Genomic DNA, 144,179 nt, shown 5'->3' with positions numbered 1-144,179 from the left:
ATGGAGCCATGCTTCATCCATATATCGAAGCAAAAACTTGGGTTTATTACACTTGAACATCTTCAAACGCTGCTCCGAATCTTTTGGGCATCCACTGCTTTCACGGTACTTTTTGCTCATTTCACTAAGTCTAAACTTAGCATGCCAATTGATTTTCCTGTGGCAGTGTTCGGAAACTCGTCATCAAGTCAAGTTTTTGCTTAATCTCTGTTTTTCCCCTTCAAAAAGTAATATTTTGTAAAGACACGAAATTCCCTTTTCTCCACTTTTTTCTCAAAACAAAAGTTTCTTCACTCAAAATGGTCTCACAAACGAATGATCCGACGTCAAATTTATTTTGTCTGTGTTACCAAATGCATGCCAAATTTAATATACCCTGTTCAGGGTAAAAATAACGTGGAACAGGAAAGTTGATCCAGAATATCCGGAGGAACCTAAATAATTTAAATTTCCTTACGTAAGGTTACTGGTATTGTGCTTCAGAAAATATGCCATCTTGAAGGTATTTGTCAGTAGGCTGAATGAATTAAAAATTATTCTAAAAAAGTTCTTATTGAATTTGGAGATATACTATACTTGTATAAATAAAGGCGTTTAGTAATTTATAAGGCCAATAACTTCATATATTATTTATTATTTTACTTAAGTTTATTATAAACACCCATATTTAGAATTTAATTAAAATTACTCATGAAATGGTTTTCGAATAGGTAAAATATCAGAAATTTCAGAGTTCTTTGGATCTCATCGAAAATTGAGAAAATTGCTGGTGACTCATATATGGTGAGCAAACACACGAACCTTGATCTTGTATAACAGATTCTGACTAGATTTTTCCAAACGAAATAACTGCACGAATTACTAATGAAAATATTTGTAGAATACTAAAGTTTTCAGGGCTTATATTTTATTAAAAGAGCTTTCACCATTTTATGGTAGTCACCCCTTAAGTTAAATATCTCACTGGGCTTATAATTTTGCACCACAATGTATGTAATGATGCTGCTACATTGTAACTACGTACGGTGAAGTCAAACAAATTACGGTAAATAATGCAATAATTCCAAGCATTCTATTGCACAGTTTTCCTTCGAACTTTAAAGCGCTTTAAGCTCTTCGCAGTTTCATACGAAATAGTTTACCAAATATGCGTAACAGTAAAAAACGATGTAACTTTTTTTTTTACTGCCAACCAAAGAGTGGCACAAAAAATCGCCGCACATTAGCACCGACAATATAATCATAAACTCTTTTATGCAGCGCAAGGCACAAGGTCGGGCAGGTGGCAGCGCAACGCAACTTTCAACTCAACAAACACGCTCAAAGTGCACACACACCTTCAACGCACACACCCACATGCGCATATGTGAAAATTGTGGAAACGGTATACAGTTACGATTTGGTGCAGCTCTTTGTGCTTTATTTTGCATTTTTATTCTAGTAGTTTGCTGGAAAGTGCTCGAGGTAACACGAAATAGTACCGTTAGCGCGCTACGAGCATCACTTGCGCTGCTGTTTATCAGCTCGGTCGGTGGACGCCGCAAAATGTCACATATGTGTGATTGTGTGAGCGCAAATAGAGTATGTAATTAAAGGGTGTGCCAATTTGTAGTTATGGAGCTTTTTTATAATTTTGTTTGTGGCATGCGTTGGAACTTTCTTATTTGGAAAAAGGTAAAAAGTTGGGTAGTCGAAAAAGTCTTTTCGTATTTTTTTTGTATTTATAATGAACTTTAATAAGCCAAATACTTGTATTTGCCATTTTTGTCAACCACTTGTTGCCATTTTTCCGAGACATAATTCCATCAGTGTAAAACTTTTCTTGTTTCTCGGCGAAAAGCAGCGATAAGTAAAATTTTACAGGCTTCTTTTGAAGCCAACTTTACTCCATTAAGGGAATCCTGCAATGACCGAAACAATTGGTAGTCCGATGCTGCAAGTTCAGTACTAGATGGTAGATGCATCAAAATTTCCCAGCGAAGCTCTCCCAGTTTTTGCCAAGTCAACAAGGATGTATGTGGTCTAGCATTGTTCTGATGGAAGACGAAGCCCTTTCTGTTGATCAGTTCTGGTCGTTTTTTTCGATTGCTTGTTTCAGGCTGGAGCTGCTTATAGTGGATGATTGCTTTCCAATCCTACCAAACAGTCAGCATAACCTTTCGAGGCTTTGCGACCATTGGTTGAGCTTCACCACACTTGGAACACGATCTTTTTCGCACACTAATGTCGTATTTGATCCACTTTTCGTCTTCTCTTGCCATTCTCTTCAGAAATGGTTCGATTTCATTTCGCAGATGTTAATTCAATCGATTAAATTTTTCACAGACAATTCATGTGGTACCCAAACATCGAGCTTATTTTTGAAGCCAGCCTTTTTGAAGTGGTTCAAAACCGTCTGGTGATGAATGTTAAGTTCCTTGGCGATGTCATGGCTGCTTATGTGACGGTCCTGGTTAATCTTTTCCATAATTTCATCGACTTATTCAAAGATAGGTCGACCAGCGAGCGAAGTGCATCTTTCACATCGAAACTTCTAGAACGGAAGGGCGGGATCTATTGTTGTGCTACACGAACAGATGGAGCATCGTCTCCGAAAGTTCAAGAAGATTTAGTTTTGAAAAGAGTTGATTACAAAAGGTCAATTACTGAAATATTACAAATTAATTTAATTGATTTACCCTTATCATAAGGGTTGCCACTTGTTCGGTTGATAGTACCTCCCTATATGGGAAGCTTAGAGACAAAATTAAATATAGAAAACATTGTAGATATTTCAAGTGGGAATTTTCGTTGAGGAATGGGCCTCTCATAAGGGCATTTTTGAAAGCTTTATATTACCGATGACTCAGAAAAAGTAGTGCTCTTGATTTTCTATGTGCTCAGTTTTAAAAATAATGATTCCCAATTTCATAAAATTGAAATTCCGAAAGATATTATGAAATTTGAATACTAATGATCTAAATTCACTAGCACATATAGAAAAGTTCAACCCAACTGACACACCCTGTTTTGCACAATGGCCTTTAAATTCGCTTAATAGGTGCGCATAGTCGACGCAACGCTTTTTATGCCACTTTACTGGAAGCTTTATCACTAGCCGAGACTGCAAGTGTGCCGGTGTGCGGCTGCGCTTGTAAATGTGTGGCTTACTTTGAATTTGAATACCGCACAAAGGGATGTGTGCAGCGCTATGCAAAGCAGGTTGACACATAAGTGAGCACATAGACACTTTTACCGTTATAGCTGCATACAGGAGAGCAAGAGCAAGATTAAATTTCGCAAATTGAGTAAATACATATTAAAATAATGGCCGGCAACCAGTTCGCACAAGCTTTCTAACAACAATTAGCTAAGCTGGCTATTGAAAAAATAACCGAAAATAACCGAAACTTTGTTTTGCATAACTAAAACTCGCAGATTTGCGTTTTTGCAATGATAATTGAATTTGCAAGTGCAATTGCGTGGCAAATTTGTCAAAGTGACCTCGAAATATGCAAATAGCAAAATACCGTTATTAAATAGCGGCAACTTTATCAAGCCGAAATTGCAGCGAAAAGCAATTACTCGCCGCATGCCGCTACATTGCGGCAGCGCACCGTCTGCGTGGCATTCGGCATGCGGCACGCGGCGTGGCTAATTGCTGCATTACTTAAGATCTGGCACTTTGTAACAAATTTCATTGTGCCTCATTTTTCGCTTTTTTCACTTGCCGCACAACTTTTACTCGTCATTATTTGTATGTAGTGAAATTAGTTAGCTGCCGTGCAGTTATGGCTTGCATACTTTCTGGCGCTTTTGCCACCGGCAAATACGATTAAGTTGACTGCTGTTGGCTGCCGCTGCCGCTGTTGCGCAGTTCATAAAGGAAGTCATTAAACGAAAGTTTTCATTAACTACGAAAGTGCTCATAATACGCGAATTCCGGCGCAGAAGGGTCGCCAGCTGAGCAGGTTCCCGGATGAAGCAATCTTGTTGCGAGTGAAAAAAGTGAAATTAATTAGTAAAAATGTAATCATTCTGAACGACATTGCGACATTGCTGACTTGCGCTTCACGTGACATAAGCACTGATGTTGCAGTTGCAGTGAGTTCGTGCGCTCTTTCCAGGAGGCCACTCACTTTTGATGAGGCAATGCTTCTTAATAAAATAAAAGTAATGGTATTTATTTATGAAATTCAATGGAATTTTTAATTTCGGGTAATTAATTATTCACTGGTATTAGAATGCATAGCTTTATATCATCACAGCAAATGTTTAAAGTATTTAGACTGAAGGCAATGCCAAGAAGCCATTGGAGAGGCAACAGAACACCTCCTCTGATAAACTATGTCCGTGTCGTATCACCAACTCGCCTTAAAGCTTCAAAAGACTTTTAAAGGTATCAGAATTAGATATCTAGTCGCTACTAAGCTTCGCAAAGGGCGTTGACAACCTTCACGACGTAAACTTCAGCTCATATTAATACCTCCATCTGACATCACAAAGATAGTTGGTCTATGGATGGCATGACAGCTAGTCTGCGTAACTTAACCCAAAAGTCTTCTAATGAACCAATTAACTTGAAAATGTTGTGGACCTTCTCTATATATCTCTCTATGGTTGGAACTAGGATTATTAAAAAATTTTGATTTTTACTATTTTTAAAAAATTTTGATCTTTACCAAAAAAAAAACGGACAAAAAATTCAAATAGTCGCCATTTACTGAAAAAATGTTTTTTTTTTATTTATCCTAGTTCAGACGATAGCGGCATTTGTACTGATTAAAAATTTAATTTTTTTTTTCTGATCACCCAAAGTGTTGGAATCGTGTCAGGAAGGGCGCACCCTTATTTTCAACCCCCGCCACGCCACCACGCCGCAATTAATCAAATTATCGCAAAAATTTTTTTTTTATTTTGTTTTGTATTCTTAAAATATCAATAAATCTTCTACTTATATATATATATATAAATCAATGCCACTTTCTTTGTAATTTCATCACTCATAAACGGCTGAACCGATTTGGCTGATTTTTTTTTGTTGTATTTGTTATTATTAGGAGAAGGTTCTTATGTAAGAAAAAATTACGAAAGTTACCGGAAAACCCCTAAAAACAGCCCTTTTCTTTTTCCCATACAAACGTTTTATTTTGTATGTATATACATAGTATGTCATGAAATCAGAAGTTGTTCGCTGTGGATCTGGAAAGGGTGAGACATAAAAAAAACCATATACTTTTCATAAGGAAAAGTCGAAAAATTGGAAATTTCCAAAAAGTGACTTTTCATACAATTCTTTATTGTTTTGTTTTTCAATATTTTGATTTGTAAATTATTTTAATCGTTCAATTTCGGTCGCTTGCTTTTTTATTCCGGCTATTTAAAAGAATAATTATTGAAAATTATTCAGTGAAAACTTTATGTGTGTTTCAAACGAAGTGATCATATAAGAAATTATTTTAAAGAAAATGCCGGCACGTCCAAAATCAAACACAGGTCGACGTACTCGAAATGCTCGGGGCGTGTTGTCACAAAGAGTATCACAAAGTGCAGTGCGACGTCCACGAAATAGATTTGAAGAAGCTCATCATGCAAGAAATCCAGCAAGACCTACGCGAATACGACGTCGTGTTTTGGAAGATATGTTCCTTACTGCATTTGATTACAACCCTTTAATTGACTATAATGTACATGGATATACTGGAATGATGGATGTTATATGCCCACATTGTGAAGCGGCTAAATTCTCGGGTGAAACGGCTGGAATGTGTTGCGCTAACGGGAAAGTAAAATTGCCGGAATTTGAACCGCCTCCTGAACCATTACCATTATTACAACTCATAAATACAAAAATTATATTTATATATACATATATATCAAATAATACGCATTTTTTAAAAATTTGAATATTTCATTTCTTCAAAAAAAAAAAAAAAAAAACAATAAAAAAACCTCACTTCTATATATCTATATATGTATGTATATAAAAGAAAGTTGTTGTTAGTTACACCATTTATAACTGAAGAAGAGCTAAACCGATTTGGCTGAAAATTGGTGGGGGGTAGCTTAGAACCAGGGTAATGACGTAGGATACCTTTTATCTCTTTATGTCAACATTTAATACAACTCATATATACTAAAATTATATTTCAAATCATAAGCATTTGTTCAAAACTCATATTTGCAGGAATCATTTGAATATATGCCTACAATTTTATACAGATTCTTCTTCAAAAATAATACAATTTCTAAGTATGTATTTGTAATAGTAGAAAGGAACTGGAACTAAATACGCAGTTCAATGGATTATAACTGGCTCAGTAATCAGTCCTTGAGTATGTATTATAAAACATGCATTCGAAAAGACTGATGTCATAACCTTTCCATCCGACTTTTTCGTCTTTCCACGCCTAAGAACCGGTTCATCATATGCAGTTCACTAGAATGACAGTCGACACACACCGACGCAAAAATTCGGTTTTATTACGATTAAAGAGCGCTCAAATACTTCTCAGAATCAGTTATTCGTTGTTTTCATTGGATTATGAACTTGTGCGGCACCCACTTTGTACATTGCTTTCGAATCTTTAGAGCATCTTTGTCCTCGGTGCTCAATTCGCCTGTTTCCAGCTTAGAAAATATCTTTTCAACGGTGGATCTCCCTGAGCCCAAATTCAACAGTATTTTCCATCCAAAAGCAATGCTTTATTAACAACCGAAATGCTTTACTAACACAAATTTCTTCACAAAAATGCTATATCGCATTAACAAATAGTTATTATCCAACTAATAGAAATCATATAGATGGTAATAGTAGTATTATCTATGTATCAGCCACAGTGAAGCGTGGACGGGTCCTCTAGTATCTGATAAAAAATTGGATAATAAAAATGTTCTTAGTTTTTTTTTTTATTGGACTTTAAAAAAATGCCGTTAAATAGCATTTCTAGACTAGAATATCCCCTTAAGCTTTCCTTTACTTTATACTTCTATTGTACTCGTACTATACATATATTGGTTTTGTTGGTGTTGATGCTGAAGCAATTATCTATGTAGATCAGGCCCGTCCAACATAATTTTGTGAAGGGCCAGGTTTAGCATTTTCATAACCGTAGCGGGCCAAAAAAAAGAAATAAAATGACCTTCAGTTTTGGTATATTTATTTATTTATAATAAGCAACATCACATAAATCTTAATATATTATTATTAATGTAATTATGGCCTTAGCATATAAAGATATTCTTATTCTTAAAATCTAATTAATGAGATGTCTGAAATTTTTTCTGTTTGCACAGCGCATCTATGTGAGCTGGAGTTTTAGAAGTGGCTATGCGCAAAATGCCTTTAAGATAACTATCTAATAAAGATGATCTGGTTTTTGATTTGTTAAATTTCATGCGAGAAAACAGCTGCTCGCAAACATATGTACAACCAAATAAAGAAATATGTTGAATAGTTAGCTTAGTAAGGTTTGTGTATTGACTGGGTGTAATATACTTTTTGTAAAATTCAATTAAGTTTGGAAGACAATTATTATATGCTGTTTTTAGATGAGAGCTGCTTTGCAATTCTATTAACTCCAGCTGTAAACTCTGCGCAGCGCCTTCAATTTCAACATCAAAAGGATTTTGAAATATGTACTTTCATGCAGGGAGTTTGTGATTTGAAGTCTGCGAATCTGTCGTCAAACACGTTCCTTAATCTTTGTAACATCAACACGTACTTGTCAAAATCCAGGGTATCTTGCTTTTTTGTAGATAAGGTCTCCCAATGAATCAACTGCTTTTGTTTAGTTATATCAACCAGGAAAGCCAGATCAGCCAACCACTCCTCATCAGTAAGGAAAGTAATTTCTTGGTCTTTGTTGCCAAGAAAAATCTTTAAGTCGTCCAGCAGGGAATAGAATCGTTTTAGTGTGGCTGCTCTGCTGAGCCAGCGAACGCGACTGAAATATACAATGTCTTCGTGATCTGAACCGACATCAGCCAGAAAAGCCTGGAACTGTCTGTGGTTAAGCCCTCTTGCGCGTATAAAATTAACTGTCTGCACTACTTTATCCATCACGTGTTTCAGGCCTATACAACTGGGATGCCCAAAGGCTATAAGAGATGGCGGGCCGGATGAAGGGCCTATGCGGGCCGGATGGTGGCCCGGGGGCCGTATGTTGGACAGGCCTGATGTAGATCCTCTTTGGCTAATAAGTCGTAAGTTAGTTTTCACCGAAAACATCTAACCGGAGACCTTGGAAACGTGTTGTTTTGACGGGGTCGGACCATACAGAGAGACTCTTCCACGGAACCACCTGATTAAGTGTAACTTCGTGGGAGTGATAAGACATTTAAGTCTCCTATATGGCACGGACTGACGGACGCCTACTCTGCTCTATATGTCTTACTTTTGTCATGATTGAGGCTGCCGTTTGGCTGACAGCTTTCCAGTTCTCAGTGAACTGACACATAAGTGTTGTCAAATTTTCCACAAACTACCACCGAGTGTAGCTTTAAGATTTTCCCTTATACTTAAGAAGCGAGGGAAATAAAAGAATACATGCTCAGAGTCTTCAAAGACCTTTGAACACGTTAGAAAATTTGGAGGGTTAGGAGGAAATCTAGGTCCCCATGTCGTCAGTCGATCTTGGAATGGATGGCCGGTATCAGTCTTTAGCACCTTCGTCCTTTGAGTGAGGTTTGCCACCGCTGCTGCCATATTGTTTTGACTCTCTCTTCTCTTTTGGCTCCTATAGATGGCTCTCATAACTTTTATACTCGTTCGCATTCGTCACCCTGGATGTCAATGGACATCATACTGGCTATTACTTTAGCAGCATTCAGCAGGTTGTTAGATTCTTGTGGGTACTCATTGCACTTAGGGCATATATTTGGTATATCTTGAGCGATTCTAAGTGGTATTCAGTGTATGTCTGAAGTTAGTTGAGTTGTAGTCTGGTTGGTAGATTGTTATATGCGACGTAACCAAGGAATTATCACTTGATGTCCATAAAAGGCTGCTAAGAGTTGCCCTCCAAGCAGATGACTGCAGCGTTAGTTTCTGCGAAAGCATTCTAGCAGAAATCATCTTTGATTTTTTTTATTACTGTAAACCTATTTTTAACGGGTGATCCATGAAGAGGTAATTTTATCAATATTCAAGCTGTTAAGTTATTTCTGTTATGTATTGTTTGCTATTTCCTCATGGAAAGCCTTACGCATGAGCAACGTTTACAAATCGTTCAACTTTATTACGAAAATTGACGCTCTGTAAAGAATACATATATTTCGCGCACTTTACTTAACTTATGGTCAAGACAATCGGCCTACTGAGCGTACCATTCGCAACACCATCATGTACATGAAGACCGTGGAGAGTTGATTCGGCGCCGTTCTCAGGAACTCGGACTGATGTCCTCAAATTTTCTCTATGGGCTCTTAAAAGGTTCCAAGAAGATCCGACGTTTTCGAGCCAAATTTTGTTCAGCGATGAGGCCCATTTCTGGTTTAATGGGTATGTAAACAGGCAAAATTGCCGCATTTGGGTCAAAGAGCACCCTGAAAATATTTAAGAGCTGCCATTTTATCTCGAAAAAACAACGGTTTGGTATGGTTTGTGGGCTGGTGTAATCATCTGTTGATATTTCTTCAAAAAATGCTATCGGTGAGATACGTTACTGGCAATGGCAACCGTTATCGCGCCATGATAAACGACTATTTAATAACTGAAATTGAAACTCGTGATCTCGGCGACATTTGGTTTCAACAAGACTGCGCCACTTCACACATATCGCATCAATCAACGGATTTATTGAGAGAACTCTTTGGTGAGAAGATAATTTCACATTTAGGGTCGGTCGATTGGTCACCAAGACCGTGTGATATCACACCGTTAAATTTTTTCCTGTTGGGATATGTAAGGTCTAAAGCCTGTGCAGACAATCCCGTTTCGATTCAGACCTTGGAGCACAACATCACATGTGTCATTCGCCAGTTACCAGTCGAAAATTAGATTCAACGGATGGACCATCTGAGATCACCCTTTATATATAACTGACTGCTAATTTTTTATTAAAAAATTTAACTTTTGTACAAGTTTGCCATTTTTCGAGCAGTTGATGCCTTCTTGCCAAGCAAATCTTATGTATCTTAAGTTTGCTTTTCTAATTTTGTTTCAGATAGCATGTATTCTAAGAACCATTGTCGCCTGCCGCGATTTTCTCGAAAAGAGAAATTTTGAGATTGACCCAGTAACCACCTCTTCATGCGGAAGAGGAATTATAAATTTGTTTAACAGTTTTAAATAGATTTGGAATTAAACCTGGAAGAAAACTCAAATAAATTTTAAAAGTTACGCTTATCTTTCAGGACTCTAGATTGGTCTAGATCTTTAAGAAAGAACAACAAGTAAAGTTACTCAACATGCTTCGTTACTCTTATTCCTTATTTCTGCCCAACTTTACAGCTACTATTAGCTTTCGTTACACTTACTTACACTCAACGTCTTCTGGTGGTACCACATTGAAGTACAGGCATTAAAAAGAACATATTCAATAAAAAAGACAATAAAATGAGAACTTAAAATCATGGCTTCAACTCGCATTGTGTTCAACAATTGCCAACAATTTAATTCACACACAATTGAGCTTTAATTTGTTGCAACTTCAATGACCCTTGAATCAACACTCCATTACAGGTTTATCGCTCACTCAAACGCGCTCCACGCCTCCCAAGCAGATATGAATCGCGATAAATAAATAGCAGATAGCGGACAAAGGAGGCAAGGCGGCAACGGCTTGTGGCGGCGAGTGCCCACAGCAATTTGGCATTTCACTTGACGTGCCGCTTGCCGCTTCCGTTTCCAGAATAAAACGCAAACATTAGTATATAAATGCAACAAAGCACAGCCACTACCCACTACCGGCATTGTTGATGCTGTTGTTGTGCTAGCTGGTCGCTTTATTGTTATGACGAGCGAAGTGTTTGTTTGCGCCAAGCGGTTATTGTTGTTGACTGCAATTGTATTTGTAAACAGAAACCGGCACACATCCGCAACTCTCCTATTGCACAGACACACCTACACACTTCTGTGCAGTGAAGTCCAGTTGCATGTGGCATTTATGCTGGCTTTCAAGCGGCTGCGAAGGCGTCAAACGCCACAGTGGCAAGAGTTTCGCCATCACAGACCATTGCACACAATTGCACGCACACTAACACACAAACAAATGCGCGCGAAAATATAAACACTCATCGCTGTTGACCTTTGTGGGCAATCAGTGGCACGCAACCAATACATGGGCATTCATGTACGTGAGGCAATAAGTGTGTGCATTCATAAACGAAAATCTTGCTTTTATTTCATCACTGTGCCGTTATTATTGCGTGCATTGCCGCTGCTACAGCGTTTGTTTGGGCGCACACGCGTACAATTGTTGCATTAGGCTTAGTTGCATCACTCTAATTGGACGCGGCTTTTAGCAATGAAAGTGAAGAGTGAAGTGATCACGTAAATACCATTCTGTTCTTTGCCGTACAAAACTATTGACCATCTTTTCTTCCAAATTCTCTCTCTATTTATTTATTTATACCACCTGCTAAGTAAATAAATGCTTTCCAAGAATCAGAACTTCTTATGTCAGCACCAAACCATTTCCCTTCGATGTATTTCACAAACGTCTCAGTTAAATCTCCATCTGATTTCATTTTCGGTGTTTACTAACTGATTTAGAGTCCGATGAAGGAAAAAAGATCTATATATATTTTTTCAAAAGAGCTCCAATGTGACTTTGTAGTCTGAGTCAGTATTGACACTTAAAATTTTTTGACATTTCGTCATCATAGCGGACAATGTCGAACTATTTGGGTATAAGTCGGCTGATTAGTGTCTTTAGAACAGCCTAGCTCACACTGCAGGCGCCAGTGCTGTTGCCTCTTAACCTGTTTCTAACTCGATGACTTTGACAAGCGGTATCGGTTCTCTGCTTGCGTTTTAGCGTTGGATCTTTCGACCTTCAGTGAGCTCAGCAAGCGCTGGTCAACAACTAGAATTTGTGTCACTGCGAGATCCCTCTAGCCTTGAGGGAATTGTAAGAAGTAATGCGAACAGCAGGTTCTTAGCAAGGTCGACCTCTCCACAATTACAGATGCTCTGATTGGACTCCAGTAGATTTACACGCAGTATGGCTAAATATTCTGTGGGACGCTCGTTACCTAAGCTGCATGGAGGAAGCGAGGTCGACTCATCTTGTCACTTCCTTCTCTAATGCTCAGCATTTGCCAGACTGAGATTGAAATATCTCCGTAGACGCAGCTTTGGCGAATCCTGCGAAGTTGCAGGGATTGATATAACCGCCTCAGTAAATTTGTGGTATTGACAAAACAATTCGTCAATCGATTAAGCTGTCGGGCTAACCTAAACTAACCCAACCAAACTTTGATAATTTACCTTATATTAAAAAATTTATCGAAATAACTTTACAAAAAGAAAAAATAATCTCTGCAGCTGTTCTGGAGAATTAAATTTTCTTCCGCGGAAGGACGAGTTAGGTTAGGTTAGATGGCTGATCGAAGATCGCACGTGGATAGTCCTTTGTGAGGCCATAGAAAAGACTAACTCCTGTGTTCGAGCTTATAAATTAGAAAAACGCAAAGTCGAAAATATAAATTTACACAGAAGAAGATATACGCTTCCACGTATTTAAGTCTTGACCTTCCAATAGCGGGACTGTCAAGAAGGAAGTGTTGAGTTGTTTCCACCTCGTCTTCTTCCATACAGCTTCTGCAAATGGCGTCTGGTAGAAATCCTAACCTTACTGTGTGGATGCCAATAGAACTATGTCTTGTTTAAAGCACCAAAACTAGGGAGAGGCTAGCCTTACTGAGGACAGAGATAACACTAGATCTCTTGCGATCGAGTTTGAGGATCTTTGCTACAGCGCTTGTGCCGATGGTAATCCAACGACGGCCAAGCTTCCGCAAAGCCCAGCTATCCAGTATTAGAACACAAGAGGATACCGGAGCACGTGCTCATTTTACTGATAGCGGTTCTTGGGTGCCTTTTCTTGCTAGCTCCTCAGCTTTACAGTCTTTTGCGATTCCGCTGAGGCCTAGCACCCATACTAATCTTATCATAAAGACAATCGATGCTAATGAGAGCGAGGTTAAGCACACTTTGACCAGCCCTAAACGCACTGTTGATGAGTTCAAGGCTAGTATCGCTGCTCTGTTATCTAAGTGGATGATCTTTTCTCTGAAGGATGCTGTATTCCGGAGTAGTAAATCTACTACTACCTTAATGACTACAACCTCGGCCTGGAAGGCACTGCAATAGTCCGTAAGTCTGAAGCTTCTGACAGTAAACCCCTCCACCTACCTTACCTCCAAGCTTTGACACTTCCGTAAAGGACAACGCCTTATATTATTATATAAAGTTGAAGAAGAAACATAACTTCTTTTGTATTTCATATTTTGGAATTTATTAAAGTCCAGAAAATTAATATGTTGATCTAGATCCCAAAAGAGATGGGAACAACAATGATAGAAAGAGTTTAATTTAAGTTCTATGAATATTTCGAGCTAGAATTTAAATTTGCCGCAGCCTTGTTGTAGCTATGTGGCAATCCATATAAATAAAGAGTAAAATAAAATTTCCTTCGAGCCGGATTTGAACCAGCGACCTATGGATATCTACTCTTGATTTACACTACAGTCCACCGCTCTACCAACTGAGCTATCGAAGGTGATAATTAAATGAAATACTTAGTCTATGATATATGAGAGAGAGAGAAAGAAGGAGGAAGAGAGAGAGATAGAGCATGACAGCATCACAGCAAAATAAATGCAATTTCATTTAAATTTAAGTCAATATATTTCCATGACATTGCAGTGATAAGAATTTTGCTAAAAGCAACAAAAATTGTCAAAATCTAAAAACAAAAAATTCTAGAATCTTAAAAACCGTTATCACAAAAACTTTTCTTCGCCGCAGCAGAGCATATTTTGAACACAAAAAACTCGGCATTGTCAATTTCGCGATTAGATTAGAAGCCAACAACAACAGATGACTTTCGGCTGCTTAATGCTTAAATGTGCGCTTAAAGTGAGAAAATGTGAAAGTGCAACAAATAAGGTGAGACGTTTGGCAGAAGGGACGCGGCTAAGCATGAAAAGATTTAAGAGCTATCTGGTGTGCTCTTAGGAAAAATTGGGTTATGTGTGCGCCGCTGCTGCCGCTGTTTGATGGCGCTATGAATGAGTAAAATTCCTCAAAAACTTTTGCCAAACTATGAACGTAAAGAAGTCGGTCGTGTGTGTGTGTGTATGTGCGTGCGTACTTGGGTGTTAAGGCTGTGAGGCTGTGAGCCGAGTTAGAATTACATGTAAGGCATGATATTACGTTTTTTACAGTTAGGCAGCCAAAGTTGAACTGCGCTAATGTAAAATTACAAGCATATGCATGTATGTGTGCCAGTGTGTATTTTATAGATTACGGCATTTTTGTTGAAGAATCTTTGCAAACTCTGGCTGACTTTACAGCACGTCGGAGATATATGCCTTGTAAGGGATATAAGGCAGGCATATTAGACTGTAAGTAATGCTTGAAGTGGGTTGTGTGAAAGGAAAAATTCAAATTAAAATAATATGGTATACACTAGTAATATTTAGATATATAATTTGGTGCTACGTGTTTGGATATTCATACTTTATTAAACAGGGTTGCCATCTGTTAAACAAATTGTATCTGTTTGCTGTATAATTTTACGTTCAAATGATTTACAAAACAAATAAAAATATTATATTTCTCTAAAATGCACACAATAGGGTTGCCATCATGGTTTGGAATTTTTTGTTTGCGAATTTTGTATAAAAAATATAAAAAAAATTTTTTCTAAATTATTCCTACCTTTTTTTTTTGGTTTTTTGACCTGATGGCAACCCTATTTTGTGAACTTATATTATATATAGCTGGATTAGAGACTAATTTTGAGTTTGATTTGAAGAAGCATTTAGGTAAGTTATATTTGGCGTAGAAATTAAATTAATAGTTTCCTAAACTATTTTGGAGAGGGTTGCCAACTGCCAATACAGAAAAAGAACACAATTAATTTTTGTCCTTAAAACTGAGTGATGACTTTCCACGTGTGTCAAACGAGCATTATCATCTAAAATTCCCTGAAAAAAAATTCTGAAATACAAATTGAAGCAAAAATTATTTGTCTGTACTGCGCTTCTCATTACCCCCACTCCAGCTTTATCCGTATATTTTTTTGTGCAACTTTTCTCGCGCACCTTCACTTGCTGATATTTACGCTTTATTTTTGTTTGTAGAAAACTTGCGAGCGTTAGCTAATTTGTAGCATGCACTTCAATTACCGTTACAGAATTGCAACATTTTTCGTAGCACTTTAAACTTTGGCTGTTGCGCAGACAGCGCCAGACACGCGTTAAGTAAATAGCTACTAAGTAGAATTTGCTTGTGGGATGGTCGGCATCAAGTGCAAAATATGTTAGATATATGTAAGTATGTCTGTGTACACACTCCAAGCCGAAAGTTTAAACTTTTTAAGTTTAGTAAATACAATGCATATATTCCGTTTAAGGAGAGAAAACTTCTGTCGGGAAAGGGTTAAGGCAGGACATTAACGGCAATATAGAGGTAGTAATCAAGACATGGGTTCGACCCTAATTTCCGGCAAATACTAAAAGGCTTAATTATCTTATAGACATCGCTCAGGCAGTGGCGATGGCAAAGCTTCAAGCGATATCTGCTATGAAAAGCTTCTCATTAAAATATATTACCTGTGCGGGGACTGGTAAGTACACCAATTTAACGAATAATAACAGAACACACACCACAAAAATGTGTGAAATCCTAACGTGGAACACCAAAAACGTCTTAACCCTCAGTTATATTTAATATAAATCTTCTTCTTCTTTATTGGCGTATTGGAGGATGGAGGCACGTGTCTCTCTCGCAATTTAGGAAAGTTCTCTGCGCGCCATTCACCTGGGAGTAGCAATAAACCATGCTTTTACATATGGCTCAAGCAGCCAACGACTTTCGGTCTTAAACCACGTATCTTCTGGGTAGCCAACAACATCCGCTTGATGGCGAGTTATAGCGAGATGGCGAATTATTCCTCCGCAGGGTGCGCTGGATTGGTCACCCACCTCCAAAACACAAAAATACCCGCAATGACAGGGACATAGCAGTCTTATTTGATAACGACCGTTGCCAACGTATTTAATATAAATATAATAATATATGATAAAAACCTTCCAAATTATGTTGTTGCGGAATGTGCAATGTAATGCGCGTTCGGGGTTCAACTTGTAATCACCAGTCCAGCACAGTGTAGAAATAGCGAAACTAGCCGGAGACTTAATTCAGGTACCAAAGTGAGCAGGATTCTTAGCAGTTCGATTGAACCTGCTCATGTGGCACGGTCCTTCGGGGAGTATCGCCGTGGTTGTGGTTTAATACCAGAATGCCGAAAGAACTGATGTACCCAAAGTACGGAGGAAATGTTTTAGATAAGAAATTTCAAGTGAAGCCAATTCCTTTTTCATCTGGTCTTTCTAACGGATTGGAAGTCTTCCTCTTCCTCTGCATCCCCGGCGTGTATAGGGTCGAATACTTTCAGAGCTGGAGTGTTTTCGTCTGTTCAGCTCATCGTGCCTTGGAATGCGATATTCATCGTGGCAACGTGCAAAGGACCATAAGTCTACCGCAGAACCTTTCTCTCGAAAACTCGTAACGTCGACTCATTAGATGCTGTCACTGTCCATGCCTCTGCACCATATAGCAGGACGAGAATGATGAGTGACTTATAGAGTTTGGACTTTTGTTGTTCTTGGTGTTAATACTGATTCGAAGTTGGTAGAAAATATATACCCGAACTAGTTCCTTTAAAGAGTTTAGAACTGAAATTTTACCCCCGCCCTCTTTTTGCCAAGAATCTGTCGGAGCACTACATTTTCAACTGACAAGATATTTACATGACATTTGGCAGAGAGTATTGTACAAGTGACGACACGACAGCTGCCTAAATTGTTCAGATCGCACCACTATAGCATATAACTTTCTTATTAAGTAAAATTAATTCGAATTGATGGTTGTTGATATCAAATATCGAGGTCGTGCCGTTGGATGCAGTTGTTGGATTTAGTTATGTATATATTTGCTTTAGGAAATGCGCCTGTGCGGGGTATTGTTGCTTCGCTGCAGTTGTAGTTAACGTTTTTTCTTGTTCGGTATCAAAAATTATTAAAAGAAGTTCAATAATACGAATTTTCTTTGAATTCAGCAAGATACTTGGTAGTCGGCTTCCTTTATGTTAGTTTTTCTTATAGAAATTATCAGCCTTAATATAGCATAAGGGTTAAGCTAAATGCTTTTCATTTCAAAAATTGAAATTTCAACAAAATAAACTTAAATGTTAGTGTGTAATTAAGAGCCTGCTAGCCAACAGCTAATTATATGCTCTACTCCTTTTCCGTGTTTTTATTTCGCTTTCGCTCCAATACGAGCACTTTTCAAACTCTCATTTAACTTTCACGCCATTCTAATGTCTACACCAACATTTGTTTTGCTTCTCGCAAAAGGCTTGCCTACTAAAACCCACACACGTACACACAGGGGCTAAAGCACATATATGTGGCAGGTGTGTATAATTAGCACACCAATTCAGTTGCCTTTGAGATAAAATTAGGTGAGCCTGAATTCATAGAACGGCTAAAATAGAACTCATTACCTTTATACACGAGGGCTCTCACATATCTACTCACACACACACACACGCCCAAACACACACGTGCGCTTACATGTTTGTCATGCGCCGCTTGCATCCTTTTTGCATTGCATGCGTGTGCGTGTGTGTGTGAGACGGCTTGTATATTTAGCTGTGAAAATTGCAGCGTTGCACAGCATACGCGCCACAATCCCGTTAATCGCCTAACAAACTCAAATATTCGAAAGTAGGTTGGACCGCAGCCGAGTGCTCTCCGCCGTTGAATACAAATACAAATTAGCGCAATAATTCCACCAACTACTTGTGAAAACAAGCAATTGATTGTTGCCAATTTTTGCTGTGTTCTTCCGCTCTGCGGCCGAGCCCATTGCTTTGACTGACACACTGTGCGCAGCCATATTCCGCCTCGGTGGCTGCGAAGGACATTGCTGCACTCATTTCTCCCAGCGCTCAACGCAGCTTATCGTTATTTGATTTTGTTGCCGCAGGCAGCTCAGGTACAAATGTGTGTGTGTGTGGGCTGTTCATGTTGCGGACACTTTTCAGAAGCAATATAGCTTCAACGCAAGAGAATCACTGACATGAGGCTATTCAGAGGAATACAAAGGCAACTTAACTCAATGTGAATAGTTTGCTCTGCAGAAGTTTCTTTTCTACGAAAAGCTTAAGTTAAAGCCAAGACTGAGCGCACTTTCATTTACAGTTACAACAACCACATGTCTCTCGCATGCATTGCAAATACGTGGGCTGGGAATACTTATACATATATGTGTATTAGGGTGGATAAAAATTATTTTTTCTGTTGTTCAGAGTAACACGTCAATCCCGGTCATAGACATCTTTACGAAAATCTCTCCAAACGCTTAATTATAAAGGGAACGTTCTCCGCCTTACTGTTCTTTATTTGTTTCTTATCGGTTAGAAAAATTCATATCTCGCTTTCAACCACTTGAAAAAATCTCTACAAAATGCGATTTGAGATTTTCTTAGAGCTGTTGAAGAACCCAATTTTCAGAGTAATAAGCAAAAAGCATTTTTTTTTACCCACCCTAGTGTACATATATAACTATATAAATATATATACTGTATATCAATACAGTTATATGTAACTAGATATGGATAAAAAGTTTAAGTAGCAAAGAACAACAACACACCAGCTTATGCGCATTGCCTGTAAGATTTCGCAAAGTGCGCGCCGAAGAATCACAAGTGAAAGTTCCGATGTGCAGCAGAAGACAAATCTTTGCAAAGTGCAGAAGTTTAGATAAAATTCACTTTCATGGCTGCACTGTGTGTCACTAGCATATTTTCAGTTCCTTCCACAAAATTTATAGCTGCCATTGTGCCCGAGTCACTCGTTGACGCTCTGCGCAGTTGTAACACAAATACACGCACACATATACACACACAAATGCTGGCAACTGAAATATTTACTCGCAGGAGCCTCACAATGTCTATGAAATATTTAAAATGATAAATTGTTGCATTTGGAAATTTAATTATGCAGCAAGTTTGCTTCCTAGGTGGGGGGCGTGTGTTCAAAATTTATATACAAATACTTACAGCTAAATAATTTTAAGTGTTTGAAGAAGAAGAATTTCAACTGAAAGCAGTAAAAATAAATAAAATGTTTTTCGATGCGTAAGAAGGAAAGAAAATGGCTTAAGGAATATAAAAGTATATAAAAATATTTTGTTTTTAAATATAAAATAATATTATATAACACATTAATATAAAAATTAATTAGATTCCGATTGTTAGTAAATAATTATGTAATCAAGCTTCTCAGCTTTTGTTTGTTTATAACAGTTTTTCACCAAAAGTTCAAGCACAAAATTTCTTCCCGCCAAAATCGCTTGCTTTCAATTTATTCACGTAAACACTTTTGTCGTGAACACTGAAATCTGTACACTTAGCACTCTTATACCCACACAACACATAAAAGTAAAGTACCGTCACGTGGCAATGATGCCGGCAAACTGTTTACGAAATGGCGATACATTTCGGTTGGCTCCTTCAGGGAGTTGCATGCAGTTCTCTTGCAACATGTTCGAGGAGGCAAGAAAATACACGTTGTACGAAGCAGTTGTTGTTGTAAGACATGTTCTTATACGAAAGAGTAAGGATTTTCGAAGCTAGCAAAGGCCTCAACGGCCCAAATCGCTTTTCAGTTAGGATATTCAGAGTATATTTCGGTTATAAATGAGTGAAAGGATTCTAGTTGGAGACATTCGATGATATTCTTGTTTGCGCTCTCGACCAACTGAAAAAGAATTTCGAGAAATAAGGATTTTGGTAGTAAAAATAGAAAAAAGTTCACTGTGAAAACAAAGTAAAGAGAGTCTCAATTACAGCATATATTCTCGGAAGAACAAGATTGGATTCTTCTCATAACTGAATCTTTACAGGTTCCCGTTGCAATGGTCAATGAGAAGAACGTCTGCACTATAGACCTTACTCAACAACAAATCGACATTATAGTGGAAAACTCTGCAACAAAAATCAGCTGAAATGTGGTAAGTGGTAAAATAGATTACAAACCTTCACGTTTTATTTGGTAGAGAATGTTTAAAGTCACACTAAGCGAGGATGGATCGCGCAGGAGCATGCGACACGCCAGCGGAACCTATAACATTTATACAGACGGATCAAATATGGTCTCGAATTGACTACTGGACAGTTGTTGGTCTAATGACAGGACAAAACCTTAAGGCATAATAAGTGAACCGATGCAAAAAGTGCACAGAAGTAGGCATGAGAGAGACGCTTGAGCACCTCCTAGACCTCAATCCCCATTAACTAGAACTCGTCTTAAAGTGGATGAAGTATCAAAATGAAATAACATGTGGCGTTTAAGGTTCGCAAAAAGTGTGGACGTCTTTCATGACGAATATTCCAGCTCAAGTTAAACTGTACCTCCATCTGGCAATAGTAAAGATCAGTGAATCTATGTATGGCGTGCCAACCGGCCAGTATAACCTGATCTAATCTAAAAGTATGTAACAAAATTTTAAATCTTCGCTTTTGTAATATTTGAAGTAACGTTTTTGTTTAATCAAAACCAAATTTTTTTCAGGATCCTTCGGAAAGTAGTTTCTCCATCAATGAATAATACACTCAAGATCAAATTTTACCCAAACTTATATATTTAAACTATTCCTTGCTTGGGTAATCCTTTTTACGTTGGTGTAAAGTTTGATCTCGATATGTCAAAGCTATTTGTTCAGGACGCGTCTGGCAAGTTTTTCTATAGAAAAAACTAACAACGACCTTGAGATTTGTGTTCAAACCATTCAAGTCCCCGGGACCAGACGGCATCATACAAGCGCAGCTGTAACAGGCTGTTAAGGTGTCATGCATCTTCTATGGATCCTAGTCGTTGACGAATTGCTCAAAAAACTAGAGGATCGCGGCTGTCGGGTGATTGCCTACGCAGACGATGTAGCACTTATGGTCAAAGGAAAGTTCCTTAGCACCATGTACGAGTTGACGCAGGGAACTCGCCATTAATCCTAACAAAACAGAAATGGTTTTATTCAGCCGAAAATATAAAATCCTGGCGGCACCGTTGCCGCAGATGGGTGGTATTCGCCTGCAACCGGCGGATACAGTGAAATATTTAGGGCTCATCCTGAATAAGAAGCTTTCATGCGAGCCGAATATCGAGAAGAGAGCAAAAAAGGCATCTATCGCCTTATACTGCTGCAGAGGAGCTATTGGCAAAAGATGGTGGTCCTCAGGCTCTATGACACCATAGTAAAGCCCATCTTGTTCTATGGTGTCTTCATGTGGTGGCGGGCTTTAGGGAAGACCACACTGGCCAAGAGACTCGAAAACGTTCAACGGTCTGCGCTAATTAGCATATGTGGTGCATTAAGATCTACCCCAACCATGGCACTTAATGCAATTTGAATATAACGCCGGTGGACATTGCCGGTAGGTGCATAGCCGCGAAGGTGGCTATCAGACTCAGAGAATCTGGTTTCTTAAAGGAACGTGCATCTGGTCCTTCGGATATCCTTACAAACTTTGACTGCATACCGGATCATCTGGATCATGGAGTCGCCATACCGAACTCTGGCGGCTCCTTCTCTGCCCATATACCGACGAGGGAGATGTGGGTGGGAAGAAGCCGTAGGAGGAGGGGGGCAGCAAGCTTCTTCACGGATGGGTCAAAGCTTGGGGAGAAGGTTGGTGGAGGGGTCTACTGTCGAGAACTCTCCATCAACTCCTGTTTCAGACCTCCCGACTACTGTAGTGTATTCCAGGCTGAGGTCGCAGCCATCAAGGTAGCTGCTGATTTGTTGCTACGGAGTGCATCCACCTTCAGAGAAGTGACTATTCACTTAGATAGTAGAGCGGCTATAATAGCCTTGAACTCATTCGCAGTGCGTTCAGGGTTGGTCGAAGAATGTCTAACGTCGCTGTCTCTAGCAGCTAGAGTTTTTGTGATTAGACTGGTGTGGGTGCCGGGCCATAGCGGAATTGCAGGCAATTGCAAAGCTAATGAGTTAGCAAGGAAAGGTACCCTAGAATCATTATCGGTAGAAGGGGAACGGATCGGTGCTCCTGTTTCTTCTTGTGGTCTACTACTAGATAGCTGGGCCACGCGGATGCTCGTCCAACGCTGGGCCAGCACCGGCACTTGTGCGGTTGCGAAAGCCTTCTGGCCCAGGATAGATCGCAGGAGATCTAATGATCTCTTAGCCCTCAGCAAGGCTAACCTCTCATTGTTAGTGGGTCTTTTAACAGGCCACTGTCCTATTGGCTTACATGGGTATCTTACCGGATGCCGATTGCAGAAGCTGTTTGGAAGAAGATGCGGTAGAAACAAGCTAGCACTTCCTGCTTGACTGTCCCGCTTTTGGGAGGTCAAGACTCAGACACTTGGGGGCGCATACCTTTGGACACCCCACCGAACTGGCGGGTGTTGAAGTTAAGTGTCTGTGTAAGTATGTATTGGCTACAAAGCGCTTCGCCAATCTGTAAGTCCGAACATGGGAGTTCCTTTTCAATGGCATCACAAAGGACTAATTTGTTAGTCTACGTGGGATCTTTGATCAGCCATCTTACCTAACCTAACCTAACCTTGGGATTTGTGTTCCCATTGAACACAACTGAGACGGTAATATAAAATTGAAAGCTCTACAAATATTTAAAAATAAACAAAAATTAAGATAAAAACCCATCAAAGGTCTAATTGTACATAAACATTAGGGTGGGTCGAAAAAAAACAAATCGCTTGTTAATCTGAAAAATATGTCTTTAGACGCTTCTGAGAAAGTCTCTCAAAGTAGAAGCCTTAAGGTTAATGAGAAAGTCCGCCTATATGAAAATTCCGTTTCCAAAAATATGAAAATATATCTCATTGCATATATTTGCTAGGAAATTGAATGCCCAACAAAATAATCTGTCGCGAGTTTTTTGGAAATCTAACCATTTAAAAGCTATCAACGGTATCTAAGAACCTATTTTTCAGAGTACCAAGCGAAAAAGTAAATATTATTTTTTGACTCACCCTAATAAACATATTGTATCTCTACGCCGTGATACTTTTTCTACATTAAAATCCAGAGCGTGAGAACTCCAGGTCAAATCTCACATTTATTATGAATCATACAGCTTTCAATTTGATAAGAGTTGTACACAATTCTATGAAAGTGTGAGTAAGTAACTTTGTCTTCAGATCCAAGTATCAACGAAAATAAACGAAAAATAGAAAAGTGGGCAAAATGTTATAATTGCCAACGCATTAATTAATTAGTTTTTGCTTATTACCCAATTTGATTAAAAATTCTTAGCAGAGCAACAACAACTAAAATAGCGGGATTGTAATTTAAGTAGCAAACAATAAATCAATGCCTCGATGCGCTTATGCGAGTAACAAACAGCTCCTTACCGGCTAACAAGCATTTAATGAAGAAACTCACAGCAAGACAGAATAGTTACAGTCAACACAAACACACAGACACACATTGGTGCAATCATGGATACCAGCAGACAGAAGTTGAAGCTGCGAAGATGGAAAATGCACTTGACCGTGACTCTGGGCGTTTGCACAAATGCAAAGCTAATGCAGACAAGCTGGAAGATGAAAGCGCCATAAATTATTCACAAGTGAAACGATATTGCTGATCAGCAGGGAGACGCCAAACAACTAAGTGGACGGACATGCTACACATAACTGGCTGAAGTTGAAGCGGGAGCGAGTGAGCGTGTGTAGAGGGCTGTGTATAGCAATGGAACAAAGCCACGTTGATGCCCATTTATATACAAATATTCATGCATTTGTTGCTGTGAGTGTGATTGTGTATGTGTGTTGCATAAATGCAGCTAAACGCATTGCATACACTAGCTCAGTGGTATTAGGGGGAAAGGTGTGGCTGATGGACGCAATATTAATACGATTTGCTTGTATAAAATTTTCGTTGAAATGGCTACATTTGACTCCGATTATTGTTCTACTGCTGCCTCGTGTATAACTGCTCCTTAGATGGGGTGTAAACTGATTAAAATTAACTTTATATAAATAGCTTTGCGTAATCTGATATAGGGTTAATTGCAAATGAATGCTTTGAAAATACATCATATCCTTACACAATTACATGGATATCCGTTCCAGTTCCAACGCTTATGAATCAAAATAGATGAAAGGCGGATTTCGATTATAATATTCCCATATAGAGTTTTGCACATTGATCATACTTCAATTCGATGAATCATATCATATCATGCGAAGGTATTTAGTTTCTGATCTCTAATGTCAAAATTTTTCGTTATTCATACATGTTAGGGTGAGTTAGAAATTAAATTTCATTTACCATATTAATGAGTTAAAATATACTGAGAAAAACTATAACTCTTTCAGAGTTTTTAGCTCATTTGAGCATTCCAGAAGGACTAGGAACTTCAGAAGAAGCAAGCAAAGACCCCTGGGGAAGGGAATACAAAATTTATAAGTCGAAGTTCAAAAATAATTCGCAGCAACCTAATAACGCATCATTTATGAGAAATGAATCATTACCCATTTCCTTTGTTAGGCGAAACGAAGCTATAGAGACAGTCTTATTAGTCACAGAAGAAGAATTATTGGATATTGCGAAAAAAATCAAAAATTCCAAAGGGCTTGGAATAGATGGTATACCAAATAGAGCCCTAAAAGGATACATGACTGTAAAACCCAGTATGTTTGTTGCCATTTACAATGCGGGTATATTAGAAGAGGTGTTCCCCGATCCGTAGAGGGTAGAACGTCTGGTTCTACAACCAAAACCAAAAATGCCATCAGAAGGACCTTCATCATATCAACTTCCTATATTGCTATAGTTGAAACACCTTGGTTAGTGGACTCAAGACTTAAATTCAAGGAGCACATGGAAAATGCGCCATGTAAAGGAAATAAAATCTTTAATGCTTTATCTAGAAGGATGGAAAACAAGCTGTGTGCGTTCCAGCCGACGATTTTTAATAACATAGCAATAAGGTATTGAGTTCAATTATACTGTATACGGTAATGTGGATACCGGCGCTGGACATAAAATTATATGCTAGACCAATCAACGCAGTGCATAGGCTTTCTGCAATATGCGTGATAAGTGCTTTCTAAACCATATCAAACGACGCTGCGGAGGCATTAGCCAGTATGGCACCGATTGATATTCAGGGAGACGAATTCGCGCGAATATATATCAGAGACGTCTACCACATCAAAAGGAGAGGAGAGAATCGAAAGCATCACAATGTGGACATGCATTCGTGGATAAATGGACATCATGAGAACCTGAATTTCCAGCTGACCCAAATACTTAGTGGCCATTTTCTATACAAATATCGTCATGACTTCAGTCCATATTGTCCGACGTGTACAGAGTGTATAGACGACTCTGAACACGTACTCTTGCCCTTGGTTTTCAAGTATAAGGAAAAAACTGAAAACCACACTTGAATGTAGTCTCACGGTAGCAAATTTGATTACACTTAAGTGCGAGATTGACATATTTACCTACAGAAAATTAGGCGTCAGTCACTCCGTACAATAGTGGAGACTTACTGTCTTCTTCTCTCCCATGAAGTAATACTTCGTCCAGTTGTCCCGTAGGATAGACAAGGTTTAGAGAATTAAAGTCACGAACTCCGGCTTTCGATGCTTCCTGCTACATCCTATCTCCCCAAGAAGTGACTCATTTATCCGACCACAATAGCATATAGCTGCCATACAAACTGAAAGATTGGAATTAAGTTCTTGTAAGAAATCTTTTATATTTATGAAGGGTATTATAGTTAACGTATTTTCTTGTTTTATTCAAAAATTCTGCTTTCTCTTCGGGTTTATAAAGCTGAAAAGATCAATTGCGTTAATTAAGTATAAATTTAATTTCAATAAAAAAAATAAATAATTTTTTAATAAAATGAGATAATTAAACGAAATAAATATCCCTTAAAGTTGATCAAGTGTACATCAAATAGTAGCATTTGAGCGGGTAAAACATGAAACAACCATTTTCTTGATCCACCCTAATGTACCTATAATCAAATGATATATATCCTCATCAAAGCATTCTTATTGAAAGATACGAATATATGCAAAATAAATACGACGAATGTGCACTTGCAGAAACAAAGAAAATACTTAGAATAAAGTCGTGGCTGAGTGCATTTGAGAGACTTGCTTTAGTTGAGAACATGACTCATGGCTGTATACATGTACATGTGTGTATGTGTGTGAGATGAAGTGATGAATAAATCATCGATACTTTTATTGAAGAGTTCGACGAAAGTTTCAGTTATGCGCAGCAGAAGTTACAACAAACTACAGAAAGAGAAATCAAAATGGATTAACGGTAGTTACGCATATTTATAAGAAAATTCCGTAGTACTTATTGGAAATATGTATGTATATACTCTATGCGTATGTTTGTATTTGCTTAGTGCGTATTGAATAAGAAATCTACTTCAATTTGTGTATTATATACCATATACATATATATGTATATATACATGTATGTATGAATGTGTGCTATGAGTTGTAGAAATATGCAGCATCCCGTTGCATTCAATAAGCGTCAAAAACACATGTTAATTCGAAGTTTTGTTGCACCACATCCGTTGAGTGTTTTGCGTGGCCAACGCAGAGGTCAATCGAACGAGTGCTTCCGTTTCCGGTACGAGCATGTTGAAAGCGTTGTTAACAATAAAATAAAAACTAAGAAATCCAACAACAACAACATAACAATGCAAAACAATTGTGGAAATCCCTCTTCTTCCAAGGCTCGCCCGTTGTGCTCGTGTCCGCTTTTGCTGCCAGCGCTTTATTTGTTCAATGCAAATATTTGACTGCAAATGCAACTCTGCTCTTTTGTTTTTGTGATTTCGCCTTTTTCATCTTATTGCTTGTTTAGTTGCAGACGATTGCACACAAGTGCCGCTGCCACTCAGCTGTCACCGCACGCCAGCCATGCACTCATAAACAATGGGGAAGACACAGCCAGTAGCTAGCAGCCAGCAGACGGCCAATCTCTCTTGGTTATTTCTAATTGTGGGTCATTTTATGGCGTATAAAATGGGGCTCTGCTGTCACTTGTGGCCATCGTTGTATTGTTTCAATTGTGTGCACGTTGAGTTGCTTCAGTGATTTACCGCTCCTTCGTGCCTCACGCTGGGCAAATTAAAAGACAGTACCGTTATCAACCTCTAATGTACCACTTAATGACAGCAGATCAACCGACAACAATGAAAGAAATTTGTAAAGCTCTTAGTAGTTGCTTTTAGTTTTTATTGTGGAAGCAGTGTTATAGACGAACTTCTTTTATAGCAGATTGTACCCTCTCTATTCAGCTCTGCAGTTCGAATTATTTCCTTCAGGAGTAGATTGATGAAGTCGCATAAAAGGGAGTCGTTTTGTCTGAAACCTCGTTTGGTATCGAACCGGTCGGACGGGTCCGTCCTGATCCTGACGGAGCTTTTGGTGTTGCTCAACGTCAGTTTTTCACTGCCGTATTAGTTTTGCGTGGATACCAAGTTCAGAAATCGACGAAGAGGAGGAAGAGATGTCGATCCTTTTTTCACCGGTCGTTTCCAAGAATTGGCGCATGGTGAATTTCTGGACAATTGTTGATTTAACAAGCCTAAAGCTACACTGATAAGGTTAAATCTGTTTGTTGACGATGGTCTTTAAGCTTTCACATAGTACGCCCTATAGAATCTTATATGCGATGTTGAGGAGGCAGTAGTTGGTGCACATTTCAATTCCAACTATGTTCCATGTTCCTTATCAGTTCGTCGCCGCCATATCTAATTAACTCGGTCGGCAATCCTTCGGCCCCCGCCGCTTTGTTGTCCATTAGACGGGTTATTGCTGTTCGAACTTTTTCATGGTAGGGGATTGAAACGTTTGCTCCATCATCCACCTTTTTACCACTTTCTTTTTTTGTTCGGTGACTGTTAGTGTGGTCTGCTGATGCAACTTCTCGGATGTGAGCGATTTTTCGACATAAACATAAAAAAAACAAAAATAAACAATAACATACGTCAACTTCGGTCGCATGGAAGCTATAATACCCCTCATAAATAAAATTTGTTCCTTCAAAGAGCTTAATAGTGTTCCGTTATCGGCGGTTCCGAAAAATTAGCAGCTTCGTTGAGAGTAAAATACGTGTACAAAGTTTCAGGACGATTTGAAGAAAAAAATATTGTAAGATAAGATAACCCATTCTGCGCTCTACTCTGTTATACGTCAAAATTGGTAGCTGAAGGGAACGCAAGGAGATCATGTCGCTTAAAGTGCACGGACTTTGGCTTTACCAATCTATGGTCGATTTTAGCCAATGGCTGAAACTATTCAAGTTCGAGAAGCGCCTCAAAATCACGAGCATGATTATTAGTGGTAAATGATCTATCCTTTTCACTTCCAATAGCGTTGTATATTCGTATTACATATCCAACGGTTTGCGGTTGTTTTAGCATACTGGAAGGGAATTCGTACCAGTTTGGTATTCAATTGCGTTTCCTCAGAATGAAGGCACTAAAGTAGCCGAAACTACAGTCCCCACAGAAATTCATCTGAAATAACGATCCAAATAGTCGCTCGGAAATTCCTGTGAAACTGCGAAATACTATATGTGTACCATTTGTGGGAATCCCCGAATTTCTTTTACAAAAATGTGTAATATCCAAAATAAGGCAACCAAAAAGCCCCTGGCCCCCCATTCTGCTAACTTAATACTTGAACAATCGCATTTTGAACATTTTTATGTTGAACGGAACGCGTTTTGAGCACATTAGTGTATACATATGTATAAATACATTCTTTTTGATATTGCGCAATTTAAAATTATGCTTCTATGCTTTTTTTTTTTAAATAGACTTACATCCGTGTTGAAAATTTCTAACGGAATTATTTTATTTCAAAGCTTTTGGTTGCATGATTTCTTAGGCTTACACAGCTTTAAGTTTAACGATTTTTCAATTTTCGAAAGCTTAAAGCTCTTTTTTGGAACTTCCGGTAAAGCTTTCTTGTAATAAATGCCAACATTTCCTGCAGATGTCGCTTCACATCATACTCCAAAGCATTTTTGTCAACCATTCCCTGAGCTTTGCTTCCAACTCCAATAGGAGAAAGACATGACTTATATTCTCGTAAGCCTTTGCAGCTTTAGTTGCCACATTTTGTCGCATAATCAAAGCAAACGAAGAGACAAAAAGGCAGCACGTGCCAAGCAAATTTGGAGGAAAACAATGCCGAAAACATACGAAAACAAAAAAGAAAAGCTTTATTCGTGCACGTTGCCGTTAGCCACAGCTGCGCTGGACGCGGCATGCAACTGAATTACGTGTATCCGCAGCCTGACGCGTTGCACGCACGTGCGCTAAGACACTACATCCTCATTTATAAATATTCAACGCGTTTGTTAATTTTTAAATTTTATTTATTCTATTTCCTCACACTCTTACTTCCTCTTCATTGCTCTTCGTTTCTGCTTCTGCTTCATTTGCCTTTGCGCTCGTACCGGCGCTGCCGTCGGTTTCTTTTGCCGGCATTGTGCTTTCGGCGCGTAATTAGTTCACTGGGGCATGCAGCAAGCACGCACGCTCACAAACAGACACACACACACACACATTCACACAGCGGTATGACGTCGTGCGAGCATAACGATATGAATATTGCACATTCCTCCATTCCTTCATTCCGCCATTTGGCAATTCCACATTCCTCCGTCGCACTGGAAGGCGCGCAGGAAGCCAATGCGGATTTCCATGCCGCTGCACGTGCCACACCAGCGCCGCGCTGGTCGCTGTTGTTGTTGCAGCTGCGCATTGCTGCCACACACATGCCACATGGCTACGCGTGTTGTTGGCGCGCTTTTTGTCACAGCGCGATTTCCTATGCTAACAATTTAAATGAAGCTAAGTGATTTACGACTTGGAGTCATTTCGCTACTTTCCTTCGGCGCTTTGCGCCCCTTCTTCTTTGCCACAGTTTTGCGTACTTATGCCCCATATTTCAGCGTTTTTTCCTTCGGTTTCATCAAATCGCAATTTTCCCACTGCATTCACTTGCAGCTGCGGTCTCTGCGGTGCTGCGGCTCAGTCGCTCCCGTTACTCCAGCTGCGCTTTGGGGAATCGTATTTGCCCCATTTTTGCAACAAAGTCGAGCTACACTGCAGCTGCTGTGTGCCTGTGTGTGTTTGCAACTTCGTTTTTTCCCACTTTCGCAATTCTTTTGGTGCGCTCGGCTCCCGCGCTGCGGTTTTGCTGCCGTGCCTTGCTGCTGCGGTTATTAGTTAGCCGGCAATTGTTACGCCTCCACTGCGAGTTCTTAACCTGCGACCTACTAACCCGCTGTTTGCTGCAATTTCACTTTCACTTTTGCAGCTGTGGCTGTTGCTGTTGTTGCTGGAGCAACTCTGGAAGAACTCCTCGTTGACTTCGTCGTTTGTTGACTTGTGCGGTTTTTTCAAGCCCTGCCTTTTTAATTTCGGTTTGTGAAAGTCATGCCGCGACGGCAGTCACCCACTCTGCGGCATGCAAAGCAATCATCATTTGTTGCACATAAGTACACAGACCGCCATGGCGTATACGCAACCCGCATGGAGCAGAGCAATTAATTGGCTGGCAGTCATTTGGCTCGCAGTGCGGTTATCTGACCCGCTTGCAAATAAAATTAGTTAAACAAAAAGTCAGAATTTAATTGCGACAATCCTTTGCTATCACACACACACACATACACATGCACACAGTGCAATGCTTTGCCGTTTATATGCCGGTTACTTATCTCCGAAATGTATTCGCTTTCCGCTAAGCTTTTTATTCCTTTGCTGACGTATAATTTTAATCGAACTGCATTGCCATAATAAATTGGCGGCGGCTACCTCCCCCGCCGATTGCCTGCGCTGCTGCAATTTGCCAACAGCACTGATAAGCGTTGAATGGCTTCATTTGCGGCCTTTGTTTGTTGAATGAATCAATTATTTGCATGCGCACAAAATAATATATGACACAAACACACATTAACACATACAAAAATACTAACACACACACAAACCCACAAAGTGTTGTGATATTTGCACATTGCGTCGCATTTGAATTCGCTTTTGCCTCAATATTTGCATGGCCAAAGTGCAAACATAACTGTGGTCACTGTAATATATTTCAGAGTTCTCTGTAAAGCTCATTTCGGTAGCAGTTATCAATTTATTGTGCCACACATTGCCATAATTTCAATCATAATTTTCAATAATTATGCTCTGCTGGGAATAACGGCATAAATTGTTGTGCTCCTTGTTTGCTGTTGTAAGTTTGTTTTTGCGCTTGTTGGCAATATTGTCCACTGTGGTTGATATATTTTGAGCTTAACGTTTATATCACGCTCGCAATGCTTTCATACACTCACACGTGCAAGCGTTCTTGCCACTTATGTAACTTTAGTTCAATATATACCTCAATGCATTAACCATTTCATTTCCGTTTTTGTGTTTGATTTCTCCAATCACAATTTTGTTCATCATTAAAAAAAATTAAAGCACGTTCATATAGTGCTGTGGTTAGGAGTAGTTTCGATATTATAGGTTTCAAGTTTTTGCATTTAAGTTACTTAATGTGCTTAAAAACAGGGTTTTCTGTCACTGTTGCCGATCTTAATTAATGGAAATTTCGATTAAATTGAACAGAAGTATATTTGTGTAAGAAGTCGCTTGTTTTGTAAATTTTTCGTTTTTCTATTATAATACATTGCAACTAGTTCGATAATACGATGTGACAAAAAAACTCCCGGAAATTGTAAATAGAAAGCAAACTTTTAATTATTCATCAATATTTATTTTGTCGCCTTTAGAGTAGTCCCCACCAGATGTAAGTAATACACTTTTCATAAGAACTTTTTGGGTTGACCTTCAGCTCTTTTTCAGCAAATTTTGTTTCATCTTTTCGGTGGACTGAAAGCGGATTTCACGGAACGGCGATTTCACTTCAGGGGACAAGAAAATATCACATGCAGCGAAATCGTTTTCGACAGACGGCCAAATAAAACTTCTTATTGACCGTCTGTCTCTCCGGAAAAAATTCGTGATGCACCAAACCACGAATATCGCAAAAAATAATGAGCATTAGCTTGATTTTATGGCTTCTTCGTGGTTTTTTTTAGATTTTGCTTTCCATAAACGTGGGAACGAAATTCGCACAATCAAACATGTCCAAAGATATCTTTTTACGGTACTCTTCTTGAAAAAAATTAAGCTTTATTTTGACGAGGTGAGCAAGAATGCGTTTTATACCCAAAAAATTGGAACGGACTCGCGAGCAATGTCAAGCTCTCTTGCCATCTCTCTAAAACTTGCCGGACGATTTTCAAACACCACATCCTTTTTAAATATTTTCATCAGTTGAAGAGGTCGAAGGTCCAAGAGGGTCCAACACTCCATCTTCTGAAACTCCTGCTTTTTTTTCCTTAAAATATGATTTAATTGATATCATAATGAGTTATACGAGATATACGACTACATTGACATAATCGAATTAAAAGACAGAGGCTACGCTGGTTAGGTCATGTCGTCTAAATGGATGAAAACACTCCAGTTCAGTACCCACCGGGGGAAGCGAAGGAAGGCTCCACTCTGTTGGAAAGACCAGATGGTGAAAATCCTGTCTACATTTAGAATCTTCAATTGGTGCCGAACAGCGAAAAGAAAGAAAGACTGTCGGTGTCCCCCTCCCCCAATGAATTCTGTGGATTTGAACAATCGTAAAATAATTAGTTAGAAACCCAAACTGAATTATGGCTTCCATTCTATGAGTTTATTGAGACGTTTTATGACAATTTTCTCGAAAAGTTGAGACATTACCCGCAGAAGCGATATGGACCTGTAAGAGGTTACAACATATTCTGGTTTTCCTGGCTTTTGAATTGTGTTAACTTCAATTTTCCAAGAAGTTGGTACGTGTTTATATTAAAAAAAAAACGCGTAAATTATATAAGCGGGCGATTTTTGTTTTTTTTTTTTATGTTTTTTATTCCCTTACTCAGTTCGCTTTTTTGACTAGAAACAGTAGGGTAATCCACATGTGTTTTACATGGGGAGAATATGTTGGCTTAATAATCCGATAATACTTCCGTTTTTTGAATTTTCTTTGATCCAAGTGGTTATTTATAGTTTTTTAAAGATTTTCCAAAGAGGGCATTTCTTCTACTGGTTCAGACCCGTATATTCTTCGCAAAATACTTTCATTTTAAAACCTCTTATTTTCCGATTAACATTTTACGAAATTTGTTAAAAGTAGATTTCTCATCAGGGCAAAGAGTTTGATGGCGCTTTCGTAGTTGCTTTCAATTTAATTTAATTATTTCCTTATATCATTGAGATATTGAAAGTTCATAGAATTTTGCCACTTTTTTGGTATACATACTTTTCCAAGCTACAGGTTGGATACTTGTTGTAAAATGTAAAATTTCCAGATTCCACTTAGATCGTATATAGAGTCATATCTACTTTCATAAACTCGCATGATAGAAGTCGGGTTTCATTATAGCCAGGCATAATAACGAGGTTCCCTAATTTTTCAAAGAAAAAACCATAAACATAAATAATATAATGGGAAATTTTTATTATCAATCGAAAGAACATTCATTGGCGTTCTTTATATGAAGATTATCTTTTTCAAAGGTTGGTCGCGGCTCCGTCTCAGATGGTCCTTCCGTTGAGTCCAATTTTCGAGCATTTCGACTAGTAACTGGCGAATAACACGTGTGATGTTATGGTCCATGGCCTGACTGGAAGCGGGATTGTCCGCATAGCTTTTAGAATTTACATATCCCTACAGGAAAAACCCTAATACCATGTTCAGACCGACACTTAATCACATGATTTCGGTGAAATTGTTTGTTCACCGAAGTGTTCTCTCAATGAATCCATTGATTGATGCGATGTGTGGGAAGTTTCGCCGTCTTGTTGAAATCAAATGTCGCTGAGATCACGAGCTTCAATTTCAGGTAACAAATAGTCGGTTATCGTGGCGTGATAAGGCTCGCCATTAAGGATTACGTTCTTACCGGCATTATTTTTGATGAAATATCAACAGATGATTCCACCAGCACACAAATCACATTAAACCGTTATTTTTTTTGGATGAAATCTCTTGAATCTCTTCAAGTTGTGATAGCTTGTTTACATACCCATTGAGCGAGAAATGGGTCTCATCGCTGAAGAAAATTTAGCTAGAGAACGTCGGTTCTTCTGGGAACTTTTCAAGAACTGGCATTTAAATATTTATTTCAATTAAAAAATTTTTTTTGCCATTAATGGTTAAAATTATATCACAAAAGCAACAGTTACTCACCTCCCTTCTTTCATCATACAAAACACAACAACTTTTCTTTAAATACATATGTTTTATATAATTTCGTTTATTTATTTGATTTCAGCTTTATATTTACAATTCAGAATTCCTTCGGTATTCAACCAGTTATCTTATTTATGCTCGAAGTTATGAAAATTAAAATTTATTGCATTGAAGTGAACGTTTCTATAAAGACATTTTGGTTTTGTTTTTGTTTGTATATATGTTTCTTCTATATGTACAAGTTATATACTAATTGATTGGTAAAATTATTGTTAGCAATCTTTGCCAAGCGGCTTGCGAGTGATTGCAGCGGTTCTCAAATAATATAGCTTTACAGTTAAAAAATCGTTTTCTCTCTAAGAACTATGAGTACATTTTCCTTTCGTCTTTACTTATTAGTTTCTTCTACGCATAAAAACTGCTTTATTAACTACGCGAGTATATATACACGACTCTTCGCCGCAGCTTTTCTCATTTCTGTGCGCCACAAGCCACAGTTTTCTCAATTGCGAATGGCTGCAAGTGTCTTGCCCTTTGATTATCGTTAGGTTTATGCTTTTCTCTAGTAAAATTATTATCTTTTGCCTACGTTAGTTAGAGTATGTATGTATATATTATTTGGTGTAAGTTGAAATAGATCTTAGCTGCCCTGTTAGTAAAATAAAAATATCATTTGATTTTAAGACAAAACGAGTATAAATGAAAAGGGGCTCGTCTCTTTTTCTTTACATTAACCGTAGTAGTTCATTGGCGGTTGAGTGGGGTAACTTTTGGGGCCTTGAGAGCTCGAGGAGTACCCGGATGACCCGGAGGATCCGGAGGAGCTGGAAGATGGATTCTCACTGAAGAGACCGCCAAAGTTGCGTGAGCCCAAGATTTCGCTAATCGGATTGCTGCCGCCGGCACGGTTAGCGCTGCTGCTGCCGCCACCGCCGCCACTAAGCAAGCTGCCCAAGAAATTGCTGGCACTGCTACCGCCACTGCTACCACCACTGCTGCTGCCGCCACCGCTCAGAAGACTACCCAAGAAATTACTGGCGCTGCCGCTACTTCCAGCGCTGGTACCGCCTCCACCACCACCCAACACACCTAGTAGACCCCCAAGAATGTTGCTGCCAGATGAACCACTGCCTGAGCTGGTGCCACCACCGCCATAACCACCGCTCGGTTGATAGCCACCACTTGGTTGGTAACCGCCATTGGCTCCACCATTAGCACCACCACCGCCGCCGCCGCCTCCTTGCAAGCTCTTCGTAATTTGGCCCGCAATAATACCAGATACAGCCTGACTCACCGCCGGATTGGAGAAGAAGCTGGAGAAGAAGCCGCCGCCTTCCTTGTCTTTCGGTTTCTGCGGCTCGTTGCCGCCGCCATAACCCGGTGCATTTGGCACGTAGCCACCGCTGCCGCCAGTATTGGGATTGTAGCCGCCGGGTTGGTAGCCGCCGGGTTGATAGCCACCGGGTTGATAACCACCCGGCTGATAAGCTCCTGGCTGGTAACCGCCTGCTGGTGGCTGATATCCGCCCGGCTGTGGCTGGTAGCCGCCGTAAGGGTTCGATGCGCCTGCTGGCGGGCTGTTGGGTAAAGTAGGATAGAGGCTGTGTCCACCTGAACCGCCGCCGCCGAAACCACCGCCGGCGTTGCCGCTGCTGCCGCCACTGAAACTGTTGCCATCACCAAGATCGGGCACCGGAGCGCTCGGATTGTACGAGTTGTGCGTGGTGCCGGTGCTCACTGTGCGCAGACGCATTTGCATTGACCAGACGCATGTATGACACGTATTTGCGGGTGTGTGTGCGTGGGTGAGTTGAAAGTGTGGTAATTACATTGGCGAGGTTTGCAAAACAAACGGCGGTTTTTTGTAAGTTTTTAGTCGTTTTAGCCACAAATAAGCAGAGCGGAAGAGCGTAGCGTGTTGGAGTAGAGATTTAGCCACAAAAGCGTTAAAACAGAAAAACAAAGAATAAAATGTAAAAATGAGTCACTAATACACAACAACAAAGCAAAAAGCAAATTAAATAAACTAAATAAATTGGAATAACAAAAGATCTACTAAAATTGTATGAAGATGAACTAAGCTACTGAAGAACTAGTCTAAAATGTGATGGCTTTTGGTATAAAGTATGACCATAATTCTTCTTAATATGGTGTATTCATAAAAATTTGGATTTAATGGAAGTTTTTATATAGTTCAAGGACAGTTGACTGCTTCCCGTCTGAATAATAACTGAAATTGAGCCTTCAGAGTATTTTCAATGATGAGAAAGCAATCCATTGCATTGAATTCATTAATTTATGAGAAAAATTATCGAAAAAATTCATTTTCAAAAGAAGTGAAGTTATATTTTATTATTTTATCTTGATAGTTTTGAGTATTTATTTAGAACAGTGACAAGCTTGGTGCCAAAGGCTATATTTTTCCACATACTTTTTCTTGTGAAGGAAAAGTGTAAAGAGACAACCTTGATCTTTAGTAGCGCTTTTTCTAAAGCAAAAAATACTGTCACAGGCTAGCCACTGTACACCGAGGAGTGACGGCTACTAAAAGAAATACGAGGCAAGAGCTTGCATTAATGAACTGCGCACCTTAACTACCTTGCTATGGCGTGTCCCGTACTATGGAACCAATATACATATATCATCTGAAGTTTGTTGATATATCAAAGGACCTGAATCTTTTGAAAGAACGAAGCTTGATCACGGCCACAGAGAGAGAGAAAGGCATCATGACTGGTGATGAGCCGTGAAATTATGAGTATGAACACAAAATTGTTCAATAAATTAGCGAATGACACTCTAAAAATTGGTCGAAAACGAAAACAGACAAAGGCCTTAAGGCCTTCTCAGTCGATGCCCATTACGGGTGTACAGAAAATTTATGTAAACGCTGACTTATCTTTTGTTGCTATTGACTCATTTAAGGGCGATGTTAAGGATTTGAAATTTAAAAAAAAATGTTACTAAAATGCGTAGAAATGTAGTCCTATTCTTTGTCGGGTCAAATTTGATCCGATAATAATATTCTATTAAAAAACAATAAAAATATGATCATGTATTGTTAACCTTTTCATTTTTAATCAGACTACTTATGTTAATTTTCCATATCGAATGGGAAATTAAATCGAAATCGAGACGGTGATTAGGCCTTTGAAAAGGGTTTTTCAATAAGAGTGGTATAATTTTTTTTCATTGTTAAGGAAATTTTCTATGTTTTTTATTTAATGTGAAGTACAATCGATACAATTAAGTTCTGTATGTAATATCATTCAAATAATGGCTTATTCACTTCTTTTGAAAGAACAAATTCTATGAAACCAATTTTCAAGTAATTGACTTCTAAAGCTTGAAGAGAGTCTGGTTTATTGCTAAGGACCAATAACTTCAAATCACCACACAAAAAGTAGTCTAATGCTAAATCACAATTTTTTGAGGTCATTCAATGTCACATTATCTTGAAATAATCGTATCTCAAAACTTTTCTCGCAATAATTCGGTTGTAGCACGTGCTGTGTGACACGTGGCCCCGTCTTGTTGGAACGAGATATTGTCACAAAATATGGCATCCAATTGCGGCCATAAAAGTTTGGTTATCATCGATCTATACCGCTCTCCAAGATCATTCATTTCGAAAGTACGAACCGATGATTCCACCAGATCGAAAACCACACCAAATTGTCAATTTCGGTGAATGTAATGGTTGTTCATGAATAATTTGCGGATTTTCTTAGCACCAGAATCGACAGTTCTGTATATTTACCACACCACTGAGATGAAAGCGAACCTCATTGAAGAAGATGATTTTCTTAAAAAAGTCGTTATCCTTTTCAAGTTGTTCCAAGGCACAATCAGCAAATTCATGACGTTTACGGTGGTCTAATGGCTTCAGTTCTTGAGTGAGAACAATTTTATATGGATGCAAGCCCAATTTTTCTTTCAAAATCCGCAGGGTTGTAGCTTGAGACAGTCTCCATTCTTGGGAACGTCTTGGAATCGACAAATTGCGGTCTTCAGCAAAACTTGCCTGAAAGTCAGCAATATTTTCATTACTTCGAACAATTCTTTGCTTTATTGGAACTTGAATGTTATGTAAAGAAAAATTTCGCTGTTCAACAATTCGACGAATAGCGAGCACAGGCGTTCGTTTATTACGACAATGAAATGGCAAAAGCCCAGGAGAAGTTGCAATTGGACGATGAAGAACGATTATTTTGATAATAAAATTGAATAATTTGTAAATTTTGTGCATGTATGTATCTTTCCATGATGAAATTATAAACATTACTGTGCGCAATAAAAAAATCAGATCGTAACATATTAAAAATGGCCGAAACGACACTGAGAAATGACATCATCCCTATAGGAAAACCTGGTATAAGGATTTTACTAGTGTGAAAAAGTACTAAAGTAATTTTTTTATTTTCCATAATTATTTAAATGTCTGATTCACTAAAAGTTCCTAGAAATAACTATTTAACAGAGGTCCGACAGGTTCTCTGAAGTCATACATTACCAAAACCCACCACATTTTAGCTATGATCTTTATTATGCCTCAAAAAGCGTCAAGAGTTTTTGTCTTTATTAATTTCTATAATTATTAAAATGCTAAACTACTTGTATGAATATGCTTACACTTAGTAACAAGTAATTGTAGTGCTAAAACGCCGCTTTTGGTTAGGCCTAACGCATTTAACCCTCGCTTGTTTGTATTTACTAATTAAAGCCATTACGCTAATAACACACTCGCTCGCAAAGTTACGTTGCCACTTAATTTTATTTCGTTGAATTTTGTTTTCCTAAACTTTTAGTTGCAATCTTTTTTATTTTTATTTTTTTTTTATTTTTTAATTAAATGCTAAACAACTTTTCAAGTTCACTAAATATTATAAGTCTTCGGTTGTGTTTTGTTAATTGTTAATTGTTAATTAATTAATTAATTATATAGCTAAACGTTTTCGTATTTTCAGCATGTTACATATGTACAAATTGAGTTAAGTTTCTATAGTTTTTTGTTAAATATTTTCATAATTTCGTTAGTAATAATTGCCATTGACATTATGCGTTTTTGTTATTGTTGTTAGTTATGTTGGTTATGCTTAAAATGAACACAATTATATGAGAGGCATAAAATGCTAAATTCAATACTAAATGCCCTTTACTTTGCCATTAAATAAAATATTTATATGTACATACATACACACACCCAACTGTACATAAATATTTCGGTTCGTATTTTGGTTAGAGATTAGTACTTTCCTATTGTTTATAATGTAGCATGTACTTGCGTTAGTTGTGAGTTTTTAATGCCGTTATGCGTAAAAAAATGTTAGTAGCTTTAACGGTAATTATTTATATAATTAATAAATTAATTTGATTGCATTTGTTGAGTTCAGTTGGCAGCTTTAGCTTTAGTTTTTGATTTTGCCATTTTTCTTAAATTTTTTTATTTTTATTTTTATATGTATGTGTGAGTGCAAATGAGTAACAACGGACGGAAATATAAAAATAAATTTACATTTGTCGTTAATTTTTCTTATGAAGATTAAAGAAAACTATTTTTATTAAAAAAAAACTATTTTAATACATTTTTTTATGAAAATTACAAAAAAAAAAATATTTTTATTTGCTTTGAATAACGGTAAAATAAGGTTTTATTTATGATTTGCATACAAAAATATTTGAGATAAACAGAGTATCTAGTACAATAGATGCTTTAACATTTCTTACATAAAATAAAAAAAAGTTCAAGAACTCGTTTAAATGCCAACACCTTGCAACAACATTGCTAGTTTTCACATATCTATATGTATATATATATATATATATACCTTTGATATTGATTTTATATTTATTTACAATATTTATTTATATACGCTTTTTTAATTTTTTTTGTTTTGATTTGATTTTGATTCATTGGTTGCCATATGTTTCGCAGAATTTTAAGTTTTTTTTTTTTAATTTTTTATTGTTGCGTAAACATTATTTTTTTTTGTTTGCTTTTTATAAGTTTCTCTAAACATTTCAAAAAAGCTAAGCTTTCAAGAATATGCCTGAAAATTTAATAGAAAGTTTGTTCTCCAAAAGCAACGAAAATATTCAATTTTGAACGCCAACTTCTTCCAAAAATATACGGTCCAAAATTTCTAAAAATTTTCCGTTAACAATTGAACAACCCTAATGTGGGTTAGATTTATAAATTTAGTTATAAAAGCAAATAGCTTTTTTAGCTTTTTTTAATTTTTGAGAAACAAAAGCACTTTAGCAATCTTGAAGTATTAAGAAATTATATTGCATACTTTTCGGCATATATTGAATTGAGATTTTTATTTTATATTTTTCATTTTGTGGCAACTCTGTTTAGAGTTTTTTTATTTTATTTAGTATCTTACATTGGTTCAACGTTTCTAGTGGGTCAATTCAGTTGTAAATTTTCCTTCCCAAATTGTGGAATTTGTTAAAATAATATTTTTTGTATGGAGATTTTGTATTTCTTGCTGAAAAATAAAAGAGTTTTTCGTTTAAGACATTTGGCATTACTTTTCTAAATACAAATTCTTGTATATAATTATTATTATTTGCCTAAATTAACTATACAAAGTTGAATTCTATTATTATTACTTATTTATTCAACTACCTTTTTGCTTTTTATTTGAAAATTTTTCTTTTTCACTTAAAATAAGACTTTTTTGCTTTTGATTTTCGCTGAAAAATTCGTTGTGTTCAAAATATATTCGAAAATTTTCTGGAAATCGCGTGCAAAAACTTCCGTTGTGAAAGCTTTTTTCAGTAAAAAAATTGGTAATAATTTAAACACGGTTACCGTATTTCCAGTATGTACGCTTATTTATTCAGCTGTTGAAAACATTTTTGAAATACTTTGAAAATCTGCGAAAAAGAGCAGCGCACAAAGGTATGCTAGCAGTTTAATATTTCACCAAAAGAATAGTCCAAAATTTGCAGTTGATTTACAAGAGTGAAACCATATTGAGAGTTTCAGACTAGCGCAACCAAAACGCTTACCTAATACCTTGAAATGCTTATAAGATCATACGTTTCATAAAGCACGTTTCCTATAGTAAGTATACCTCTAGGAGCCCCCTGAAATTTTTCAAAAATAACACTCGTTCGCAGTCATTTTGCGACTGTGATGTTAAGGACTATAAGCGCGTAAGCGTTGTCTACACCACTAAAGATGAAGAAGACTATGTTAGAGGCTGTTCTGACTAATTTTGAGAAATTATGATAGTAAACACTTCCTAACACGAAGGAGTTTTTTGTTGTAGGCAAGAGGTGGAGGAGTCAAACCAGTACTACTTACAAAATTCACAAAAATAGCTGCACGTAATGGAAAATTTTTGGACTCAAATCCGTAATAAGGGCAACTCAAAGACCCCACAGACGCCAAAGCAATTTTCTGCAGAATTTTGAGTACTGTAAATATTACGATGCTTACGAATTTCATATTTTCGGCAACTGCAGTTTTGATTTCATACAAATATACCCTAATTTGCATTTTCTAGGTGAAAACAAAGCAGTGCAATCCTAACGGTATGCAAAAGGAATCTGCTGCGCTAGAATTAAATATCTCTCCAAGCAAGTGGAAGAAATTCTCGAAAATCGATTACGAATGTGTGCACAATTTAATTGCGTTTCCTTTGTGAGTTGAACAAATAGAGAAATGCAAATACTTCTAAGACCACACGCCCACACAACAGTAAACGAGAGTTCAAGCAACAACAAAATGTAGAAAGTTGCAAATCTGAATAACAGTACCATCAAATACATTTGAGAAATTCAATTAGCAGTGGAAGAAATGCATGAGCTACAACAAATTTCCGAATTCCGAAATCAAAAGATTTGAATTTCTCGCAAAATTAATTTTCCAAGCAAAAGATAAAAGAGCTGAGAGCAGTGCAACATTTTCAATATTTATTCAAGTATGTTCGTGCAAATTCAGACATATCTATATGCAGTTGTTGTTCAGCTAACTATTCAGTTTTAGAACCAACTGGATTGCGTGGTGGTGGAGACGTTGTAAAAGCCGAAATTTTGTTGACCCATCGCATTAGAGTTCTGCCAAACTGAGGGGGGGCCACCAAACTGCTGCCTATTGGGAAAATTGCCATTGGGACCGCTGCCGAAACCGTTTCCACCACCAGCCCCGTTCCATTGGTTCATTGGTCCATTGGGGTTGTTATTGCTGCCGCCATATCCATACCAGGGAGCATAACCATTGGTGCCGTTCATTCCCCTGCCGAAATTTCCATTCCCACCTTGCATACTCATACCGGGACCTCGAGGTGCTCCATTCATCCCCATACCGCCCGGTCCTCCCATGGGACCGCGGGACCATTCGGCATGCCCATCCCACCTTGTCCGTTCGGCATGCCCATTCCACCTTGTCTGTTTGGCATGCCCATCCCACCTTGTCCATTCGGCATTCCCATTCTTCCTTGTCCGTTTGGCATGCCCATTCCTCCTTGTCCGCCCATCGGTCCGCGTCCATTCATTCCCACACCCATACCCATCCCCATTCCGCCTTGACCACCCATTTGTCCAGGTCCGTTCATGCCGTTTTGTTGTCTAGGTCCGTTCCCCTGAGCTCCCATCCCGGGTGCACCACCCATTCCGAGACCTCGACCACCTGACCCAATCTGTCGCCTTTGCCGGCGATTCATCGTCTCGTTTACTGAGTGCGTTGAACGACGTTGTAGATAATGCAGGATCGCATCTTCTGCAAGGTTTAGGAGAATAAAGTAGTGTTAAAACAGCGAGACAGGAGAATGGCAAAAGGAGTGCAGTGTTCAGTGCGTATTTTTCCACGAAAAGTAACCCCTTTTAACATCAATAATGTACAACTTCCTTGGAAGCTTTTAGCAGTGTTGCATTCATACAGTTTATTTGACATTTGGCCTACTTAAGTCTGGTGCACAAAGTGTGTATTTATGTGCCGTTATCCGTAATTATTGTTACTATAATTATTGTTGTTATAATAATCGTAATTGCCGCCGTAGTTATTGTTGTTGTAAGCGTAGTTCCCATAGTCATTATAGGCGTTATTATTATTATTATTGTAATTGTTGTTGTAATTATAGTAAGCAGGCCGCCTTGTCGGGTAGACTTGTGGCGTGTATGGATAGAGACCCGATGGTCCGTAGAAAGAAGGTTTGTACCCAGAAGGCAGGTAACCGCTACCGATGGGTAAGATGACCACTGGTTCTACAATAATCGTCTGACCGCCACTATTTAAAGGAGGAAAACGAGGTGGTGGTAATCTAGCTGCTGGCAATTGCTGCATTGGAGGTACCACCATAGGTGGTGGCAAGGGATTAACTGGCATTAGAGGTCTCACAGGTATCATTGGAGGAGCTGCTGGAATCAGTGGAACCGGCCTAACGATGGGTGGGCCAGCTAGCGGCGGTATCAAAACTTGTGGTGATCGTACTGAACGGTGCTTTGAGATAGATATAGGGAGAGAGCTCGCGCTTTCGAACTCACTATCTTCACAGAGCATTAAAGTATCCTTGGAAGCATTCTTATCAACTGCAATGGAGAGAGGAGTAGAAGGACAACAGAAAGTGTCGAATGAAAATTGATTATTTGAGAATATTGAAAGAGAGCGAAGCAAAAGGAACGCGTGTACTTATTTATATATCAGGTGCTTTATTTTAAAGTGTTCAGTGCGGAGGTAACGGCAGAAAGGAAGGTAAAGGACTCGCTGTTGCAGTAGATTTTGATGCGTTTTTGAGAACTTAATCAGTGAGTTATTGATTTTAGAAGGAATTTTTTATTAATTTCAAGCGATTTCAGTCAGTTGGTGAGGAATCTAGAAAGGTTTTGTAACATAATTTTTGAGCAAAGAATCTTAAGATATTAGAGTTAGAATTTGTCTATTTGTTGAGCAAATTAATGAGTTATTTTACCCAAAAGTGGTAAGGAAATAAGATAGAAATTCAGTGAGAAAATTGGTTTGAAAACAAGATAACCTAAAACATGAAAGGCACTAAGAGAAAAGCTTTCTACAATTAGTCGAATTCTACAAATGAAAAATCTCAATTATCGTTTAACAAATTTTGAATTGGATGTGATCTCTGCTATTCCAGCGCAGACTTCCAAAGTATTTCAGTATTCCCATTAGAATTTGTTCAAACACTTTATATACAATAAAAAAATATCGTTGATTACTTATGGTATTATTATAGTCCGCACCGTTATGTTTCCATTTCATGATTTCGAATTGATATTTTAAAACTACAGCAACGAAAGAGCAAAACAACAAAAAGGTAACCGAATCGAACTGAAAACTAAAATGTAATATCGTTTAACCCATTAAGCACTTAATAAACGTTGACCGTCGATAACAAGACTATAACAGCGCTGCCACAACGACGTCGCATGCAACATTACGTGCTGCGACCGCAGGCCAAACGCTGCGACACCAGTGCCGTCAATAGAGCGTAACCGCATGCAACAATGGTCAGCGTCTGCCAACTAGTCGCACCACCTCGGTGCGCTGCGCCCGATGGATGTCCCTGCGTCTGGCGATTGTACGGGTTCTGATTCTGATATTGCGGCGGTGGTTTGTTGTACATATTCGGATTTTGATAGCCGACATTGCTGTTGCCGTAATAGCCGCTGGGCGGGGCCAAGCCGCCTCCGCTGCCGCCGAGTATGCCGTTGCTGCCGCCGGGTGGGCCTCCAGTGCCGCCTGGCATGGAGTAGTAGGGCTGTTGGCCGAACACGAACGACGGACTGTAGGGGTTGACGGGCTGCAGTCCGACCGGGTAGCCGGGATTCAGTACGCTACCTGGATGATTAGGTTGGGGAAATTGTTGAAAAGATGGTGCTTGTGTGGGTGAATTATAGGGAAAAATTGGCAGATTGGGTAAGATCGGCACCGACTGTGGTGCGCCGAACACATAGTGCGGGTCAATGCCACCGGTACCGCCATTTGGGCGTAACTTTTGGCTATTGCCCGGCGCGCCGTTGCCATTGCCGCTGCCATCGTGACCGTTGCCATAATTCGAGTTAACATTATTACTACTCTTGCCGGCATAACCGTTATTTATGTTATTAAGGCTGCCACCGGGCGATGAATTGCTGCCACCGTTGGCCGCTGACGAGCCACCATTGCCGGTGTAGTATGTGTGCGTGTTAAGCGTGGGGTTGGATGAGGCGGATGAGAAGATGGCGTGCTCGGGACCAGGCTTGAAGCTTGATCCTGGGCACGTTAGCAACATTTAACACGTGTTACAATAGAGAGTGCGGGCAATGAGATGGTTTATTTACGTTTTTTTTGTTTTAATTTCGATTTTGTTATGCAGCAACCAGAGAGCCGGTGAGAGAGAAAGAAAGAGTACAAATTGCGTTTGGTTAGTTGAGAGCACTTAGAGAGATGAAGTTTTTAAAAATATGTATGTATGATTACGTTAGTTGTTATATGTGCTACGCTTCATGCAGGCGACAAGTAGCTTAGAGTAGTAAAGACATGCGTGGAAGAAATTAAAATGTAGAAAATCTCAAAAGAAATGTTTTTTAAAAGTGATTTTGTAAGAGCAATCAACAACAAATATTACAATGCATGCTTTGAGGCGTGCGAGCATCTTTTAATTTTCGGTTGCAACAACAAACACCAGTATATACTTAATGTTAATGATTATGATTTCAATGCTTGGGTAGTGACTGCAGCAAATAAAAATTCATAAAACCAAATAGTCGAACCCAAAAAGTAATTTCTTGAAGAAAGCAACAACTTTTTGAATTATAATGAAATAAACGTGTGTATGTTATTTGCTTTTGACGTTGCCAGAGTGAATAAATTAGCATTATTTCCGTGATTTTGATGAGTTTTTGTGTTGTTATGTGTCCATTTTTGCGGTGAAATTTATAAGCGTTCTCAGGCCAATTCTTAAATGAAGGCCACATTCATTTCAAGCGTTTTTAGCCTTTTCGATTTGAGCTTTTTGTGAAAGCTTTCGTGAGTGTCCTATGATGCTTTAATTAAGCTCCTAAAGCTCTTAAAAAGTAAAAGTTCTCTAACTTGTTAACTGGATTTTTGGGAATTAAAAGAAGTAACTTTTCCTGATTTGATAACTGTTGGTAATATTTGAGATCAAAATGGTATGCAGAACTCAAAAATATGTAGTGGGTGCTATCATAAGAATTTGTCAAATGTAAAAATATGTTGGCTTATAACGGGTTTTCAATAGGAACGCTACAAAAATAGATCGATAGGGACAGCAAACAACGCCATATTGTTCCCGCTCTTTTGACATTTCTCTTCGGTAGCGTTTGCCATTTCATCATGGAAAGGTAAACGATCCAACAACGAGTCGAAATTATTAAAATTTTTTTTTACTACCGAAATTCGGAGTCAGTAGCCTCAACTTTAAGAGCGCTTCTCCAATTTATGTTCGTCATAATCGTCCTGTCAGATCAACAATTGAGCGTCTAGTGGAAAAGTTTGAATCCAGAGGCAAATTACCAAATTCTCCTCTGCCGGTGAGACAAAGAAGCACCCCTAGTGTCGAGAATATTGCTGCCGCTGGCACATCAATTGAGGAAAACCCAAATCAGTCTCCCACACGTCGTCCTCAAGCGTTGGATATCTCTGCGACGTCATTGTGGCGAATTTTGCAAATTAACACAAGAACTGAAGTCTCCTGATCACCAGAATTGTCGTATGTTCATGAATTGGACTGAGCAACTATTTGAAAATGGTCCGGATTTTCTTCGAAAAATCATCCTCACCCATGAGGCTCTTTCCTGGCTGAATGGCCTCGTCAATAAGCAAAATATGCGTTATTGGTCAGGCAACAATCCACACCTACTCCGAAAAAATTACGGTTTGGGACGGTTTATGGGCTGTCCGCGTCATTGTGCCGTACTTCTTCCGTGATGATCAAGACTGGCACATTACTATGATTGGGAAAGCTACCTCTCAAAGATAACCGAATAGTTTTGGTCCGAATCGGATGTTATGAACTAGGACAATATGTGGTTACAACAGGATCACGCCAGAAGCCACACAGCGAATGTCATAATCGATTTATTGAAAACCAAGTTTGGTGGACGTTTTATCTCAGGAAATGGCCCAAAATTGGTCGCTTCGGTCGTGCGATTTGTCGCCGTAAGACTATTCCCTGTATGGTTATGTCAAGTCGATGGTCTATGCCAACAAGCCAGCGACAACTGATGAACTTCGTACGAATATCGAACGTGAAATTGCAGCAATATCGGCCGAATTCTTTTTTAATGACGGCGAAAATTGGGTTCAGCGTCAAGTCTTCTGCAAGCATTCCCGTGGTTTCCATGCAACAGAAATCGAGTTCCATACATAATGGCATCCAATGTACTTTCATAAAAATAAAAAAAAATCATTGATATCGTTTTATTTAAAAAAAAAACTTTTATAGCGCTCTTATTGAAAGACCCGTTAGTTCGAGAAAACGTAAAGAGAGCATTGATATGTTTTTGGTTTTTTTTTTTTTTGAAGCTGTAAGTCAATATTTGACACTTTAGATACCCAAATATTGTTGCGTGTCCGTCTTAAGTATTCGAAATTTTTATTTCAACCAACTGATACTAATTTAGTAAGAGGAATTCATCGCAAGACCAAAATAATTGAAGTGGTTCTTTAAAATATATATTTTTGAATTATTTAAGCCAAAACTAGGGCCTACAAGCGATATGTTAAGCAAGTATGTAGGTCTTCTAGGAGAATGAAAGAGAATACTAATTTTAATTATCTCTAAATTGATCTTAAATATTTCTGTACTCTTTTTTTGAGACTTTTATGAAACAGATAAAACTTTCATTAATTCCCAAAAATCAAAAATAAAATAAAGTAGCCAAAATTATGCCTTGCGGTTGACCTACAGGTACTAAGATTGAGCATCACTTCTGCACCAAAATAAAACTAAAAGAAAAGTGAAAATAAAATAAAACCAAATGATAATCACCTGACGGATTAACTGGCGCCGACGACGAAGAGCTGGAGCCGGACTTCCTCTGACATTTCGGGTAGCTGCCGCAGTCCTTGCCCTCGCGCTGCGTGTAGCTGCACGAGTCGCTGGTGATGACGCACTCCTCACTGGGCAGACAGCCAATGTCGTTGCAGCCGCGTCCGTACTCTACAGTGGCGCGACAAAGCCGACGCCGACGAAGTCAGTGTGGGTAGGCGAGTGTTTTTTATTATAACGAGACAGTCATTGTTGTTGTTGTTGTGATTGTTGATTTGATAACATTTGCAGGACAAAAATAAAATTGATACAATAAAAAGTGAAGTAGAGAAAAATATAAAAGGACAAAATTAAATACACAATAGTAAAAGAGGAACTCAAGAATGGGAGTAGACAGTAAAAGACGAAAAAAATGTGATTGTGTATGTCGGCGAAGAGGAGAATGAGTGGAGAGGGAAGGCAGTTTGTTTTGTGTGTGTGTGGGATGTGTACTCGTGTTTGGGGCCGAGTGTGCTGAGCATTGCGAATGGGCTGATAATAAATAATATTATGACATGTTGACAACACTGACGCGGGTGAAAATTACTCAAATATTTACAAAATGTTGCGGAAATTGATGAAAATGTGTAAATGCGTGAAATATGCTTTTCTGTGAGTGTGTGTGCGTAGGGGTGTATATGTGTGCTTATTTGTGCTAAAATGTTGGTTGGTAATGTGTGTGTGTGTTAAAGTGTTTGCGTGTTTGTGTGCACGTGACCGGAAGTCTGTTGAAGGGTTCTTTGTTTGTTCTACACGCTCGAGTTGTTGTAGTGGGTAGGATTTTCAGGATTTCAGGCAAAAGTGAAAAGTGGTTGTTGGTGATTTGAACATTTAAATGATGATGAGACATGAGAAATGGTAAACTCCTTGAACGCGTATGAGAAATACATACTTATGAAAGTTTTAAAGACTTAAACATTCCGGAGAGTTGGTATGCAGCAAGAGTAAGGAAGTAAGAAGCGATTTAAACGGCGAAAGAGTTGTTTTAATTAACTCGGACTATTTTAGTTATAAAAAATTATAAAGACAATTTTTTCTTTTCTGAAAATATATTGAAATAATTTTTTTTTTTAATTTTCAAAATTTTTTCGAAATTATTTGAATTTTGAAAAACAATTTTTTTTTTTTATTTTCAGTAGTAATTAATAAAAATAACATTTTCCCGATATTTAAAAATTTTTTTAAAATAATTTTTAACAACAAACAACTTCGAAATGCGCTTCTCTTCCTCACGTTGCATACCACATTGATAATTGATTGAAAATTTTCTACTGAAACTCATGAAATTTTGTTAGTTTCAGGAGATCTCAAATAACTGTAATGTAATGAAATACTCAGTGGTGCTGAGATGAACACTTAACGACTTATAAAACTGTTTATGTGCTTCACTCGCATTTAGTTCGTAATTTCGTACATACTTGAGAAGGAGTTGACGCTGTTAACGACGCACAGCAGCAATAAGACGCCGGCAGCAAGACCAGCGGTGCCCATTCTCGGCCACATCTTCGCCTATCAATGCTCCAAGTCGTTGTCTTTTGCCTGCTAGTCTTTCTATTTTTCCTTACTCCGTTCGGTTTCCTCTCGATTGGTCGACCACTTTATGCTCTGCTGCTTCTGCGGTCGCTTTGACTTATTACTGCAGCTTCAATATATCTTCTGTCAAATATAGCGACTCGCTGTCCCACACTCTTGAAAGCCAGCAAGTAATATAGCCTGATTCTATGCGTTCTGCAATGAAGAGAGAGCAAATATATTTCTGTTAAATTAGATGCAATGAAATATGAACATCAAACAAATAAGGAGAGATGGAAAAATATTCAGAATGTAAACACAAATCTCCAGCAGAATGAAAAATGCGAAAGAATACTGGAAATGGCCAAATAATATGAAGCTCTGTTCGGTTGTGCTTCGCTTTATACTTTTTGGCAGCGCTGTTATTTGCTTTTGTTGTTGTTATTGGAGTTCGGTTTGTTAAATATTTGCGCTGTCGCATGCGGATGGCTTTCTCTGTTTGCATTTCTATTTGCACATATTGGTATGACACTTTGACACGCTGCCTTATTTACGATTGCGGCACTGCGACAAAGCAAATTAATGAAAAAATTTGATTTCTCTGGAATACAAAGAGACTCTCATCACTGCGACAACTGTCAATTCGAGTTTTTCGAATATCTCCGCAATAAAGCCACAGTTCAAAGATAACAGGATCTTGTTTTTTTTTTAGTTTTCATTTTCGTAAATATTACAAATATATAAAAATCGTATTTGGCGTTAATTTTGCGTGAAGCACTGAATTAATATTTCATTTAAATGCTGCATTCGAGAACAATTTTTTTGAATGGTATAAACATTTTGCTGGAATATACTGGAATATATATATATTACATATATATATATGTTTTTTTATTAAGGAGTTACATTGGTTTACAGTTTACCAAAACGCTACTCTTTATATTATCTTATTAAATTCTACAACACTTCTAGAATATTGTCATACATTTTGAAATTGAACCGAGTAACAGTTTCGAAGATACAGCCTTGAGAAATAGTCCGCTCGAGACTAGGAAGACTAAATGCGACGTCTTTAAATCCGTTTTTGTTGAAACTGTGTTTTTGAAGTCGGTTGGAAAGATTTCTCGAGTCAGTTTTTTCCTTCGTCCATGTTCTAAGTTTAGGGTTCAACTAAAACACGTATTTCTTTTAACTTAGATGATCCTGTGAGGAGATATCCTGCCAACAAATGGAATAGCCAAGTTTAAAATATTTTATTCCAAAAATTTCAGAATTTCTTTTTAACAGTTTATGTTCGAACAATTAAAAAATTCTAATAAAATATATTATTTTTTATATGAAAAAAAAAAAGTTGAAAAAAGGCTGTTTTTTACCCGAGGAAACCCATGTAACTCCTTAAGATAGTATTCCAGTTTGGAAATTTGACTTTTTTTAAATATATACCCCTAAAAGGGTTTTTCAAAACTCAAATTATTTCCGAAAATATAGTGGGTTTAGTCGCGTGGTAACTCTATGAAACTTAACGCAAAGCTTTAGAGGCGTTTTTATTGAAGCTACATTTTTCGATCCAGTTGCCACAATATGTCAAGTTCTAATTAAAGGACTCACTTGAAATATGGCAGAAATATTCTTTAAATATACCACTATCTCATTAAGCAACAAAAAAAGAGAAAAAGTGTGAATTTAAAAAAAAATCGGCACATACTTAAAAACTAAGTAAAACTAATAAAAATGATCTTTAATTTTTGACTGGCCGCCATTTTATTAAAAAAAAATAGTTTTCAGTTCTACAGCTTCCTGAACGATATTCATGCTAACCAAGAATTAATTATTCTTTTATTTTTCAGATGACCTCAAGGATAGAAGTCTTGGCGATGAGAACGCGGCATTTTTCCCCTCTTCTTCAAGGATTCAAATTCAAATTAATTTTGTATTTTCTTCAAATATAAATAAACAAGGAATAAAAAATGGATTGTAAAAATATTAAATGCATTTAATATCAATTGCCCAAAAGTGCCTCTAACGACGGTACCCCTCAATGAATTTTTAATTTTGCGCTGCAAAAATTTTTGGTTTTTTTTACAATTTTTTAGAAGATATTAGCTGCTAGGACACTACTGGTGCCCTCAAACATCATTTCATATAATGGAATGGAGAGTTTAAGGTATTTAATTTAAAAGCTTTGAGGATATTATCATTTGTGAATAATATTACTGTTTTCTGCAGTAAGCTGGACACAATTTGGCCCAAAAGCCATTATTTCAGAAAATGTTATGATTTTTTCAAATATACTATATATTGAACCGCCACACGTTATAATAGAATAATAATTCATAATTATTTTGAATCCCATCTAATTTGAAATAGATCGGAGATAAGTCAGGACCGATTTCATGGGAGAAAATATTCAAAGCCGGAAAAACATGATAACTTCGGTTGCGCCGAAGCTTTCACGCAAAAACTTGATTTTGATGCCAAACGTTCAGTCTGTATGGCAGCTATATGCTATAATGGTACGGTATCGGCGGTTTTGATAAATGTGTAGCTTCTTGGGAAGAACATAAAATGGGAAAATTTTTCTGATTGTTATCTCAAGAACTGACAGACAGTCGTGGATGTATCGACCCAGCTCGTAATGCTGATATTCGTATCATACACATTATCCATGTCCTTAAAACTCCTGAAATGAAAGCAAGTGATAGAAGTTTGTTTTCTTGTATTCAAAGCAAACGACATGTAATGTTCAAACTATTAATTTTACTACTAGAAAACTAGAATACCCCAAAAATACAAAAAACTCACCCAAATATTTTAAATAAATTTTTTTTAAAAAATATGTCATTAAAATTCCTTACTCGCGACTATTTTTTCTGTTGTCTAACTTCGAGGAGGTTTAAAAAATATCTGTACAATTTTTAAAAGCGGTTTTGAGTGTATAAAACCAGTGTATAAAAGCAGCAGTGGTCTATACAAATCATAGAACAAAAAATATTGATTTAATCTATTTAAGAATTGAATGTCTCTATAAAGGTATCAGATCTCCTATCACAAAAAAAAAATAATAACTATAAAAACGAATTAAAATTATCAAATAAAGCAACAGGAAGCTAATTGTTTTCACTTCGCATTAAGCATCCGGCTTATTCATATACATACATACACATACAAACACACAGAAAATTACCACAAAGTCGAAATTGCGAATATTAAGAGCAATAACTATTTAATTTTATCAAAAAATATAAACATTTAATGTGCACGATTATTAGCGTATAACCAAAAATACAAAAACACAACGCACGTGGCAATTAAACCACACGACTACAAAGAAAAACCCACAATTAAGCGTTCACCTGTGTGTGTGGGTGGCAAAAATAACGCTGATAAATGACTTTGAGCGTCAATGGCCACCGAATATTCGGCAGAACGCTCACAAAAAACCGGGCTTAATGTTGCCTAATGCCGGATGAAGGTATAAGCTGCTTGTTGTTGTTATTGATTAAGCGTGAAAATGCCAACGAAAAAACAATATTTTAGCACGTTAATTGAATCTGTCGAAATGCCAATGCATTTGGCCATGTGTATTAGACCTAATTAGATTTGACAAATGATTGCAGATAACGTTTTTTTCTTTCTTGTGGCTTTCGATTGAGGCGATCGAATGTTTGTTGTAATATTTATGGAACAAAAGTAAGGATAAACAATTGTGGTAAGAAGCTTTGCTGAAAACATCTAAAAATGTTTGGAAGCTTACTCAGCTGAGTTTTAAATGCCGAGACTTCATTCAGTCGCTTAATTTTTATTAAAGAAATTTTACAGAAGAAATTCTCAAAAGAAAAAACTATTCACTATGTAACTTTTCAAGCTTTTGGGTTCACTTAGGACTTAGAATTTTTTGTGAAGCAATTTCTTTTAGACAGTGGTGTGAAAAATCCTTCAAAAGTTAAAAAAATGCTTTCAAAAATAAGTTCGCTTCGGCATTCTTCTTTGTGGAATATCGGTTATTAGTGTGTTAGCGATTACTCCATTCAGAAGACATTCAGTGTGTTTCTACCAAACATCATCTAAATTACTCCAATTACTTCACCACAACTGTACAAGTATTATATGTATAAGCTAGCACATGTCGTTGTTTTCTATTTGCACTTCGAAGTATTCTTCGCCACAAGTGAGTATGTGACCAGAAATTGTTGCTTTGTTGCGGCAGCAGAGCGCATTCGCCCGGCCGCAGCTGTTGTTCAACTAAAAATGCCCGGAAGATATGCACAAGTAGGCTATAAGCAATTTTCTTGGCTTATTTGCATCCACATCCGCTGCCACGGTTGCCTTGCCACTTAGCTGCTGCTGACAGGAAACGGATGCAAACTCTTCTACAAATTCACTTAAATGTCATTTCGGCTCGAAGCATCTCCCGTTACGGCGAATGTGTTGCACAAATTTGTTTTGTTTCGCATCTGCTGGTGTCTGCTGCCACATGGTTGGGCCTTCGCAAAAGTTGGCAGCGCATAGCTTACGTGCCGCAGGCAATAACATACGAATTTCGGAGTTGCCAAAAATGCAAGGCATTGCTCTGGGGAAAGGAAATAGTTTTGGGAAAAATAGGCTTTCTAACTCGGCAATTTCTTTTTTAATACGCCGAACGTCACATATACAATTTTTGCAGGATTGTTTAGAAGTTTCTTTACATATAAACTAGTGAGTGTTGGCAAATTTTTTTTTTAATTATATACACATATATCTTTTCTAAATATATACTAAAATAAATTTTTTTGTTAAATTTTCGAAAATTGTAATATGCTATACTTCTAATTGCTTTCAATTAACTTCTCAACCCAAACTAACTCGAATTGTTGTTCAATATCTTCAACAAAAGCAGCTAAGCGGCAAGTTGAAGACAGAAAGAATTTGTCAGCTCTGAAAGAAAAGCTCAATTGAGCTGTTGGAAACTCTCGAAGATAATTAAAAGCGTTGCGACAATTTCCTGCTTTGCTCTTCGTGCCAATTTAGTGCGCTCTTTTGTGAAACTTTTCATCCGCAACGAAATGAAAAACGGACAAGGTGTAAAGCGGACAGTGTGATGGACAGAAACCGCTCAGTTTAATGCCAGCTTTAACGAGTAGCTGAAAAAAAAGTTTACTTATTTCACTTTGACTCTGCACTCTTTTCTGTTTTAGCAGCGTGTTATTGATTAGAGAGAAGAACTTCAGTGTAGCCCTCCTTTGAGGCCTACAAGAAGTTGCCAAAATTTTTATAAAAAAAAAAAATTATTAATAAATTCGTGTAAAGAAAAAGAATATTTTTCTGAAGAGGTCTTCAGTTTTGTTTCGAAGAGTAGTAGATATTAGCGTGCGACACGTGGTATGAGTAATTTAAAAACAAATTAAATGGAGGAATATCACTATAATAAAAAGAAAGATAATTATTAGAAACATGAACCCCTTCAAAACAATGTGGCGACCGGAACATACTCTTGTAGGTGATCTAGTGACCAGAGCGTACTAAAATTATGAAGGGAACAATTCTCCAGGGGGCTGAATGGCAGTAGAAGCATAACGCCAGGATAAGGCGAACCCGATTCCCCAAACAATGATGATGGAGCAGACGTTCCATTGCCCGACCATGAAGAAGTTCGCAACATAGCAATTACCCGTCGAAAGAACAACAAAGCGGCGGGACCGATGTATTGTCGGCCGAGCTATTCAAATATGACGACGAAGAACTGATAAGGAACATGCCTCAGCTTCTTTTTAAAATATGGTCGGACGAAAGCATGCGCAACGATTGGGATTTAAGTGCACTCTGCCCAATCCACAAAAAGGGAGATCCCACAATCTGCGCCAACAACTATGGGATAAGCCTCCTCAACATCGCGTATAAGGTTCTATCGAGCGTATTGTGTGAAAGATTAAAGCCCACCGTCAACAAACTGATTGGACCTTATCAGTGTGACTTTAGACCTGGCAAATCAACAACCGACCAGATATTCACCATGCGCCAAATCTTGGAAAAAGACTCGTGAAAGGAGAAGCGAAAACATCTCTTCGTCGATTTCAATGCCTTTATGCCGCGATGTCTGACTTTGGTATCCCCGCAAAACTAATACGGCTGTATAAATTGACGTTGAACAACACCAAAAGCTCTGTCAGGATCGGCAAGGACCTCTCCGAGCCGTTCGATAGCAAACAAGGAGAAACATGCAGAACTTAATCGAGTAGACACAATCTTTTATAAGCCCTAACATTCAAAAGAAGAGTGTATGAATTGTAGCATTTTGAGTGAAGCAACTTTTGTTATTGTGAAAAAAATGGTTAACATTGTGGTTCCCATGTTGGAAAAATATTACCGCTTTTTGGATAACAAAGACTACGTACAGTGAAATTGTTCGAGTTAGCAGGCGCTCTAAAGATATCAACTGACTATGTTTAACATATAATTCAAGAAAATTTGGGTATGAGAAAGCTCAGTGCAAAGTGGGTGCCGCGCGAGCTCACTTTTGTCCAAACGCAATCACGAGTTGACGATTCGGAACAGTGTTTGAAGATGTTCAAGCGTAATAAACCCGACTTTTGGCATCGATATGTGACTAAGGATGAAAAATGACTCCAACAGTTCACTCTGAAGTCAAATCTGCAGTCGTCCGGTCATCCGAGTGGACTGCACACGATGAACCCGCTCCAAAGCGTGGAAAATACAACAGTCAGCTGGCAAGCGTATGGCGTCCCTATTTCAGATTGCGCATGGAATAATTGACAACTTTAGACCAGGAAAAACGATCAACAGGGATTATTATTAAGCTTTCTGGGATCATTTAAGCATTGGTTTAACTTTAATTGCTTCCGCGTTCCGCCCCCAGCGGTAGAAAAGAGCTGGTCGCCGAAAATGAGGCCTATTTTGAAGCAAAAGATAAATCGCACTACAAAAGTGGTATCGAAAAGTTAGAGTGTTGCTATAATGAGTTTTTCAACCTTGAAAGGAAATATGTTGAAAAGAAAAAAATGAAAATGTGTTTTACTGTACACTCTATTTAAAATAAAGTATCTTCCATGTACTAGAAGACCCGAAACTCTTCACAATTTCAATCAGTTGTTGAAAAACAGCTTTTAAATTAAAAAATTAAATATATATCTAACGTATATTATATTACATTAATATAAAAATATATTGTAATTTAAACTATTACCTAATTAGCATAACAACTTTTCCATTTTTATACAAATTTCCCAAAATTTCTTCATCAAGCTGCGCAGCTAATTTGCGAAAATTATCCAAATCAACCAAAAATCATTGAAGAATTTCACCAGTGCCACCACTGAAGTTTTGACAACAACTATTTCAACAAGCCCACAGCAATCCAGGAGAGTTTTGCTTAAATGCACAAATGATTTCATTCGCACTTGGAAAAGTTTGCCTTGGCATGGCAGTTGCACGGAAATAATTGCCAGTTTCAGTTGCAGTTGCATTGCCATAAAGTTTTGGGCACGCGCAATTTCTTCCTTCCTGCCGGCATAAAAGCTTGAAAGCAGCCGAAAATGAATAAAGTTTGGATTTCCATTTCGGCTCGATGTCCTTACGGCCATGGCCGACCGGTGTTAATGTGCAGCGGGGATGGCGCTAGCGATTTCTTTCGATTTCAATGGTAATTTTGGCAGCGAACTTTGGCTTGACTTGCAAGCAAAATTGTAGGTTCAAGAAAACAGGCCGAGAAGTAAAATTGCGCCGAACTCAAATTACTTAGTGGGTTATTGGAAAGTTTGGCGAATTAAAACAGAATAAAAGGATTAAAACATAATATATACCAGCTAATTTGCTCGGAAAAATAAAGAAAATAACAGTAAATTTATTTATTTCTATTTGCCAGCAAAGTTGACACACCAGAGTTAATTAAGTTTTCAGGAGCAGCGCCGAAAAGTAGGCTACCATTTGATTTCTACGCTCACATAAGCAGCTAAGCTCAAACTCCCACATGATTATCTTTGTCTGCTCCAGTCTCAGCCGTGTTACTTGTCCTGCTCTTTTGCATGCTTTCCCCGTTATTGCCATTTTCGTTTATTGATACTTGTTTCCTGCATCCTTGCGCAACAACAATGAAACTTCGTTCCTTTATTGCCATTCGCTCTCAATCTTCATTTGATATATGTGGAAAATATTTTAATTACTTTGGATATTGGCAGACGGCAGCCAGCTGCAGCACACAGCAAGCGCACTTGACCGACCAATCTGCCGGAGATGCACACACGTGCAGGATATATATGTGTGGATGTGGCACGATTGCCATCATAAACACTTTAGCATGAACACCTTCAGGAAATGTGACAAATTTTCTTCATCCACTCGCACGTTGCTTCCACCTGCACTTCTCCCAATACTTGGAGTCCTTTTCGATTTCGCTTTGTGCTCATGTGCACAAATGGGTCTGTGTATGTGTGTGTGTGTGTGAAAGTCTAAGAATGTGTGTCAATTATGCAAGCAGAGCATTCTTTCGTGTTTAATTGCTTTCGATATATTCACCTGCGCCGACACACCCGCTCTTACTCAGGCAAACTCCTTGCTTGGAGCATTTCGTATGGGAAATAGCCGGCTGAAATATGTCTTACTCACACATGCACAATAATGGCTGCAGCTTAGGTATGTACAGGGAGGCATGTAAACATTATTTCGTGTTACATAACTCGTAAATTCGAATGAAATGTCAAATAAAATGCTTGCGTACTAAATTCTAAGCCGAATTCTTTGAGAAGGACGCTGCAGGTGGTAAGCAAATTTCAAATAAATGTATTATATAAATATATTATACATATATTGGGTGTATTTAGCTTGTCTTAAATTTCTTACATAGATGATTCTGAGGACATGAAATGCCACAAATTAGGGTCTTCGCCTTACTTAGTGATTTTTGTGGTTGTTTGGCCAAGTTTTCAATCCATTTTTGGTTCAAGTCCTTAAGGGGTTATATGACCAGTCAGAAGGCCGAAGAAAGCGAATTTTCTAAAAAAAATTTGCGAGAAAACTTTAAAATTTATTGATCCGAAAATTATAACCCATATTGTGGTATCTAGCAACTAATCGGAGGAATAAGCAAAATAAAATTATTTGACTGAATGACGGTTTTTTTAAACCGATTTTTGACCAAAATTTCGGAATTAAATTGTTTATAAAATCGAAAAATATTTATAAACTAAAAAAAAAATTTTTATTACTAAAAATTATATTTATGAAGCTCGTGTTAAAATTTGAGACAAATCGGCTTAGCCGTTTTCGAATAAGGTTGTTCACTGACTTTGAAACAAAACTTTCCAATTAAATTGCGGGAATTTGTTGAGTTGTTATTGATAGCGTTCCTATTAATCGTCTCACACGGGCTTAGAAGCTCATAACATAGCACACCCTGCAATCCTGGGCGTCATGGATATTCGGCTTTGTCGTCGATTTCGCTGGTTTTTCAGGTTTCACAAATGATTTTTTCATTTAAGATTTGTCGTAATGAATTAATTTTTTACCTCTAGTCAAAATACCGGCTGTTTTGAAATCTTATGACATTCCTGCTTGCGAGCTCTTCTTGTGTTTGATTACAATCTTCATCGAGTAATGCTTCCAGCTCCTCACTTTCAAGCTCATAACGTTACTTGTCTTCCACAAAAAATCACCAAATCTTAAATTATGTTGAAGGAAACTGAATAACAAAAGCTTTAATTTTTAACACAAACACACATACACGCAGGCAAGTTCAAAGCTGGCATCAAAAGTGTGGGTGACATCATTACAAAATCATCAAATTTTAATTTGTTTCGCCCCAAAAGCTCCACAAAGCAAATTGTTTTTCGGTCATGAGCCTCCAAGTAGACTTTAAAGCACCCCAGCAATGCTCTTTGCACGCACACTGACACTCCGCTTGTTTCCCTGTTTTAATATATTTGCGCTTCAAGTATTTTCAGAGCAAACAGCATAGATTCGTGCATGAGCAGCTCACACACACACACACACAACACATACCTACAAACTCCATATTAAATATATATGTGAAATTAAATGCAAGTATATGTGCACTTCCAGCTCTTGCAAATGCCATATTTGAGAGTGTATGTGTGTATGTGTGTGTATTGTTGGCTGCGACTGTCTGGGCATTGTTCAGCGTTGCTGTCATTTGTTTGATGTATGTCAGTGCACTTACTGTCCGTCGCCGTTGAAGCCGATGTCGTTGACATTGTTCTCCATGTCCGCCTTTTGCTTTGCTTTGCTTTGTGGCACAACATTTCCAGTGTTTTATGAGATTTTTCGTCATATTTGGCTTTGCCCGTTTGTTTTCGCTAAACTCACACACATATACACACACTCTCACAGCAGCGCCAAATTGCTTTTGTTAACGCTTGTTTTGCTTTCATTCTCTTATTTCTGCCATTTTCCTTTCGTTTACTCCATGCAAGTGCTTCGTCTTCGATACGCAAATGCGCTGCCGCGAAGTTCACTACACGCCAGAGGGAGGGGGGGAGAAGTGCATAAAAGTTTGCCATAAGAAAAAATCGTATGTCACTCTCCTGTTGTGTACATGTATGTGTATGTGTGATTGTTTGAGGCTTCTCATATCTTGTATTTAGTTTGTGCTCATGTCTGTAGCATGCTTTCAGGCGTGGCTTTGCTGCAACTGCGACGACATTGACTCGCGCCGCTGCTGCTGCCATCCATTTAGGCTGTCATTTTGTGATTCTCGCTTCTGTCAGCTGCACTGAATACACACGCATACAAACACATGTGGCGAGGCAAAGTATAAATGCGGAAAAATTACAGTTTTCAGCAACCAACCATATTTATTTATTTTTTCTTTTTTAATTTAAAATAGTGTTCAATTCGCTTCCTGTACGCTCAGCCTATCCACAATTGGCAGCCTTTGCGGCCGCTCTCCAAATCATTGCAGTTCTTTCATTACCAGCGTTTGACAAATTCTTTTTTCTGTTTAATTTTTTTGTTGTTGTCATTTAGTCACTCTTTTATCATCGTCTGTCAATGGCAATAGCTGTCAATTTAGCGCGTTTAATAAGCATTCTCGCATAGATTGGCAGCGCTCCGTTCGCCATCCAAAATCCAAATTGCTATTAGGGCCTATTTGCGCTGGTCCATTCTTCGCCGAATGATTGGCAATTTCAATGCGTTGTAACGGCTGCCAAAATTGCCGAAAACAGGCAGCAATCAGCGTGATTCGGACATATTGCCATGTCACAGTGGAGCAATCAAGTTTTATAATAATGAAATGTATTTAGGAATGCCGGCGTATTTTAAATGAAAATATAATTTTCGTCAGAAATCAAAATCGACAAGATAATGATGTGATTTGACTACTAATATTATGAGCAATAAGTTAGCTATTTTGAGTTATTTTGAGTTCTGTAGCATGTTCTTGGAGAAATCCGGTGCAAAGATTCTGTAGAACTTTATTAATCGGAAGGATATGCAGAAAAATGCGATAATGTGATGGAAAGTGTCTTAAAAGTAAGAGAGTACATTTATTATAAAGCCAGTTGCTAAGTATAAGAAAGCTTAGCCATCTTATAGAAACGTTACTAATTTGGAGCCATATAGTATGTGTTTTAAAAAAATCTCGCTCACACGTATCCCTCAACAGACACAAGTTATGTAGGTTAAGATAACTAAAAATACTTAAACAATATTAATAAGAACACTCTACCTTATGGCGAAATTTTTTCTTACAATTACCTTTTATGCAGGTGAAATTAATTTAAGCACGCTAGTGTTTGGAACGTAACGATAGATATAATAATATCTTTAATTCTGGGGAACGTCGCTCAGAGGAGAAAAAAGTCCCACCTGTTTAAAGAATCATCGTGACTGAGTCGATTTAGCCATGTTGGCCTGCCCGTCTGTCTGCATATTCGTGAAGTAGTTTCTCAGATTTTGAGCTATCGATTTGAAATTTAGTACACACGTCCATTTCTCCCCAAAAAATTGTTATCTGTCGTTACCGCTGTTATCGGTCTGCAATAACATATGTATATTATAGCTGGCATACAAACTGGCCCATCCAAATAAAGTTCTTGAATGAAAAGTTTGTTTTCAAAATATCCTGAAGAAATTTGGCATAGAATAATGTTCCAGCAATTCTCAGCTTATTCTAATATAGCTGCCATTCAAACTAAATCCTCTAGTAAATAATTAGCTCTTGTTTTCCTAAGAGACGCTGCACAGTATACATTCGAAACTTTCCGAAAGTCATTCGATATACACACATGCGTCGAAAAGATCTTAAGTCATTGTATAGTAAATATATTCAACAATACTCAGTTTTAATTTGAAGTCGATCCGTCATTTTCTCGATGAAAAATGTCGTTTCGAGAAAAACGAGTTTAAAGTTTTACTTATATACTTATGTTTATACCTGTGAGCGGTCGGTCCTCAGAACGATGCCATTCAAAAACTATTCACTATAGGACCTTGCCGATTTCACAGGTTAGTTTTGAAAATATAAGCTGTCGAAAACGCAAAAAAAAAATTTTGAAGGTGGTAAAGCACTGGAATAGCACCTTAAAAAGACCGACTTGATGTTTTTATTAAATAAGCAAAACTTATTTAAAGTCCGAAAATTAACGCCTATAATCTGTTTTATATAATTAAATTATTCCAATTTCCCTCTACATTGGTCAACGTCTAAATTTTTACTCGTGGGTTTTAACTCCGATTATTATCGCAAACTTCATTTTAGAACTCCTCTGCCATAGTCAAATGCCACCAATGCGTTATGTGTTTCGTCCTCCGGCCACAGTATTGTTTAAAAGTAGTAAAGCTCTCTACGACTCGAATTGAAAAATATTTCATTCAATAAATTTAGAAAGGTTCTTACGATTTACGATAGAAAAAAAACTAAACGTCGTATGGAATTGTGGCAAAGTTTATTATCTTTCGCAAGTTTGAAAAGTCAAGTTTAAACATATTTTTAAACAACAAAGTAAAATTTTTTTGGTCAAAAACCACTTTTTATCAATAAAAAAAAATCAGAATTTTATACTTTTTTTGGAATTTTCTTAGTTTAACTAGAAGATAAGTTATTAACTAATATGCATCTCTTTGAATTTTTTGTTTCAGATAGAAATTGCGACCTGCATTCTGTGCCGTCGTACGGCAAATGCACATGCACCGGGTAACTGCTTTTCAAAGGCGGAATATAAAAGATTACGTATCCAAAAAAAAAATCGGATGATGTTTATATATATAACTATGAACCTTAAAAATTTCGCTTTAATAAATTATTTCTTTCCTTCCCGAAGAAATCCTCAAAAAATCGATTTGTTGAAGCCTCTTAAGTAGGCTCCCCCCTAAGGGATCATCTCAGTGTGAAATTTTTGTAAAAATCCAGTTGTTTTGTTGCATTATCCAATAGTATACACTGAAATAAACATTCTCTGAAATTTACAAATCGAAATTCAAATCATTATGGTCGCTACAGTGTTTCTTGAAAAAAAGGGAATAGAATGGGGAACATAGCGACTACAATCTTTAAAAGCGTTTTTCGCAGAAACTGTTTTCACCCTCAAGGGAAGAGTTTTGAAGATATCTAGTTTTAATTTGAAGAGAACATTTCTAACGTCCTTCTCTTTTTTTATGAAATCTTCCTATTTTTGAAATTTTTTTTACGAGAAACTGTCTTAAAAAAGGGCCAAATTCGATAATTTTATTTCAATCCGCCGCCATTTTTCAAATTAGAAGAAAACAAAAAAAAAAAAAAATCCATAGCGCGATAGCGACTTTCCCACAGATTAATAAACTTTTCAAATTTTTGTTTTAGATCGAAATTGCGGTCGCAATCGTGGACATCGTTCAGGATCTATTTTACGTGTTATTTCAATAATTTATTTAACTATTATACACCCAATAAATAAATTAAAAAAAAAACTCATTTTGTATTCGTCATGAATGTATTTATTTATGAAAAATCGGACTGATTGGTTAATTTCAACATGAAAAAAAATCGCGAATTATTTTTCAGAGCGTCACACTGCGACGATACCTTAAACTTGACCGTTTCAAAAATATTAAAGTTGAAATTTGATTATTTAAGGTTAGAAATTTTATAATTTAATGCAAAAAATTGTTTAAATTGAAAAAATCAAGAATCCAATCGCTTTGTTAGAAGTTTGGAAATTTACTACTCTACAAAAAGGGTTTCCAGTAATCTTCTGATTAAGTTAAGTGTTTATGAGATAATCATCGCCAAAAATGAATGCATATCATATGCGTATTTATATATCAGAATTTAAATCATTTTCTACGCCCACTGTCTTCATTTCTAAATTATTATCATTCATCACTTTAAAAAAAAAAATTATGAAATATTTTTGGCTATAATCCTATATATTTAGTAAGTTTTTATTCAATTATTCACAAGAATAACATTTAAAGCTTAAGAACATTGAACAAATGTGCTGTGAGCAAAGAACAAATGTAGAATGCTAATAGTCTGGCATCCGCTTGTCAGACATTTCAAAGTTTTCCGAGGCTTTTGTTTTTCTTTTCCAACAAATATGCAGTTTTTTAAATCTCCGACTGCCCACACATCTAACAAACCCTTGCCAACAACGAGATGTCACTGGCCTCTGCTGCAATACCACATACACTCACACACACATACACACTCGGTTAGTCATAAATTCAAATAATCAACAAATGTTTAGTGAAAAGCAGACGAAATGTGCACGAACTCGCCGAAGCAGCGTGGTAGCGTGGCAGGGGCAGCGCTTCTTTTTTGTGACGTATTATTAAGCTCATTGAAGTGGCATAAATTTGTAGCACCCGAAGCTCAACAATGCGGCTTTCACCATACTTCCAATGTACTTGCTCATTACATGTACACATGTGCATATAAGAATACTACGATGTCTGACAAGTGACTGCTACATGCCGCTTGCCGCCTGCCGCATGCCACATGCTATGTGGAACCGCACAACAAGAAGCCGAACTAACAATAAGTACAATACCCACACGCTCGGAGTGCATAGAGCGAAGTGAAATTGAAAAATATGTGGTGGCCACTCGAAGCGCAGAGTCTGAAGTGCGGCGTTGGCGCCTAAAAGCATGCTTCGTAGCATTGCAGCTTTTCGGGTGCGAGTGCGTGTGTGTGTGTGTGTCGGAGTGAAGTGCTCTTGCAGGTACTTGGAAGTAGGTGCGCGCAAATAAACATGTGGCACAACAAAAGAATAGCGCATGGAGTGGCAAACGTATAGGAAACAACAAAATACTTGCTGTGCTCTTAGAAATACAAAACACAAACAACAAAAACATGTGTGTGTAAGACGTATGGGAAGGCTTAACCGGAAGCTGTTGAATTTACGAGGAGGTGCACAGCAATGACATCTAATTTTTCACTCTACTAAATCCTAAATACACAGAGGACCGCGGCAGATTTGCAGAAGTGAAAAACAAATGGGCGAGCTCAAAGGTGAGAATGCTTGTAGATGGCAGCGCGGTAAATATTATCGCAAATACATACATGTATACTTAAAACACCTTCACATTTTACTCAAAACAAAAAAAAAATACAGAAATCGCTAGGAAGAAGTGGCAGACATATTTTTGGATCTGGATCTGGGGTTTCAGCCCAAAATTTAGTTTATATATAGTTAAAAGAAATGTTCAAAATTCAAACTTCGCGTCATCATACAATTTTTCTTTAATTTCTGTCACATTAAAAGCTTAAAGAAAACCGTTAATGCTTGCACGGGCTTCCAGCAATTTGTCGTCAACTTAAAGAAGTTGCAAAAGTTCACTATTTACAGCTTGTTCTTCCACCACTCTTTAGCGCTAACAAGCAGCTACAACAAAAACGGCGAAAAGTATTGTTCACATCGGCAGCGGCGAATGTTGTACGAACAAGTGTAAGTCGAGTGGCACAACGGCAAGACAACATGCAACTTAACAGGCCGCTGGAAGTGACAACGCGCCGCGGAAGAAGAAGCTGAAAATTACAAAGAAAGAGAAACTCCAATAGACACAATCCAACTTTCGACGGTTGCTGGTACGTTATGTAACGGGCATATTACGCGACGTATGACTATTCGGCATTAAAAAGAAGAGGAAGTGGCAGTTTTTTAACGGTACTACCAGCGAAGCAATTGTAAAACGTGATGTGGCAAGGGTTTTAAGTTCTCAATACATACAAGATTTAGAAGAACGGGAATATATTTTTTAATGAGTTGGCAAAGTTGAATTTAAATAACCATGGGTTTAAAGAAAAAACACTTTAATTTTTGTAGAATTTAACTGAGATTTTTTAAAATAATTTGACTTAATTGCAGTAGCCCATGTCCAGCATATATGTATGCATGAGTTTAAAGTATACCATACATTCAAGTTTATTGGTTATTTTGGTGTTGAGCATTAAACTCTGCCAACAAACTCAGTGTTTGTGCTTACAAAAATATCTATAACTTGCTGCAAAATCTAGCTCCGCTGAAAACTGTTTTGTTTTTTAGGGTTTCAAACAGTCCAATAAGATCACTTGACAGTTTTTTAAACGCACGAAACCCAATTTGATGTTTTTTTACTGTGGAGAAAGCTTTAAAACTAACTAAGCCTAACCTACTCTCAACTCATATCTCTTCCACGACAGTGCTGGTTTTGGTATTACTTCATGGGAGAAAAAAAAAATAAATAAATAATAAAAAAATATGTTCGTATTTTGTCAATAGACGTCGTTGCAGCCCTATATCACCAGTGCTACCAATCACATTCTGTCATACCATATGGTGCTGGAAAGGAGAGATTTTAGGCTTAACTAAACAAAAAAAAATAAATTTGGAGAAGTTGAAAAAAAGTTACAGCTGTTAAAAAATGAGGGAAAATAATGAAGAAATTCGCTCGCTTCCTTTCTGGAAATTTCGATGTGAAAGATGCACCGGTAATAGGAGACGAAAAGTGTATCAAACACGACAAAGCATGGTGAGCTTGGCTGGGAAGTTTTGATGCGTCCACCACATAGCCTTGACCTTGCACCATCGGACTACCATTTGTTTCGGTCAATGCAGAACTCCCTTAATGGAGCAAAGTTGAACGCGTTCTTCACATCCAGTGTATTCAGCGTATAATATGTTTTTGTACTATCTTACCATTTTTCACCACGACAACGACGACTTCTATTAAAGCGTCAATAGTGGACCTTTTTTTATAAACCGAATTGCCTCTCTTATAATCCGCCGGCTTTTTGGATTGCTAACTCCAAGGGGTTTCTAAGTATGCTTCTTAAACTTTTCCAATCGTGTCGAGCATACACAAAGCTCGATAAAATGAAGACTCTTCAGGTGCTCCAGGCACCTCATCTTCAGTGACCAACAAAAGGAAACACTTTCGTTTCGTGGTGCATTGGGTTATAACTGTTTTGTGAAGAATGCAGGTAATATTTCCAATCGCTGCAAGGCTTTTGAAGCAAGTTTGATAGAAAACATTTATAAATATACTTGTATGCACACATTAGGGTGGGTAAGAATAAGGATTATTTTTTCGCTTATTAATCTGAAAAATAAGTGCTTAGACACCTCTAAGAAAGTTTCTCCAAGTATGAGCTCTTAATTGTAACGACAAAGTCCTCCGCCTTCCAGTTTTTATTCTTTTCTTATTATGAGAAAAATCCAACTACTTGAAAAAATACCTCGTATTTTATAGGATATTTAATGCTCCAAAAAATGTTCTCTCACGATTTTTTCGTAAACTTAATCGTTCAAAAGCTATTATCGGTTAAAATTTAATTATTTTATGCTAAGTTTTTTCTTATGAATTTTATAAACTATTTAAAAAAAACATTATAAATCGAAAAACTCTTAGTTTTGTACGAAATTTATGCCTTACAAAATATTTATTAAATAAGATAACTAAACTTTAAGTCTAAACTCATTGATGATACACCGAAACCTACAAAAAATATCAACGTCGATGAATTTGTGTCCAAATATGAAGATATGAATCCGGTTCTACGTCAAAGGAATTGATCCGGTTTTGTCCGGCCACTTGCTGCACTTTCGAAGATCAATCTATGCTCAAAAAAACACAAATATGAATCCATCACGTCGGAACGTCGCTTTATAAAATTAGAACATCAAAATAGTAGCGCTTTGCAAGCGGAGTGGGAGTTACACATTTTTCACAGGTTATTCAATATTTTTTAAAATGAAAACAAAGGAGCTCAAACCAAATTCCTCACATAATTTTCAAATTCTCTGAAAAATCAGTTCAAGGCAAAAGTGTGCTTATGCCAAAGTGGCAATGAAAATTCGAAAACTCTACATTTGAGCCAAGTTTTATAAAGCGATAAATTTACGCATACATATGTGCACACAAATACAAACACACTAGTTAACTGCTGTTCGAAAATTTTGCTGCGCCCATTCGGTTTTATTGCGCTAACTGTACCGGTAATGTCACCGCGGAGTAACGGTGCATGGCAAAGTTTGAGGGTGTCACCCCTCTTAAGTTTGAAAGTTTAATGAAACAAAATTAAAACGCTGCCACAACAGTAACCCATGGCGACAGTAAAATTTGCAATGTAACCAAACATTGTAACATAAGTGGCATACATTGTTGCAGCAAGGCACAGCAACAAGGTAACGTTTGAATATGCATCGGTGGTAGGTTTTATGCTTTAGGAGCATTATGGTTCCGATGTATGTAAGTTTTTCTGCATTTTCTGCATTTTCTCCTATAATTTTATGCAGCTAAGACTCAGCGAAATGGTGGATTGCTTTCAAATTCTATTCTATTCAAACTGGAAACTCACAGTTTTATCGTGAAATTTGTGTTGTTTACAGTAACTGAAAATATTCATCTCGGCAAAAAATTGGAAATAAATAGCGTACGTTACCGTTCGGTTACTTTTTATAACTTTCGACGTGGATTAACTCAGCAATAGTGAAATAATGAACATAATTTAATTTTTGGTGTTGAAGCTCCACAAAGACCAAGAGGAATTACGTGAAGGCCGTTCAAAATCAATTTGTCAATCGTCGACTTACGCATATAAGCCTGAAAGTAAAGTGCCCTCAGGATGAGCCGAGTCCCAGAAAAGTTGTTTGCGCACGAAGCACTTTCAAGCAAATGGTTGCCTATTTTTTGGGAAAACTGAACATGTCGCAACCATACCACTAGAACAATGCCAAACAGAAAATTCTTTCAATTACACTGGTAGTCGTTTGCCAGTTGTTTCAAGAAATCAGGAAAACCATCCACCAAAAACGGATCTCTCTTCACCACCGCAATGCTAGCTCTCACACATCGACTGAAACAACTTATATTTGAGCAATCAAAACATCGTTTTGTTGAGTCATCCTCCATATAGTCCTGCTTTAGAAGGATAGATAGAAAATAATTGAGGTTTTGCACTGCGACCTATGGTCTATTGTGAACTCTCTTATATTACATATGGTCCCAAAGGGCCAGCACTCTGAGTAATTTCATGAGTTTGCTGAGGTGCTGTGATCTCTGTCCGCGTTGGTAGATTCTAGGAACTTGACCCTGCTTCTACAAATTGCTGGGCAATCAAGAATCAGGGATTCAAGAGCTTCCTTTTCTATGTCGCAAAACCGGCAGTTTGCACAAGAGACTATGCTCATATTGGACAAGTGTTTCCTGGGTCTGCAGTGCCCTATAAAGAGCGCGACAAGCAGAATGAATTCCCGAAAGTCGAAAATCCTGCCTTTGCGCTGAAAGACTTTTTTTGTGCCCGTACGTAAAAGATTATCTAATAGGTCAACGTCTTCCGATACCTGAAAAGGCGGTTGATGTGTTCAAAAGGCATGTTTTGGCGACATCTCAATCAGAGTGGCAAAAGTGTTTTGCCATGCGACTCGAAGGAATGCAAGATTGTGCAGATATTAATGAAGAATATTTTGAAAAACATTAAAGCGATTTTCGAAAACTAATATTTGTTGTTGTTCTTTTATATCAAAATATAAAAAGCAACCATCGTACCATCGTGTATTTTAAACTAGGAAATGAAGAAGACCATTCGACCCTGGGTAAAAAATTTAAATATTTGAGTTTCAAAGTTAATTTCTCCTAATCTATCCAATATCTCTACAATCTTATTGCACTTAAAGTATACATTTCTTTTTAATTATATTACTCTCAATTTTAATTTCTATCCCCTGTGCTGTTTTCCAATTTTGTCTCATTTACCTCTGAAAAGTGATAAGCGACCTAATTGCATTCTCATTAAAATTATTTCGGATTTTTCATTTTTGGAAACGTGTTTTCTTTTAAACGACGTAGCCGTGCGGGCATAAATGCTTTTAAAAAGCATGGCAACATTGGCTTTTGAAGTGGCAATAATGCCAGCGACAACGGCACCGCTTTCGACGATGAAATGGAGCAAGAACACCCGCAAAACAAGCGAAATAAAGTAGCTTTGTGAGCGATGAAAAGAAATATGTAAGAGCCAAAGTGCTTGCTGAATAGGGCGAAAAGTGGGATAAAAATGGGGCTGAAGTGCGGTAAGTAAGTGCTGTTGATAATAAGTGAGAGCCTGTTACGTTTTCTCGGACGGATGGGATCAGAGCCTTAAATTGATATGGGGGGGTATGAGGAATTTTTGCTTAGTATTAAGCAGTGGTAAATTTAAAAGTACTTATTTTATAGAACTTTTGTATAGCTAATATTGTGGTCCTATATATTTATATTTAGACTTTCATATTTATTGAATTCGCTTTAAGTAGAAATTTCAATATTTAATAGAGCATGTTCCTACTGTTCTCCAACAAAATACAATAACAACTTAAACAATAAAAAATATTTTTATTGCCTTTTCTTCGCGAGTTACGCCTCATTACAGATTCCTGCCTTCTGCCGCTCAATCTTTGTGCTCCGCTCCTATCACAAAACATTCCAATTTCGTATTCTTCGCTTCGCATTTTGTGTTGCAGCAATAAATATTTTTAATATTGCGTACAAATACAACAACAACAAGCTGGGACACAGCCGTATCAGCTTCGAAAAGCGAAATTTGTGCGCATAGAAACGTCGCGTCCTCCCATAGAAGCGGGCAAGACGCCAGCAACATTACGAGCTTTTATGATATTAAAATTTGTTTTTGTTTAAGGATGTGGAGGACATTATGCTTGCTGCGATTATGAGTGGTGCTGCCGAAAAAATTAAAAAAAAAAAAACATTGAAATCCGTCGCACAGTTAATGCAATTTTAATCCGAAAAAGCAGGAAGCAATGCGGACCGCTATAAGTAAAAATTTGTTGTAAAGTTTATGCGGCGCAATTTGCACGTAACCCAATTACTGGGCTTAAATTAATTTTTTTTGTTGATGTTAGTGTTGTTGTTGTAACAAGTAGCATTAAGTGGAGGTGATTGAGGCGTTTTTCTTTTATTTATGGTTTGCCTCCGCTCGAGTGCGTGTTTTACTTTTGATAGCTTAATTTCGTTTATTGTAAAATGTTGTGTGTGTGTGTGTGCGGTTTGTGGCATAATTAACAGCGTTTGGTGGTAAAACAAGTACTTTCGTGTAGAAATTATAGCTTTGAAGTGGATCATTAGGAAGAAGGAATGTGACAGATGAAAATCGGGATTATACAAGTATAATAATATTTTTGTTTGTTTGAATTAAGGTATTTAGTTATAAGAATTGTGTTAACAGTTTAGCATATTTCTAGATTCGTCCCAAAATTTACACATATTTTCGATATTACCTTTGTACCAGGTTATTAGGTTATTCAATAAGTTGTGTCGTTCGATAATAGGGGGCGTTGCTTGCCCATTTTTTTTTCTGGTACACTCTTCATATGAACGTATGTCAAGTTTCATTTCAATCTGTCAATTCATTCTTTGTTTACAAGCCACTCGTCCTGTCACAGTATTTTTTTACAATGGAAAAATTTAATACCGTGCAGTGATAAAATTCTTATTTTTGGAAGGTGTAGCATCAAAAGAAATACACGAACGAATGTTAAAATTGTATAAAGATTATTCACCTACAATTAGAACGTAGAAAGATGGGTTGCTGAATTTAAACGTGGTCGTAGAAGCTTTGAAGACGATCCACGTGAAGGACGTCCAAAAAGCGCATCAACACCAGAAATCTTAGCCAAAATACAGGATATGGTTTTGGAAGATCGTCGATTGACTGAGAGAGATTTAGAAGAGGCTCTACATATCTCATTAGGCAGTGTGAGCCATATTTTAAGTGAAATTTTGGGTTTTAGCAAGCTGTGTGCACAATGGGTGCCGCATTCGCTAACAATGGAACAAATACACATTCGAATGCGACTTTCTCAGCAACATTTGGAGCGTTTTAAAAAGGATAAAGTGGATTTCGTGCGTCTATTCATCACTATGGATGAAACTTGTGTCTATCACCATGATTCTGAATCAAAACAAGAGACTAAAGAGTGGTGTGAACTTGGTTGTTCGGCTTCGAAACGAGTTCGTGTTCGGAAATCGGCCAATAAGAGTATGGCATCAGTTTTTTGGGATGCAGGACGATCTTGTTTGTGGACTACTTGGAAACTGGTAAAATTCTGAATATTATTGCAATCTATTGGACCAGTTGAAGGAAAAAGTTGGTGAAAAAAGACCCGGTTTGCAGAAGAAAAAAATCTTTTTCATCAGGACAATGCACCGTGTCACAAAAGCATTTTAATAATGGCTAAAATCTATGAGTTAAAGTTCGAATTGTTGGAGCGTCTACTGTATTCACCAGATTTGGCCTCCAGCGATTTCCATTTGTTTCCAGAACTCAAAAAATTTACGCGTGGCAAGCGTTTTTCATCAAATGAAGAGGTCATAACGGCTGTTGAAACGTATTTTGCAGATCTTTCGGATTCTCACTTCAGGGATGACATCCATAGATTAGAAAATTAAAGTGCATTTAGAATCATAAATTTGTGTTTTTCCTAAAAAACGACAAAACTTATTGAACAACCTGGTATTGCTGGTTTACATACAAGGTGCATTCCAAAGTAAACAGGACTTTTGCAATCTAGCGTCCCCTGGCGGCGCCATCTGTATGTCGACTGGAATCGTTAGAATCTGCTATCTTTATCGATTGTCCAGTGAGAATTTCACGACATTTCATTGATTGGAAGTGAAGTTATTGCGTTTTAAGTGTCAGTATGTTTGTGTTATCGCTGCGAAAATGAGCTTCGAACAAAGAGCCATGAAAGGAAAGCGTTATGCAGACGTAGAGGCCACTCGAAAGGCTTGCAACGTTCGACATGCTTTTGGACCATGCAAAAAGCTGTATTGAAACAAAAGGAGAATATTTTGAATAAAATAAATTTATTTTGCCGAAAAAACCATTTGTTCTGTTTTTTTTTAAGTCATGTTAACTTTAGAATGCATCTTATATATAGGGTTAAGTTACGTCGTGGGATTAATGAAACCCACTTAAACAAATATTTGCCCATAGCGTTACCCAAAAACTCCTTATCATCACCTAATAGATCGAATAAGCGTTTGAGCGTGCCATAAATTTATTAAGGCGGGTAATATGAATCCCAACCACTTCGCTGGGATCTAAAAAAGTGAAAAGATGTGGAGCAGTCTTGGCAAAAAACATTCTACATAATATTTAGTCGTACCGCGTGTGTGCCTATTGGACAGTGTTCAGCCGGAATACTTACAATTGCTGCAAGATTGACTTTTCTAAGTGAAAATAGTTCGGAGGACCGCTTATGGTTAACTTCGGGCCAGAAGAATTTCGCAGTTTCACACGTTCTGGTTGTTGAGCAGTGTCTGCCAAGTTAGAGGGCAAGGGAACATTAAACAATCGACTCGCTTCTAATCAAATGAAATTTGGATAAAGGTGCTCTCCCTAGCTTGGCCTTTCAGTTTCCGGCGATTCCGCTGTGAGCGGGCACCTAATATGAAACAAGTATGGAAAAAAAACTTAAATATGTTGCTAATGAGGCCATGTACTTCTAAAACTTAAACAGTTACATATTCAGCGTGCTCAAATCCAGTATAAGTGCTCAGCTATCAGAATGAAAGTACATTTCTTTAAAAGAGACTGCACTTCAAAGCAGTATATGTCACCTAAAATGCAAAACAACGTATCATCAATTTTTTGTTGCCTTTGATTCACCACATCATATTACATACATATATACGTATAGCATTAAATTTTCAGTTTCCGCTTTCAAATACAACCAGTATGTAACCATTTTGTAACCAAAAATCAAATTTTGTTTCCTTCGCTTGTGAACTTTTGAAAAGTGATGTTACGATATCTACCGCTACCTTGATGGCAGACACCTAACTTTAAAAGATGCTACAATGTAAAGTATTACTAGTCTGAAACTAGAGATGATGGCGAACACCGACTCAAGACTTCAGCTCCTATTCTCCTTTTTAAGTTCGTTCCCTTCCGGAAAAAGTTTATATGCTGAGCGAAAATTTACGAGTCGCAGTAAATAATCGAACATCATTTAAACACATTATCTCACACAAATCTTATATTTTAAATTTTCTACAAGCACACTTTTTTTCGCAATTATTTACCGCAAATGAAAACCCATTTACTCGACGCGCGTTTTAAAGCGATTTCCTGAAATAATAAACATTTTTGCACATTCACTACAGTTTGCTGTTGTAAATGAAACTCTCAGATTAAAAGCTATTTTTTACAGTTACATTTCTTTTGTGCTAAAGCCACTTTCGGCATTATTTTCAATTCCACAATCCACTTTTACCCACAAGTAGCGCGCTGCGGAGTATATATTCCACTTACACAAACACTACACAGCAACAATTAATGTACATATGTGTATGTGTGTGTGTGTGGTTTATTTATTTTACACGCCAAAAATGTGCGTTGGACTCATTTTGTTTGCGTTCGTTGGTTTTCATTTCGCTGCTGAAGTGCTTGCGCCCGCGCGCCAATTGTTATTCTTCAGCTCACTGCTGAGCACCAGCGCTCGCTGTATGTAAACGTATGTGTGTGTTTGTGTGAGTTTCGGCGGGTAATTTAATGAATTTTAAATAAGTTTCAAACAGCCGTTTGGCAGCACAGCGGCTGGCAAGCCACTCGGCGCATGTCCATGCTGGCGGGGGAGCATTGAGCCAATTGCTTTCCGCAATTTGAGGATTAGGTGCGCCAATTTACGGTACCGTTATTATGTGGGCGCCGCAAGAGCTTGCGAGATTTATTGCGACATGAATTTTTTTCGAATTAATTTTTTCAAAACTGTGCGGAGGAAATTGCTGTACGGAATTTTTTCCTCCACGTTACTCATACGCCGTGGCACGTGGTGATGTGGGTCAGCATTCATAGCTTAGTGGCAGTTTAGCACTCAATTTTTTTGTTGTATGCTGTCAAAATATGGATACATATATTACGAAGGGTGGGCATGGCTGTGTATAATTGTAGTGCTGTGAAGGATTTTGTTCTAGCGCGGGTTGGGTAATTTAATATTAGTAAACCTTATGATGTAAATATATTAAAAAATTAGCAAAAGTGTCCAACTGATTCGGATATTTTTATCATCAAAATTCAACAAAACACTTAAACCACCGTCTAGAAGTTCTCCTTCCCGCAATGACTTTGTATTTCTGTAGTAATTGTGCAAATCTCAGACTTTTATGCCCAAAGAGCCGAAGGAGCTTCAGAAAAAACGTTCTCGCCTTGCAGTAACTCAATTTATTACTTATAACGTGCCTTACTAAATAGCGTGTTTTGCCATTTCTAAATTGATTGCGCCGTTACAAAGTGGTCAAATAAATTATGTTGCTGCGGCGCGAGGGCAGCGGCGATAAAGAAAAAGGGAGACAACTTTCTATGAACAGAAATTTCCAAAGTCATTGCCTCGCCAAGTAACGGTGCTCTATGCCGTTACTTATTAATTGTAAATATGTTAGTGGGCCCAGCTCTTGCTCAGTAGCGAAATGTCCAGTGTCTAAAGGAGTCTTCAAATTATTTGTTGTTCTTGCAGCACCGTGCTCTTCGTGCGCTTGCTGTCAGCTCGTCATTGCCTTTGTTGTTAAATTTTTGTGTTGCTTTTATTGTCATCGTCTGTCTGGTCTGCGCCTGATCCGCTCCCTGCGCTTGGCCCATATCCTTGTGCTTTGGCCGTCTCTTGCTTGTTTCTGTGTGTGTGTGTGTTTTGTTGGGCTCGCTCTTCTTTAAGCTGGTTAAAGAGGCGCAATTACTTGATTTCGTTGGGCATGTCTCGTGTTGCTATTGTTGTTGTAGTTTGTTGGCGCTACAGGAAATGATGTTATTGACCTTACGGGCCTTCATTTTGTAGCACACTCAAGTGAAGTGGCGTTCTTTGGTGAGGAGGAAGCACCGTTTACGAGCCGACTTGCAGCAGTGTGGCTACTTGAGGCTTTAGGCGTTTGTTGTCGCCGCCTCTTGTCAATGTGATGGAAGGCAATAAATTCACGATGAAGTTAAAATTATATTTCCAGCGGTAAGTGTGAATTCCGAAATTTTATAATAGACGAATATTTGAAATACTAATTATATTGTTGAAAAAGGTTCAATTATGCAATTTCCGTTATGGAGTAATGGAAAAAATAAATATTGAAAAATTTTATTTCTTATTTTGTTTCAATATTTCAGGTGATAAAATTTGGAGAACGTGGGTACCAAACTACATGAATTTGACACACTTTAAAATTTACGTTGGGTTGCCACCTAATTAAAAATTTTAACTTGAAAAAAAAAATCGGAAAACGTGGTTGCCACGAATGCATGTATTTAACAAAGTTTAAATTTAAAACACTTTTGCGTTGGGTTGCCACCTAATTAAAAATTTAAATTCAATAAATATTAAGAGGTAAACGTAAATTGCTTTAATGCATCCAAATATAATACTTAATTGGTTTGGTAAAAGCTTACCGTTGGCATTTTTTAAGAGAGTTGCCACCATTCTGAAATTTTACATTACAAAATGGCTAATTATTGATTTACAGCTCAAATTATAAGAGTGAATAGTTAAATATGTGCATCAAACTATGCATGCTTTGGAAGAGAGTTGCCACCTGTTTGAAATTTCTAATTTATATAGTTAAATAAATCGAATAAATTCAATTTTAAAATAAATATAGCAAACTGCATATATTTGTAACAGTTTAAAATTTAAAACATATTTGCGTTGGGTTGCCACCTAATTAAAAATTTTAATTCAGTAAATGTTTTAAGGTAAAGATAAATTGCTTTAAAATATCCAAAAATAATACTAAATTGGTTTGGAAAAAGCTTACAGTTGAAAGCATTTTTAAGAAAGTTGCCACTTGTTTGAAATTTTACATTACAAAATGTGTAATTATTGATTTACAGTGCAAATTATAAGAGTAACTAGTTAAATATATGCATACTTTGGAAGAGAGTTGCCACCTGTTTGAAATTTCTAATTTATATAATTAAATAAATCGAATAAATTCAATTTTAAAATATTGAAAATGTGTTTTGAGCAGGGTTTTGAAAAATACAATTCAACCAAGCTGATGAAATAATTCCTATATAAGTACGTACATATGTAGGTATTTGGGCATAAATTGCATAAGAACATCCATTTTTTATGTCTTTTACAGAGTTATTTAAATGTAATCAACAGCCATGTTATATTCCTGTTAACAGTTTCCTCAATCAAATTTTGTCATGCTATAATTTAATGACATTTTGGTCTTCAGCATTTAAGCGCTTCTCTGCGGCTTTTGTGCCCGTGTCTTCTTTCAATTTCCTATTTTCTTTGTTGAAAGGTACACATACATATGTGCATGAGTGTGTGTGTTTAAAATTAAATTTCCGTGGAGTATTTCGTACGCATCCTGCTCGCTCGCTTAACGCATTACCAACGCTTGTTTACAAAGGCAACAACACAATAGCCTGTGCCGCACAAGGCACACTCGTGTGTGTAGGACATGTTCTCCGACAAACAAGCATGTTTCCTTTAACGCTTCAACTCATTGCCACAATGGCCGTTTTGTTTATTGTGTGTGCGTTGCAGATTAAAGAGCTGGTCCGGATTGTCATTGGTTGGAGGCTCCCCTATGCAGTGTTGTTTACATATTTACATAGGAGCGCCTTGTGGGAAAATCTTTCATTAAGCTTGAGCAGATACTCGTGTCTCACAGTACGGTCTGCGATATTCTTAGAACTTTAAGGCAATTTTAAAACATACTTGGACTATCTGTTATTTAATATTTTAAATTTATTTTCTAAAAAATATTTTGTATGACTCATACATATACAGCGTCTACAGCATAACCAGGGTGTAATGAACAAAAGTCGCCTCATAGAGGAATTTAAGAGCCACAAGAAGCTTCTGAATTAGCCAATTACTCAAAAAAATCATGTTTCGAGAAACTCTTTGAAGAAGCAAACATTGACCCTTGGGGAACTGCTTACAAAACCTGTATGTCGAGATTTAAAAACAAGCAGCAGCAACCTAAAACTGCATCTTTTACGAGAAAAGTCGTCGAAACATTATTCTCGAAACACGACCGGATTTCATATGCCAAGCGACGAAACGAAATTGGAGAGTCACCACCGTTAGTTACGGAAGAAGAGAATCAAAAACACTAAAGCGCCTGGATTGGATGGTATATCCAACAGAGCCTTGAAGGAAGCTGTAAGCTCAAAACCTCAACTGTTCACTAAAATGTACTTGTATAAATGAAGAGGTGTTCCCCGATTCGTAGAAAGTACAGCGTTTGGTTTTGCTCCGTAAACCAAGGAAACCAACTGAAGGAGCTTCATCGTACCGACCTCTGTGTGTGCTCCACACAATGGGTAAAGTTAAAATATAATAAGAAACCACTTGGAGTTAGCAACCAACAAAGCTGGCGGATTATCAGAGAGACAATAAGGCTTTATAAAAAAGAGATCCACTATTGACGCTCTACGAGAAGTCGTCGATACTGCGAAATGTGCTGTAAGTAGCAAAATGCATTTAACACGGCAAAATGGACACACATAATCAAAGCCCAGGATGAAATACGTGCTCTTGAATACCTCATAAACATTATAACGAGTTATTTTAAAAACAGATGGCTCATTTTTGACAGGACGAAGACACTTAAATCTACTCTATTTCGAGTGGAGTACCCCAAGGCTCAGTATTAGTTCCACTACTGTGGAACCTCATGTATGACGGGGGCTAAACAGTTAGTCGACTTAAGAACTAAATGCAATGAATGTTTAAAGGGTCTACGCCATTGGTTCTCTTCTGTTAGTCTGGAACTGGCGGAGCTGAAAACAGAAGGCGCCATGAAGGTGGAAGAACGAATAGAGCTCACCATAGGAGAGTGCGAGATTACTTCTCTGCTGAAGAATTAGACAGTATGACACCCATTAACATCCAAAGAGATGAGCTCGAGCGATCATATCAGCTATCAGCGCCTAAAACAATATAGGAAAAGACAGAGGAGAGGAACAAGAGCACCAACTTGTGGCAGAAGCGGTGGAGTTCCTCATTCAAAGCGCGCTGGACCCATCGACTTATACCGGACATCCAGGAAGGTTGTGCTAATCCGGCATTGAATTACTGAATTGTGTGACTCAGTTCGATTTCCTACAGGGTACCTTGCGGATACACGTCCCATTGTGCAGTTGTGTAAATAAACGCATGCATCAACGTCCCGGAAAACGTGCATAAGTATGTGCGGGTATAGAAGGGACGTTACAAGCCGTATTTACACACTTCAAAATAACATATTATATGCACACACACCGCTTACATAATGCTTGTGGAGCGTAAAGCGCATACGTGCAACACACGCATTGCTGAACTTATTTAAAGTTGAAAAATTTTTGATTTTTTTGACGGCGCGTTGTGATCACTCGCTGACTGTGCTGCTTGTTGCACCGCTGTTTCTGGTTTGTGTACGGTAATGCAGTCGCAAGTGTTGTTGTCAGATGCCACATGCTGATGCCGCACACTGTGCGCGCTTCACGGATCAATGCGCGAAAGCAAATTACTTTTTTGCATGTCCGTGAAAATTAATTTGTCGCCGATTATTTATTGCTTTTCGATATTGTCCTTCACACGCCATTGTCCGTGCAGCGCACGTGTGTGGGTGCTTGTGTGCTAGTGAGTGTGCATGGAATTTGAATGCCGCTTGTTTGTATGAGACAGTGTGTGTGTCTTTATTTCACGCTTTTACAATACGCTTTCATTAATTACAAGAGCTGGCATGCAGAATACTACGCAGCGTTATTTAATATTATTTTATATTTATATATGTACATATATATAAGTATATAAATATATATTCTGTTAAACTCGTATGTACAAAATTAAATATTTAAAATAAAACCGAAAAAATTGAAAATTAATTGTGGCATGTTTAATTCGAATTTCTGTATTCACAAAAGCAAACTTAAATAAAAAAAAACTGCCTCGTTTCCATTTTATATTCCTTACCATGCCCAGCTTAGTATATTACACAAACCGTCTTCACACACGCTGCACAAACACAATGCTGTCGCTTCTGCTCTCTTTGCTGTGCCTCTTCCATGTACCGTTTGCTGTGTTGTGCCGCCTAAAATTATACCACATAAAATTTAATCATATTTTGTTTACTCGGCCCTTTCGCTGTTTGTGCTCGGCTGCCATTTTACCAGTTTCATTGCTACAGCCACTGTGCATTTCGGTTCGCCGCAGTCATGTTTACAGTGCCACATTCCTTTTCATCAGCTTCTGTTTTCATGAAAACCGTTTTACTAGCTTTATATTTCTCTATTTACTTTGTGGCTGTTGAAATGTTTTGCCGCATGCCGCGCGTGCACGTGTATGAGGTCATACACGAGCAGAACTATTCATGTGTCTCCTAAAAAATGGCTTTTTATCTGTCTTTAATGAAGCGATTTATTATATCTGATTTACCCTTGTATCCTTTTAAACAGAATTTTATTTTATTATTTTTCATATGTTTTTATTATGTGCTTGCTGTTGGCCTGTACTTTTATAACTGTTTAGCTTATGTATATGTGTTTTTTGGTGACCAGTTCCAATGGACACAAAAGTGTCCATTTAATATTTTCATGCTAGTTTGAAGGCAAAGGGGACTGCTCGCTCCACACAAATAGCTGCAAAGTGGTGTGAGTTGCATGTTCTTTTCTGATTCATTCCCGACATATTTCGGATTCTTCTTATATGTCGTTGCTTTATGTAGAATGCGTTAAAACAGTTATAACGGGTTGTCAAAAAAGTCTTGCGGTATTTTTATTGAATTTTTTTTTATTGAAATGAATTTTTGATGACTCATGCCCAGCTCTTGACCGATGCTACGGCTGCTACTATGCCGGTCTCTATCGACCAATTCAGCGATTTTATCGACGACAGGCCTGCCGGAGCGTGGCGCATCTTCGACCACCTCTACACCAGAACGAAAACGTTGAAACCATCGTTGTGCGGTGGAAATGGAAATTGTATCGGGTCCATAAACTGCACAAATTTTATTGGCGGCTTGAGATGCATTTTTGCCTCTACCGTAGTAGTACTGTAAAGTATGCCGTATTTTCTCTTTATTTTGCTCCATGTTTGCGACGCTATAACTCAGGAACGACTTAAAAGAAACGACAATCAATCAAACACGTGTTAGCGCGTGAAATGAGCTTTCCAAAAAGGTATAGCATGACCCGATGCGACGAATAAAACTAGAACTACGCGCTTTCAGCGCCAACTAGCGAAAATACCGCAAGACTTTTTTGACAACCTATTATTTAAAAGTTGAAGTACTCAAAAAAGTCTCAGACAGTTTTTTTGTCTTGGCGCTGGAATTTGTATAGAAAGATCCTATACTTAGGAGCACCCAGCTACCTGCTTATGTAAAAATCAGCATTGAGAGATCATCTCACCAAAGAATATTCTGGGACTTTTCAGATGCAAGGAAAAATTCTTAACACGAAAAAGGCATCTATTACACGGAATCAAAAATCCCATTGCCGAAGAATTTTATTGCGATGTTTAAAACCCTTAATACAAAAGTAAAAAACACAAGTATTTATAAAATCCCAATTCTATTCCATTAAATATATAAGAATATCTGCAAATTAAACATCTAACATTTCCATTACTTATTTAATGTCCTTGCCTTTCAACGATCTGGCTACATCGGAGCACGTCGATACGATCAGCAAGCCAATCTTCGTTTCCGTACAACCAAATCTTTTTTGAACACAATAAATGATATCGGAGACCTTCGCAAAATCCAATGACGGCTTCGACAGACGATCCGGGCAAGAGAATGCGTTCGATAGTCTGCTGAGCGTGTGGGTGGCCAAAGTCTGCTGGTCGAATATCAAAGTCAAGAGCATACGTGTGGCAACTGCAGCGTTTAACCATTGTATCCCCTCAAACTCCTTCTTTGCCACAATTGTGCCGTTTGGTCCAATCATGACTATGTTTTCAGTGGAGACTGTTGCTTTGAGCACTCGATATTTTTCCACCATGCTGCTTCGTTCATAATTTATTGCTACTGTGCCTTTGGAACCATTCATACGGGCTTCGTATTCGCGGCGACATAACAACTCGTTTTTAGTTATGAAGCGGCTATCAAATGACCTGTCATACAATTCACATGGTTGGATTTGGACATTTGCTGACATGATAATGTTTTCAGCACTCAAACGGGCTTCGTATTTGATCAAGCGTACAGCATCCAAAAGGACTTCGTATTCACGGCGACTTATCGATTGAGTTCTAGTTCGTGAGATTTGCACTTTTCCTAACATGATGATATTTTCAGTGTGTGAATTCGTGAGATGTTGACACGTTAGAAGATTTTGCGAGTATGTAAGGGAAATGCAAAGGACGTCATGTTTTATGCTATAAATACAGGTCGAACGTACGCACAGCTGGTATTGTTTTGAGTTCTTTGTAATTGTTTTGCCCTTCGAAATAAGGTCTCTTCATCAGCAGTCGTTCAGGTAGCTTAGAGCAATAATTGTTTTTCTTTTCAATTATCTGACCTTGGAGTAAAAAAAGGCTTTAGGAACAGCTTTTTTAACTTCGTGTCTTGTCTCATGATCAAAGGCGTTAAATGTATATTTTGACCTCTTTTGTTTTAAAGAAAGTTGGGCCAATATTTACAAAGTATTTTCCAATGAAAAAGCTTTCAGCCTTAAATTTCCACAAAAATAAGACAAAAAATATTATCAGCAAAAAATATATCGAGTTAATGAAAATGTAGTTACTTTTGTGTTTTGTCTAAAGTCGGGTTACTCTAAAATGAGATAAGTTTTTAGTAAAATTTATATTAAGAAGGATTTCAAATTTATAACAATATGAGTTTCTAAGCACGACTATCAACAAATATATTGGGTAGTCGAAAAATTATTTTCATATTTTGTCAATAGATGTCGTTGCAGTCGTATATCTCCAGTGCTACTAATCACATTGTGACATACGATGTAGTGTTGGAAAGGTGAAACCTTAGGCTTCATTTAACCAAAAAAAAAATGAAATTCAGGAAAGTTGAAAAAAGTTACAGCTGTTCAGAAATGAGTGAAAATAATGAAGAAATTCGATATTTTTAAATTTTTTTATTAACTGAAGAATGCCACGCAAGCCATCAATGGAATTTGTGAAGTTTACGGAGACGATGCTATATCAGTTCGTGTAGCACAACAATAGTTCGCTCGTTTCCGTTCTGAAAATTTCGAAATGAAAGATGAACCTCGCTCTAGTCGACCTATCGTTGAAAAAGTCGATGAAGTTATGGAAAAGATTGACCAAGACCGTCACATAAGTAGCCACGACATCGGTAAAGAGCTTAACATTCATCATCAAACCGGGTTTGAATCATTTAAAAAATGCAGGCTATAAAAAGAAGCTCGATTTTTGGGTATCACATGAATTGTCTGTGAAAAATTTAATGGAACATCTGCGATTCCTTCCTGAAACGAAATGAAATCGAACCATTTCGGAAGCGAATGGTGACAGGAGACGAAAAGTGAATCAAATAAAGTGTGAAAAAGATCATGGTCCAAACGTGCTGAAGCTCAACAAATGTTCGCAAAACCAGGATTGACGCCTCGAAAGGTTATGCTGAGTGTTTGGTGGGATTGGAAAGGAGTCATCCACTATGAGCTGCTCCAGCCTGATCAAACGATTGATTCAACATTTCGCTGTCAAAAACTGATGACAGAACGGACAGAACTGATCAACAGAAAGGGCTTCGTCTTCCATCAGAACTCCCTTAAATATATATTTTTTAGAGCTACAGGTAGACGTTGGATAAAATACTCTCTGAAAATATTTCTGAAATATTTTGCTAAACTCAATTGTCACCCTTTATTCTTGGTAGGAGCTAAGAATTAAAGAAATCGGTCCATACGTTCCGAGAATGTAATTAGTTCGCAATATATGAATAAGTTTTTTAGATCGGACCACTGTAGTAGTAGCTGCCACACAAACCGACCTAACACAATCAAGTTTATTTTTATGGAAACTTTTTTATTTGTAAATGATATTTAGCTTCAGAGCAATCAAAGTTGCCGTATGTTTTTTTTTTTTTGTAATTTTTTTTGTTGTTTGTTTACAAAACAAAAATACACGAATTTAGTCCTCACAAGGACGCCATATGAAACCCCGCCCATTCAGCAACGCCGCTCAAGCAGCTACAAATAATTTTCCGAGTGACTTTTACTTTTTTGACTATTTCATACGTTTTTCCAGTCTTCTAAGTACTCACATAATTATCACTAACTACACATACATTTCGCATATGCGGCTTTTCATGCGAAGAATCACAAGAATCACAGTAAAAAACATACAAAAGCGCCATGTAACTACTCTCTTGAGTGTAATTAACATTAAGAGCTTTAGATAAGATTAGTTGAGGTAGTTGAGTCTTCTCCAGAATATAAATGCGCATTCATACTAATGCGCCGCGCACACAGTCAACGACACACATTCACACATACACATAAATAAATAAACATTGCGCATGCAGGTTGTTGGCTGAAGAATCCATCTCGGCATCTAGTGCCTAAAAGTATGCAATCGTCGTGGCTGCCTGCGAGCGCAGCTTATTAAATGCTGACGAGTTTTCGTCGAGCGCTTTCTGCCGTTTCGGCTACGCGGTCTAAGCGGTTTCACTGCTCACACATGCACGTATCTACTTATGTGTGTGTGGGTATGTGAGTATGTGCATGCAAGTGTGTTGGTGTGTGCGGAGGCTCTTTATGCAGCCCACCTATTCAAATGAATGCTTTCACCGCATTCTCTAACAGCCTTAAAAGCTGCATTTATGCCTGTGAATATGCATACATACATGTGTGTGTGTGTGGTGCACTTGTATAAAGCGTGCAACGAGCTAAACGCTGTTGATTCTATGGCATTCATTGCTTGCTCTAACCGGCACAAATGCGGAAACGTTTGTTTGCTCTTCTTCTGTAGTGAAAACATGCCTGCTTGTGTGTGTGTGGGTGTGTTTGTGTGGCGCGCCTATGCATATGCAATAAATTGTTGTAAATTAATTTATTCAACTTCTAAATGAATTGCTTTTTTGCAGCGTCTCTTGGTGTTGTTGCAGCTGCAAGTTGTTCATGTGTGCCCACTTGCTCACACACACACACACACATGCATATGAGTAAATTTGCACTTGTATAGACATGCTCGCCTAAAAGCGCAATATGTTGATGTAATAAATATGCAAATTGACACAAGTCGGTGTCGTTCGGCTCGGCTCGGCTGGCGGCCAAGGAGCGCGGCGTGCTGCTACGAGTGTTTGCATGTTGCGGCAGCTGTTGCCTTAAAGCCGTCGGGCGAGTGATACTTTAATTGCCAGTGTGATTTTCTCGTGCAATTCTCAGTTATTTAGTGCAACAAATGCAAAATAAAGCTTATTTAGTCCGCATACGCACGTCACGTCTCCAAATAGTCACTTCATTGTTGCAATATTTAGTGCTGTTATCAATTATCAGCTCTTCACAGCTTGTGCAGTGAGCATTTTAAATTGAGTTGTCTGAAATTTAATTAAACTTTACAAAAGCCGATTGCCTGTCAAAAGTGAAATGTTGACTTATCCTGGCTCGACTGCAGCATAAATGGATTTGACAAGCTCTTGCCATTAATATGTCACTTAAAGTTGTTAGTATTTATACTATATTTTATAAAAGCTTTTAGTAAATTTCATATAACACTTCAAAATCTGTTTTTAACAAAGTCAAATTGCTTATCATTTTGTTTGAATAGATTTTTTAATAATCACTTACCTCAACTTAGAACTCGCTTGTCAATATTTTTTAGTAAATCGGCTAATGGTTTAAGCTGCAAGGAAAGAATTGGTATTGTTAGAAATTAAATAATTATTTTGTTACAATATTAGTCTAAGAGACCAATGAAGAGCTTTTTTTAAGATTTGTGAATTTTTTATTGAAAATTAGAGCTTTTTCCGATATTAGGTCAATATTAGGGTTAAAACTAAAAATTTATATTAGCAAAAATACTAAGTTTTTGTGACATAACCAAATTTAGTGCAAAAAATCTTGGTTAACATAAAAATAAAAAACCCAAAATGGCTTATGTGAATTTTTAACAAAAATTTCGAGGTTATGTGAAGAAATCCTCTATACAAAAGTTATAGATCATTTCAATACCTACAACGTTACCACATAACTTTTTTCTGTAGCACTGGTAGTTTTGGCGGAAATCGAGAAAACCCGTTTTTATACCTAAAAAATTTAGCTACACCTCTCTCCTGCCTTTTCGATATCTAAGATTGCTACTGAGTTATTTTCCTTTCATGTTTGTTGTTTTTCCTTTAGTTTCCGATGGGTTTTAACTTACTATGAACCTATTTTTTTTAATTACTTTCGAAGGTTTTTGAACAAGGCTGAAGCTTTTAGAATATTAGATTTGGAGCACTTGAAGTTACGTATACCACATGTACCACACATGAGAAAAACTTCGAGCATTTTAACTGGTATTAAGAAGTACTTAAACACGTGAGGGTCTCCTAGAACATATTTTAGTGGGAATTTTATAGTTAAAAGGCCATTATAGAACTGCTTTACATATTTTCAAAAAAGACGTTACATGTAAGATTTAATATGCCCTTAATCTCTACATTTTTGCTCTCAAACTTGAAAGAGGCCGAACTTAGCCATATAAACCATTTGTATGGAGGATATTTTATACAAGAGTTGAAAGTGAAGGCATACTTCCTCAGTAAGTGACAAAAAATTGAAGCTGAATGAGAAGATGACTATTGCTGATCTTTTTTGAAATGATAGATCAGATTTTCTTAAGATTCAAAAAGAAACAAAAAAATTCTTCAAAAGTATTGGGCAAATAGATTGTGACAAAAAAGGACCCGAAAATTAATAATAAAACGCAAAATATTTAAATATTCATTAATATTTATTTTGTTGCCTTTAAAGTAATCCCCACACCACAATCTGGTGAAAACGGTAGTTGAGCGATGGTTCATTTTTGGCTTTAACTTCGGTTACAATCGTGACTCGGTGCGATGCTGCATTATCATCGTGTAAAATCCATGAATGGTTCTTCCACAATTCCGGCCGTTTTCGACAGAGAATTCCTTATTGAAAGTATGTTCCTTCGGATAGAATTCATGATTCATCAAACAACGAATATCCAAAAAAAAACAATGAACATCACCTAGATTTTTGAATGGCTTTGGCGTGTTTTTTTTGGTTTCGGCTCGTTTTTTTCCCTCCATTTCGATGTTGGTTGACTTGTTTGCATGTTCAACTCATTAATCCATTTCTCATTAACAGTTGTAATTCTCTTCTTAAATGTGGGATCGAAATTAACACCATACCAGTACACCCTATGAAAAAATTCGGCTTTATCGAGACGAATCGAGCAAGAACGCTTGTTTATACCCAAAATGCTCACCAAAATCATTCGAATAGATTCGCGAAAGATTTTGAGCTTTCTAATCATTGCCTGACGACTTTCAAGCACCATAAACTTCGCTTTTTTTATATTTTCATCGGTTGAAGAGGTCGAAGGTCGGCCAGAAAAAGGCAAGTCTTTGAAGGTCGTAAGCTTGTATTTTTGATAAAACTGAATCACAGTAAGCCTTTTGCTATATTGGCAATGGTTTTCCGCATTGAAATATGGTGAGAAATACAAAATTTGAGGCAAGATTCACAGATCGCGCTCATACTTGAGATAGTAATTAAGAAAAGTGAAACTACGAACCTCATAGAAATTTATATGAAGCTATTTAATGCTTAATATTAGGTACTTAATTTGAACATTGATTTTTGAGAACTTGTTTTTTAATTAATCTCTCCAGCGTATGTATTAGGAATGGTCAAAAAAATTCTATATGAGACCATTTTTGTAGAGCAGTATATTTGGTACAAAGCTATGAGCTTTCCGATTTAAATGATTTTCTTTGAGTTATAAATTCCATAAGCAAAAATGAGATTTCAGCTGTTAATAGCTTCTCAACGGTTAAATTTACGAAAAAATTATACGAGGCCTTTTTGTGAAGCATTAAACTTCCTACAAAATCTATGAAACGAGATCCCATTTCAAGTAGTAGGAAGCGAAATATTCTCTCTCTGATAATATGAAACAAGAAAAAAACGCTAACTTCGGCTACACCGAAGCTAATATACCCTTAACACATGCATTTCTTTCAGTAACTATGTGTCCAGTTTGTATGGAAGCTATATGCTATAGTAATCCGATCTTAAGTTTTTCTGGCGAGTGTTTGTGAAAATATACTCGTTTACATATGTATTATTAAATAAAATACTATTAATTCATTTATTACTATATTTTCGTACAATAGTTTACACATATTTTATTATCGCATGAATCAACAATAATTCTTGCTTATCGGCGCGTCGCAATCACAATCTAACCTCATATTGCGCCACAAAGTTTATGGCGTTAATATTTCCACAGCACTTTCACCGCAGCACAACCGCACACTCAGCCACCCAGTAACACGAAGCATTCACAACAGAGTTTCCTACACAATTCATAAATAGTGCAGGCAGTATTTGTTGGCATGGTTGGCCTTTCCTCAGTCCCTCTGGTGCTGCGCTCGTTCTCGGCGTAATTGCCCCAACAATATTGCCACAGTGTTGATTTTTGCACTGTTCTACTCCACTTTCGATTCCGTTGGGGTTGCCACTCAGTTCACTCGCCTCACACGCCCCACTAGCTCCATCCGTACAGCGAAGTTGTGTTGTTGGCATGCCACGTCATCGGCGAGGCGACGGCCAGCAGCGCTTAACAAATACAAATACAATAATAACTAGCAATGACTAAAACAATGGTCAATTGGTGGCGCTTCACCACTTGTGCGCTTGTTGCTCTCATTATTCCGTGTAGCGCCTGCAACAACAACAAGAGCAGCAGCGTCGCTTTTTGTCGCCACTTTTACAATTTTTCTGTCTAAGCGTATTCTCTGCCATTCGCTTGATCCTTGTTCTAATGGCCGCTTTCGCGGCAGCAACAGACGACAAATGAAAAGTGCAACAACAAAAATGGTGAAAGAAAATACAGAAAAGGAATGAAATAGTGTAATGAATAGCCATGGCGGCAGAAATGAATTTATTGTTTTTATCGTCGCGCAATTTCCAGTCCCACTGCTTGCCCCAGCCCCGAGTGTCTCGAGCACGAAAGTGATGTCACCTTTGCCAAGGGCGCACAAGTGGTCAGCAACACCACGAACTGCAAAATGCCGAAGTGGCGACGGAGCGGTGGGGCGAAGCGCTCACTGTGTTCTCAAAGAATTGCATGTGAAAGAGAAATGCCCGAAACAGAAAAGCCATTTGCGGCTGGGAAAGGGATCGCACCCTGCATCAATAATCTGTTAATTGGGGCTGCGAGGTTGTGACGTGTTCAGAAATTGATAAATGCGTTCTTGGAATGTAGCAACGTGCCAGTAAGACTTTTATTTAAAATAAATGGTTTATAGCATTAATTTATATATTTAGTTGTGATTTATAATAAGCTTTAGAGATTATACATTTTGAGTGATTTGGAGAGTTTAAGGTGCTTTTATACATGATACCCTCGATATTGGTAGTTATTGTCATTTAAGCTAACGAGGCGGCATATAGGCCCAAATACATAGAAGAAATGATGAAAAGTTGAACTTTGAAAACTCGGTTTCGAATATTTTATTCCGGAATTTATTGAACGGCCTCAAATACTTTTACTTTGTACAAGACTGAGAATGTTGAACATAACAAGTTGTGGTCGCATAATCCAAATCATTCGCGGGTTTACAGAGTTTGTCCGGAAAGTAATAGGATTGAATCGATTTAAAAATACTTTGCTTATTCTTCCGGTCTTCATAAACTGAAGGCATACTCCGGAATAGCCTTGAGAGCTACGTAGATCCCCTTTCATCAGCCTTTTCATGCAAGACCTTTTCTTAGGTGCAAGGCTGCGAAAAAGTTGACCCTCCGAAAAGGCTTGGTGCCACCAAAACACATCACTTCCTGCTAAAACAACATCTGAGTAAGACTGCTTGATGATATCAAACGTCCTGCCGCAGATTTATCGAGTTTCACACCGAATTTAATAGCATACCTCTGCTCAAACGAGAGCTGCATTTTCGGCTTGCACTACTCAGAGAAACACGTCGCGCGAAAATGTTCGTCCTGACTATCCAGGTGCTCGAAGACAACTGACCAGGAACGCTCTCTACCTAATGCAGTCGATGCGCGTACGATCCGAATTACAGTCGCGGCAGAAGAAAATCAGTCCTTTTACTTTCCGGAGAAACCCTGTATATTTCAAACCCATTGTGTATTTGTTCTAGTTGGACCTATGTAGTTTTCAAAAGAGTTTTTTTTTTATGATTTAAACACAGAGACTTTACTAACAATGCATTATTAGACTCAAACTCAGACTCTACCTAGTACATATACCATAAATAGAGGTTTTAAGTTGGCCCTAAAGAGTATGTATAAATGATCAAAGTGAAGAGCTGAGCTGGTTCAGCCATGTTCGTCTCCATATACCCAAATTAGTCTTTCAGTTTTGAGATATCGGTGTGAAATTTTGTACACGTCCTTTACTTCGCTGTTCATTGTTATACTCATTTATGCCATAAGAAATACAGCTATGCACCTTCCGTGAAGTCAAATTTAACGTTTTTTTATCTTATTTATCAGATTTTCACTACTCTCAGCCCATTGTGCGCGTTGCCATTGACGACGTTCAGTCAACCGTAAGCCACAAAAAAAGTTTTAATTATTTTGCATGCGAACAATTTGCCATGCAATTTGACTTTGCACTATAATCGCAACAAGAACAACAACAACAATAATAGTAGTAACAATAACAACACAAATACCATAATAACCAGTAAGTCAAAACAATGGAGGCGCCAATGTAAAACAAAACTGGCAACTATGATGAAGATAACAATTTTGCCAACAACTATGCGCTTGTTGTTGTTGTTACACTTGCCGTTGGAAAGTTTCGCCTTGCACTGCGGTTATGCCACAACAATTCCACCAATACAGTGGACAACTGCCAGGAAACAGAAATTGTTGGCAACACTTAACACGCCAAGCGCCATCAGCAAGCGGTCATCAATGAAGGCAAAAACAACAACAACAGTGCAAGCATATAAACCACTTTGGTGGGGAGCAGGGGGTTAGCGCGAGAGGGTGTTGCCAGTGCAGCACGTATGAAAGTTATGAGCGGCTGGGCGGTCTTTCCAAGGAGAGTCGGGTGCATGCGAGGATTGGTGCCGCCACACCACTCAGCCCAACAACGATAAATACATCCATGCAAATATGTATGTGGTGCAAACAAAAAGTGCACGTACTAAGTTGTTGCAACATGCCACATGTGTGTGTTTGTGTTTGTGCATTTGTTTGTCCTTTTGCCACAACGATCTGGGTTATTGGAACAGGAAGGTGAGACCAACAAATATGCAAGGCAACAACAACAACAAAGCAGAGCAAAACAAAGCAGCGAAACACAGCAAAACGGGCAATCGGTTGCTGGCCATTGAAAGTCACTTCCATTTGACTGTGAATATTCATTTGTCGGTGTTAGTGCTCACAAACAAACACACACTCACATGTACACTAATGCAGGTTTTGATTTCAAAACTATGAATGCATAACTTTTTGCAATGCAAATAACTCATTTTTCAAGCGGCGGAAAGGATTTATTAGCAAGTGCCATGCATCGCTGCCGCCGATTCTATTTTTCCACCGGCAAATCAACCATTCATTTATTCACACAAATTTGCATGGAAATCCCCGCTTTATTGGCAAACACTCCGCGAAAGTGAAAGCTCAAATTACACCCACACAAGCGCTCAATTTAATAGCGACGCGCTTGAACAGTGGAGGTGTCGAGGCAAAAGTGTGTCGGTTGGCGAAAATAAATAATATTTTGGCCACTTTTGACGCTGTGCCGCTGTGGCGCTTTGACAAATTTCATCTTTCGATATGAGTCAGCAACATCTGCGCACCTGTCAGAGGCGACGGCTGCTGCTGACACACCGCCGATAAGCGTTCGCATTCACAAACGATCTGAGCAATGCTTTGTTCAATTTTGACCTCATTGCGCTCGAAAGTAGTTGCCTCTTGTGGCAAAACAATTAAATGCTTTTGTGCGAAAACAAAAAAAATATTTACTTCTTTTCACTTTTAATCCAAAAATAGTTGAAGCGTGTTAAAAAAATCCGTTAGTTGCAGTGTATAATGGAGTTAACTCTAATTTTATTTATCACTAAACGTTAAGAAGATTCATTTGGAATATTTTGTTCTCGTCCACTGCTAATGATTACTCTCAGCGATTTTACAAATTTTAATTACTCGCTCTCAGAGCAAGTGGAGGCAACTGTGAGCATTTTGTAAAAGATACTCTGTTAGACAAATATAAGAGTACAGCAAATGTCACTTTTATACTCTCCGCTCAGCGAAAAACGCGATCGCTGTATAAAATGCGGAGCGTTATTTGCGTATAACTGTAGTTTTATATGCGGAATCTTTCACAAGTTGATTTATATTGAATTGTACTAAAATAAGTATATACATATTTATTTGGATAGACATATTTTCACCTATAATAAGTATTAGCGTTGAACTGAATACAAAAATGCTTCTAAATCAATGCAAAAATGCAATTCCATTCGCCGATTTGGCCGGAAGACCTTGAAATTCGCAAATATAAACATACATACAAACATATCCGTATTTTTATACGAGTAGAAACGTCATATATTGCAAGTTAAGTTATGTATACATATATAATAAACTATATAAATATAAACTTCATGTACATATATGAGAAAAATATATAATATACTTAAGAATATAAATTGTGCGTATTAACATCAAGTAATCGACGATTTCGATAGTAAATTTTATAATATGTACATACAGTGGACATAAAGTATAAACACTGTTCTATGTGTTCGACACGTTCGTAAAATGGATAAATTTTGTTTTTTTCTATCCATTTCATGATATGTATATTTAGCATTAAATATAGCATATCAAAATTTTTTTTTTACACAAATAAAAAAAATTTAAGTTAAAGCAATGAGCATTTTATATCAAAAAAGTTTACGTATATAAAGTTTATATAAATCAAAAGTAATTTACTTTTAACGGGTTTTGAATTTTGTTTTATTTTTGTCCCTAGGCATCGTTTTAATAAATTAATTTCTAATTTTTCCAAATATTTTGACCCATTAAGTCCAAAATCCAGCTTTTTTCCTTATTTTGAAAAATAAATGTTTTCGAATACGGTTTCTTTACTTCCTCAGAATTTCAAAAAGGAAATTTTATATTGACCTAATTTTTTTATTTCCATAACAAAATTCATGACAAGATCTTTGTGTTTTATTCGTTATCCTGAAATAGAAATGGCTGTCTATTAAAACTATTTAACCAACTAGTTTAAATCTTTTTCTTAAAATGCTCAGATACACATGCAGTATATTTTTGAAATGTACACAAAAAATAAAGTCCCCAAACAGTACGACGTTGAAGAGTGCTGATTATCATTCGCGCGTCGTCAAAATCATACATATATAAGGTTAATTTCGATTTGCTAAACAATATTTAAACATAATAGTATTGGTTTTAAAACTTTGTTCATAATTTTTAAATTCAATAAATTTTCTTCGAATAGATCACGAAAAGTGTGGAGAAAGATAATGAATTGGTCGCAAACACAATGTATTGCCAATGGTAGAGCACTGTTTGTTATGGTTTGCGGGTGTATGGATGCATCTAAGTTGGACATTTGGAATTAGTCATGGATAAGCAATGTATCTGAACATTTTAGCAAAAATTTAAATTTTAAGTGTGCTTAAATCGGCTGACATCAAAAACCAATTTCCACGGATACCGACCCAAAATACATGTTTGAGTTGTACTTGAATGGTTGTTATGGAAATAAAAATAACTCCATAGGCCCGCATACTGGACATTAATCCTCAAAATATTGGTTGAAAACTCACGAATCGAATCTATGCTCTAAGCGACGGGACATTATTGTGGTGCAAAATATCGAAATAATTCTAGTTGTCGGCTACAACGATGATCTATTCAACAAAATGTAGGCCAAAAACCGTTAAAAGTATTGAATTACTTTTGTTTTAAAACATTCATAAGTGTACGTAAACTTTTTTGATATGGATTAGGCACATTTTTAGCTTTAGCATTAATTTTTTTTATTTGTGTAAGAAAAAAACAAATATTTTGATATGCTATATTTAATGTTAAATATACATATTTTGAAATGGATAGAAAAAACCACAAAATTTATTAATTTTGAAACAAATAAACGTGTCGAAATTTAATAGAACTAGGTGTATGTAAACTTTATTGGTCCACTGTACATATTGCATGAGATAAATCTGTATGTGTTCCTTCGTAATGAAACCAGTTTCTGTTGAAGTTCGAACAGACGTTTCGTGTGACTTGTGATTCCCCAGCTGTTGATGACGACTTTTGCGTTCAATGAATGTCAATGCGGTTTTAAGTTTGTATATACAGGATTATGCTTGTTTTTCGCTTGAACTTTCTTTTGTTTTTTCTAAGAAAAGTTTTAATAAATTAATTTTAATTTCTTCCAAAGAGTCTGATAACAACCAAAATGCTTATTTTCCAGAATATGAAAAAATAAAGTGCACAATACTATTTCTTTACTTCCTCAAATTTCAAAAAAAAAAATTTTATATTGACAATTTTTAGCTAAGAAAATATCTATGACAATTTTGGTACTTATTCGTTCCCAGAAATTCTATATTTCTGTCTCGAAAACTATTGAACGAATAGTTAAATTTTTTGATTGTGCTAACATCAGTTTCTATGTACAAATACCGGAAAGTCCCAAAAGACGACGTTGCAGTCGATATTTCTCGCAAAATCCTACAATATTTACATTTCGATTTACTACTATGAGCATAATAGTAATAGTCATACTTTGTTCATAATTTTTAAATTCATACTATTTTCTTCAAAATCTATGTCGTCTCCCTCAAAGTAATCCCCATTGGCCACAACACACTTATGCCAACGTTTCTTCCAATCTTGTTAAAGTCAATTACTGGAATAGTCTTCAATGCGGGTAGCGATTCACGTTTGATAACTTCAATTGACTCAAAACGGTTTCCACGGAGCGGTCGTTTGAGTTGAGTTGAGTCACATGGAACTAAAAAAGGCGCATACGGCTCGATATTGGTTGAAAACTCACGAAGAATCTATGCTGTATGCGACGGTACATTATTGTGGTGCAAAAACGAAAAGTTGTCGGCTGATTATTCCGGCTTCTTTTTTTGAATAGTTTCGTGAAAACAACGCATTGCACACAGAGAGTATTTCTTGTTAACAGTTTGGCCTATCGAAAGGAGTACGGAGTACACTACATCTCGACAATCGAAGAAAACTGTCAACATAACCTTGATTTTTGACCTACTTTGACGTGGTTTTTTCGGCTTCTGCTTACGATTGTCACGATTTTCGGTCGATTGATGCTTTCACTTCTCTTAGGCTCAAATGATCTTTCAAAATGATTTTCACTAATCCTTTCGATATTACAACGATGCCAGATAGATCTCTGACTGTTAATCGTTTATTCTCAGGCACCAATTATTTTATTTTATTGCAGTGCTGATCGTCAGTGGTTGTTATTGGAGTTCAAGTTTAGTGGAGAAAGTCCTATTTTGCATTTAGCAGACAGTCTTCATTAAAATTTGTGAAATATATTTTTATGTCCCGTAATCCCAGTTAAATTATCAGCATGATGATCGAGGTAGATTTAATCCGTGTGTCTGTATATATGCGATACTGAGCGACTAGTTTTTGAAATATTGCTCTGGAATTTTGCACACATTCTTTTCACCTCAATATACTGCTTATTTGTGGAAAACACCGATACCCTAGTATTAGCTGCCATACAAACGGAATGATCGCAATAAAGTGCGTGTATGAACAGTAATTTCATTTCACCAGATATATTCATGAAATTTGGATTGCAATATTGTTCAGTCAGTCCCTATAGCATATAGCTGCCATACAAACTGACTAATCAATTTAAGTTCTTGTAAAAAAACTTATTTATAAGATATATATAATTTGGTTCCTTAGTGTAAAATAAATGATAGAAGGAAAGCACAGAATACTTCCAATTTAGATAATCAGGCTTCAACGCTGCATATAATTAAGTTTTTAATTTATTTGGGAATTAAGAGATTTTATTAAAACCTTTTAAAAGAAAAATTTATTTGGCAAAGGTGCTATATAAAATAAATTTTTACGATTATAGTTTACATCTCACATATAACGTCGCCGACAACTGTTAGCTTCAAAAACTTTCTACATATAGTAAGTAGCAGTACTCACTCACTCGTCAATCCATCTTATAAAGATGCTCAAAAGATTAACAACGAAAGTTCGTTCAGATTAACTTTTCCTCTTCAACATCTTCATTTCAAAGCGATTTCTAATTTTCTAAGTATGATTTACTTCGCAGCGCTCCAATTGCCGCCGTCAAGAGTAATGATTAGTTAGATTAATTTTATTGCTTCGCTAATGATGACAGCATTGATCTCCATAATAAAGCTATAAGTAATCCAAGTACACGTCACACACACACACATCTACACACTCAAATTTACATAGAATACAATGCGTGGCAGTTCACAACGAATCAACGAGTGTCTGGCGAGTGCGCTCCCCTCCCTGCACTCATGCACGACACTTGCCACGCTTCGCATTGTGTGCCATTTGTAATAGAACCAGCCGCTGGCAGCGCCCCTTCCACTCCCCCCCATTATGAGCACTCTTGACAGGCGCACAACAGAGGCTGGATGGAGCAGAACAAATTGTGATGATAGCGATTATGCTTGAGTGATAAGCGTGTTGCATAGCCGTAATGTTGTTGTTGTTGTGGCTGTTGTTGTTGCTATTGCCTCTGCGCCTATTATTGTGTTCGTTTTTGATGTATTTTTCATATTTTTTCTTTTTTTCGAATTATGATTTAAAAATGACAAAGTGGCAAGCAGCAACATTCCCACATACCGTTAGGCATATGTTCCAATAAAAGTACATACACACGCAGATACATGCACTCACACTCGCGCGTTGTTCGTCTAATGTGATGAAGTGTAAACGACGGAAAATGCCCGCGTTGTCATTTGAATGGCACTGCGTCACACGAAATGGGGGTGGAGGCCGGTGAGCGGGTGCGAGGCCTCTCCGATTTTTCAATTCATATGCAAATACAAAGCGCTGCGACAGAGAAATTGAAAATTTAATGCGCAACGTAATTTCGTATGCCTTTCATTCGCGCTGCTCTTTTGTGTGTGCGGGTGTGTGTGAGTTCGTTTATGCGTGTGTAAATGTCAGGTGGTCTCATAAGTAGGGAAGCTTATAGCAGATCAAAGCGAGCACATCAATTACAAGTTTTTTCTGCTATTTGAAATGGAATTTTGAAATGCTTTAATTTGGATTTAAAAAGTTGTAAAAATATAGAGTCTAAGTGGTTATTTGTTTGAAGGAATTATTTGGATTGAGTGGGGTTATTAGGAATACAGAAGATATTTATAGAACATTATATGTGTAATTTATAAAACTTGATACGAGAAGTTATTAGAAGGCTGACACTGTTGACTTAACTTTGTTTATAAAAATTGGACTGGATTAAAGAACTTTTAACTATATTTTTAGTTGCTTGAATAACTCAAAAAGTTATAGTTCAAACTTTCCATGCGGATATCAATAATTGTTAGCGAATGTAGCATGGTTCCGTTCAGAGACTCCATATACATTTTTCCGCACCAAAAGTTTTACAACAACCAACTAATGAATTAAAAAGCGCCGCTGCTGCCGCTAGAGATCTACATTTCGTTATTACGAGCTTGTCAATTGCAGCAGCAAGCGACCTTCCCCGCTTGCCACTTTAATTTGGCAGTCGCTGTCAATTCGACTCACATGTCGCTCGATTCGCTGGCGCAGCTGATATCGATCTTTGAAAACTGCCGCCAAACACCCACACAGCTACATAAGTAAAGTTACGTACTTTATATAACGGCACATACTAGTATATACTTATATCGCTTCACACACACAGCATCCGTTGCCTTCGGAAGGTTAATGAGGTCTCGCCACTAATGGCGCTCGGCTGTGTGGCGGCGCGTCGTCGACGTTGGAAAAATAGCGGAATGTCAATGTCGCTGTCGCTGTCTGGTGGAAATGACACTTTTCAACCAACCGTTTATTCGCCGCTTTGCAGCGCAGTCGACAGTGGCAATGTGCAGGGAAATGGCGGCAAATGCGCGCTCCGTTTGTGGCCAACTTTATCGTTTGCCAATCTTGTAAATGTCGCAAATGAGCGAATGCCTTTTTTATGTTTCATTTTCAGCGAAAACTATAGTTTATGAGCGTTGAATTTGTTTGTTGTGTGGTTTGCTGATAAAAAATGTTTCTATGTTTTTATTTCATGTAGTAACTGGTTTTATTTCGTGTAAAAACTGGTTGTTTATAATCAATGTTGTGTGTAAGAAGTGCTCAACAGATGAATAAATGTACATTTTATCGTGATATTTTTCGGATCAGAATGCAATCAGAATGGGACTGGCCAATACAGTCTTGTATCGATATATTAAACAATATATTAGCATCGTAACCTTCAAATTAATTTAAAGGAGGGTTAACATCTAATGTTTTACTATTTACTGAGGTTGAGAAAATTTTGTGTGTGAAAATTGTGTGTTGAATATATTTTTGTCTTTAAAAGTTCCTTTTGGACGTCGCAGAAGCGTCTTCGATACTCAGCGCTCGGATAGCACTCACTTACACATATTTTGTTATTAGAGGCGTTTTTATTAAGTGGTTACATGGGTTAATGGGTTTCAAATTTTTTTTTTTTTTATCAACGCCCCTAGAATATTGTTCTTAATTTTCATGTTGATCCGAATAATAGTTTCGGAGATACAGCTTTGAGAACTTGTGCGCTTGAAGCTAGCTGGGCTAAGTGCGCCGTCTTTTAGCAAGTTTTTCACGAAACTGTGATTTTGAAGTCAGTTGGCAAGATTTCTCGAGAGAGGACTACGTAAAAATTACATAATTTCTTTGATAATATTGTATGTTTGAATTAATAAAAAATTCTAATAAAATATTTAATTTTTTATATGAGACAATCATTGTTGAAAAGAGGCTGTATTTAACTCGAGGAAACTATGTAGTCCCTTAAAAATGTTTTATACGATGTTTAATAATCTTTAAAAGAAATACTATTTTTCTGTAGCGCATCAATCTCACAAGTTTTTAGTAAAGTGTTAGTGTTGTCTAATTTCAAATAGAGAGGATTACGACACGTGTTTCTAGTACATTTCGAGATTACATTTCTATGTTAGGAAAATATCAATAATAACATTCATATATGTATTTATAATCATATAAAACAAGTATATATACACATATGTATGTATATTTAAAACAAATATACATATGTATATACAAATATGTATATATATATATATATATTTGTCCGTCTCTATATTTATTTGAATTTATATTTGTTCTAAGTAACTGCATCCGCAAAAACTGATAAGAAATTAACATTAATTTCAAAAAATAAATACATGATTTTGACCCGCAAGAAAGTTTATCAGCGAACTGTTGATTATTTGTAAAAATATTGATGTTTCCAAAATGTAATATACAGAAGTTTGAAAATATATTCTCGTATTTCGAGTAGGATTTTGTATTAATTTTTGTAAAATATATAGAAACACATTGACGCAATAATTTCCATTCCACAAAAATATAATAATTAGAAAATTGCATGCGGGAAACGACGTAATTCAAGGAGAGGAAGTGGAAGTTGGTTGGTATATATCTGAAAATCATTGCTTGTAGGTCACTATGTGCCATAAAAATTAAGTAAAATATTCGATGTGGTCCAAAAAGAGTGTCTTGAGCTTCTTGAACTAAATGAGACGGAATTCTGGTTTTAATTTTTTTAGAAAATTTGAAAACCGCAAAGCACTTTTGCATAAGCAAATGTTCATTTCATTATCAATATTTAAAAATTAAAGAAAAACCTTAATTCGTTTAAATAAATATTTTTTTGTTTGCTGTATGCGAAATAAGCACCGCCAAATAAATATTCGCTCAGATAACGTCACTAAAGTTTAAGCGAATTTTGTTGTCTTTCTGCGAAATTGTCAAAAATTGCTCAAAGTCAATGTCCAGCATTGACATATAATTAAACTTGAAAGGCCAACACGTTTCTCGATTTTTAATGAAATCAATTTATGAATTTTTTTATGTGCTTGTGTGTGCATGGTTTGTGGAATATTTGAGAACAGTGGGTTGCTTAAAGAAAAATTCGCTTGCGTGTTTGCTTCTATTATATATAAAAAATAAATGTACGTTGTTGAAAAAATACTTTGTAGAACATTCCTAAGCGAACTTATTTGACCAAGTAGTGCAAATATAAACAAAACTAGTCTAGTCTTTTTTTCACTTTTAATGAGTCACTATAATTTCTTTTTACTAAATAAATTGCAATAGCTTTGAACAATTAGTGAAAAAATTAATTTAGAGTGAGTATGTTTTTTATCTAACAAGAAATAAACAAATTTTGCTACAAATATGTATATATGTATGTATGTCTTCTCTGATCAGACACATATTTTGCTTATATTTTAGCTGGTTCGTGTTTGCTTTTTAGCGCAACAACAGACTGTGACGTGATCAAATAAATTTCTGTTTATGTTCTTGCGTATCTATACAGATATAGATATACTTGTATGTGTATATGTAAGTACATTCATACTTATGTGAATATTTGGCTTTCCATTAAGTTATTGTATCTTTTTGTATTTCTTTCAATTTCTTAAGTAGACTTTTCAATAAAAAATGTGCTTGTGTATATTATATATTATTTCCTCGTATGTTTTATTGTTTCCAAGCAATCTTTAAAATATGCCGACATAAACGTTGTCATTGTATTGCGAAGTGTCCAATGCTTTTGATTACTATCACATACTTTGCATGTATTCGGTAGTCGAAAAAGTCTTTTCGTATTTCTAATGAAACTTCAACTTATTTTTTTTATATTTATAATGAACAAAAAAGTAACATTTTTCCGCAAGAGACTATTATATTATTATATCACACATTCTAAAAACAGCAAATCTTCAGGAGGCAGAGCACGCAATTAACACAAAAGTGGACCTAATGGTAAATTTCCAGTTAAGATTTGAAAAAGGTTCACTTTGAAAAATTTTGAGTTTGAGTTGACTCTTTTGTAATTCTTCTTCTTCTTAATTGGCGTAGACACCGCTTACGCGATTATAGCCGAGTTAACAACAGCGCGCCAGTCGTTTCTTCTTTTCGCTACGTGGCGCCAATTGGATATTCCAAGCGAAGCCAGATCCTTCTCCACTTGGTCCTTCCAACGGAGTGGAGGTCTTCCTCTTCCTCTGCTTCCCCCGGCCGGTACTGCGTCGAATACTTTCAGAGCTGGAGTGTTTTCGCCCATCCGGCTGTCTTTTAATTCGCTGAACTATGTCGATGTCGTCGTATATCTCGTACAGCTCATCGTTCCATCGAATGTGATATTCGCCGTGGCTAACGCGCAAAGGACCATAAATCTTTCGCAGAAATTTTCTCTCGAAAACTCGCAACGTCGACTCATCTGTTGTTGACATCGTCCAAGACTCTGCACCATATAGCAGGACGGGAATTATGAGTTTGGTTTTTGTTCGTCGAGAGAGGACTTTGCTTCTTTTTGTAATTAGTGTGTGATATATAGCCAAGCTATCTGCTAATTATGATAAATTAATGACAAAGCCACTTTTTTATGGAATGTACTGTGTTCAGATGAGATTAGTTTATATTCTAATACTACTTTAAAACACATTAGGTTGTAGAGGAACATTCACAAAGCTTTTTCATAAGCTCTATAACTCCACTGATTAATCAAGGTGTATTATAACAGATTGAAACGAAGAATTTATTAACATTTGCTGCTTTTTGGAACCAGTTTTTTATTATTGTGCTGTAAAGTGAATACTAATTTGAAATTCTCTTAAAGTTGTTATTAATGAGAAGTAGCTAAAACTTAATTATCTGACGATTATTAAAAAAAGAAAAAGCCTTATGAGTTTAAAGTATTTGTGAAAATATTGGGAAATAACCTTATAAAATTATTGAATAAAAATAATGAAAAATAAAAGTTGACCCTGAATGTCCTTAGTGGCCTAAAAGAGTTTTGAATTTCTTATGTAATGTTAAAAAGATTGAATTTCAGAAAATATGTCCTCGTGATAGTATTAATCTGTGAAAAACTACGGAGATCTAGCAGTTAATGGAATTGTCATGCCAATACTCAAATATTCATCTAGCAAAACCACTCACGCTGTCTACCATTGTTGTAATATTATAAACAATTTGTCACAAAAATATTGCTTCAACTATCGTTATTCCTAGGGAAGCTGTCAGTTATGTGAGTTTATAGTAAATATGTTATTTCTACTTCTACTTTTGCTGGTCGGATTAGGTTAATTTCCCCCTATTAATTGGAGTTCACATCTAAACACCACAATGCTAAAATACTGGACGGTGAGCTTATCAACGCTAAGAGTACGTACGAGAACACAGGGACATCCACTGCTACAGTGATTACGTGTGTCTCCTTAAAAGAGTCTTTACCTATGAGACAATGTCCGTAAAATACCTACGGTCGTTAAAAAAAATAAGTCAAAATGGTGGCGTTTTGAAGCAAAGTTGGATTTTACCAAAAATTTTAGTTGTTTTAGGTCTGTCAAAATTCGATTTTTGAGGAAAAAAAAGTATGTATAGAACATGCAAAAAAAAATTATAATGGTGGAATTATTTGTTTGAACGTAATCACTCAGTCGAACTCAAAATATAATATTTTGAGAAAAATGCTACAAATGTAAGTATAGAAAGCTGTAACTCAAACACTCTTTGAGATATCGATTTAAATTTTGTTATTTTTAAAGGTTTTTCATCTCACACTTTCACCGTTAAGAGAGTTAGGTGGGTTTGAAAATTTCAAAAAATCTTTTTTTGTGTTATTAAATAGTACAATATGTTAAAATACTCTCCAAAAATCCGAGTAAAACTCTAAGAAATACGCCCATCAGAAGTTCCACCCATTAAGTCACAACTTAAAACTTTGAATGCGTTTTTCTCAAAACTCCATTCTTGAAGTCGGTGGAAACGATTTCGCGAAAAGTGATGAATCTATTTAGTTCGAAATGTGAACACATCTTTAAAATAACATTTTCTCTTTTCTTCTATTGAACGAAGAATTTTTTTTTTATTGCAGCTTATTTTATAAGCCAAAAAAAGGCGAAAAGTTGAAATTTTTGAGAAAAAATTAAAATTTTTATTTTTATTTTAAAATTTTATTTTCATTTTAAAATTTTAATTTTTTTCCTTCGTTTAAACACGAGATTTATATATTAACGGAATATTTTTCATTTTGTAATTTCAGATGAACCAATAATAAGTTATACTGTCCACGGTGAAAGCACTTTTTTTGTACCTCTGAAACACACTTAACCCCTTAACTCACTTCTAACCTCTTTTTATGCGACCAAAGGCAAGAAATGTACAGTAATTCACATTCAATGGAAAATGCAGACAATAGTTTTAAGGGAGCATGGTTAGAAAAATAATCTTATTTTTTGAAAAACTTGGCTGTTTAATTTACTATCACTAATGAAGTTACAATGTCAAAACGAAATATGTTGCTTCACTCACTTCTTTCTATTAAAAATTTATGCATTCAAAAATAATGCAAAAATTTGCGTTTCATTCTCGAAATTTGTATGCAAATGAAAAATGTTTTCTGAAGTAAAGACAAATTTTTGGTATAAACGCAATGTCACTTATGCTCTCACACATACACATACACGTGCGACGACATGCAAATCTTTCCAAATGACTAATTTCTAAACAATTTTTGGGCATTCTGTGTTTCTTCTGCCGGCATTCGGCCGCTTTTATCCGGACTAAGTGCAGCAAAGCAACTGAAGAAATTTTCTACGCAGAGCCACAAACACACACGCACACAAGAGTGATTAAATGTATGCATATTCGAGACTCTGATTAAAGATAGCCTGCTTACTCATAAGCAAACATGCCCGCAAATACAAATACACACAGACAAGTGTATGAGTGTGGCGGTAAGTGCACGCTGCCGAGTCATCGTCGCATTCATCGAATCACAATGCGGGCTCTGGCATTTACGGGGCATTTCGAACAGTCAACATTGACTGCCGGCCAGTGTGCACTCAGCCAGCCGAGGCCACAACACCAAATAAAGCAGTAGCAATGTTTGGCAACCACAACAACAACAGCAGCAACAGCAAGTGTACACTTGCAGCAAAAACGATGTGAGTCAGCAAGTGCTGAGATTGCGATAGCTCAGGCTTATCAAAAGGAAAGCAAATATTTTGTATTCTTTTTGCTCAGTTCTTTCATTCACACAAATACCCGCTGAGCTGGACATTTGAGGCATTTATTTGCCAAATGTATATTCGTGCGCATCCGAGATGTCTCGGCATTGTGCGTTCCCCGAACACACTGGTGCCCATTGTGCGTGGAATGTAGCCAAAGGGCTGTGTTGTTGCGAGGCCCGCTGTGCGGCACGTGCTTAGCCATTAGAAAATATTGGAGTTGATAAGCGTTTTTATGGCTGTGCGAACATGCCTTTTTTATGCATATTCCCCTTTTTATGGCCTCAATTCGGAGAAGTATGAAGCGCCAATGACAGCGGGTTGGCAAAATGCAAAAAGATGTGCCTAAAATTTGCCCAAATGGCCCATTCGGCATTAAACTCACACATTTGGCTGCAAAATTATTTTGTGTTTAGGTTTACTTTCGTAACTTTTTTTATTCTTTCCACAATTCCGCCACGTGGCACGCTCTTGCCCTTCTGTTCCAAAGTTGCGCCTAAAAGCTCACTGCATTAAAAACCTAAAGACTGTCAAGCATCCTTTTGCGTACATCAATTCCGATTTGGTTAGAGCAAAAAATTATCGAGTTGCATCCACAGTGTTTGCCACAGCATGCCAGCCATGGTAGTTCTCCCCCCTCGTCCAGGCGCAGCTTGTTGCGGCGCACAACTCATGCAACCACACATCCTTCAGCCATTATTTGTGTCCTTGCGGTCACAACAAGCAACGACAGACAACACTGCATACACACACACACACATTTATATATTGTAGTGTTTATACTAACAAATATGCGCATATATATACGTGTGTGTGTGCTTGCGTTATTGTGCTTTTCTGCTCTCCACTTTAATGTAATACAGCGCAAGTCAACCACAGCAACTGCCTTGCACTCGCACATTCACGCGTGTGCTGCCGACAGTGTGTCCTTCAACCTTTATTGTCTTTCTATGTCACTTCCGCAAGCTGCCTCGCACTTTGGCCGCTCGGCCGGGGCTGCCAGCGTGCGCTTTTGTTGCATTTTTCTTGGCTTGCATTACTTACCGCAGACCAAAATACATTCTGCTTTGTTTATGTTACCGCTTTGTTGCTATTTTACATAGTTTTGTCTCATATATCTGTATATGTGTATATGTGGTTGTATACATATATGCGCTTATGTAACTCTGCCGCTGACTGTGGCCGCCGTTTGTCTTTCGCTGCCGTTCTTCTGTTTTATCTCATTTTCTAGTCTTATTCATGCATTCGCATTGTAATGTTGTTGTTGTCATGCTGCGTTGCACTCAGCATTTTAGTCCTTCGAAAACACAAGTTGACATCGTTTATAAATTCAGACGTGTGCGACAATACCATTTTATTGCGAAGTGCTCTTTTCGAGAGCGGAGATTTTTTTCCGCATTTCGAATTTAAAAGTATACAAGAATATGTATATTGCAAAATTAAAATAAAATAAAATATTAAGGATTTAGGTATACGGAATAAATTTTAGTCAACAAGTAAGTCCCACACTCAGTCAGCTTTATAGAATTTTTATTTAGAATATTTAATTGCAGTAAAGAGAGGTATTCTTGATATTCATAAAAGTTGTGAGGTAAATGGTAGTAGAGTGTGATAAATTCATAAAATTTTAATCTAAAATTTCAAGTGGAAAATCCAAAATTTATGACTAATTACAAGATATGTTCCCAAACTAACCGTATTTTATATTTTAGTCACACAACATGCAGCGGTAAAAAAGAAAATTTGGAAACACAGCTAACTTCATGAAAATTGGATGACTGTAAGCCAGATCAGATGATTGTAAAATCATTTCAATAAAAGAAGAAGTGTGTGATTGTTGTAAGAATTTTGTATCAAAAGTCAGTCGCCTAGAAGCTAGGAAGGGTGTTGTTGACAAATTGGTGGTGTAAATACCTCAATGGAGTTTATGCAAACTCTAACCACTGGTGGGGGGTAAATATAATACTTACGTAGAGGGAAATTTCCTTCATTCTATAGTAAATTCTTCAAACAGCATTTGTATCACACTGAAGAGAACTATAAGTAATTTCAGGCACTTCTTCTTGTAGTCACGTTTTACAATGTTTAAGATTCTCTGCCGTTATTTCAAATTACAATTTGTCAATTTCAATAGGAAACTCTGTTAAGTCCTCTGTGAGAAAATTGTACATTTGAAGAAACACAATTTTCAAAAATTTGATATGATTACTTTTCATTATTATAACTTTGTGGAGATCATCCATAACTTTTCTGAGGCGTTCAATTTTGCTCTTGAATATGGAGAGCTGGAAAAACTAAGTGGAGTTACTGTTACCGATGAAATTGCACTACGAGAATGTTGGCTGAGGAATTAAATATGAACGAAAACACTATTTGGAGAATTTTAACTGAAGAATTTGGGTAAAAGATAGCTCTTCGCACTTCTTCGAAGACCAGTAAACATCAAAAAAAAAAGTTAAGTTGTGTATTTGATGGGAATTCAATGGAATCATTTATATTGAGCTTTTGCTCGACAATACTACGATTGATTTTGAAAATTGTTTGCAAAGCTTTAATAAAATGGGTGGCATCAGATCATTACAAATAATATGACTTATACTATCGAAAAAAGATTGAGAACTACAATGCCCAGAAATTTGAACTTAATTTGCAGTGAAATAACTAACTGGTTAAGATCTTGATTAATTTCAAACACTTTAACAAGATGTTAAGATCAGTATTTTTTATTATTTGTGGTATAAATGAAGAGTAACTACAATAAAGTCTAATGTTGGATACCACTTTAGTCCTTCTACACAAGATCCATTACCATTAATTACCATAAATATTAATTTCTTAATGCCGTTTTATTTTCCAAAAGATTACTCTTCTAACTTTTGATTAATATTTTAGATGTGGAAAAAATTTATAGAAATACAATTTTATTCAGCATGGTTTCAAAAATTTGCTTAAAGGGCTGTCCTAAACTTTGGTTATGCACGTTTTAAAGGATTAATGGGTGCCTCTTAATTCAGCATCAACCTGTCATCTAATTTCTTCTCTTTATAACCACAAACTAAGATTCAGCTGTTGAATAAGTCTCAGTACTTTGATTATATAATTTCCATTTTGTGAGAATAAGCGCTTTCAGCTGGTATTTTCTCATTACCGGAATCTGAATTAGTTGTCAGCGAAATGCCTTTCTATGTCTCGCTTACAAATTCTTAATTTAAACTTCCGTTAAAAGCATAAACAAACGGTATACTTAAATGCTGCTAACCGTATGTACATATATGTAATACAATAAACATATGTATGCTTGTATGTCTGTAAGTGAATCAGTTGCTTGTCTTGTTGAAGGTTTAACTAATTTTTGACAGCTCAATTCAAACAAACAATCAACCATAATACTTTCAGTTATATATGCATATACATACATTTACATATGTATATACAAGTGCATGTATAATATATATTAGCATTATTATACAAGTCACAATTACATTTTAAGTAGCTCCGCGAGGCGCAGTTCTAGCGATAATTACTTTGTTTTGAATTTGTTTTGGCATAATAATGAGCTTTTAATCGTGTACAATGCTGGCACTTGTATGTGTGTGTGTGTTGAAGCAAATATATATATAAAAATAAAAACTTTTTTTGGCCCACCTTAATAAATATATATATATGTGCATAAGATGATTAGTTGGTTTCTATAATTATAAAGACTCGTATCATTTAATTCTTATAATTGGAAAACGGGTTTTCTAAGCGTCTTCTCATCTAAGGAGCTTAGAAAGTTATAAAGCTTTACTAAACCTATAATTAAACAAATTTGAGCAGAATATTTATAAACATCTTTTTAAAATGTAAAACACTTCACGATAACTAATTATTGCAATTTTTCCTGAAAAAGTTGTTCTAAAAATTCATTGCTATTTCTAATGCTGGTAAGTACGTAATACATTGCATTAATATTTATTTGTAGTTGGCTTTCAAACCTAACAAATAATTGCTTTGCCTTTCACAATAAATCGTTTAAAAATAAATTGTTTATTTTCTGTTTAATTCCGTTTTTAATTGGGATTTGTTAGTGTAACGCGCAGAATAAATTTATTTTGTATGAAACAAGATTTATTCTTCTTTATTGACGTAAACACCGCTCTTACACAATTTTAGATTAAGATTTCGGACGTTTGAATTGTCGCTTAAAATATTTCTGAACAAAATTTAAGACGACTTTAATTCATTTCTGTAAATATACATACAATAAAAAATTATTATTATATTTATTTGTTTTTAAACCCTCAACAGGTTAAATTTGTCACGAAATTGTAACACCCAGAGCGAAATCTCGGATACACTCTAAAGTACCTATACCGATGTAAATACTATAAGCGTGACTGGCTGCGTCGATTTAGCTATGTATGTATGTCCGTCTCTCTATAATTATTTATCCAAACCAGTGCCTCAGTTTTTGAGATATCGGCCTGAAATTTTGATATTTCCTCTTCTCTGCAAGAAGCTACTCGTTTGATGGAACCGTTGATAGCGGAGCAGCATATAGCTGCCACGCAAACTAAACGAAAATCAAACCTTTCTAGGGAATTCCTTTTAGTTTGACAAAATATCTTCACGAATTTAGCATAGATAATAATATGAGGCACCATTGCAATCTTCGAAGAAATTGTTTATATCGGACCACTATATCATATATCTGTCATACATACTGGTTTATCTACCTAAAGTTCACGTAGGGAAACTTTTTATTTGACAAGTTATCGTAACAAAATTTGTCGAAGATTACTATTTTAGATATCACTAAAATCTCCAACAAAAATGTTCAGATTTGGCTAAATAACATACATATAGATGTCAATTAAAATGACCGTCAAAATCAAGAAAAGTGGCATTTTATAAAAACGTCCACCTGTGTAGGGTATTACAGTTTTGGTACAGCCGAATTTTACAATTTTTTTTTGTGAAAATTTTGTTTTTAAATTTATTTATTACTAAAACATTTTCCAATGCATAAATAACTAAAAGCGAATTTATTATGCCCAACAGTTTTCCGGTTAGAAATAGACCACCACGGAAGCCTTTACCGTGGTTGAAAACAAAAGAGTAAAAAGAGGTTTTAATAGTAAGATATAACGAAGGCCTATTATTTTACCAAAATGGCAGGCTTTTAAAAGAAAACATGTTTGAAAAAATAATATTTTTCTGTATATATGCAAAATAAGTAAAAAAAAAAGAAAAAAAACCAGCCAATTTGAAAAGGTTGATTATGAGAAAAATTGTTTAAAGGTAAAATGATAGATCTGTTTGAACTAGGTCTCCACGCTTTAAAAGCCTACAATTTGTTTTTCAATTAATTTACAATTTTTGTATGTTATTTTGAAAGATAATGCAAAAAGAAATAATCTTTGGAAATATCACACCGTCATTCAAAAATAGTTAGCAACTTAATTTATGAACTGATTGTGGACACAGGTGGAATGTCCGTAGTTGAAAGATTATTGATAAGAAATAAAACAAAAATGTTGAATAAAGTGAATAAAACCTAAAACACCAGCGAAAAATTTCAGAGGATTACTTCATTTTTAATTTGTTTTACATGTTCTGAAGATTATAGTCAAAGTACTTTGAAGACCTCAAAGGAATGTTATTTTAAATTTCTAGAAAGAGTACGCGCACTTGGAATTGAACTTGCCAGCAGATTAACCTTAAAAAGTAGAATGTTCACAAACTCAAGGTGAGTAGTATAAAGAAAAAGACTGCAGTGAAAAGTCCTGTTTTAATAACAAACACACAAAAAAACCGAGATAAATGTATACATTTTTTAAGCAAGCTTGACACATTAGTTTGAAAATAAACAATTCACATTTAAGATCTATTTGTAATTGCTAGTGATATATTTCTCATTACTAATTAACGCCTAAATGCGAAAACTGAATCATGCTCACACAAATAATATATTGAATACATAGGAAGCTTGGGCCTGGCAGGTTACTGAGCCACGCATAGACCAGTTTTGGTCTTTTGTGATATCAGCTGGAGTTCCATTAAGAAGTCCATGCGGAGTAGTCATTTTTTAGAATGATTGCGCCTGATGCTATACTTTTTATAGTGTCTCATACCGTGGGGCGCCAATGCTTAAAGCCTGTAGCCTTGTTTACGAAGTTTTTATAAAAGTTATAAAATAAGTATCAAAGTGTACTCACCCTTCAAGTATGTAGCTATAATTTCAGGCAGTCTATGTATGCTTGCTTTTAGCAGCAGAATTTACACAAATTGCGATTTCTGTTGTTAAGAAAATATTAAAAATTATTACGTTGCAACACTTAAATGCGATCAGGTAGTGAACTTGAATAATTAAAAATGCAAAACTCAATGTTATTGGCGGCGCTTTGCACTGAGTCACTGGTTGGCTGCTAAAAAAATCAGCAAAGTAAAAAGCAATTACATAAAAATTGTTAACAAACGATGCTTATTTAAATGAAAGGAATATTTTTTTAGATTTTCATTAGATTAAATGCGTTATAGAATACACATCTTTGACAAAAATAAATTTTATTAAATAAATTTTTAACATTTATGAAAATTATTTTTATAGGAAAAGTTTTAAAATTGTTATTGTAAGGTTTAATTTATATTTCGAGATACCATAGTTTCTATATTTACTAAAACTTTCATATTTTAAATTTTCACTGCAACCGAATCCCGCAATTAGTACTCTCATGTATGAACTTATGAATAATTGCATTTAATTACGTCTTCCGCGTAATGAACGCCACCCACTTAAAGCCAATTGCAAACGATAGCAGCGACGCGATTCGTAATTGAAGCCAATAAAGGTGCAGGTAGTATAACGGATCTTACGAGTAGCAATAACAGCAACAACCAGCAACTGCAGCAAAAGTGACGCAGCAATAACAATAATAGTTTGCACTTTTAAGTACACGAAACAATTACGCGCTGTTTATAAAGAAAATAACAACAACAATAAAGGAAACACAAGCGTAATGACTGTTTTCGAACTTTGTGTAAAGAAAAACGCGAAAAAGCTGGATTCTCGATGCGGCTCAACGCTTCAAGTGCTACAGCCGCAACAATGAGGCTTATTCGATCGCAGTTTCAAATGTTGATTTCACTGATCACACACACACACATACGTATATGTAGCGATTTTTTACATAGCCGCTGAACACACGAGCGGTCACACATCTCCGCTTCTGATTACATTCGCACACTTAATTTGTTGGTTTATTGTGTTTTCGCAGTCATTTTCGACGTCTTTATTGTTTCTCTGCGTTGTCTCGTATACAATTTTCAAATAATCTATACATTTGTTTCTACACCGAAAATTATTTTAATTTTACACTCTGCAAACACACGCACACAGCAGACTTTTGTATATGCTAATTTTGTGAATAAATAAATACGCTTACGTCTTTATGATTGACGCTGATTTCACAAATTGGCTCGGCAAAGAGCCCAACACGAATGCACTGTTCGCTTTGGTTGTCCGCGCCACGTACGTTTCACGGCGACGAGCGCTCCAAAAATGCCACTTCACACAGCAAACAGCAAACAACTGCGAGCTGTCACAGCCACCGACTGACTCTGCTACTGGCAATGACTTGTGGCGAGCGCGCGCTCACTGTGAAGTCGAATAATTGCTGCTCCCGGTACACCGTTTGCTCTGAGAACTGCAGTGCTGCCAGATTTCGCTTCACTTTATTTATCATTTCATACACTGGTCACTTACCTGTGTACTCGCTGAGTTCAATAGACGTTTTCCACGCTACAGTCCGCTATTAACATTCTGTAGTAACAATAACAGTGCTCTGTGCGCGTTACATTTTTCTCTTTATTCCACAGCACCTGTAACAGTTAATGTTAACGACAACATTAGCAGCAGTGTAAAAGCAGAGAATGTTAATGAACATTTGAACATTCTGTAGTAAAACTTATGGAGAGCAAATGAGCGGCAAATAATCACATGCTTCGAGTATGACTGTTATTTATGTTAGGCGCGTGATTTTCAATGCCACTTGCACTTGCAAACACACAAGCATAGAGTATAGCAGTTTGTACTACAACAAATATGTTAAGTAGTGAAGTTCTGGTGAACAGTGCTCTGTTAGTTTTGACAGTGAATGCAAGCATTTGAAATGTGTGAAAGGAAATGTTTGCTGTTGTGTGAATTTGAAAGCAGTTTTCACTGCAGTTTCTCATATTTGATGTGTAATTTTGAAACTTGCCGCATAATTTCTTGCATTATGATATTATATTAAGTCAAATTGGTATTTATAAAATGTTTACAGCCCAACATTGGAAAATGATAGCACTATATCAGTGGATATTTCCACATAAAATTACGATGAAATTATTATAGCATATTATATACAAGGCTATCTACGTATATATATAGTATTGAATTATTTTGAATAATTTCTTGGCAAAGCTCATACTTAGGTTACAATACCGTATAGACATTTTATTTATGAACACAGCATTGCGACACAAATGTTATATGCTTCCTCTCATTTGTTACGCCTCATTTTAAAATATTGCTGCGGTAAATGTCAATTTCTTGTGCCTTGAAAGGTAGCCAATTGCCAAAAATGAACAGAACACGAAAAAAAAAATTAGGAGTCTTCTTCAGACCGCTAACTATGCGATGTCTTGAAGAGCGGAGAAAAACCTGCAGCTGTGAACACAGTAGCAAATTTACTGTACGATTTACTTTAGTTTGATGCAGTTTGAGGCTGCAGTCCCTCTTAAAGTCAAAGGCAGAAAGTGGTGAAACGTAATAACGATGACGTTAGACGTTAGAAAATTAATATTAATAAAATTAATACCCAATTTATTGAAGAGAGGCAACATTTCCGTAATAAATAAGTTTTTGTTTACAAAATATTTCATATGCGGCACTTTTCTCATTTTCTTCTTATCTAAACTGAGCGCCTAAGTCAACAGGAAATTCAAATTAATTCTTAAATTTGAAAACTAGCATTTTAAGGGTCAGTGTTTGAAGCGTCTTGTCAGCAAATAAATTTACTAAGTTTGTCGTTTGTTAAGTAGTGAGCTCTTCTCTAGATTATTGCCATTTGCAACGAATACTAAACAAATTTTAATTTCTTATATTGCAGCTCTCAGTATCTACTTGAGTATCTCCTTACTCCAGAACGCAACACCCCCACTTGCCGCTAACTTGCTTCGCCTAATTTATTTGTTACTTAAATACCTTCTTTATTTTAATGCCAAACACAAATAATCATAAAAACAACATAAACATTGACACTTTCGTCCTACACAAACAACAAGAAAGTCATGGGCAAAGTGCTTGACCAAAGACAAATCTCAGATAGGACATAAGAGAATTAACACAAGTAAATCTACGTCTATTCCGATGCGTAGACCCTTGAGGCCACACAAACACTCTCATATTCGTATCACCACAACAAATTGGGCATTGCTGCATCAATGGGTGTGCTCGAGCGGGTCAAACGGCAGACCAACAGGCGACATTCAAACTAATAAATGACCGACGCTGGAAAAGACAACGCCGTAAGCTGAATGAAATGTCACCCGGATATGCCATGATAGTGAGATTATGAATCCCTCGGGGCCAGTTTGTGTGTTCATCATAAAAGTGAGTTCGTAGATAAGAATGTGCGCCCGTTATATAGTCATGTGGGAAAATTAATTCGTGTAATATTATATATATTATACACTTATACATAATAATAATATGTAATTTTGTACATAAGTACAATTATGACGGCCTTTTGCAAGATGACTATGTAATATGTGCGTGCTTCGCACATTAGTCGGCTTCTGCGGAGTAAAGAATGTGAGGTTAGGTTTCACATAAAGAAGTGTTCTAGTAAAATAAGTCGAATTTTAGAGAATGTTCAAGTTCTTTCGGAAAAATACTGTTATTAGTTATTAGTTTTGTTAGGAATAATATCATCCCTGAAATTTGATTGATTTATTGATTGATTAGATTCATGTTTGATTATTTATAGTGGCGGTAATCTTTTCCACCGGTTAATCGAAGTTAAAGGGGAATGTTGGATTCATAAAGTCTTCTTGGGGATCTCCCAATCAACTCTTGTTTCAGACTGCCAGACCACTATTGTGTATTTTTAAAAGGATTGACAGCTTTAAAAGTGGAATTAGATGTAACTGAACAAAGTACGGCTTCTTTTAGACAGCTATGTGTCCACTCCGATAGCAAAGCTTCTATATAGAACTTGAGCTCGCAGACAGTGAGCTGAAAGCCGGTCAAAGAGTGCAGGATCGCATAAGCTGTAGCTTTAAGCTACTTTCATATTAATCTTGTGTGGATGATTGGTCGCAGAGGAATCGTCGGAAACTGTAAAGTCGCTAGAAAAGGCATCTCTCAAAATCCCATTAGAATGGGAGCTAGCAAATCTTTCCCTGTCTTCGTACACTCGGGTGCTAGATCTATGGACCACGCGCGAGCTTAGTAAGTGGTGGATAGCAATCTGGGCATGTCGGGCTGGGAAAGTCTTCTGGGCCAGGGTGGAACGCAAAAAGTTCTTGAAACTACCAGCTCTTAACAAGACTTATATGGACACTGTCCCAATGGCACTCACGTGGTGAGGTTAATGTTCAGCTTTCTCAGGCTAAGGTTGTAGCGAATTGCCTGAAGTAGATATTAGTCGGCTAAATAAATTGCTGGGTGGCTGTAGGCGCTTCTTTGACAGATGACGGCATTTTTTCCCAGTCGGGTCTACGCAACTGGAACGGGTCCGTGGATTTTTATACGTCCAAGAACTGTCAAAATGGCAAAATTCTGCCGTTACAACAACAACGGTATTTTTTATCCATACTTAAAATTTCTAGGTATCACAGTGGACAAGCGTCTCTAGCAGCCTAAGCAATCTACGCGAAAATTAGCTTATTTACCTAACCTAATCTATATACACGCCAAACACACATTTTTAGACTAATTAGATATTCCACTTATTTCTGGAAGAAGTTTGAAGGATGTCTGTGATACTTATAGATAGCAATATGGGTTGCTAATTGTATTTTAGTTACACTGTTAGAGATTCTGTTGTGACTTCGCTTTAAAGTTTCACAACGAAATCTTGAAAAATGAAACTAACTAAAATTAAATAAATATTTATTGCGAACACAGTGCTCCCAGTTAGTGTAATAAACAGCAGCACTAAAAATCCAGCACGTTTTGACTTAAAAACTTCCGTTTGTGACCCGTCAAAACTTCGTAAAATCTCGCACAAATAAATCTGTTCAAAATAATTGCTTTTACACAACGTTTTAGCGCTTCCATTTTGAATAAATAGCATAATGGCGATACAAACAAACGGTGTGTTGAAATGCGTGGCAGCACAATGCGGATCGCTCGGCAGAATTCTGCTAAAAATCGCAGTGGGTAACGGGAAAATGTGTCAGCTGCAGCTGTGTTGGTGCTGATGGTGGTGTGCGGTTGCGGCAAGCCGCTTTCGTAGCATACTTTTTTGCGCGCATTCGCTGCGCATATTTGATATCAGCTGGTGCCGCTGCTGCTGCCGCTGACGAAGCTGGCATGAAGCCTCTTGTATGTTTTGTTGTATTTGTGCGCCCGTTTTATGCAATTTATTTCTTTTGTAGTTCATACTTTGTGAGTTTTTTGTGTGAATATTTTGGCATGCGCCGCTAAGTATGTCACATCCGCTTATGGTGGAGGCTTCACCATGTTCGTCAGCATGTGCGCGAATGGCAAGCGTTAGTTCTCGCTTCCTCCAGCTGAACTAATTACATTTTTAATTAAGTTTCTAATACTCTTAGGCTTGGCATGAAAGTGTTGGCTGTTTTTTTCGAAAGACTTCATAAATAGTATACAAGCTTGTTGGGGATTTTAATATTTATTTGACAAATAAAATAGAAATTGCTTGTGATTTTGGTGAAAAAGTAATGAAGTGGTTATTATTTATATAAAAATGGATACTATTATAGGCATATTACATTTCCAATGGGTGGGATATAGTCCCAAAAACCAACTTCAACTCAAATTGGAGGTTAATAATGTGATTGTGTGTTTACTGTTTGTTTCGACGATTGTCATTTTCCTAAATGAAATCATGAATCAATATGAAATTCTTCCAAAAACAAAAATACTTATACATATTTTAATTAATATGAAAATTTTCAGCAAGAAATGTTATCGATAATGAATTATGTGACCTATCAACCTGGAGACATTATTGAAAATCTCTGCTGGAATATTTCTCTTGCAATTCTGCACACTAACTAATAAATCATTACTGTTAAGATCCCTGTTTTTTCTCTGCCACTAATTACTTAATATAAACAGTACAAACCCGGCATTATCTGACACCAATCGCATGTACTATTGCACCGGAATGCAATTCTAAAGCAAAAACAGATAAAAAACTTTGCCCTTAGGCTCCGCATTTCCTTTGCATATACAATTTAATGTATCTACTTATGTTATCTTCCGCTCTTCTCCTCTTGCAGAACTTTCTCCGCGCTGCAGTAGTTCTGTAAACACTTCATAAAATGTATTACTATGTGTTACTTGAGTCCTTTCATTGTCTGCAGCGGAGTGTTGGCGAGCAAGCGTGCGCTGGAGGTCACTGAATTTTCAAGTTCCCTGTTTACAACCAACAGCAGTCACGTAGTTTCCTGTTTTGATTGCCTGCCTACGGTTCACTGGCTTGCTGCTACAACTGTAGACTGAAGGTACGCTCCTCCACCAATGGTACTCTCCGCGGCGTCGACTTGCTTAGAAAACATGTAAACACAAAAAGATACATATAAATATACATATTCAGTCAGGCTGTCGCTGGTGGAGCGGTAAATAAAATGAAATATACATAAATAAATATCGGATTTATTTATAAAGTTTCTAGGATGACGATTTAATAAAGGTATTAGTCAAAGGGGGCTTTCAATAAGCTCTTTAATTTTGCAAGTTGAAATGAAATTGTATTTAAGAATTTCTTTTAATATTAATATAAAATTAAATCAATGTTAAAGTCTTATATCTCGTTTTGAATTTAAAAAAATTACTTTCTATCATAAATTTGAAAATTTTTAACTTGTCTTTTGCGAAAATTTTAACTTGATCCTGGAAGTAGTTTTGGAAATATCAGCGTATTTTAAGGAATTTTTAAATTTAATACATTCGACTTCAAAAACTTAGAATTTAATCGGCTTCTAAAGCCTAAAATGCGGGTTTCACCAATCGGTATTCTCAGATTTGGAGAGGATAATTTTACCGAAAATTCATTGAAATTTTCACACGATCTCCTGATATATAATTGTTAGGCAATGATTGAAGAAACAAAAGGTTTTAGCCCTTCTGTCATCAAAGCATAGAAAGAACAGAATAATGAGCGGTCAGAAACGGAACGGAATATAATCTTCTACTGTTGGTACTCCTTCCTACAGATAACATCACCAAGAGTATTTACTTTAAAAATGGATTCAAAGTCCCACTAAGCAGCAAAAGTAACCTGGAGGACTCCACGCTTGAAGAGTACCTTCAATCAGTCCGTTAGGATCGGAACAGTTCTTCGTTATGGGTCCTCAAACTTTTCGAGAGGGCTATGCAAAGAGAAAAGAGCCAATAGAAAACGCAGCTGGTAACAAGTGCCTGAACTTCGAGAGGCAAAGATTTTTCTGGGAGAGTATGATAAAAAACGGTTGAAGAAACTAATCGGTCTTCCCAGATACAATTTACGGAAGACTGTGGGATTTTACATAAGCCAGTAGAGGCTATTGTGTCATCTGCACAAATTAAATTAATATTGCAGGGTTCAATGTCGTTTTTGCGACCACTGAGCAGAGATACCCGAGCATATACTTTTGGATTGCCACACAATTGCAAGAAGAGGCAAATGGGTAATCGGATAATCTGGGGCAGAGCACATTACTACCATAAACCGAGAAGCTTAACTAAGCCTGTTTTATATGACTGAGTTAAAGAAAGTGTTGTAGTAACAGGAGAGGAACAATAGATCACAAGCTGGGTTGCATTCCTTAAGTTACAATATGATCTAATTTAATAATTTTCAAACCACTCTTAAGTACACATTTTTTAACAAAAAACGCTTTCTTTAGAGAGCCGACATTTCGCCAAGAAACAAAATTTCAACAATTACCTGTATTCATCAAGTACAAGTGGATATACATATATTAGAGCAAAAAATCTGAAATATCGCGTATTGTTCCCACGTCGGATAATAACGAACCCGGATATATTAGATTTCTGCCGCTAAAAACAACACCAACAAAAAATCGTATCGAAATATCATAAAATTTTTTATTCAGTTTCGTATCTGAATGAAATTTAATACGTACATTTTATTGATTTTGTCGGAGTCGTTCAAATCAGAGATTATATCACATATCTCCCATACTACGGATTATTCAGATTTTTAAACTTCGCCTTAAAAATCGCTAGCTCGAAACCAGTATTAGATTCAACTTCACATGGTACACCCCGGTTAATACGAACGATGCTATATTGACCAAGAAAAAGCGTTATAACCTTATCAAAAGCTCGAGGAAACTCCTGCGTCCTGTAGCCAGAAGACAGACCGGCAGACCCGTATCCAATCTCGGCTGCATAAGTCTAATACCTTACTAATCTTAAATTAAACAAATTCATGAAACCAATATAAACAAGTGGATATAACGCCTTAAAAATTGGGACCCACAGCCTCAGCAACATCTCATTGGAGCTCACAACTTTACACTAGGATCTCAATACCAACTCTTTTGAACAAAACTTTGAGTTAAGATAGAATATTGATAGATTAATACTAGTCGTTCTACCCAAATATTTGAGAATCAACAACTTGTCGAGCTACAGAGAAAAAGAAGTTTACCAATGAGAGATAGCATCTTTACATAAGATAAGCTGCTTGTTCCAATAAATTTTGCAGTTCTCATACGATCCGTAGCAATACCTAAGTTAAGAAATATTATTAAACGCTTGCTAAGGATAATTCGCAACAATTTTGGTACTTTAAAATCGATTTCTCTAACCATGAGAATGACACACTGAATGCATTAATATTACATAATACACAATTTAAATCCAGTTTCGATGCAGGAAAGTCTGACAGTACAAAATTTTTAATATCAATTACCACTGAAATTCAAGTAATCCATAACTTCCATCCGCTACATAAAGGACAATGGCAGAAACGAAAACTTTATTCATTTTCTTAATCATTCCAGCGGCATCCCGGGCTGCTAGAAAGCAGCAAAGAAATCGCGAGCGCACCAAACTTTACTGAACTCTGCAACGACAACAACAATGGCGAACAATTATCAATGCAGCTTTGAAAGGAATAGTTTCGCACGCCGCAACTGAAACCATTTCGACGCGCTTCTTAAACGGCTCCAGGCACTGGAGCAATAGTGCTTCCGAATCCTTCCGCACTCGCCGGCAAATGTGGCGTGGTGAAAATGATTGCCAATGATTAAGAGAAATCTCAATATCCTTGGATGGCTTCGCAGCGTTGCAGTTAAATTATGCAAATGCGTCAGCAGTTTTGAAGATGGCGTCAATTCTCGACAAAACTCCGCGGGCGGGCGCTCAGCTTCCTGAGGCACCAGCGCGAAGTTTAGCAAAAGTTTAAACGCGCGCGCGGCCTGGAGGAGCCACCACAAGCCGGCGTGTAGTGTGGTTGTCATGGCTTTGGAGAATTCTTAAGCAAACCATTTGCCTTTGGCTTTCGTATTAAAGACATTCAATGATTGCTTAACTAAGCGAGAGAGTTCAATGAATGAGAATAAGCTGTCAGGGATGTTAAGCTTAGAGGAGAGCGAATAAGTGAAGTTTTAGGGTAGAATTATTATAAAGTCAAGTCTTAAGATCCTTTTGAAAGATCGAATTGGTTAAGAAACAGTTTCGGAATATAAAATCGGTTAGGTTATTGAAGAACCTGCAAAAAAGGAGTAGAAGTTATTAAATAACATTGATGATCACTGCGCAAAAAAAAAACAAAGGACAGCCAGGAATTTTCGAATTAAAGTTTTTCCCAAAAAGGGCGCCTTTGGCGCCTAAAAAGCCACTAAACAATTAAGATGTTACTTTCTTTGAGCCCAAGTGCCCAACAATCTGAGAGACCGGTCAAGCTTTAATTAAAGGCTTTTGCTAAGACTAATACTAATATTTGAAACATCAAGTCATAAACGAAATAAGCAAATCTTAATGGTAAACTCTTTGGTGTAGCATACTTTCCGGAGCGGAAGTGATAACTGCTTCGGGTCGAGATTTTGGTCGATTCCTTTATACTTGTCTCTTGTTTTGATAACTTATGGCAATCGTTTAACACCAACACTGCTTCTTCAAAAAAGAAATATATATATTCAAAACTAGTTTGCCAAAAGCTGCAGAGCTTTTAATTACCAAACTTTCTGTGCATACCAATTAATTAAAATACCGCCTTCCTGCGCTGCCATAGGCCCATATCGCTTTAGTGTCTTAAATTTGTGAGCCTTATTTCAAATTTTTGGCAATAAGAAGTGCGGCCGGCAGGCGTTCCACTACTAATGACCCGGCGCATGTCATAATTTCCGTTGCTCGTCGAAACTTTTGCAAGCTCTCAGCCAAGAAACTTTAGCGAACTTAACAATTTTTCTGCTAAAACTGAAGTCCACCGACCTGTGTGCTGCGTCTTTGCTGCCAATTTGTGCGCAAGCGACCCCCAGTTGAAAGGTGAGCGGCATCTTTGAGCGTCTTTGAGTTTCGCACTTGCGTAATTAGCGGCGGTCGAGCGGCTCTCCCTAACATGGCGGTCGCTGCATAAGGCATGGCGAAGTAATTAGCGTCAGCCAGTTGTTTCTGTGAAACTTTAAAACTTCTGCAATTGGAAATTTGAATGAAATTAGGGATTGGTGGCAAGCAAAGCATTATATGAACTTTTTTTTTTAATATTAATATTTTGATATTAAATTTTACATATGTATTTGTACATTGTGTTATATAGTATAATTGCTTTCGCCAATATTGAGACTTTACATTCTAATTATTAAATACTTAAAGTAATCTAAGGTCTTAGAATGAAGAAGATAAAATAAATATTTCCCTTGTTTGAACGCTGAAATCGTAACCTACATTTTTCGAAGTTTAATTAAATAACGGGTGATACAAGTAGAGGTACTTTTTTATTGGATAGATCTCACCTGAGCCGTGACAAGCTGTCACAGACCAAGCTCCTTCCAAAATGTTTTCCACACAGTGGATGGGCTTAGCTCCAAATGCTGCCGACGAAGGCGGATGGTCTCATTCTAGTCTTTTTCGATAATCCACAGAAGCAATAGCGTCTGCGATGCGCACTATACAGCACTTCTGAGGCGCATTCTCTATGTATATCCTCGTTATCCACTAGAGTAAACGTGCTGCGAACTGCGACTCCGACTATTTTAATAATAAATTATCGCGATTTGCATATATTGCATCGTAGTAAGTATAGCAACTCAAACTGTAACAGCTAGGAAAAAGACCAAACATCGAGAAGAGTATTGGCTCATTGAAAATCACTCGTCTAAAAAAGATCTGTTATATAATGTTATTATTTTGAATATATTTTTATGAGACTTTCGATATTAGAAGGACGTTTTCTATAGCTAATGAAGTTGCCGCGGTGATGAATATTAAAAATGCCTAAATGAAGACTAGAAACTACGAGTTACTCTATGAATGCAAGAATATATTACAAGGCACGTTGAAAAGTAGGTTACCGTTTCAAAATTAGAGAAATCAGAGAATAATAAAATTGGTAAAGTATTGGCTTTCGATATGCTTCCCCATCCCACGTGCTTGCCGGATCTAACATTCAGAGATATTTGCATGTAGTCAACCTGAAAAAAATTCTAGCGACGATATACAACTGGTCATCCAAGAAGTGGAACTTTCTTCAACAGCCTTTTTTTGACAGATCACGCGTGAGTCGTATGAAGCTGTCATTTTATTTTTGTTCCGTATTGTTTGGGTATTTCATCTTGGAAATCGCTCAACTTTATTACGAAAATCCACTATCTGTAAAGAACGCGTTTTGAGCGCTTCGCGTAACTTATGATCAACATAATCGGCCTACTGAGCGTACTATTCGCAACACCATCACCCATCTTGAGACCCAACATTCATTATTGGATAATATTCAACCTAAAAGACCACGTTCAGCATGGAGTGAAGAAATTATAGCAGTCGTAATTGAGAGTGTACACGAAGACCATGGATATTCGATCCGGCGCCGTTCACAGAAACTTCCAATCGAGATCGTAAATTGAATGCGTACAAAATATAGCTTGTGCAAGAACTGAAACCACTCGAACTTACCAAGTCACATTGCTTCGCTCTTTAGGGTCTTGAAAAATTCTGAGAAGATCCGACGTTTTCAAGCAAAATTTGGTTCAGCGATGAAGCCAATTTCTGGCTCAACGGTTATGTAAACAATCAAAATTGTCACATTTAGAACGAAGAGCGACCTAAAGAGATTCAAGAGCTGTCATTTCATAAAAAAAAAAAAAAACAATTTGGTGTGGTTTGTGGGCCGGTAGAATCAACGGTCATTAAATCTTCAAAAATCTTCAAGAGCTGATATTTCATCAAGATAAAAAATCATCTTCCAAAAACAAAATGTCGAAAGACGTTGCTTCAAATGATTATAAACATTACAATTAGAAGTTTCTGTGTTTTGCTCTTTAAAAAAGTAGAGAACCTCGAAATGGATCGCCCTATATATTGCTGATTTCAAACGCAATTGTAATCCATCCAAAGTCGTCATCAGTTTGCAGACTAAAATAGGAACCCTAAGGCTACCGCTATAGTGAAATATTAAGGCTTGGGTATATTGTTGGAGTGTTTATAAATTTGAAACCAGTTTGTCAAATTATTGAACATGGTGTAAGTATTTTCAAATATTATTTTATATTCCCGGAAATTTTATTGTCACAACCATTGAATGTGAACTAATTGGTAAGTGGCAACGCAGAAACAAGCTAAATGACAATATGCTGTTTTTAATCGACGGTGAATTATTCAAAACCAAAATTAAACTATGTGGAATTTTACTTTCTATATGTAAAACATTCTCATATACACACATAGGTATCTACTCTATGAGATACCCTTTTACATTTTTTTAACCAAAACAAAAAACTCAAACTTTGACTCTACATTGCGGTTGTTGCACAACGTGTCCAACGGCAACACTTGTTACCGCCATTGTTGGCTAACTGTAACTTTCAACGTGCCACCAGCAGTCGGTCAACCGGCGGCAACTGCAATGCGCAGGAAATTGTGCAGCGAGAATCGAAAGTTGGGCACGGATATTGGCAATGTGTGACTGTGGCGCCCAAAAGCTGCAAAGGAAGGGAAGGGGTAGCGGAGCAAAGCGAAGTAAGGAGTAGAATTTTAATATACAATGGTTTTATGAATGCACTCACACACACACACACATGCACATATACACCTATGTGGGCACCAATCTCATGTATGTGTATATGTGTGTGTATGCCCATGCATTTTAATTTTGCGTCCATTGCTTTTGTTTTTAGCACTCGCTGCGCGCGTGTTTACCTTTCGCGGACAATCTGGGTTATGAGAACAGGAAGGTGAACTTGTCAAATATGCAAAGTGAGCAATCGATTGTGGATATTGGATATTGACTGGCTTCATTTCGCCCGCCGATTGAGGTGAGTGCATTTGTATTTGTATTTGCACGCCGTGCTTTCAGCCCCGTGTAACGGTTATTTTAATTTGCAATGCATTCGTAAACTTGTGTTTGCATAAGTTTTTTGAAGGTGTGGTTCTTATGGGCTAAAATATATTTAATGTGTGTTTTGTAGTGCATATTATGCCACTTTATTAAGGAAGTTTTTCAGAAACCCTTCTTCGCTATTTAAATACAATTTTGGAATAGGAAATTGAGTAAGATAGTTTGGAAATTAGGTGATAAATACGCCTAACTTATTTACAAAGAAAATACTTAATTTTTAAATATTTTTAAACTCAATTTGCTCCGAGATTTATACTAACAAGGCAACCGTGTAAAGTGTTTAATGACCTTATCCTTCATCTTTCCTTTGCAAAAATAGTTAAAGTTAATTTTCGGATATAGTTACCGAAAAGTTTAAAATTATTATTTTTGAAAAAAAGAAATGGTTTCCGTTTCATTAACCATATTTATTTATAAAATAAGGGAGATACCTTTCAACATCTCAGTAATGTACAAGATAAAAAATTCCAAAATTCATCCAGCGCTTACTTTCAGCATAAAATCATCAATACTCAATCAATTCACCACAAACTTACAAATATATGGATATAAACACTCAAAACCTCTTAATTAATTTCAATTCATGTGCCATTATTCATGCAGATAATTGTTTGCTAATTAAATTAGTCGTTATGAAATTAGATTTGTTGAATCAAATACATTCGAGTGTGATTAATTAATTTTGAAAACTAAAATAATTGAAATATAAGGAAATGATACAATATTTAAAAGCTATCAACATAAATCCATTTCAATACTTTGAATAATACGGCAAAATCGGCGCGTGTATCCCAAAAATTTTGCAACTTTTGAGCTCTTGGTATAACTATTCCGGAAAAAGTCATCTGAATTGGTGTAATTCATATGTATTATGTAGTATACAAACAGTTTAGGTTTCAATAAAACCCACAATAAAATATAATTAGTCAATGAGTTGGTGACGTCCTGCTTGATATTTTTTCAGCTGTCTATTGGATAAAGTTTTTCATAAGGAAAATTTTAGATTAAGAAATTATTATATTTTTTAAGCAGAGCGTCATGCTTTGATCTCAAAACGAGTAAATTTAATACGAATTGCTACGACTTTCATTCATAATTAAATTTTGAAATATTTAATTTAACTTTGAAATGCTTCAATTTCTTATTAACTAAAACTATTGGGTGGTTCGCATAGTAATCTCGTTTGATGGCAACAGTTGATCCTTTTGAAACTTTTCCGCAGGCATTTTCACACTTAGCCACTTTATTGTTATACCCTGATTTAGCCATGCCCGTCTGTCTGTATATATACGAACTAGTCCATCAGTTTTTAAGATATCGTTTTCAAATTTTGCTAACGTCATTTTCTCTTCAAGAAGCTGCTCATTTGTCGGAACTGCCGATATGGGACCACTATAACATATAGCTGCCATACAAACTGAACGATCTGAATCAAGTTCTTATATGGAAAACTTTCACATTTAATAAGATGTATTCACCAAATTTGGTATAGATTATTTTCTAAGGCAACTATGTAATTTCCGAAGAAATTGTTCAGATCGGCTCACTATAGCTGCCATACAAACCGAACGATCGGAATCAAGGGCTTGTATGGAAAACTTTTGCATTTGACGTGGTGGCTGAAATATTAAATTTGTCTAACGGGATCGTTCACAAGTATCTTGGGTTTCTTAAAAAAGAACAGGTAAGGGTCTAAATAGCAGGAACCAACTCAAATCACTTTGAATGCTGATAAACACCAAGAAAGGTTATGTTGCCTTATTGGTAGATTACAGACCGATAGTTTATTTAGAGCTTCTACCCGACAATAACACGATTCTTTTCGAAGTGTATTAAGATCAGCTGGACAAATTGAATAGCATCTGTTACCATATCCGCCCTATTCTCCAGGCTTGGTGAAATTTGGGCTATTCTTGTTCCGGTCTCTGCAAAACTTTTTGGATGGGAGCACATTCATATTAAATCTGGCAGTCAAAAAACCACTTGGACCAGTTTTTTGCCTGCAAGGATCAAAAGTTTTATGAGCGTGGAATCAATATCTTGTCTGAAATATAGCACTAAATTTAAGTTTTTGTATTCAAAATGAGCTTCTTTTTTATAAGAACCTAAATAAATGAATCCGTATTGACTAAAAATTTAAAAAAATAATATCAAATTTTACAAGTCATTTCAATATTCAACTTCTTATAGCAAAAACTTGCAATTTTCAAAAATGTAGTAATATTAAACATTTTTATTTATTAATACTTATGTAGATATATTTGTTAATAGGAAATACTTATATTTAAAATTCAAAACTCATAAAAACAAAATTATTTTTTAAATATTTTTCTCATAATTTTTATGGTGCTGTCGCAATCTAAAGATTAGCAGCTTATAACTAAAATATGAGCGAATTACAACAGCCTTATGAAATCGTATATGGCTTCAGTCTATTTTTTCACTCTAACACATTTCCCCCCAAAAAACAGCAACAAATAAACATATAATTAGTATGTCTGCATTTTTCATTTATCCGCTCTCCCCTAATCGTGAATGGTATAGCATCTGCTTGCATGTCTTTCGTCACGAGTAGAATACTTTTTGACATAGAATCATAGCTATTTTATAAGATGTGTTGGCTAAACGATGAGTAAGAGTGATATGCACTTTGGTGGAAGTTGTTATTGCTAATTTATGTGTAAGAAAAATGCACCTTAAAATTTAAGAAATATTTTTTTAAAGGGGAAACTCCTATTTTTATCCAAAGGCAACTGTTATAAAAATACAAATTAAGTGTAAATATTATAAATAATAATTAAAAGCTCATTTCTTTCACATTCAATAAAACAATTGATCCCTCGAAACTTTCTTAATCAAATTATACTAATTGACTGCCTTCCTCCGACTTTTTTATGCTTATAATAAATGCAAAGACTTATTTATATTTCAAATTGAATTCTTTTGGATATCGGAGACTTTTGGGAGTTTAGAAATCCCTGCTATTTATGGAAAAATGCCAGAACACATTTGTGTAAAAAAGCTTAGAGTATATTTATTGTATATTATGTGTTGTATTATATATTGTTTAAATCGAATTAAAATATAAAGTTTTAAATTGTAGAACAATGCTTTGTACTCAATGGAAGAATATCCAAGATATTCACGCTACGAAAATTAATTTTAAAATCATTCACAGCACTTTCTTAATAAAAATTCTTGAAAATTACTCAGAGTTTCTAAAGTTTAGCTGATAAGAAATTAGTATATTATGTTAAACATGAATATATGAAAACTTTTCCAAAGAAAATAGAATAAATAGTAATATTCAGCGCGTTAAAAAATAATATTCAACATTTGTGGGATCGATTTACGGAAAATTTAATTTTTAGAAATAGACAGATTACTGTGCCCAAAAAATAAGGTGACATTGTATTTTGAAAATTCTTTATTAATTCTTCCAAATCAATTTCAGCCCCTTCAATGTACTCCCCTCCCGATGCAATGCACTTATGCCAACGTATTTTCCAATCTTCGAAACACTGGTTGAAGTCACTTTCCGGGATGGCCTTCAGTTCCGTCTTCGCTGCGGCTTGAATCTCCTCTAAAAAAAAAAACAGCCAGAAGTGGCACGGCGTCAGATTAGGTGAATACGGTGGTTGCGGAACGATATAGTTGAGTTTTTAGCGAAATGATTACATTACGGTGGCAGTATGGGATGGTGCATTGTCGTGGTGTAAAAACCAAGAATTGTCTTTGCACAATTCCGGCCTTTTTAGGCGGAAAGCGTTAAGCAAACGACGCATAACGTTCAAATAATATTCCTTGTTGACTGTTTGACCGGTTGGAAGGAATTCATAATGCACAACACCACGATAATCGAAGAAAACAGTCAACATGACCTTGATTTTTGAGCGACTTTGGCGCGGTTTTTTTGGTCTCGGCTCTCTTTTGGCACGATATTCGCTCGATTGATCAGTTGTTTCGGGGTCGTAAGCATAGATCCAAGTCTCATCGCCAGTTATAATGCGTTTCATGACACCCTGGTAGTCGGAAAGCATCGTTTCACACACTTCAACGAGATGCCCTTTTTCCAAAAAATTCTATTTTTTCGGTACTAGTCGAGATTTGACGCGCTTGAGGCCCAAAACATCCTTCAAAATGGTATTGGCTGAGCCTTTCGATATGCCAACTTCATCAGCAAGGTCTCTAATTGTTAATCGACGGTTTTTCAACACCAAATCTTTGATTTGTTGAACGTGAGCTTCGTTGGTTGAGGTTGATGGTCGCCCTGGACGCTCTTCGTCTTCGACACGTTCACGGCCGGCTTGGAACTCACTACATATACCACTTGTAAACATTTTTTTTTAGACATAGCCTCATCACCAAAGGCTTTATGCACCATCCTCAACGTATTCGCAGCAGAAAATTGATTCCGTAAAAAAAATTTAATGCAAATTCTTTGCTCAACATTGACATCGCAACATAAATGTGAAAACTACCAACCTGAAAAAAAATGCAATGACGCGCGCAAAATTCAAATGTCACCTTATTTTTTTTGGGCACAGTAGTATGTTATATTCGCACAATTCGTTAGTTTTTGATCTCTGTAATGTGTCATGAGCAAAATGAGAAAAATTAATAGCAGAAAAGAACGTTTTTTGATGAATATCTCCAAATACAGTAGGGGACAGACTTCAGAGATCTGAAATCAAACGCAGCAGGACTGTAATGAAAACATATTGGAAACAGCATGCATTGTGTGCAGGAAAACATTAACCGCGATTGCAAAAATGTAAAATTTACAGATAAGTCAACTTTTGTATTATTCAAATCCTTGAGATCTGTTTGGCTAAAAAAAGCACAAAGATTTATTCAAATGAATTTATGGATGCTTCTCTATTCATGGACCTGAGGTTTTGAAGAGCTTCACAGAACACCTTAATGATTAAATTGTATAAAGAGGGTTTAATGAAGTTAGCTATAATGTTTTATAGCATAAATGATCATCTTTGGATGCTGAAAGAAGACAGTGATTCGAAACACATTAATTGATTTTGTATTCAATGGAATTAAAAAATCCATTGAGTTATTTTAGATTGCCCAACATAGTCAATAGATGCTAACCCAAAAGATAATCTTTGGACAATGACAGCGCGGGAGATGTTCACAAGCATTGAATAAACATTCGTTTTAACAAGCAATGCATTTTCTATAAATACAAAATCTTTCTCAATGAATGATACTTACACTTTGGAGAAAAAACGCTATTTTTTGCACGCACTGTATCAAACTAAATTTTGTTAAATTAAAAAATTCTCCAAATTTATATTTGTCTAATCATACATATGATTCTTGGTTTTAAAATGCGTTATAAAAAGGTCATGATTTTAAAAAATATACATAAATTTAGAAATTTGTGTATAGTATGTTGAAGGAACCATAGTTTCGCGGAATCTAGACTATTTTGCCCAACTTATTATTAAATCTATCACTATTAGCCTTAGCTTTTACAGATGAGTTAGTCTTTATAAGCACATTCTACTGCAATAATATATATAAGAATTTAAACGAAGCAACACTATGAACCGGGTTTCGCATTGTTATTATAAAAAAAAAAATTAGAAATTTTCAAAAGTTATTTTACACATACTAAACTACACAAGAATACAATTGGCGTCCAATCTACGCTCCATAAAAGATTTCTGTAGTCAACAAAGCAAGCGTCTGACATGTAAATGCATTTGAATGGCCCCGGCCACCTCATCAGCTGCGAGTACTTCGCCTTTCACACCTCCGCAGAAGCATTAACTGAAGTGTTTATTTGTGTGGAAATTTTGCGTACATTGGCGCGTGGCTTTGGAGCGTCTGTCAGCACCTTTGAGGGCAAATAAGGGAAGTAGGAGTACCTAGCAGCCAGAGCTGCCGTTAGCTGGTAGTCAAAACAGGAAAGTACGTGCGCCAGTGAAACATGAGTTAAAAGGTCTTATTGACAAACAGAAAACTTGAGAATGCAATGAACTCGAAGAGGACGTGTGGGATCAGCACTGGTTTCTCTGTAAAGAGCAAAAAGGAGTGAGAAATTTTTTACTTGAATGTCATAAGAGTACTCAGTGGAATTAACAGCGCTTTCTGAAGATAATTTGAGATTCATTTGATAATTTGTTGTTGTAATGACATTAAAATGGGCATTAGCCTAAAATGTTTTTAACCGTTACAAAAGTCAAAAGTTTAGCTTAATTAATTAAATTGATAATAAGCTTGAGCTTATTTGCAACATGTTGCCACTGGCAATTAATATATTTATCATTTTAATATTGAATGAGTAGAGATTGACTCTCAGCAAATTAATAATTCAAAACGCTAACGGCATCCTAATTTAGCACACTTAAGGTACATACATATTGATGAGGTCAAATGTAGCTGTTTAAGTCATTAGTATTAACTTAAGTGGCATAAGTGATTGTGCAATGCATATATGTATGTATGTTTATATAAGCATATATTTTAGGGTGGGACAAAAAGGAAGAATGACGAGAAACAAATTTGCTATCTGATAATAAGTAAACATAGAAAACCTTTAGGCAGAGGACCTTCCGTTAGGGGCTTATACTTAGAGAACCTATTTTAAAGGTGTCCATCAAACCAATTAAAACTACCCTAATATAATATAAAGTCGTAGATAATTTCGTCTAACTTGGAACCAGCTCAAACACCATCAACAATGTCAGCCTGGAAATGTTATCCAACAGGTGCTACTCGGACTGACAATTGAGAAGCAAAGTCACTGTCTCGACGAACAAAAGCTAAACTTGTATAAATCAAAGTCCTCCAGCTATATAGTGCCACAACGATGACAGCAACTGAAAATCGACGCAGGATTGCGAGTTCTTCGGACTTCTAAAAGTCCTTCTCGTTGGCCAAAAACATCGCATTCCCGGAAATCCAACGCACGATCCTGCTACGAGATATACGACGACATTGACATAGTTCAGCGAACTAAACGACAGCGGCTACGCTGGCTAGGTCATGTTGTCCGGATGGACGAAATCACTCCAGCCATGAAAGTATTCGACGCAGTACCCGCCAGGGGAAGCAGAGGAAGAGGAAGACTTCCAAGTGGAGAAGGACCTGGCTACGCTTGGAATATCCAATTAGCGCCACGTAGCGAAAAGAAGAAATGACTGGCGCCCTGTTGTTAACTCGGCTTTAATCGCGTAAGCGGTGTCTACGCCAATAAAGAAGAGAATATAATATATATATATAGTGTATCTCCTCGAGTGTTTTCAAAGCTCTGTACTGTACGATTATGGTAAAGGCGTTTATTCTATTCCAGTGAGAATATTTTATTTTTATGCCCTGAACGGGGTATTTTAAGCTTGCCACGAAGTTTGTAACACCCAGAAGGAAGCGTCAGAGATCCTATAAAGTATATATATAAATAATCAGTATGTTGAGCTGAGTTGATTTAGCCATGTCCGTTTATCCATCCGTCTGTCTGTATATATACTAACTAGTTCCTCAGTTTTTAAGATACCGTTTTGAAATTTTGCAAACGTAATTTTTCTCTTCAAGAAGTTGTTCATTTATCGTAACGGCCGATATCGGACCACTATAACATATAGTTGCCATACAAACTGAACGATCGGAATCAAGTTCCTGTATGGAAAACTTTCACATTTGTCGTGGTATATTCACGAAATTTGACATGGATTACTGCTTAAGGTAACAAAATAATCTCCGAAAAAATTGTTCAGATCGGTTTACTATAGCATATAGATTCCATACAAACTGAACACACAGTTATTAAAAGAAATGCACCTGTGAAGGGTATATTAGCTTCGGTGCAGCCGAAGTTTACTGTTTACAAAGAATTATTTTCAAGTTTTTGTGCACACAATTTTAGACAGGTGGCAACACTAATCAAAAATAGGTTATTCACAATCTTCTTAGTTCCATACCAATGTTCCAGTTTTGTTGTTTTAAAAATTTTAGTGAGTTAATATTTTTAACAGGTGGCAACCATCTCATAAAATTTTTTATCTGCAATTTTTCTTATGTTTCCAATGTTTAGCAGAATTATGTTTTGAAGTTTTAGAGACATGTCTATTTTAATTTGTTTTAAGATATAAAAGTATTCCAAAACATAAAAAATATTTTCGAGCTTCAGTCGGTACAGCCTTTTCTTTGCGATGGTATATACTTGTATAATGATGTGACGAACTACGATGAGTAAAAAACAGTAAGACTTTGTTCATAATTCAATTTATTCTTCAAAACCTTTGTCACACCCCGCAACGTAATCCTCCTAGTCTCCAATACACTTGTGTCTAAGTTTTGTCCATCTCAACAGTTTCTAAAGTCAATTTCTGGAATAGCCTTAAATGCGTTTCATGTCTTCATTGACTCAAAGCGGTTCGCCGAAGCGGTCGTTTGAGTTTGGTGAAGAAGCTAGCAGCCACACGGACCTAAATCAAGCGTGTACGGTGATTGAGACTGATATTGGTGGAAAATTTGACAAAAATCTTACGAAAAGTCAACGAAGAATCAGCGCAGTTAGCGTCGGTGCATTATCGTGGTGCAAAATCCAAGAGTTGTTGGCCTATAAATCTGGCCTCTTTTTACGAATAGCTTCACGCTAATGACGCATAACACTCAATTAGTATTCCTGGTTGACAGTTTAGGCGGTCGGAAAGAGTTCCGGGTGCACCACACTTCGATAATCGAAGAAAACTGTCAACATTTTTTTAATTTTTTACCTGCTTTGACGTGTTTTTTTCGGCTTCAGCTCACCTTTGCCAAGATATTCGGCCGACTGATCGTCTGTTTCTGGTTCGTGAGCATAGATCCAAGACCCCTCACCAGTAACAATACATTTTATGACATGCCGGTAGTCGGAAAGCATAGTTTCACAGACGTTAGCGTGACGTTGTTTTTCGAAAAAATTGAGTAATTTTGGAACCAATCGTATTTTCAATTATTTTAGGCCCAAATGATCTTTCAAAAAGCTTTCCACTGATCCTTCCGATATTGCAACAATGAGTGCTATGACTGTGAATAATCGTCGATTCTGTAGCACCAATTCCTTCATGTTATTTATTAATCATCAGTTGATATTGATGGCCGTCCTTGACGTGGTTTGTACTCAACGCGTTCCCGACCCTCTTTGAATAATTTGTACCAATCAAAAACACTTGCTTGCGACAAACATGATCACCGAAGTTCTTTTCCAGTATTCTGAATATTTCGGCTCCAGAAATTTGATTCCGCACACAAAACTTAATGGAACTTTTTTGTAGTATAATTTCTCTAATCGTAAAAATTGCCGAACCCACTTTATGTAATTCATAAAGACAAGCGTATTCTAAACACTACTAATTATTTTGATGTGACATTTGGCACAGCTTCCACTGACAGTCTTACCAAATAAAAAAAAGTTTCGACGAATGGGTTTTCGCGCGAATCTAAATTAAAAAGTCCCACTACACAGTAGCATGTCAGTAGTATGTATGTATATTAATAGGCCTCTGAAAGGATTTTCCATTTCTCCATTTAATGTTTGCCCTAAAAGTGCTTAGAGTTCATTTCAGAGAATTTTATTTAATGCCTTTTGCTGCTGCTTTTACTTTAGGCTTATGGTATAATCCCAAGAATTTGTTTAGATTTATTGCTGTTCATTTTGAACTCTCTGTTGTGGCACTTAGCGTCGTCTCTGCACACAAGCCTGGAGGAAAATAACTCGAGGTATATTTTGGCTGCCAAAACTTGTTGCTGGAATTTCAAATCTCCCATTTATGCTTAGACGGATGTTTTCACTTACACAGAGTACGTTGAAGTTTTACACACGAGTTTCTTGGGAAAGTGGAACAAATGTGTAGAAAAAGACTATGCAACGTATGAATATGTTACATATGTGCTGGTGATGACATAATGAAGGCGCATTTTAAGAAAAGCCAAGTAGCTTAAAAAATTATTATTGTGATGTTAAATGTCATTGCTAAAATAGTTTTAGAAGCAACAAACTCGAGGGACTTGTTAAGGTTGAATGGTCTTCAAAATGATCTATAAAGAAGAGTTCTTCAGTTTTGAAAGGATTTAGAATTATTGTAAAAAAGGGAGAGTAGCCCTTCAGACTAAGCTTACCAAGAACTTCTGGAGCATATATTACGACTTATGTATATATAATATAATTACATAATATGATATTGTCCCGCTGATTTTAAAATAAAAGCTATAGATATTCCTGAAAAAATTTCTTACTTGACCTCTTGATCTTTGTGGTGTCTCGTTAATACTATACTGGCATACCTCTTTAGTGATAATTTCAGACTACTTTCGAAGAAGAAAATTATTTTTTAGCGTGTCTAATTTATCCTTAACCAGGGAAGTATGGCTCTAACTAAGATCAATATATTTCTTCCGCTTACTCATCATCGCTTCAATACTTATTCTTTGTTTTAAAATTTAACTATAAAGAGAATGCAACACCAAAAACCGATTGACAGCAGCCGAGAGCCATAAAACAACAAAAGTGCTTCGCATTTTCGCTTTCTTTTATATCCGCGATATATTTAACTTGTAAATAATATTTTGTGTGCCTTTTCTCTCATGATTCCTTACCCTCCTTTTTTACTCCATTTGCCCGCAGAATACCGTTATATTGTGCAATAACTTGCAGCGAGCCACGATTTCATAAGACACGGAAGTGCGCAGTGAAGGTCATTGAAGCGAAAGCGTGAAGAAAGCAGTGAAGTGCATTCGGTTGAGTTCATTTATGAGCAAGTCCGCAGGAACCAGCTGCCAGGTGCAAGATGCAGGATGCAAGATGCACTCAGCCGGTAGTATGTGTGGCAAGTCCACTGAAGTGTGTTAAGCCGCGCTTGGGGTAATAAAATTGTGAAAATCGAGGAAAAAGATGGACAAAACGGCTATAATGATACACTAACCTCCACAGCGCAGTTTTTGTTGCTTTATTTGCAGTTAAGTAACAGCTTGTTAGCGTTGCTGGTACTCGCTAGGGAGTAATGTGTGCGACTATAGACCAAATATTTAACATTGAAAGAAATATTCATTATTTGCAGATCATTTGTGTTTCAATATTTTGCTTAAAGCTTACACGGAGTGGAATAAATTATTATTTTTTTCTTTGTTTAACTTTTTGTTGTGTCCAAGTCCTGTCTTCATCTCAACAAAAATATATTTTGCTTACTCGTCATTAATATGAATTTGTCTGGCTAACAAAGGAAGCTAAATCCAAATAGCTGAGCTTGTAATCTAATAAAGAACTCTGACTTTGTAATATCTTCCACTTGAGAGCTTTCTCACAGTACATCAACGCACAATAAATTGCTTAAGCCAAAATTTTATACCCAACTTTGTTTTGCTTTTCTACGAAATTGAAGAAAAGTTTTACTGTAACTTTGTGAGTCAAATTTTCGTAAAAATTCTTCAAACCTTCCCTGAATATAATGGGCATTTAACATCAATCCGATTTCTGTAGTACGATTGGTTTGTTGGTTCAAAATTGGAAAACGACTCGGTAATGATCTGCTCTTCTTTTTGACGATTTTTCACTTGAGGTCTGCGACCAATGTAAGGTAACTGATAAATTGGTTATCAGTAGGTGAGCCATTTTCATTAGGTTTTTAATTGGCTTATCTGTGCAAGTAGAATGAGAATATTTTTCAATGCGAACCAAAGTTTATATGCAATAGAAAACTGGACTCGAACTGCTCTGACAGTCACAAAACACTCGTATAACCAACTAAGTAATTAAAAATATAAACAACTATACAAGTAATTTATACCTCCCAGAAGTGCTGAGAATGGTAAAATTCCAACCTGTAATAATTTCGGAACGCAGACTTTGCTCACCTTTCGCTTTCTACCCCAACATATGCATATATGTATGTGTGTATTGGTAATTTATAACAAAGTGCGTGCCACGCAAAAAATCTGCTGTTCCAAGAAAATGACAATGTGACTCCAAACCATTTGTTTTTTCCTCTTCAAAAAAAAAATAACAAAAACAAATAACGCTTACAGAAATGAAATGAAAGCTGGTGAAGTAATGACATGAGAATATTAGTTGGTCCAAAGCAAAGAAAAAGAATATGAAATTTATTATGAACTAAAAAATGGAGACAAAAGCAATCGTAAATGCGAAGAATATAAAACGCTTCATTTAATAGCAACCAGCAGGACATAAAAGGCAAATATGCGAACTCGGAGATGCACACATAAACCGACTCATATGGACGCGTATATAAATGAGTAAGCACTCAGTTGCTAAGACGAGTAGTTGGGAGCGAACAATATTTGTTACTCTCACCCTAATGAGACATTCTTCCGTTTTTTTTAGAAGTTGTCTACGAATATGTGAACACATGTAAATATAACAGAATATTTTTTGTCTCAAGTATTGGATAGGCTGTGAGACGGAGAGGCTCATAAAAAAGATGTGATGATAGCGAAAGTAATATGGATAGATGATAGGAAGTAAATGAGTTCCCCTTGATTTTAGGAAATAGCTTGTTATTAAAAAGGATGTGATTGTGTTCTTAAATTTTATTTTCTACTCAAAGAGCTCTTCATAAGCAAATATTTAGTAGTGATATTTTATTTATTATGTATTATATTATATTTTGTTTATTATGTATGCAGAGCAATGGAACCAGACTCATTAGAGCGGAGAGAATTGAGGAATTTAAAGCTAAATAAGAAATAAATAATAAAGTTAACGGAAGACAACAAACTGAAGATAATATAATAACAGGTGGCGCAAAAATTACCTTCCGATGTTTTTTTGGAAAATGAAAAACTTTTTTAAAAAATTAAAATCTTTGATTCTGCTTGTGGATTATTTTTATTTGGTCTTTTAAATATTTTTTACATCAAGTCGAGAATAAGCCACAGTTGATTGTTATTTGAACCCTTTTTTCTGGCATTTTCCATCAATTTGGCCAGAACTTCCGGCGATAAGTCCTCACATTTTTTACGGATATTGTCTTTAAGAACTGCAAGAGTCTGAGGCTAGTTGACATAAGCCCACGACTTCGAAAAGCCCCACAAAAAGAAGTCTGGAGCGGTCAAATCAGGCGATCTTGCTAGCCAGTGCAAATCGCCAAAACGGAAAATTAGGCGCCCGGGAAATGCAGTACCATTATTTATTTACGTGTATTTCGCATGTGTTTACTACACAAATGGCAAAACAGAACTGACATTAGAGGTCAATTGCAAAATTTATAGCATCTTCTGATCATCTTCTGACTTTTGCGCCATTATTTAGCTTACTGTTAAATTTTTTTAAGAACATAGTTACCACCTGTTTAAAGCAAAAAAAAGATAAAGCTAACGAAAGACAACAAACTGAAAATAATACTATATTAGCTTACACTTAAATATTTTTAAGGATGTAGTTGCCACCTATTTAATTCAAAAAAATATAAATCATAATTTTAATGGAGACCAACAAACTGGTTACATTTAAAAAAGTTTTATTTTTATTTTTTTTTGTTTGATATGGTTGCCATCTGTTTAAAAACTAGATAAAAATTTATAAATTTTAAATTATTTGTTATTATATCCAGCTACACCGATAAACGTTTGAAAATTATTTTTTTAAGCGTTGCCACCTACTAAGATTTCATTAATTTTTCAAAATAACGGAAATACGGCAACATTAGTATTTCAGCAATATATTTTTGTTAGTACACTTGTTCGCTACTAAGTAGGGATGATTGTTCGAAATGTTAAGTCCCAGAAAATTTCGTGATTAAGACACACCCTAATATAACAATCAAGTTGGTTTAAAAATTGCCAAGCAATATTATATGGAATAATGCCTGATTATTGACAACTTTCACAGAAATCGTCAGTGAACTAACATGTTTTAGCAGAAAATTTTATTTAAGCCACACAATTGTTGCTTTTTTATCATTGGAAACATTAAAGAACTCTTCTGAAAAAATATTTCGATTTGAACTATCATAAAATTACATTTTAAATTATTCGGTAATGATAATTTAAAAACAGTATTAATATTATGGACTGAATAATACTCTTTGGTGGAACTCCCAACTTAAATTAAAAATTTACTTTAGCGTTTTACATATATATGTACATACACACATACACATACACATATTTTCATATAGATATGATGTTTAAAAACTGAATCTAATGCCTCTACAATCTGTGAAAAGTGTGTGTTTTCCAATGTGCGCTTTTGTTATTCTGCCTTTCTCTGCCGTTCTGTAGCTGCACATCCTGCAAAGCATGAAAATTACCCCATTTAATGTCACGTGCCCTCAATTTTAGTTTGAAATATGAGCAAAATATTTTAATTTTATTGGCATACCTACCATTAAGGTACAACGCTGAACAACAAAATTTGCAACAACAACAAGAATTTATGCAACTGCTCGTACAAGCAGGCACATTCGTTATAAACCATTACACCTCTGAAGCAAGGACTGGATGGCTTTAAAATTTTGAAATATTTCAGATTTTTGTTGCAAAGAAATAAATTTAATTTAATTTGGGGCGAAAGTTTAGCAAAATACTTGTTGTTGGGATAAATATAAATAATGATTCAACGTGCCTTAGGTCTTTATAAACTCACGATTTAACACAAGACAAAGGTGTACCACACTTCTCTCGAGCACAGCTACTGGAATCCGTGCTGGCAAATGATAATTTGTTGTGGCTTTTATGTGGTGTGCTAAGGAAATACTAATGAATATATAGTCTTGGTATAGAAGTAGAGTTGCGAGGCATGTATTTCTATGCTTGTAGTTACGTATGTTTAAATTTGCTTAATCCCGATTTCGAAAATGAATATTCGCAATAAACCATGGAAAATTGCGTAAAATTGGCAATTGAAAATACAAAAAATAATAATTTGAAGAACCATTAAAAACTGAAGAAACTTGAAACTTGAATGTTTATGGCAGAAGATACAGTTTGTTGATGGTTTCCACTTGTTAAAAGTATTTAGTCATAAAAATTGATCAAATAAACTAGTTTTTATAAGGACTCGTGTCGGCACTACAAAAGGCTGTTCACAGGGTAGCAGTGCTATCCACCCTGTTATGGAGCCTTGGCGTGGATGATCAACTTGTTTTGCTAACTGACAATGGGATCTGCTGTCAAGGATACGCGGTTGACATTGTTAGAGACAAATTCGAGAACACTCTCAGCGACTTAATACAAAGTGGCTTAAGTCTGCCTAAAGGATGGAGCAATGGGGTTGTCTTGAACATCAACCCCTGTAAGACGACCATTCACCCGTTCCTGAGACGTAGATCCCTGTCCAGTCTCAGGCGCCTAACACTTGGGTCAGATAGAAATGACCAACATGGTCAGGTATTTTGGTTTTACACTGGATTCCACTCTGCGGTGGAAGCAGCATGTTGACCTGACCATGGTCAACGCGACTAAGGCACTAATGGTGTGCAATCGACTAGCTGGTAAATCCTGGAGCTGAAAGCCGAGGATTGGTTGTACACTAAGATCGTGCAACCGATAATCACGTGCGAAGATTGGGTCTCAAAAGCTTCGCAGACTTCGGTAGGGCTCCAAATTTGCATGTTGGTTGCAATGGGCACTTGTGCGACGTCAGCACTTGAAGTCATTATTGAGCTCCAATCATTTCACCTAGTAATCGGTTAGGTAGCCAAGCAAACACTGCTCCAAATGTCAGAAGAAGAGTTTGGCAGAGATAAGGTAATTTCATCCCAACGGATGAAAGGTTTTTTTTGAGTAGTTCCTTTGGCTCTTTTCCCAATGGACAACATTACAAAGTGGGTAAACTTCACCAAGAAGTTTAGCAAGACTGTATGGAACGATTCCATTTTCGAGATACTGCTTAGGGATAGTACAATCAAGTGGTACACCGACGGCTCGAAAACGTGGGAGGGAATTGGTTCAGTAGTCGCAGGACCACGCACGAAACTCTCCATACCTGTGCAAAGTTTTCCGAACATTTTCAGGCAGAAGTCTTTTCCAAATATCGGTGCATAGAGATATACTTCAAACGTAACTATCGCCATGAACGTATAGCCATTCTTAGCGATAGTCAAGAGACACTCAAAGCAAACTCTGCCTGTGAGATCAAATCGCTACTGGTGCAAGAGTGTAGAAAACGGCACCTCATCTAGGTGCCCGGTCACAAAGATATAGCCGGGAATGAACTGGCTGATGAACTCGCCACCCCCGTTGCATGCACTAACCCTTCATCGCGGTGGGTCTTCATACCATAAGGGAGCTGATCCGCAGGGTAGAAGGTGTAAGCAGAGAGAGGTATTGGCAACAACTCATGGTGCATGCCTTGGAGCCAAGTTGGTTTAAATATGTAGTCAATCTCCGTAGAAACAAATTCAGGCTACTTTTCTCATTCTACACTGACCACTGCAAGCTGAAGACATTGAGCCTGAAACTGCAGAACACCTACTAATTGACAGCAGTCTGCAGACGTAGTATGAAGGAGCTGGGAGCCATGTTTCCAAGTAGGGATCACAGCGCCTCACATGCACCTAGCGGTATACGTATATTGGGCATTCTCAATATGCTGGGACTAGGTGAGTCTTTGTGATTTGCCCTCCTTTAAAATACTTTAAAAAAAATTTCTTCAAAATGTATAATGATCTTCTTTTTAAAGAATGCCTATGGACGCCAATCCTCCGTTCGACAACAAAATAGCAGACCTTGAATTTCCGCAGTAACAACTTAACATAAAATCGGCTTGTGGCTTTACATCCAGCTTCTACGCCGCCCTCCTTCTCGCCTTCCCCATTCTCAATCTGCCACAAGTTCATTTTCGATGCTTTTTCTAGAAAAAGTCTGCTCAAGTCAACCGCATTAGTGGCGCTACGCTCTTTCCGATGTGTCCTTCATGCGTTTATTGTGCCTTTTGCGTCATTTTCGTTACGCTGCAGCGGGCTGCCATGACTTTAGCCGCAAACGGCTGCGGCAGCATTTGCACATTTCCTCTGCATTACGGCCCATAATAGTTTCGATACACATAACGCAAGCAGTGTGAGCGCACGCCTATTCCATGCACTCTCTTCAACACACACACACACCTGCTTCGCACCATGAACTCGACAGAAGCCGCTGCTTACTAGTTTACTACAACTTTGGTATTTTTGCTGTTGTTGTTTGTTAGTATTTTGGTTGTTTTTGCTTCTTGCTTTCGCTTCCGTTCTTCGCCACTGTCAACATTATTCCGCGCTGTTGCTTGGCCAAATTCGTTTAATGGCTGTGTCCTTCGCCGGCACATTTTGGCATCTTCCTTGGCTTTGCCCACATTCTCAGCTAGAACAAAGATGGCAAAACTAGCAATTTTTGTTGTTTCATTTTGCGTTGTTTTGTCTCTTGCAGTGAATGTCTACATTCTTTGCATTGACCTCATTAGAACACAACTTGCAACGGTGGAGCTCAGCGCATGGAAAACAAGCAGAGAGAGAGGAAGATATGTGTCTTTATAAGTCCGCTTATTTGTTAATAAACATATGATTGTTCAGTTGCCTGTCCTTGACTCTATACCTATATGTGTAGGTAAGAGAATAGGTTTGAGGACACAGGAATGAATGACTTAATTCTACTTTTCACTAATTTGTCTTTTGGCATGATATTTAAATATTTTATTCATTTCTATGTAATTTATATATATGTTTTAATAACGTGTTCATACCATATATGATATTGCGGCAAAAAATTACTTGGAAATTGTAGCTAAAACGCAAAATACGTAATTATTCATAATTTTTTTTGAAATATCGTTTAGCCGGAGAATTTAATTAATATGAGTGCTTTATTGTCACAATGTATATAATATTTGCAAGGATATCCTTTAAAATGGATAGCTCTGTGTTCGCCTAGGAACTACCCACATACAACTAACAAATATAATTCCAATGTAAATTCTTTATAGCCTTCGCCTCAAAGCCTTGAGTTCTGTTTTATGTTAAACATAGTCAGAATGACTCATCAGCTCATACTCGTTTCTATGTCAGGTGTATTTCTGTGGATTTGCGAAAGTTTGTGAGATGGGATATGTGATCGTGGGAAAGTTTTCACCGGATTTTATCCATTTTAGGCACAAAGATACACTACCATGAGAAAAACACGCCCTCTCAATTGCAGCGAGATAACTCACATATTGAAATGTGAAATACCTTTCAGGCCCTATTTACGGTAACTTCGAGCCCGGCATATTCTTTGGTGCTTAGTTCTTTTACTGAAAAGAAGAAGAATCAGATGGAATTACAAATTTTGTTATACGAAAAGTAGGCGTGGTTGGGATACGATTTCGCCCATTTTTTCGAGATTATACTGGTGTAACACGATAACATATACATATTTAAGTACCCAACTTGGACCATTAGATCCTAAGCTGTATGATTTGGCTAAAAGTTGGGCCGTGTCACCATGTTGGGTACAAAATCTAATGGCTCTGACGCATTTATTTGTTGATTTATCGCACTTTTAGTAGTTTTAACACAACCTATTATACTATGTACGAATATGTTGTGAGAGTATAAAAATGTAATATTCTAATGATAAAATTAAACTAAACTCTAAAAGCATTTTAAGCATTTAATGGAACTCAACCAAAAAATAATTGAATTGACATATTCCAATAAAGTTGACAATTTCCAATATAATTTCATTTGTATGTGTGGTTTGAGGTTATTGCACACTTGTTTATACACTAGATTTGAAGAATATGCTATATTCCACACTCTGAATTTAATGGATTTATGAAATTTTTGGTCAAATCAACAAGAAAGGGTTAAGTTTGCTTATGGCGAATTTTGGTTTTTTATACCCTGAACAGGGTATATTAAGTTTGTCACGAAGTTTGTAACACCCAGAAGGAAGCCTCGGATACCCTATAAAGTATATATATAAATGATCAGTATGTTGAGTTGAGTCGATTTAGCCATGTCCGTCTGTCTGTCCGTCTGTCCGTCTGTCTTTCCGTCTGTCTGTATATATACGAACTATGTAGTCTGTTTTTAAGAATCGTTTTGAATTTTGTCCCTCTTCAGAAGCTTTTTAAGATATCGTTTTAAAATTTGCAAACGTCATTTTCATCTTAGAAGATATTCACGAAATTTGGTATTTGTTTTCTAAAGCAACAATGTAATATCCGAAGAAATTGTTCAGATCGGTTAACTATAGCATATAGCTGCCATACAAACCGAACGATCGGAATCAAGTTCTTATATGGAAAACTTTTACATTTGACGTGGTATCTTCACGAAATTTGACATGGATTACTGCTTAAAGTAATAACATAATCTCCGAAAAAATTGTTCAGATCGGATTACTATAGCATATAACTTCCATACAAACTGGACACATATTTACTAAAAGAAATGCTCCTGGAAGGGTATATTAGCTTCGGTGCAGCCGAAGTTAACGGTTTTTCTTGTTTTGTTGTCGCAATATCTAAATTCTCAGTCAACTTCAGTTGCAGAAATCACCGAAC

At 36.8% G+C, this 144,179-nt stretch overlaps 1 protein-coding gene, 2 long non-coding RNA genes and 1 other non-coding gene across 7 annotated transcripts; 1 reads left to right on the top strand and 3 right to left on the bottom strand.

Annotated features, from left to right (window-relative positions):
* Window positions 1-13,615: 13,615 nt before the first annotated feature.
* Window positions 13,616-13,706, bottom strand: Trnay-gua (transfer RNA tyrosine (anticodon GUA)). Its single transcript is given in 2 exon segments — window positions 13,616-13,651; window positions 13,670-13,706. It is a non-coding gene; the product is annotated as a tRNA-Tyr (tRNA).
* A 20,886-nt stretch (window positions 13,707-34,592) lies between these two features.
* Window positions 34,593-112,525, bottom strand: LOC126760390 (loricrin). 4 transcript variants are annotated; one of them, XM_050475984.1, is made up of 6 exons: window positions 112,352-112,525; window positions 111,125-111,203; window positions 86,218-86,272; window positions 49,967-50,276; window positions 48,510-48,680; window positions 34,593-36,285 (listed from the first exon to the last, which is right to left on the bottom strand). In XM_050475984.1, the coding sequence occupies exons 4-6, from the start codon at window positions 50,049-50,051 to the stop codon at window positions 35,279-35,281; spliced, it is 1,263 nt and encodes a 420-aa protein (XP_050331941.1). In that variant the 5' UTR covers window positions 50,052-50,276; window positions 86,218-86,272; window positions 111,125-111,203; window positions 112,352-112,525; the 3' UTR covers window positions 34,593-35,278. The 4 variants fall into 4 exon arrangements, with proteins under 4 accessions (XP_050331941.1, XP_050331944.1, XP_050331945.1 ...); XM_050475987.1 differs by lacking the exon at window positions 86,218-86,272; XM_050475988.1 differs by lacking the exon at window positions 111,125-111,203.
* On the bottom strand, window positions 41,005-43,504 carry LOC126760401 (uncharacterized). Its single transcript, XR_007667195.1, has 2 exons — window positions 42,974-43,504; window positions 41,005-42,919 (listed from the first exon to the last, which is right to left on the bottom strand). It is a non-coding gene; the product is annotated as an uncharacterized LOC126760401 (long non-coding RNA).
* LOC126760402 (uncharacterized) lies at window positions 43,602-44,178 on the top strand. The gene is made up of 2 exons (XR_007667196.1): window positions 43,602-43,698; window positions 44,107-44,178. It is a non-coding gene; the product is annotated as an uncharacterized LOC126760402 (long non-coding RNA).
* Window positions 112,526-144,179: the final 31,654 nt, after the last annotated feature.

The sequence above is a fragment of the Bactrocera neohumeralis genome, chromosome 5 (assembly GCF_024586455.1).
Source record: "Bactrocera neohumeralis isolate Rockhampton chromosome 5, APGP_CSIRO_Bneo_wtdbg2-racon-allhic-juicebox.fasta_v2, whole genome shotgun sequence".
NCBI classification, from domain to species: Eukaryota; Metazoa; Arthropoda; class Insecta; order Diptera; family Tephritidae; genus Bactrocera; species Bactrocera neohumeralis.
The sequence above is the reverse complement of the archived record's forward strand: the minus strand, read 5'-3'. Positions and strand labels throughout refer to the sequence as shown.

Coding starts and splice junctions, on each gene's coding strand:
- LOC126760390 (XM_050475984.1), bottom strand. CDS start 50,051: ATGTGGCCGAGAATGGGCACCGCTGGTCTTGCTGCCGGCGTCTTATTG. Junction 48,681..49,966: donor CAGCGTCAACTCCTTCTCAA/GTATGTACGAAA, acceptor GCGCCACTGTAG/AGTACGGACGCGGCTGCAAC. Junction 36,286..48,509: donor GGCGCCAGTTAATCCGTCAG/GTGATTATCATT, acceptor GTCTGCGCACAG/TGAGCACCGGCACCACGCAC.